At 41.0% G+C, this 144,179-nt stretch overlaps 9 protein-coding genes across 9 annotated transcripts; 2 read left to right on the plus strand and 7 right to left on the minus strand.

The window, feature by feature from the left end:
* Positions 1–17,554: 17,554 nt before the first annotated feature.
* Positions 17,555–23,210, minus strand: LOC133251780 (olfactory receptor 10H4-like; the record flags this gene model as incomplete). Its single annotated transcript, XM_061424571.1, has 2 exons — positions 17,555–18,202; positions 23,172–23,210. Coding segments are annotated over 2 exons (687 nt in total), but the record flags the coding sequence as incomplete, so codon positions are not given.
* A 7,532-nt stretch (positions 23,211–30,742) lies between these two features.
* LOC133251781 (olfactory receptor 10H3-like) lies at positions 30,743–42,245 on the minus strand. The gene is made up of 2 exons (XM_061424572.1): positions 42,224–42,245; positions 30,743–31,707 (listed from the first exon to the last, which is right to left on the minus strand). Exons 1-2 carry the CDS (start codon positions 42,243–42,245, stop codon positions 30,743–30,745), a joined length of 987 nt encoding a protein of 328 aa, XP_061280556.1.
* A 187-nt stretch (positions 42,246–42,432) lies between these two features.
* Positions 42,433–46,320, minus strand: LOC133251782 (olfactory receptor 10H4-like). The gene is made up of 2 exons (XM_061424574.1): positions 46,263–46,320; positions 42,433–43,394 (listed from the first exon to the last, which is right to left on the minus strand). The coding sequence occupies exons 1-2, from the start codon at positions 46,318–46,320 to the stop codon at positions 42,433–42,435; spliced, it is 1,020 nt and encodes a 339-aa protein (XP_061280558.1).
* Positions 46,321–48,094: 1,774 nt separating this feature from the next.
* Positions 48,095–49,482, minus strand: LOC133251783 (olfactory receptor 10H3-like). Its single transcript, XM_061424575.1, has 2 exons — positions 49,477–49,482; positions 48,095–49,108 (listed from the first exon to the last, which is right to left on the minus strand). Exons 1-2 carry the CDS (start codon positions 49,480–49,482, stop codon positions 48,095–48,097), a joined length of 1,020 nt encoding a protein of 339 aa, XP_061280559.1.
* A 13,458-nt stretch (positions 49,483–62,940) lies between these two features.
* LOC133251784 (olfactory receptor 10H3-like) lies at positions 62,941–67,679 on the minus strand. The gene is made up of 2 exons (XM_061424576.1): positions 67,643–67,679; positions 62,941–63,902 (listed from the first exon to the last, which is right to left on the minus strand). The coding sequence occupies exons 1-2, from the start codon at positions 67,677–67,679 to the stop codon at positions 62,941–62,943; spliced, it is 999 nt and encodes a 332-aa protein (XP_061280560.1).
* A 13,189-nt stretch (positions 67,680–80,868) lies between these two features.
* Positions 80,869–81,994, minus strand: LOC133251934 (olfactory receptor 10H2-like). Its single transcript, XM_061424709.1, has one exon. The coding sequence runs from the start codon at positions 81,817–81,819 to the stop codon at positions 80,869–80,871; it is 951 nt and encodes a 316-aa protein (XP_061280693.1). The 5' UTR covers positions 81,820–81,994.
* A 19,714-nt stretch (positions 81,995–101,708) lies between these two features.
* Positions 101,709–103,181, minus strand: LOC133251785 (olfactory receptor 10H3-like). Its single transcript, XM_061424577.1, has 2 exons — positions 103,178–103,181; positions 101,709–102,670 (listed from the first exon to the last, which is right to left on the minus strand). Exons 1-2 carry the CDS (start codon positions 103,179–103,181, stop codon positions 101,709–101,711), a joined length of 966 nt encoding a protein of 321 aa, XP_061280561.1.
* A 21,380-nt stretch (positions 103,182–124,561) lies between these two features.
* On the plus strand, positions 124,562–125,639 carry LOC133251786 (olfactory receptor 1361-like). Its single transcript, XM_061424578.1, has one exon. It carries the CDS (start codon positions 124,701–124,703, stop codon positions 125,637–125,639), a length of 939 nt encoding a protein of 312 aa, XP_061280562.1. The 5' UTR covers positions 124,562–124,700.
* A 16,772-nt stretch (positions 125,640–142,411) lies between these two features.
* On the plus strand, positions 142,412–143,557 carry LOC133251935 (olfactory receptor 10H1-like). The gene has a single exon (XM_061424710.1). The coding sequence runs from the start codon at positions 142,610–142,612 to the stop codon at positions 143,555–143,557; it is 948 nt and encodes a 315-aa protein (XP_061280694.1). The 5' UTR covers positions 142,412–142,609.
* Positions 143,558–144,179: the final 622 nt, after the last annotated feature.

Raw genomic sequence — 144,179 nt, forward strand, 5'->3', positions numbered from 1 at the left:
TTTTTATTTTTTTTCTTTCTCTTCTTCTCTTTAACATTGTATTTCTGAAATTCCAAACTCTACTCTAGATTTTTAATTTTTTCTTTTTGGTATTTGTTATCAATTTTGTACCTATATTTTAAAAATAATTTTTGTGATTTTTTTCCTCTCTTTATTTTTCTTCTTCTTTTCTTTAACACTGTATTTTTGAAATTCCAAACTCTACTCTAGATTTTTAATTTTTTCTTTTTGGTATTTGTTATCAATTTTGTACCTTTAAGAACCCAATCTTCAGTACCCATTTTTACTTGGAAGAGAGATTACTGGCTTGACTGCTCTCTCCCTCTTTGGACTCTCCTTTTTCTCCACCAGGTCGCCTGTGTCTCCTCCCTAACCCCTCTCTGCCCTACTCAACTCTGTGAATTTCTGTGTGTTCCAGATGGTGGAGAACACTTAGGGAAATAATTACTGGCTGTATCTGTCTCTCTCCTTTTCATTCCCCCTTTTATCCTCCTGGCCACCTCTGTCTCCTTCCTCCCTCTTCTCTTCTTTGTATAACTCCATGAACATCTCTGAGCGGTCCAGTTGTGGAGTGCACATAAGGAAGTGATTACTGGCTAGCCTGCTCTCTCCTCTATTGATTCCACCTCATCTTATTTGGGTCACCTCTAACTCCCTCCTCCCTCTTCTTTTCTCCATGTAACTCTGTGAACCTCTCTGGGTGACCCTCACTGGAGAAACTTTTCATCTTTAACCTAGATGTTTTATCAATGGTGCTGTATAGAAGGAGAAGTTTTGAGACTACTATAAAAATAAGACCGAAAACCAGAAGCAGGAGGCTTAAGTTGAAACCCTGACTCCAGGGAACTCCTGACTCCAGGGAACATTAATTGACAGGAGCTCATCAAACACCTGCATACCTACACTGAAACCAAGCACCACACAAGGGCCAACAAGTTCCAGAGCAAGACATACCACGCAAATTCTCCAGCAACACAGGAACACAGCCCTGAGCTCCAATATACAGGCTGCCCAAAGTTACTACAAAACCATAGACATCTCATAAGTCCTTACTGGACACTTCATTGCACTCCAGAGAGAAGAAATCCAGCTCCACACACCAGAACACAGACACAAGCTTCCCTAACCAAGAAACCTTGACAAGCCACCTGCACAAACCCACACACAGTGAGGAAAAGCCACAATAAAGAGAACCCCACAAACTGCCAGAATACAGAAAGGACACCCCAAACTCAGCAATATAAACAAGATGAAGAGATAGAGGAATACCCAGCAGGTTAAGGAACAGGATAAATGCCCACCAAACCAAACAAAAGAGGAAGAGATAAGGAATCTACCTGATAAAGAATTCCGAATAATGATAGTGAAAATGATCCAAAATCTTGAAATCAAAATGGAATCACAGATAAATAGCCTGGAGACAAGGATTGAGAAGATGCAAGAAAGGTTAAACAAGGACCTAGAAGAAATAAAAAAGAGTCAATATATAATGAATAATGCAATAAATGAGATCAAAAACAGTCTGGAGGCAACAAATAGTAGAATAACAGAGATAGAAGATAGAATTAGTGAATTAGAAGATAGAATGGTAGAAATAAATGTATCAGAGAGGAAAAAAGAAAAATGATTAAAAGAAATGAGGACAATCTCAGAGACCTCCAGGACAATATTAAATGCTATAACATTCAAATCATAAGAGTCCCAGAAGAAGACAAAAAGAAAGACCACGAGAAAATACTAGAGGAGATAATAGTTGAAAACTTCCCTAAAATGGGGAAGGAAATAATCACCCAAGTCCAAGAAACCCAGAGAGTCCCAAACAGGATAAACCCAAGGTGAAACACCCCAAGATACATATTAATCAAATTAACAAAGATCAAACACAAAGAACAAATATTAAAAGCAGCAAGGGAAAAACAACAAATAACACACAAGGGAATTCCCATAAGGATAACAGCTGATCTTTCAATAGAAACTCTTCAAGCCAGAAGGGAATGGCAAGACATACTTAAAGTGATGAAAGAAAATAACCTACAGCCCAGATTATTGTACCCAGCAAGGATCTCATTCAAATATGAAGGAGAAATCAAAAGCTTTACAGACAAGCAAAAGCTGAGAGAATTCAGCATCACCAAACCAGCTCTCAAACAAATACTAAAGGATATTCTCTAGACAGGAAACACAAAAAGGGTGTATAAACTCGAACCCAAAACAATAAAGTAAATGGCAACGGGATCATACTTATCAATAATTACCTTAAACGTAAATGGGTTGAATGCCCCAACCAAAAGACAAAGATTGGCTGAATGGATACAAAAACAAGACCCCTACATTTGTTGTCTACAAGAGACCCACCTCAAAACAGGGGACACGTACAGACTGAAAGTAAAGGGCTGGAAAAAGATTTTCCATGCAAAGAGAGACCAAAAGAAAGCAGGAGTAGCAATACTCATGTCAGATAAAATAGACTTTAAAACAAAGGCTGTGGAAAGAGACAAAGCAGGTCACTACGTAATAGTCAAAAGATTAATCCAAGAAGCAGATATAACAATTATAAATATATATGCACCCAACATAGGAGCACAGCAATATGTAAGACAAATGCTAACAAGTATGAAAGGAGAAATTAACAATAACACAATAATAGTGGGAGACTTTAATACCCCACTCACACCTATGGATAGATCAACTAAACAGAAAATTAACAAGGAAACACAAACTTTAAACGATACAATAGACCAGTTAGACCTAATTGATATCTGTAGGTCATTTCACCCCAACACAATGAATTTCACCTTTTTCTCAAGCGCACACGAAACCTTCTCCAAGATAGATCACATCTTGGGCCACAAATCTAGCCTTGGTAAATTAAAAAAAAATGAAATCAAACTATTAAAAATTCCAACATATGGAAGCTGAACAACACGCTGCTGAATAACCAACAAATCACAGAAGAAATCAAAAAGAAATCAAAATTTGCATAGAAATGAATGAAAATGAAAACACAACAACCCAAAACCTGTGGGACACTGTAAAAGCAGTCCTAAGGGGAAAGTACATAGCAATACAGGCATACATCAAGAAACAAGAAAAAAGTCAAATAAAACACCTAACTCTACACCTAAAGCAACTAGAAAAGGAAGAAATGAAGAACCCCAGGGTTAGTAGAAGGAAAGAAATCTTAAAAATTAGGGCAGAAATAAATGCAAAAGACAAAAAGTAGATGATAGCAAAAATCAACAAAGCCACAAGCTGGTTCTTTGAAAGGATAAATAAAATTAACAAACCATTAGCCAGACTCATCAAGAAACAAAGGGAGAAAAATCAAATCAATAAAATTAGAAATGAAAATGGAGAGATCACAACAGACAACACAGAAATACAAAGGATCATAAGAGACTACTATCAGCAATTGTATGCCAATAAAATGGACAACGTGGAAGAAATGGACAAATTCTTAGAAAAGTACAACTTTCCAAAACTCGACCAGGAATAAATAGAAAATCTTAACAGACCCATCACAAGCACGGAAATTGACCTGTAATCAGAAATCTTCCAGCAAACAAAAGCCCAGGTCCAGACGGCTTCACAGCTGAATTCTACCAAAAATTTGGAGAAGAGCTAACACCTATACTACTCAAACTCTTCCAGAAAATTGCAGAGGAAGGTAAACTTCCAAACTCATTCTATGAGGCCACCATCACCCAGGTACCAAAACCTGACAAAGATGAGACAAAAAAAAAAAAAAAAACTACAGGCCAATATCACTGATGAACATAGATGCAAAAATCCTTAACAAAATTCTAGCAATCAGAATCCAACAACACATTAAAAAGATCATACACCATGACCAAGTGGGCTTTATCTCAGGGATGCAAGGATCCTTTAATATCTGTAAATCAATCAATGTAATACACCACATTAACAAATTGAAAAATAAAAACCATATGATTATCTCTATAGATGCAGAGAAAGCCTTTGACAAAATTCAACATCCATTTATGATAAAAAAATTTTCAGAGAGCAGGAATAGAAGGAACATACCTCAACATAATAAAAGCTATATATGACAAACCCACAGCAAACATTATCCTCAATGGTGAAAAATTGAAAGCATTTCCCCTAAAATCAGGAACAAGACAAGGGTGCCCACTTTCACCATTACTATTCAACATAGTTTTAGAAGTTTTGGAAGTTTTTCAGAGCAGAAAAAGAAATCAAAGGAATCCAAACTGGAAAAGAAGAAGTAAAACTCTCACTGTTTGCAGATGACATGATCTTCTACATAGAAAACCCTAAAGACTCCACCAGAAAATTACTAGAACTAATCAATGATTATAGTAAAGTTTCAGGATATAAAATCAACACACAGAAATCCCTTGCATTCCTATACACTAATAATGAGAAAATAGAAAGAAAAATTAAGGAAACAATTCCATTCACCATTGCAACAAAAAGAATAAAATACTTAGGAATATATCTACATAAGAAACTAAAGACCTATATATAGAAAACTATAAAACACTGGTGAAAGAAATCAAAGAGGACACTAATAGATGGAGAAATATACCATGTTCATGGATTGGAAGAATCAATATAGTGAAAATGAGTATACTACCCAAAGCAATTTATAGATTCAATGTAATCCCTATCAAGCTACCAACGGTATTCTTCACAGAGCTAGAATAATTTCACGATTTGTATGGAAATACAAAACACCTTGAATAGCCAAAGCAATCTTGAGAAAGAAGAATGGAACTGGAGGAATCAACCTGCCTGACTTCAGGCTCTACTACAAAGCCACAGTCATCAAGACAGTATGGTATTGGCACAAAGACAGAAATATAAATCAATGGAACAAAATAGAAAGCCCAGAGATAAATTCACGCACGTATGGACACCTTATCTTTGAACAAAGGAGGCAAGAATATGCAATGGAGAAAAGATAATCTCTTTAACAAGTGGTGCTGGGAAAACTGGTCAACCACTTGTAAAAGAATGAAACTAGAACACTTTCTAACACCATACACAAAAATAAACTCAAAATGGATTAAAGATCTAAATGTAAGACCAGAAACTATAAAACTCCTAGAGGAGAACATAAGCAAAACACTCTCTGACATACATCACAGCAGGATCCTCTATGACCCACCTCCCAGAATATTGGAAATAAAAGCAAAAATAAACAAATGGGACATAATTCAACTTAAAAGCTTCTGCACAACAAAGGAAACTATCAGCAAGGTGAAAAGACAGCCTTCAGAATGGGAGAAAATAATAGCAAATGAAGCAACTGACAAACAACTAATCTCAAAAATATACAAGCAACTCTTGAAGCTCAATTCCAGAAAAATAAATGACCCAATCAAAAAATGGGTCAAAGAACTAAATAGACATTCCTCCAAAGAAGACATACAGATGGCTAACAAACACATGAAAAGATGCTCAACATCACTCATTATCAGAGAAATGCAAATCAAAACCACTATGAGGTACCATTTCACGCCAGTCAGAATGGCTGCAATCCAAAAGTCTACAAGCAATAAATGCTGGAGAGGGTGTGGAGAAAAGGGAACCTTCTTACACTGTTGGTGGGAATGCAAACTAGTACAGCCACTATGGAGAACAGTGTGGAGATTCCTTAAAAAACTGGAAATAGAACTGCCTTATGACCCAGCAATCCTACTGCTGGGCATATACACTGAGGAAACCAGAAGGGAAAGAGACACGTGTACCCCAATGTCCATCACAGCACTGTTTATAATAGCCAGGACATGGAAGCAACCTAGATGCCCATCAACAGATGAATGGATAAGAAAGCAATGGTACATATACACAATGGAGTATTACTCAGCCATTAAAAAGAACACATTTGAATCAGTTCTAATGAGGGGGATGAAACTGGAGCATATTATACGGAGTGAAGTAAGCCAGAAAGAAAAACACCAATACAGTATACTAACGCATATATATGGAATTTAGAAAGATGGTAACAATAACCCTGTATACGAGACAGCAAAAGAGACACTGATGTATAGAACAGTCTTTTGGACTCTGTGGGAGAGGGAGAGGGTGGGATGATTTGGGAGAATGGTATTGAAACATGTATAATATGATATAAGAACGAGTCGCCAGTCCAGGTTCAATGCACGATACTGGATGCTTGGGGCTGGTGCACTGGGACGACCCAGAGGGATGGTACGGAGAGGGAGGAGGGAAGAGGGTTCAGCATGGGGAACAGGTGTATACCTTTGGCGGATTCATGTTGATACATGGCAAAACCAATACAATATTGTAAAGTTAAAAAGTAAAATAAAATAAAAGGAATTAATTAAAGAATTCTTGGATTATCTAAAAAAATAAAAATAAGTCTTTATAATACTTAGTGAACACTAGTTATGGTAATTCTGTTATACACAGCAACAGGTGTAATTAAAACATACAAGCAATTAACTAGACAAAGTAGCCAAAGTTAAAGGAAAAGAAAATATGTGTATTTATGTTTAAGTTGATGGGCTTCCCTGGTAGTTCAGCTGGTAAAAATCCACCTGCAATGCAGGAGACCCTGGTTTGACTCCTGGGTTGGGAAGATCCCTTGGAGAAGCGATAGGCTATCCACTTCAGTATTCTTGGTCTTCCCTGGTGGCTCAGACAGTAAAGAATCTGCTTGCAATGCAGGAGATCCCTGGGTTGGGTAAGAGGAGGGCCCAACTGGAGGAGGGCATGACAACGCACTCCAGTATTCTTCCCTGGAGAATCCCTTAGAGGAGTCTGACCACCTGTAGTCCCTAGGGTTGCACAAAGTTGGATATGACTGAGTGACTAAGCACATGCACACACACGTTTAAGTTGAGTAGTAAACTATACCTCATTTGTCCTAAAGTTGAATTCAGTCCTTCTTTATAAGTTGAGCAGTAAAAACCTCTCATGTTAACATGAAGTGTGAGGATGTGGAAACAAGTCCAGTCAAACTGGGGAACCCTGAGCAGCCTCCTTTGCAGAATATACGGCAGGTTGCCTGTTATTCTTCACATATGTTATCTCATTACATATATGAATGAGCCTCACAAAGAGGGATCAGGGCAGATAAACTCACACCCACTACGTCTGATAGAGGGGAGACTGAAGCTCAGGATGGTTGTATGACTCATTCAAGGTCACTCAACTTAGGCTTCCAATGTTTGTCTTTCCATCCATCCCTTCACACATCACTTTCCTGCAATGATATATCCACCTCTTAGAATGGGCTTCCCAGGTGGCATTAATGGGAAAGAATCTGTCTGCCAACAGAGATGCAAGAGACATGGGTTTGACCCCTGGGTTGAGAAGGTGCCCTGGAGAAGGAAATGGCAACCCCCTCCAATATTCTTGCCTGGAAAGTCCATGGGCGCAGGAATATGGAGGGCTACAGGCCATGGGAGTGCAAAGAGTGGCACGTGACTGAAGCACTCATGCAACCTTCACACTTAGAGAAAAGTTGAAATAATAGAGTCACCGTGTGGTAAAGAATCTGCCTGCAATACAGGAGACCAGGGTTTGATCCCTGGGTCAGGAAGATCCTCTGGAGGAGGGCATGGCAACCCACTCCTGTATTCTTGCCTGGAGAATCCCATGGACAGAGGAGCCTGGTGGGCTAGTGTCCATAGGGTTACAGACTGAGACATGACAGAAGCTACTTAACACACACGCATGCACCTGTTGGGATGGCTCAGAGAGTTAAATAACGTCCTCTATGTAGGGCACTGACCATGATTGGCATGCAGTAAGGACGCAGCAAATGCCAGCTTTCAAAGATCTATTTAATAGTTACCTATGGCCTTCTGTGTCTCAAGTCTTGTGCTAGTTTTGAGAGTACAGAGATGGATCTGTTGCTAGTCTCTCTCTTTGAAGAGTTTCCATGGTGCTTAGTGGCAAGACACACAGAGAAATGTCAGAGCTCTCCCCAAGACATGGATCAGGTTCTACTGTTAGTGTGTTAGTCACTCAGTCGTATTTGACTCTGCGACCCCATGGGCTGTAGCCGGCCACGCTCCTATGTCCGTGGAATTCTCCAGACAAGGATACTGGAGTGGGTTGCCCTTTCCTTTTCCAAAGGATCTTCCCAACCATACTTCCTCCAGGGGGTCTTCCTGACCCAGGGATCAAAGCCTGGTCTCCTGCATTGCAGGCAGATTCTTTACTCTTTGAGTCACCAGGGAAGCCCAGACCAGGTGCTAAGGGCCATCAAAAGGAGTGTGACTCTGCAGCTTGGGAGCATCAGCCAGGTTGTCCTTCATTCCTGTACTCCAACAGCTCTCACAAGTGACCCCTTCAAAGGACACTTGGGACTTTCTGGAGACATTTTTGATTGTTACAACTGGGGGAGGGGGAGATGTGCTATAATGTCTAGTGGGTCAAGGCCAGGGATGCTGTTCAACTTCCTAGAATGCACATTGACTTAAAAATAGTCACAACCTAAAAGTTGAGACTTAGGTTTTATTTGGTGGAAGACACTTGCTCCTTGGAAGAAAAGCTATGAGAAACCTACACAACATATTAAAAAGCAGAGGTATTACTTTACTGACAAAGGTCCATCTAGTCAAAGCTATGGTTTTTCCAGGAGTTATGTATGAAAGTGAGAGTTGGACCATAAGGAAAGCTAAGTGCCGAAGAATTGATGCTTTTGAACTGTGGTGTTGGAGAAGACTCTTGAGATTCCCTTGGACTGTAAGGAGATCCAATCAGTCCATCCTAAAGGAGATGAGTCCTGGACGGATGCTGAAGCTGAAACTCCAATACTTTGGCCACCTGATGTGAAGAACTGACTCATTAGAAAATATCCTGATGCCGAGGAAAATTGAAGGCAGGAGGAGAAGGGGATGATAGAGGATGAGATGGTTGGATGGCATCACTGACTGGATGGACATGAGTTTGAGAAATCTCCGGGAGTTGGTGATGGACAGGAAAGCCTGGTGTGCTGCAGTCCATGGAGTTGCAAAGATTCGGACACAACTGAGTGACTGAATTGAATTGAAGGAAGCCCAGGGATCATCTCTAGCAGCCTTGAGCGAATGACTCAGTGGAGGTGAGGGGAGGATCCAGGTTATATAGACTATATAGAAGTTTTGTAATAAGGGCAGGTAGTGTGAACATCAAAAGGGTACTATTAAAGAAAACCAAATATCCCAAGTTAAGGAATTCAGGGCTTTTCTGTGTGTGGGAAGATACAGGAATCTGGGCTCACTGAAATCTTTGCTTTCATAGGCACCTCACATATCTTGGACCAGTTTCCTGTGTGTTTCACATGCCTGAACTCCCTTGGGGCTCACTGTTGTTGTTTTTCAGTGACTAAGTCGTGTCTGACTCTTTGTGGCCCCATGGACTGCAGCACACCAGGCTTACGTGTCTTTCACTATCTCCCAGAATCTGCTCAAAATCATGTCCATTGGGTGGTGATGCCATCCAAACATCTCATCCTTTGTCTCCCCATTCTTTTCCTGCTCTCAATCTTTCCCAGCATCAAGGTATTTTCCAATGAGTCGGCTCTTTGTGTCAGGTGGCCAAAGTACTAGAGCTTCAGCTTTAGCATCAGTCCTTCCAATGATTATTCAGGGTTGATTTCCTTTAGGATTGACTGGTTTGATCCTCTTTCTGTCCAAGGGACTCTCAAGAGTCTTCTCCATCATCACAACTAGAAAGCATTAGTTCTTTAGCACTCAACTTTCTTTTTTTTTTTTTTTTTTATTCTTCCAATTTTATTTTATTTTTAAACTTTACATAATTGTATTAGTTTTGCCAAATATCAAAATGAATCCGCCACAGGTATACATGTGTTCCCCATCCCGAACCCTCCTCCCTCCTCCCTCCCCATACCATCCCTCTGGGCCGTCCCAGTGCACCAGCCCCAAGCATCCAGCATCATGCATCGAACCTGGACTGGCAACTCGTTTCCTACATGATATTTTACATGTTTCATTGCCATTTTTCCACATCTTCCCACCCTCTCCCTCTCCCACAGAGTCCATAAGACTGTTCTATACATCAGTGTCTCTTTTGCTGTCTCGTACACAGGGTTATTGTTACCATCTTTCTAAATTCCATATATATGCGTTAGTATACTGTATTTATGTTTTTCCTTCTGGCTTACTTCACTCTGTATAATAGGCTCCAGTTTCATCCACCTCATTAGAACTGATTCAAATGTATTCTTTTTAATGGCTGAGTAATACTCCATTGTGTATATGTACCACAGCTTTCTTATCCATTCATCTGCTGATGGACATCTAGGTTGCTTCCACGTCTTGGCTATTATAAACAGTGCTGCGATGAACATTGGGGTACACGTGTCTCTTTCCCTTCTGGTTTCCTCAGTGTGTATGCCCAGCAGTGGGATTGCTGGATCATAAGGCAGTTCTATTTCCAGTTTTTTAAGGAATCTCCACACTGTTCTCCATAGTGGCTGTACTAGTTTGCATTCCCACCAACAGTGTAAGAGGGTTCCCTTTTCTCCACACCCTCTCCAGCATTTATTATTTGTAGACTTTTGGATCGCAGCCATTCTGACTGGTGTGAAATGGTACCTCATAGTGGTTTTGATTTGCATTTCTCTGATAATGAGTGATGTTGAGCATCTTTTCATGTGTTTGTTAGCCATCTGTATGTCTTTTTTGGAGAAATGTCTATTTAGTTCTTTGGCCCATTTTTTGATTGGGTCGTTTATTTTTCTGGAGTTGAGCTGTAGGAGTTGCTTGTATATTTTTGAGATTAGTTGTTTGTCGGTTGCTTCATTTGCTATTATTTTCTCCCATTCTGAAGGCTGTCTTTTCACCTTGCTAATAGTTTCCTTTGATGTGCAGAAGCTTTTAAGGTTAATTAGGTCCCATTTGTTTATTTTTGCTTTTATTTCCAATATTCTGGGAGGTGGGTCATAGAGGATCCTGCTGTGATGTATGTCGGAGAGTGTTTTGCCTATGTTCTCCTCTAGGAGTTTTATAGTTTCTGGTCTTACGTTTAGATCTTTAATCCATTTTGAGTTTATTTTTGTGTATGGTGTTAGAAAGTGGTCCAGTTTCATTCTTTTACAAGTGGTTGACCAGATTTCCCAGCACCACTTGTTAAAGAGATTGTCTTTAATCCATTGTATATTCTTGCCTCCTTTGTCGAAGATAAGGTGTCCATATGTGCGTGGATTTATCTCTGGGCTTTCTATTTTATTCCATTGATCAATATTTCTGTCTTTGTGCCAGTACCATACTGTCTTGATAACTGTGGCTTTGTAGTAGAGCCTGAAGTCAGGTAAGTTGATTCCTCCAGTTCCATTCTTCTTTCTCAAGATCGCTTTGGCTATTCGAGGTTTTTTGTATTTCCATACAAATTGTGAAATTATTTGTTCTAGCTCTGTGAAGAATACTGTTGGTAGCTTGATAGGGATTGCGTTGAATCTATAAATTGCTTTGGGTAGTATACTCATTTTCACTATATTGATTCTTCCAATCCATGAACATGGTATATTTCTCCATCTATTAGTGTCCTCTTTGATTTCTTTCACTAGTGTTTTATAGTTTTCTATATATAGGTCTTTAGTTTCTTTAGGTAGATATATTCCTAAGTATTTTATTCTTTCCGTTGCAATGGTGAATGGAATTGTTTCCTTAATTTCTCTTTCTGTTTTCTCATTATTAGTGTATAGGAATGCAAGGGATTTCTGTGTGTTGATTTTATATCCTGCAACTTTACTGTAGTCATTGATTATTTCTAGTAATTTTCTGGTGGACTCTTTAGGGTTTTCTATGTAGAGGATCATGTCATCTGCAAATAGTGAGAGTTTTACTTCTTCTTTTCCAATTTGGATTCCTTTTATTTCTTTTTCTGCTCTGATTGCTGTGGCCAAAACTTCCAAAACTATGTTGAATAGTAATGGTGAAAGTGGGCACCCTTGTCTTGTTCCTGACTTTAGAGGAAATGCTTTCAATTTTTCACCATTGAGGATAATGTTTGCAGTGGGTTTGTCATATATAGCTTTTATTATGTTGAGGTATGTTCCTTCTATTCCTGCTTTCTGGAGAGTTTTTATCATAAATGGATGTTGAATTTTGTCAAAGGCTTTCTCTGCATCTATTGAGATAATCATATGGTTTTTATTTTTCAATTTGTTAATGTGGTGTATTACATTGATTGATTTGCGGATATTGAAGAATCCTTGCATCTCTGGGATAAAGCCCACTTGATCATGGTGTATGATCTTTTTAATGTGTTGTTGGATTCTGATTGCTAGAATTTTGTTAAGGATTTTTGCATCTATGTTCATCAGTGATATTGGCCTGTAGTTTTCTTTTTTTGTGGGATCTTTGTCAGGTTTTGGTATTAGGGTGATGGTGGCCTCATAGAATGAGTTTGGAAGTTTACCTTCCTCAGCAATTTTCTGGAAGAGTTTGAGCAGGATAGGTGTTAGCTCTTCTCTAAATTTTTGGTAGAATTCAGCTGTGAAGCCGTCTGGACCGGGGCTTTTGTTTGCTGGAAGATTTTTGATTACAGTTTCAATTTCCATGCTTGTGATGGGTCTGTTAAGATTTTCTATTTCTTCCTGGTCCAGTTTTGGAAAGTTGTACTTTTCTAAGAATTTGTCCATTTCTTCCACGTTGTCCATTTTATTGGCATATAATTGTTGATAGTAGTCTCTTATGATCCTTTGTATTTCTGTGTTGTCTGTTGTGATCTCTCCATTTTTGTTTCTAATTTTGTTGATTTGATTTTTCTCCCTTTGTTTCTTGATGAGTCTGGCTAATGGTTTGTCAATTTTATTTATCCTTTCAAAGAACCAGCTTTTGGTTTTGTTGATTTTTGCTATAGCACTCAACTTTCATGACCCAGCTTGCACATCTGTACATTTGAGTTCCTACAGGGCTCACCGTAGGGAACGGGTATAGTCTGATGGCTGCTAGAAGGTATTCTTGTCCTTCCAGAGTGCCTTTTGGGCTCACCAGCTCACATTGGAGGGGGCTGCAATTGCCAACAACTGTGAACTCTTTGTTTAGTGATATGGCAGGAAATAGTTCATCTCTCGTACAGAATAGACCCCACTGCAAAAATGAGCCAGCTTCAGATGTCAGCAGTGCCAAGGAGGATAAACCCTGCAGTATTTACTTAACAAGTGCTTCCCAGGTGGCTCAGTGGTAAAGAATCCACCTGCCACTGTAGGAGACGTGGTTCAGTTCCAGGGTTGGAAAGATCTCCTGGAGGAGGAAATGGCCCACTCCCATATTCTTGCCTGGGAAATCCCATTGACAGAGGAGCCTGGCAGGCTACAGTCCACGGGGTCTCAAAGAGTCGGACATGACTGAAGTGACTTAGCACACACACAAGGGGAAGTCACTATAGTAGGGTTAGGACTAGATGCAAGCAAATCCCCTTGACAACTAAATTTAAGGGACCACCACACAATTCAGTGGCCAAGAAAAATCACATTTCATGCAATATTTTTAAAAATCAAAAGTAATGTAAAAAATTCACAGTAAACAGAGTATCAGCATTTTAAATAAAGATGGGCTACAGCTCTGCACTTTCATCAACCTGCCTCAGTCTTCTTGCTCTGATTCAGCCCTTGGGGTCTAGAGTATGACTCTTAATTCTATGTACATTCACTAAGTTCAACTTCTTTGGTTGTTTTTAATTTGTAAATTAAATTAATGCCATGTAAAAATTCATAAATTTGTAAAGCAATTAATACAAAATATGGTAAACGAGTAAAAATACAGTTTATTAAATTTCAGAATACAATGACATTAGTCAAACTAGAATGAGTTGATTTTTTTCTTTAGTGATCCCAGGGAAGCACACTGACCCTTCTTGGATGTAATTCAGAAGTCACCTATGCTGTCAATTCTCTCATATTCACATGGTCTGATTCTTACCCATTTCCCAGGATGATCAGTGTATTCTAAGATGTCTCCAGATTTGTGATCAGTCATGGCCCACTGGCTATACCCCGGGGCTTGTGTTAGCCACTTAGTCATCCATTGTACATAACACTTTCAAAAGAGGCAGTCCTTACCATCTGGGACTTCTTCACAATTTATAGTAGAGACAAAGGATGTTTCCAAATATTGCTAGTGAACTAACATGATTCTTTCAATACAACCCAGGAGGCTGACTTTATAAAAGGAGTCAAAATTATTTTTAGCTCAAGACACTTTGTATTTAAACACAACACTCTTTTTATATTAATACACCTGCTAACAAAACCAAACACAAAAAGCATATAGCCTGTTTCATTAAACTTAAGACTTGTCTCTCCAGGCCCTCATATCGGGTGTTTCTTCCTAACCGCCTGAGAGCAGCGTATTTTAAGCTTTGGCTTCATTTCATTGATGTCTGCTAAAGTTGGTCTCTTCTTTCCAATCTAGGTTTTCATCCCTTCCTGGAACAGACTGGCCTCCCCTCCTCATAAGCCTAAGAAATGAATGCCTCTGAGCCCCAGCTCCAATTTAATGAATTCTGTTTTTTCCACTTAAGGGGCAAGCAGCTGATAGAGAGCCAAGTAGGAGCCAGCTCTTGCTTATAAGGTGGCTGAATAGAGGTCACTCATTTTCTGCAGGCTCAACTCTATGCTGTTGTTGTTGTTTAGTTGCTAAAAGTGGTGTCCAACTCTTTGGGACCCCATGGACTGTAGCCCACCAGGCTCCTCTGCCCATGGGATTTCTCATGCAAGAGTACAGGAATGGGTTGCCATTTCCTTCTCCAGGGGATCTTCCCGACCCAGGGATTGAACAACCCAGGTCTCCTATATTGCAGGAGGATTTTTACTGAGCCACCTGGGAAGCCAGTGGCTTGAACAAATAGCTCAATCTATCAGATTTTCATTTTCCTCCACTCAAAAATATGGGTAACAATAGATGTGGGTGTAACATATGCATGCATGCGTCAGTCGCTGAATTGTGTTCAATTCTTTGCAACCTCACAGAGTAGCTTGCCAGGCTCCTCTGTCTGTGGGATTTATTTTTCAGATAAGAGTATTAGAATGGGTTGCCATTCCTGCTCCAGGGGATCTTCCTGACCCAGGGATCGAACCTGTATCTCCTGCATTTGCAGGCAGATTCTTTACCTCCTGAGCCATCAGGGAAGCCCATAAATACAGATATATATGGATGTATTTTGTGAGTTTGAGAAGCTAACATATATGAAATCCTACCACAGTGAATGACAAACTGCAAGCACTCATATATGATAGATATTCTTAAGATCCCTGTTTTAAAATCTCTTCTGCCTCCAACTTGAGGTCTGGTCTCACCCCAAGTTAAAACTTAACATCCCATGGAAGGCCCCCTTCCTGGATCCTCAGTCATATCATCCTCAAACATCAGCATGGGAATCAGATAGATCTAAATTTCCCCATGAGTACCCCCCGCCCCCCGCCCCCTGCCTTTATTTTGGCTGTGTTTGGTCTTCATTGCAGCATGCAGGCTCCCTAGCTGTGGTGCATGGGCTTAGTTGCCCTAAGGCATGTGGGATCTTAGTTCCCTGACCAAGGATTGAACCCACGTCCCTGCATTAGAAGGAGGACTATTTACCACTGGACTACCAGTGAGGTTCCCCCCATAAGTCTTTTATTCACCAGTTGTGTGACCTGCACCCACATTTCTCATCTGCATAATGGGAGTATCCAAAAGTAGCCTCTGACCTCTGCGCCTGTTTTTAGATAGCACTTTACCCTTGAACATACACCCCAAAGAGAAACAACTTATACACAGTCATGAGAAATTAATATTTTACTTAATGTATGTGCAAGAAAGGGGAAAAAGAATTTTCATAATATGTCAGCTAGAAACATCCTTTTAACACACTTTAGGTTCTTACTTAAGAACTGACCCTCTGTTCTTTTTTCTTTCCCCCTCCTTTCTCTCTCTCCCCCCTCTCATTCACTCTATTTCTCTCCTATTTCACTCCCTCTTCCTCTATACATCCCTTTCTAAACCCCTTACATTTCCTCTTTTTCTTCCTCCTTATATGCAATTGACACCACCCTTATGGCAGAAAGCAAAGAACTAAAGGGCCAACAGTTTCATTCTATCTCTCTTTCCCAGATTTGACCCCGTTTCCTATTTTCAAAAAAAAAAAAAAAAAAATTATGGCCTGCACTGGGTCTTCATGACTGCTTGGAGACTTTCTCTAGTTGCGGTGAGTGGGGGCTACTCTTTTCTGTGGGGCCTGGGCTTCTCACTGAGGTAGCTTCTCTAGTCACGGAGCACAGCATCTAGGTGCGTGGGCTTCGGTAGCTGTGGCCCACATCACTAGATCGCTGGCTCAGTAACTGTGCTGCAAGGGCTTAGTTGCCTCATAACATGTGCAATCTTTTCAGACTGGGGAGGAAACCCATGTCTCCTGTGTTGGCAGGTGGATTCTTAACCTTTGGACCACCAGGGAAGTCCCCCATTTCCTATTTATCCAATGTATTTTACAGATGAATTTAAAAGATTCCCATTCACTAGTTCATTCTCTTTTTCTTTCCACCTGCATTCTGACCTACTTCACTCAGCTCAGCTCAAGACAGAAAACCTCTGGTAGGTCTATCCATTCCAGAGATAATATGGAAATGTAAATTGCAGACCATTATCTTGGAAACATATAGTGTTCTTGTTTCACATGTGTTGTAACTAAGATGATGACAATTAAAAGACATTGGAGGGAACTTCTCTGGTGGCTCAGATGGGAAAGAATCTGCCTGCCATTCAGGAGACCAGGGTTCCATCCCTGGGTCAGGAAGATCTCCTGAAGAAGGAAATGGCAACCCACTCTGGTATTCTTGCCTAGAGAATCCCATGGACAGAGGAGCCTGAGGGCTCCAGTCCATGGAGTCATAAAGATTCGCACATGACTGAGTGATAACACACTGTCCCTGGTGGCCCACTGGTTAAGACTTTGCCTTTCCAGTGCAGGGGCTGTGGGTTTCAACCCTGGTCAGGGGGCTAAGATCCCACATGTCTTGCAGCCACAAAATCAAAACATAAAATAGAAGCAATATTGTAAAAACTTGAACAAAGACTTTTAAAATGGTCCACCTCAAAAAAAATTTTTTTTAAAAAAACATGTAACACAGTGCTTCATACATAAAACTGCTTAGTGTTTGGGTGGTACTTACTGGGCTGGCCAAAACACTCCTTTAGGTTTTCTATAACATCTTACAACCATTTTGGCCAACCCAATATTATCAGCTTCACAGTTATCTTTTTATTTTTATTTTATATGAAAATCTTCTCTTGCTTGCCCATTCAAGACAATCCACCTGCATCTGTGCCTCCACACCCATCTGATGCTCCCCATCTGCTTATAGATAGATTACCATTCTAAGGCATAGATAATGAGACAGATTTTATCACATGAGGTATAAAAAAGAGATCATGATGGCTCAAGTCTATGCAAGAGGGAGACAAAAAAATTGAGGCAAAACAAATATCCAGTATGTATCAAACTCTATGAAGTGTGGGTATACTCACAAACCTATATCCTTACAACAGTTCTAAGGAGATAGACATTATTATACCAGCCCTTTGTTCATATTTCTCCACCACCCAGCTGGCCATTAGAAGCCTAGAGAAGAGAATTTTCTGTGGAAGCTTCTCTGAATGGCAATCTTCAGCTCCTTATTCCTCAGACTGAATATGATGGGGCTAAGAAAGGGGGTGAAGACTGTGTAGGTGGTGGCCAGCAGAGTGTTACTGTCCATAGAATGGGGGTCCTTGGGCTTGAGGTAGATGATGGAGGCAAAACTGTAGTGCACGACCACTATGGTGAGGTGGGAGACACAGGTGGAGAAGGTCTTGTGCCGGCCCTCAGTGGACGGGATCCTCAGGATGGCAGCCACGATGAAGACATAGGAGAGGAAAATGAGGAATAAGCACCCCATCAAGGCTGTGACACAGACCAGGATCACACCCATGGTTACAGAGGCTGTCTCCTTCCCACAAGCCAACTTCAAGAGGGCAAACACATGACAGCCATAATGGTGAATCTTATTAGACCCGCAAAAGGTGAGGTGAAAAACTATCAATGTCAGTATCATCCCCATGACTGAGCCACCAGCCCAGCACCAGGACACAAGACGGGCACAGTCATGGGTGCTCATGAGCATGTTGTAGCGCAGGGGGTGGCAGATGGCCACGTAGCGGTCATAGCCCATGATCATGAGCAGGAAGGAATGGGTGAAGCCAAACATAAAGGATTCATAGTAGGATATAACCCAGTAAAATCTCCAGGTAGTAAAAATAATATATTATGATCATGTAGCTTTGATTTATCCTATTAATGACAAGGATGGTTCAACATCAGAAAATCTATCATGTGATTCACTACATGAATAAGCTATAAAAGAAAAATCATTTATTTATTACTATTCCAAATAAGGCAGGAATAATGTTCTAATATTCAACTTTTATTCACATTAAAAAAAAAAAAACTCTTTTGACCATGTGGAAAGGTGACTTTCATAGCTAGATTAAGAATATATACTATGAAGTCCAAAAAAGAGAGGATATATGTATACAGGGATCTTCTTGATAGCTTAGATGGTAAAGAATCCACCTGCAATGCAAGAGACCCAGTTTCAATACCTGAGTCAAGAAGATCCCTTGGAGAAGAGAATGGCCAGCCACTCCAGTAATGTTGCTTGGAGAATTCCATGGACAGAGGAGCCTGGTGGGCTATGGTCCATGGGGGTCATGGAGAGTTGGACATGACCAAGCAACAAACACTTTCACTTCTTCATATGTACACATACAGCTGATTCACTTTGCTGTACAGCAGAAGCTATAATAACATAGTAAAGCAACTGAATTCCAATAAAAATAAGTTTAAGAAGAGAAAATATACCATAAAGACAGCAAGTAGTATACTAACGGGGAAACTAGATGCATTATTTTAGGATCAAGAACAAGCCAAGCATACTTACTGTCTCTGCTGTTCTTTAACATGGAACTGAAAGTCATGAGGGGTGCTACAAGGAAAAAAAGAAGATACATAAGGATTGGAAGGGAAGATCTGAGCATCTATCTAGAAAAGATAAAAGAATAAAGATGTAACATGTTAGAACAATTAGAGATCAGAAGGCTACAATAAAGAAAGGTCAACTTCCAAAGATTCATGATCTTTCTCATAATATTATATCTAATAATCAAAGTATACAATTTTAGTTAAAATTAAGATAAAACTCCCAAAAGCAACAGCAGCTATACAGAAACCATTCTCAAGCATTTTGGTCTCAGGATATCTTTACACTAAAAAATTACTGAGGCCCCTAAAGGGGTTTTGTTTGAATGAATTGTAACTATCAATTGTTACTATGTTAGAAATTAAAACCAAGAATTAAAAATATTTAACTATTAGTACATTTAAAACAACACTAATAAAACTAGCACATGCTAATTTAAGTAACATTTTTTAGTCAAGTAACATTTTCAGAAAAACTTAAGAGTGCGAAGTGTGGCTTTGTTGCACTTTTTTTCGAATACACCTTATATCTGCCTTGTAGGAGACAATTTGATTGCAGTGTCTGCTTCTTCATTCAGTCTAAAACATTGTTTTATTTGAAGTAGATGATAAAAAACATTCTAACTGGTTGAATAAGGATCTCACAGACCCGCAGAGAAGTTGTCAGGGACCCCCAGAAGTCTTCACATCACACTCGAAATATAACTGTTACAAAACAGCTTGAGTTAACCAGAAATGTAAATACTCCAAAGACTTGGGTCTGAGAACCACTGACCCACAAACTGCAAAGGGCACCTATATAGGGTGAGAGCTAAAGACTCAGATGGACAAACTGAGAAGACCTCAGGCAGCCTCTTGAGATGGAGTTCTTCCCTAACGACCTTCTCCCCAGGACTGACCTCCATCCCCAGGCTGGGCAATGCTTCCCACAACTGTAGGGTTCTTCCTTCCTACCATTCCCTCGAGGTCTCCCTCAGCCTGGCCTGCCTTTTCCATGAAGTGGCCAGTAGGGAAGGGCAGAAGAATCTCTGCTGCTTGATGCTATCAATGGTACCCATAGGCCGGGGTGGGATTGGATCTCCTAGAGCAGATACTGCCTGCTTATTTCTGCTGTAGCCTTTCCTGCTGGCTGCTCCTTAGGGTCTCTTCAGGATACCAGCCTAGAAGATCTTTCCTTAGAGTCTGGAGAGGCTGGGAGGGGCCACAAGGGATCTTCAGGGACTGCTGCCTCTAAATTTCCTCCAAATATCCACACACAAAAAGACTCCCTGCTTTCTGTATTCCGAGAAATCTCAGCCCATGTTCAGGGCTGAGAAGCTCCTAGGCATTGAGGAGACTAGGTTGGACACAGATAATGTCATCAACTTGGGATCAAGGAAGGGTCAGAGGTATGGCGGGAGCTGGAGAAATCCCAAGTGGGAATCAGTGACTCTGCCCTGGGGTGAGGGCAGCTGGAGGGCTTCCCAGACAAGGGTAATTGAGAGCTGAATCTTGGATACTGGTTTCTCTTGGGCATTTTAAGTGTTCAACATCTCTGGTCAAATTGGATCATCTTACTTCTCTTCTCAATCAAATTACACCCTATTCCCATGGTCCTGGTGACCTAGTCACATAGTCTGACATTCACATATGTGTCCTTGTTATATTATAAGACACAAATATTTGGGGTTTTGGTGTTGTCCTTGGTCTCTGACCCTGTGATAAGAGTGTCTTTTGTATGCTAATGAGATGACTGGTGGCTGTGGGTTTATCCTTATAAAATGTCTTTTGTTTGCAACTCAAATATTTGACCTCATCTTTTAAGTTAACTATTTACATTCCACAGAGGAATGTGAATTCCTGGGTCCTCAATCATATATCCTCCAAAATCAGCATGGGAGTGAAACAGATATAGAGGTCCATAGGACTCTATTTATTCACATGTTATGTGACCTCCACCAACATTTCCTTTGTGCATAATGAAGATACCTGTAGGTAGCCTCTGATCTCTCTTTGTGCCATCTTCAGATAGCCCTCTGAGATTTAAACACACTACCCAAAAGATACAACTTTAACACAGTAATGAGACATGTATGTGTTACTGAAAGTTAATATTCAGAAAATGAAGATCATGGCATCTGGTCCCATGACTTTCTGGGAAATAGATGGGAAACAGTGGAAACAGTATTAGACTTTATTTTTTGGGGCTCCAAAATCACTGCAGATGATGACAGCAGCCATGAAATTAAAAAACGTTTACTCCTTGAAAGGAAAGTTATGACCAACCTACATAGCATATTTATTTATTTATTTTTAATTTTATTTTATTTTTAAACTTTACATAATTGTATTAGTTTTGCCAAATATCAAAATGAATCCACCACAGGTATACATGTGTTCCCCATCCTGAACTCTCCTCCCTCCTCCCTCCCCATACCATCCCTCTGGGTCGTCCCAGTGCACCAGCCCCAAGCATCCAGTATTGTGCATCGAACCTGGACTGGCATCTCGTTTCATACATGATATTTTACATGTTTCAATGCCATTCTCCCAAATCTTCCCACCCTCTCCCTCTCCCATAGAGTCCATAAGACTGTTCTATACATCAGTGTCTCTTTTGCTGTCTCGTACACCGGGTTACTGTTACCATCTTTCTAAATTCCATATATATGCATTATTATACTGTATTGGTGTTTTTTCTTCTGGCTTACTTCACTCTGTATAATAGGCTCCAGTTTCATCCACCTCATTAGAACTGATTCAAATGTTTTCTTTTTAATGTCTGAGTAATACTCCATTGTGTATATGTACCATTGCTTTCTTATCCATTCATCTGCTGATGGACATCTAGGTTGCTTCCATGTCCTGGCTATTATAAACAGTGCTGCGATGAATATTGGGGTACATGTGTCTCATTCCCTTCTGGTTTCCTCAGTGTGTATGCCCAGCAGTGGGATTGCTGGGTCATAAGGCAGTTCTATTTCCAGTTTTTTAAGGAATCTCCACACAGTTCTCCAGAGTGGCTGTACTAGTTTGCATTCCCACCAACAGTGTAAGAGGGTTCCCTTTTCTCCACACCCTCTCCAGCATTTATTATTTGTAGACTTTTGGATCGCAGCCATTCTGACTGGTGTGAAATGGTACCTCATAGTGGTTTTGATTTGCATTTCTCTGATAATGAGTGATGTTGAGCATCTTTTCATGTGTTTGTAAGTCATCTGTATGTCTTTTTTGGAGAAATGTCTATTTAGTTCTTTGGCCCATGTTTTGATTGGGTCATTTATTTTTCTGGAATTGAGCTGTAGGAGTTGCTTGTATATTTTTGAGAATAGTTGTTTGTCAGTTGCTTCATTTGCTATTATTTTCTCCCATTCTGAAGGCTGTCTTTTCACCTTGCTTATAGTTTCCTTTGATGTGCAGAAGCTTTTAAGGTTAATTAGGTCCCATTTGTTTATTTTTGCTTTTATTTCCAATATTCTCAGAGGTGGGTCATAGAGGATCCTGCTGTGATGTATGTCAGAGACTGTTTTGCCTATGTTCTCCTCTAGGAGTTTTATAGTTTCTGGTCTTACATTTAGATCTTTAATCCATTTTGAGTTTATTTTTGTGTATGGTGTTAAAAAGTGTTCTAGTTTCATTCTTTTACAAGTGGTTGACCAGATTTCCCAGCACCATTTGTTAAAGAGATTGTCTTTAATCCATTGTATATTCTTGCCTCCTTTGTCGAAGATAAGGTGTCCATATGTGGGTGGATTTATCTCTGGGCTTTCTATTTTGTTCCATTGATCTATATTTCTGTCTTTGTGCCAGTACCATACTGTCTTGATAACTGTGGCTTTGTAGTAGAGCCTGAAGTCAGGTAGGTTGACTCCTCCAGCTCCATTCTTCTTTCTCAAGATAGCTTTGGCTAGTCGAGGTTTTTTGTATTTCCATACAAATTGTGAAATTATTTGTTCTAGCTCTGTGAAGAATACTGTTGGTAGCTTGATAGGGATTGCATTGAATCTATAAATTGCTTTGGGTAGTATACTCATTTTCACTATATTGATTCTTCCAATCCATGAACATGGTATATTTCTCCATCTATTAGTGTCCTCTTTGATTTCTTTCACCAGTGTTTTATAGTTTTCTATATATAGGTCTTTAGTTTCTTTAGGTAGCTATATTCCTAAGTATTTTATTCTTTCCGTTGCAATGGTGAGTGGAATTGTTTCCTTAATTTCTCTTTCTGTTTTCTCATTATTAGTGTATAGGAATGCAAGGGATTTCTGTGTGTTGATTTTATATCCTGAAACTTTACTATAGTAATTGATTAGTTCTAGTAATTTTCTGGTGGAGTCTTCAGGGTTTTCTATGTAGAAGATCATGTCATCTGCAAATAGTGAGAGTTTTACTTCTTCTTTTCCAATTTGGATTCCTTTTATTTCTTTTTCTGCTCTGATTGCTGTGGCCAAAACTTCCAAGACTATGTTGAATAGTAATGGTGAAAGTGGGCACCCTTGTCTTGTTCCTGACTTTAGAGGAAATGCTTTCAATTTTTCACCATTGAGGATAATGTTTGCTGTGGGTTTGTCATATATAGCTTTTATTATGTTGAGGTATGTTCCTTCTATTCCTGCTTTCTGGAGAGTTTTTATCATAAATGGATGTTGAATTTTGTCAAAGGCTTTCTCTGCATCTATTGAGAGAATCATATGGTTTTTATTTTTCAATTTGTTAATGTTGTGTATTACATTGATTGATTTGTGGATATTGAAGAATCCTTGCATCCCTGGGATAAAGCCCACTTGGTCATGGTGTATGATCTTTTTAATGTGTTGTTAGATTCTGATTGCTAGAATTTTGTTAAGGATTTTTGCATCTATGTTCATCAGTGATATTGGCCTGTAGTTTTCTTTTTTTGTGGCATCTTTGTCAGGTTTTGGTATTAGGGTGATGGTGGCCTCATAGAATGAGTTTGGAAGTTTACCTTCCTCTGCAATTTTCTGGAAGAGTTTGAGCAGGATCGGTGTTAGCTCTTCTCTAAATTTTTGGTAGAATTCAGCTGTGAAGCCTTCTAGACCAGGGCTTTTGTTTGCTGGAAGATTTTTGATTACAGTTTCAATTTCCATGCTTGTGATGGGTCTGTTAAGATTTTCTATTTCTTCCTCATCGAGTTTTGGAAAGTTGTACTTTTCTAAGAATTTGTCCATTTCTTCCACGTTGTCCATTTTATTGGCATATAATTGTTGATAGTAGTCTCTTATGATCCTTTGTATTTCTGTGTTGTCTGTTGTGATTTCTCCATTTTCGTTTCTAATTTTATTGATTTGATTTTTCTCCCTTTGTTTCTTGATGAGTCTGGCTAATGGTTTGTCAATTTTATTTATCCTTTCAAAGAACCAGCTTTTGGTTTTGTTGATTTTTGCTATGGTCTCTTTTGTTTCTTTTGCATTTATTTCTGCTCTAATTTTTAAGATTTCTTTCCTTCTACTAACCCTGGGGTTCTTCATTTCTTCCTTTTCTAGTTGCTTTAGGTGTAGAGTTAGGTTATTTATTTGACTTTTTTCTTGTTTCTTGAGGTGTGCCTGTATTGCTATGAACTTTCCCCTTAGGACTGCTTTTACCATGTCCCACAGTTTTGGGTTGTTGTGTTTTCATTTTCATTCGTTTCTATGCAAATTTTGATTTCTTTCTTGATTTCTTCTGTGATTTGTTGGTTATTCAGCAGTGTGTTGTTCAGCCTCCATATGTTGGAATTTTTAATAGTTTTTCTCCTGTAGTTGAGATCTAATCTTACTGCATTGTGGTCAGAAAAGATGCTTGGAATGATTTCTATTTTTTTTAATTTACCAAGGCTAGCTTTATGGCCCAGGATGTGATCTATCCTGGTGAAGGTTCCATGTGCGCTTGAGAAAAAGGTGAAATTCATTGTTTTGGGATGAAATGTCCTATAGATATCAATTAGGTCTAACTAGTCTATTGTATCGTTTAAAGTTTGTCTTTCCTTGTTAATTTTTTGTTTAGTTGATCTATCCGTAGGTGTGAGTGGGGTATTAAAGTCTCCCACTATTATTGTGTTATTGTTAATGTCTCCTTTCATACTTGTTAGCATTTGTCTTACATACTGCGGTGATCCTGTGTTGGGTGCATATATATTTATAATTGTTATATCTTCTTCTTGGATTGATCCTTTGGTCATTATGTAGTGACCATCTTTGTCTCTTTTCACAGCCTTTGTTTTAAAGTCTATTTTATCTGATATGAGTATCGCTACTCCTGCTTTCTTTTGGTCCCTATTTGCATGGAAAATCTTTTTCCAGCCCTTCACTTTCAGTCTGTATGTGTCCCCTGTTTTGAGGTGGGTCTCTTGTAGACAACATATGTAGGGGTCTTGTTTTTGTATCCATTCAGCCAGTCTTTGTCTTTTGGTTGGGGCATTCAACCCATTTACGTTTAAGGTAATTACTGATAAGTGTGATCCCGTTGCCATTTACTTTATTGTTTTGGGTTCGAATTTATACACCGTTTTTGTGTTTCCTATCTAGAGAATATCCTTTAGTAATTGCTGGAGAGCTGCTTTGGTGGTGCTGAATTCTCTCAGCTTTTGCTTGTCTGAAAAGCTTTTGATTTCTCCTTCATACTGAATGAGATCCTTGCTGGGTACAATAATCTGGGCTGTAGGTTATTTTCTTTCATCATTTTAAGTATGTCTTGCCATTCCCTCCTGGCTTGAAGAGTTTCTATTGAAAGATCAGCTGTTATCCTTATGGGAATTCCCTTGTGTGTTATTTGTTGTTTTTCCCTTGCTGCTTTTAATATTTGTTCTTTGTGTTTGATCTTTGTTAATTTGATTAATATGTGTCTTGGGGTGTTTCGCCTTGGGTTTATCCTGTTTGGGACTCTCTGGGTTTCTTGGACTTGAGTGATTATTTCCTTCCCCATTTTAGGGAAGTTTTCAACTATTATCTCCTCAAGTATTTTCTCATGGTCTTTCTTTTTGTCTTCTTCTTCTGGAACCCCTATGATTCGAATGTTATAGCGTTTAATATTGTCCTGGAGGTCTCTGAGATTGTCCTCATTTCTTTTAATTCGTTTTTCTTTTATCCTCTCTGATTCATTTATTTCTACCATTCTATCTTCTAATTCACTAATCCTATCTTCTGCCTCTGTTATTCTACTATTTGTTGCCTCTAGAGTGTTTTTAATTTCATTTATTGCGTTATTCATTATATATTGACTCTTTTTTTATTTTTTCTAGGTCCTTGTTAAACCTTTCTTGCATCTTCTCAATCCTTGTCTCCAGGCTATTTATCTGTGATTCCATTTTAATTTCAAGATTTTGGATCAATTTCACTATCATTATTCGGAATTCTTTATCAGGTAGATTCCCTATCTCTTCCTCTTTGGTTTGGTTTGGTGGGCATTTATCCTGTTCCTTTATCTGCTGGGTATTCCTCTGTCTCTTCATCTTGTTTAAATTGCTGAGTTTGGGGTGTTCTTTCTGTATTCTGGCAGTTTGTGGAGTTCTCTTTATTGTGGCATTTCCTTGCTGTGTGTGGGTTTGTACAGGTGGCTTGTCAAGGTTTCCTGGTTAGGGAAGCTTGTGTCGGTGTTCTGGTGGGTGGAGCTGTATTTCTTCTCTCTGGAGTGCAATTAAATTTCCAGTAATGAGTTATGAGATGTCTATGGTTTTGGGGTGACTTTGGGCAGCCTGTATCTTGAAGCTTGGGGCTGTGTTGCTGTGTTGCTGGAGAATTTGTGTGGTATGTCTTGCTCTGGAACTTGTTGGCCCTTGTGTGGTGCTTGGTTTCAGTGTCAGTATGGAGGCGTTTGATGAGCTCCTGTCAATTAATGTTCCTTGGAGTCAGGAGTTCCCTGGAGTCAGGGTTTGGACTTAAGCCTCCTGCTTCCAGTTATCAGTCTTATTTTTACAATAGTTTCAAAACTTCTCCTTCTATACAGCACCACTGATAAAACATCTACATTAAAGATGAAAAGTTTCTCTACTGTGAGGGTCAGTCAGAGAGGTTCACAGCGTTACATGGAGAAGAGAAGAAGGAGGAGGGAGTTAGAGGTGACCCAAATGAGATGAGGTGGAATCAATAGAGGAGAGAGTGGGCTAGCCAGTAGTCACTTCCTTATGTGCACTCCACAACTGAACCACTCAGAGATGTTCACGGAGTTATACAGAGAAGAGAAGAAGGAGGAAGGAGACAGAGGTGGCCAGAAGGATAAAAGGGGGGATTGAAAAGGAGGGAGACAGATCCAGCCAGTAATCAGTTCCCTAAGTGTTCTCCACCGTCTGGAACACACAGAAATTCACAGAGTTGGGTAGAGTAGAGACGGGTTAGGGAGGAGACTCAGGCGACCTGGTGGAGCAAAAGGAGAGTCCAAAGGGAGAGAGAGCAGTCAAGCCAGTAATCTCGCTCCCTAGTGAAAAATGCGTCCTGAAGATTGGGTTCTTAAAGGTACAAAATTGGTAACAAATACATAGAAGCAAAAATTTAAAATCTAGAGTAGAGTTTGGAATTTCAAAAATGCGATGTTAAAGAAAAGAAGAAGGAAAAGAAAGAAAAAAGGAACAAAGAAAAACAAACAAGGTCGTGAAAATTATAAAGAAAATACAGGTACAAAATTGATAACTAATACCAAAAAGCAAAAATTAAAAATCTAGAGTAGAGTTTGAAATTTCAAAAATACAATGTTAAAAAAAAAGGAAGAAGAAAAATAAAGAGAGAAAACAAACAGACAAACAAAAACAATGTTGCAAAAATTATAAAGAAAATACAGGTACAAAATTGATATCAAATACCAAAAAGCATAAATTAAAAATCTAGAGTAGAGTTTAGCATTTCAGATATACAATGTTATATAAAAGAAGAAGAGAAAGAAACAGAGAAAAAAAAAGCCACAGAAATTATAAAAAAACTATAGGTACAAAATTGATAACATATACCAAAAAGCTAAAATTAAAAATCTAGAGTAGAGTTTGGAATTTCAAAAATACAATGTTAAAGAAAAGAAGAAAAGAAAAAAAAAACAAGGTCAAAAAATTATAATATATATATATATATATGAAGTTTGCTGAAGAAGAAAAAAATAGGTTTTTTTTTTTTTTTTTTTTGCAAAGTAATAGGTTATAAAAGTGAAAATTAAAGCTACAATAGAGGACTTAAATTTTTTTTTAATTAAAAAAAAAAAGAAAGAAAGAATGATCATAAAAATAGTAAAAATATATCTAGGACTTTCTCTGGTTTTGTTGTGAGTATTGTGGGTTCAGTTCATTTTTGGCTAGTTCCTTGGTCCGACTTATATTTCTCATGATCTATAGGCCCCTTCCTATGTAGTCTGTAGTAACCACAGGGTTTTAATCTCTGAGGCGTTTCCCTCTGTTATAACTTCTTCTGTTTTCTGGTCTCTTCAGTGTCTGGTTTCTGCCCTGACACAAAGGGGATGGTGGAGGACACTTTTTTTTTTTTTTTTTTAGGCTCACTTGTTCAGTCGCGCTGTGGGGAGGGAGGGAGGGATGCTGCAAACAAATAACACTGGCGTGCGCTCGCAGTGCCTCAGCCACACTGGGTCTGCCCCCGCTCACGGTGCGTGTAGCCTCCCTGCCCACATTGCTCGGGCTCTAGGTTGTTCCGCCGGGAACAATCTGAGGCCAGCCCTGGGCTGCATGTACCTCCCAGGTCCAAGCTGCTCAGGTTCAGGCACTCAGGTAGTCCTCAGAGGCGCAGACTCAATTGGGCCTGCGTTTTGTGCTCTTCCCAGGTCCGAGCAGCTCAGGTGATGAGGTGTTTTGTGAGCGCCAATGCTGCGACTTATCGCCTCCCCACCACTTGGTTATCTGGGTGTAAAACCGGCGCACTTTCTCAGGCAGATGTTGACCGTCCAGACCCCCAAGAAGTTTTAGTTAGCAAAGAAGCCTGCTTACAGTTTTATAGATAATGTCTCTCTGGGGCTGCGATTGCCCCCTTCCGGTTCTGGCTGCCTGTCACCGGAGGGGGACGGTCTGCAGCCGGCTATCTCTGTCCAGTCCTTTGTTCCGTGCCTGGGCCTGGTGGTATCTTAGCTTAGGGCTGGCTTTTCTTGTGCTATATATCCCACAGTCTGGTTTGCTAGCCCAAATTATTTCACTCAGATAGCGCTCAGGGTATTCAGGCCAGATTCTTGCTCTAAGCGATGCAGCCCGTGCTGGGCCTCCCTGCCCAGCCCCCGCTTGCCAATGGCGTGTGCAGGCATCTGCGCTGCTTCTCTGCTGGGGGAGTTACCGTAGGGGTCGCAATCTGCGAGTTTTAATTGTTTATTTATTTTTTCTCCCTGTTAAGTTGCCCTCTGTGCTTCCAAAGCTCGGCACAGATTCGGCAGTGAGAAGGTTTCCTGGTGTTTGGAAACTTCTCTCTTTTTAAGACTCCCTTCCCGGGACAGAACTCCATCCCTCCCTCTTTCGTCTCTTTTTTTGTCTTTTATATTTTTTCCTACCTCCTTTCGAAGAGTTGGGTTGCTTTTCTGGGTGCCTGATGTCCTCTGCCGGCATTCAGAAGTTGTTTTGTGGAATTTACTTGAAGTTTAAATGCTCTTTTGATGAATTTGTGGGGGAGAAAGTGTTCTCCCCGTCCTACTCCTCTGCCGTCTTGGCTCCTCCTACATAGCATATTTAAAAGCAGAGACATTACTTTGCCAACAGAGGTCCGTCTAGTGAAGGCTATGGTTTTTTTCCTGTGGTCATGTATGGATGTGAGAGTTGGACTGTGAAGAAGGCTGAGCGCCGAAGAATTGATGCTTTTGAACTGTGGTGTTGGAGAAGACTCTTGAGAGTCCCTTGGACTGCAAGGAGATCCAACCAGTCCATTCTGATGGAGATCAGCCCTGGGATTTCTTTGGAAGGAATGATGCTAAAGCTGAAACTCCAGTACTTTGGCCACCTCATATGAAGAGTTGACTCATTGGAAAAGACTCTGATGCTGGGAAGGATTGGGGGCAGGAGGAGAAGGGGACGACAGAGGATGAGATGGCTGGATGGCATCACTGATTCGATGGACGTGAGTCTGAGTGAACTCCGGGAGTTGGTGATGGACAGGGAGGCCTGGCGTGCTGTGATTCATGGGGTCGCGAAGAGTCGAACATGACTGAGTGACTGAACTGAACTGAACTGGTGTGGGAAAAAGATTTCTGTAAGACATGAGATAACAACACGCTTTTAACATGTGTACGTGTGTACCTAAGCGTCGATGCCTCTTCCTTTCTCCTTCCCTCTATCACCCTTCTTTGTCCTCTAAATCACTCTTTCTTTCTTACTTTTCTTCCCTCCTCCATTTTTGTTTCTACTTCTTCTCTCTCATAGCCCTATAAATCATAAACAATTTCCATGAAGACAAATAATTTATTCTTTTTGCTTTTACATTTTCATAGGTAAAAAAATAGTTATAAAACACTGGACATGGTGCTTGATATAGAGAAAATTTTCAATGTTTGTTGGTTTGTATAATTATTTTCTGTTGTTGTTTTTTATTTTATATTGGTGGGTAAAGAGAAAAATTAAGTCTTTTCTTGCTTGTCCATTCAGAAAGAACCATGGGCATCAGGGCCAACACTCATTCATGGGATGCTCCCTACTTGACCATAGATACATGTTCTAAGCCATAGATGATGGGATGGAGTTTATCACACAGTGTCATGAAAGAGTGGTGCCAGAAGGACTGCCAATGGAGGAAAAATAAATAGCTAGTATGGAATGTAGATATTTTAACACATCTGAATGCTTACCATAGTTCTATGGAGACAAATATTATGATCCTAGCCATTTTCTTCACCACCCAACTGGTCATCCGGAGTTTAGAGAAGAGAATTTTCTGCGGAAGCTTCTCTGTATGGCGTTCTTCAGCTCCTTATTCCTGAGACTGAAAATGATGGGGCTAAGAAAGGGGGTGAAGACTGTGTAGGTGGTGGCCAGCAGAGTGTTACTGTCCATAGAATGAGGGCCCTTGGGTTTGAGGTAGATGATGGAGGCAAAACCGTAGTGCATGACCACTATGGTGAGGTGGGAGACACAGGTGGAGAAGGTCTTGTGCCGGCCCTCAGTGGATGTGGTCCTCAGGATGGCAGCCACAGTGAAGACATAGGAGAGGATGACGAAGAATAAGCACCCCATCAGGGCTGTGACACAGACCAGGATCACACCCATGGTGACAGAGGCTGTCTCCTTTCCACAGGCCAACTTTAACAGGGCAAGGACATGACAGGAAAAATGGTAAATCTTATTAGACCTACAGAAAGTGAGGTGGAAAACTATCAGTGTCGCCATCATCCCCATGACTGAGCCTCCAGCCCAGCACCAGGACACAAGACAGGCACAGTCACAGGTGCTCATGAGCACGTTGTAGTGCAGGGGGTGGCAGATGGCCACGTAGCAGTCGTACCCCATGATCATGACCAGAAAGGAGTGAGTGAAGCCAAATGTAAGGGAGAAGAACATCTGGCTGGCACAGGCCACAAAGGTGATGGAGCGGTGGGTGGAGAGCATGTCCGCCGGCATGCAAGGGGTGGCTGCAACAGTGAACAGGATCTCGGAGATGGAGAGGGCACACAGAAAGAGGTACATGGGGGTGTGGAGGCTGTGCTCCCTCCAGATGGTGCCCATGATGAGCAGGTTCCCCAGCAGTGTGAACAGGTACATCAGCAGGAACAGCAGGAAGAAGGCGGGCAGGAGATGCTGAGGGAAGTTGGAGAAGCCAATGAGGATAAATTCAGACACTGTGCTGAAGTTCTGACCAGGTGAGGATGCTGCATCTGGGGAGATCAGAAGCAAGATGAATGCCCAGTGGTTAAAACAGAGTTTCTAAATTAGGTTAAATGATAATTGAAGACTTCTGTACTATATAACTACCTTCTTAACTTTTCTGGGTCTGAAAATTTTCATCAGTAAGTGGAATAAATCATAATGGCTGTTTCATTCCATAATGTGATAAAAATAAAATGAGATTAGTATATTCAATGCTGAAGACATAGTTTAGCTTCTGGGTTTTCCACAGTGATGACAACATGAAAAGTTTTCTCTTTTTGGAGGCATTGAAGACAAACATGGATGATCAGGATCATATTCTCTTGAATAATGTGCCTGTTGTAGGAAATACTTATCTGGTTCTCAAGGCTGTAAAATGTTTTTCCTCTCAGAATCTTTGTCTTTTAATTGAGAATTTATTACATTCGTATTTATTTTAATACTATATTAATGGAACTGTTTTTTCTGTGTTGTTTCATATTGATATTTACTATACTAAATGAGTTGAACAGAAAAGTTTGAAAATAAATAGATGGAAGACTATATGCCAGAAAAAATGTACCAAGTGACAGCTGAGGCAGTAATTTTGAAAACAGACAAAATGAAATTTAAAGAAACAGTAATTATCTTCCATTTACAATTGCAACTCAAAGCATCAAGTTTCCCTGGAGAAATCTTCTGAGAAAGAAACCAAGCTTAGGACATCTTGTGCCAGTGTGAAAGGAAACTTTCAGTGAGTAATGGCTTAATGTGAAATGCATGCCAGAACCAGATTGCAAATGTGCCCACTAAGCTGATTGCCAGAAAGAAGGATCATTGTACAAAGAATGGAGGAACAAGCTAAATGACACCACGAAGATGCAATCAGACAAATCTAAAGATGGAACATGCTACAGAACAATTGATTTTGTAATGTAGATATCACTCTCACTAAAGAATATGGAAAATTCAAGGGACATAACAAGCACTTTTAATATACAGTCCTAGCTTGGATACTAGTTTAGATGAGCCAGTGTAAACTAATTTTAAGGCAACAGAGGAAATTTTCACTATGTTATGAATGAATAGTTAGGTGTAACTACTGTGAGATCATTATTAACTTAATTATTGAGCAGGCCAAAAAATTTATTCAGGTTTTTCTGTAATATCTTATGGAAAAACCTGAATGAACTCTTTGGCAACCCAATATTAATTTTAAATGTGATCTTGTGATTTTGTGCATGATGAAAAGCATTCTTAGTTTAAATGCAGACTGAAATTAAAAATTACAGAGACACACACACATTCAGACTTCAAGAGAAAAAGAAAATTATTTTATTAAGTATAGAAGAACATCATAATGATTGACTTAAATATCACTAATCTATGTAACTATGTACTTTGGAATAGGAAGTGATAAATAATCAGCATAATTTCAGTGAATAGATATAAACAGGAAAAGATAAATCAATATGAGATAGATAGGTACAATATGTAGCTAGATTTTCTCAAAGTATAGAAAGGTAACTTATGAATTATTAATTAGAATGCAATTAATAATATTTATAAATGGTGGCTTAGTAAAGAATCTGCCTACAATGTGTGAGACTTGGGTTCTATATCTGGGTTGAGAAGATCCCCTAGAGAGGGCATGGTAACCCACTCCAGTATTCTTTCCTGGAGAATCCCCATGGACAGAGGTGCCTGGCAGGCTACAGTCCATGGGATTGCAAAGAGTTGGACATGACTGAGTGACTAAGCACATAACAGCATAAATTAGTTATTGGATATATTTAGACTCTTAAATAAAGAGAGAGTAAACAGTTTCTTTAAGAGTTCAGGGAACTTTTACAAAAACTGAACTTGTATATAGGACATAAAGACATTTTCCATGAATTTCAAGTATAAAAATGAGGTAGATTACAGTGCATTAAAAGTAGACATTGTTGTTTAGTAGCTTCTTAGATCCACTGTGTTTGGAAGCTAAAGGTTGTATTAAATAATACTTTGTAACAGTAGTAAAATGTAAAGTAAATTTTAATACTTTATAAAATTTTATATTAAATAATTGAAGCATATAATTGCAAATTTTAAACTAAATTTGTACTATGAAAAAATACAGGAGGCAAGAATATACAATGGAAAAAGACAATCTCTTTAACAAGTGGTGCTGGGAAAACTGGTCAACCACTTGTAAAAGAATGAAACTAGAACACTTTCTAATGCCATACACAAAAATATCACAAAATGAATTAAAGATCTAAACATAAGACTAGAAACTATAAAACTCCTAGAGGAGAACAGAGGCAAAACACTCTCTGACATACATCACAGCAGGATCCTCTATGACCCACTTCCCAGAGTAATGGAAATAAAAGCAAAATAAACAAATGGGACCTAATTCCACTTAAAAGCTTCTGCGCAACAAAGGAAACTATAAGCAAGGTGAAAAGACAGCCTTCAGAATGGGAGAAAATAATAGCAAATGAAGCAACTGACAAACAACTAATCTCAAAAATATACAAGCAACTCCTAAAGCTCAATTCCAGAAAAATAAATGACCCAATCAAAAAACGGACCAAAGAACTAAATAGACATTTCTCCAAAGAAGACATACAGATGGCTAACAAACACATGAAAAGATGCTCAACATCACTCATTATCAGAGAAATGCAAATCAAAACCACTATGAGGTACCATTTCACACCAGCCAGAATGGCTGCGATCCAAAAGTCTACAAATAATAAAAAGAATACTTTTGAATCAGTTCTATTGACATGGATGAAACTGGAGCCTATTATACTGAGTGAAGTAAGCCAGAAGGAAAAACACCAATACAGTATACTAACGCATATATATGGAATTTAGAAAGATGGTAACAATAACCCTGTGTACGAGACAGCAAAAGAGACACTGATGTATAGAATAGTCTTATGGACTCTGTGGGAGAGGGAGGGGGTGGGAAGATTTGGGAGAACGGCATTGAAACATGTAAAAGATCATGTATGAAACGAGATGCCAGTCCAAGTTCGATGCACGATACTGGATGCTTGGGGCTAGTGCACTGGGACGACCCAGAGGGATGGTATGGGGAGGGAGGAGGGAGGAGGGTTCAGGATGGGGAACACATGTATACCTGTGGTGGATTCATTTTGATATTTGGCAAAACTAATACAATTATGTAAAGTTTAAAAATAAAATAAAATAATAAAAAAAAAAAGAAAGCAGTGCTACAGATACACAATGAGGTATTACTCAGCCATTAAAAAGAATGTATTTGAGTCAGTTCTACTGAGATGGATGAAACTGGAGCCTATTATACAGAGTGAAGTAAGCCAGAAAGAAAAACATCAATACAGTATACTAACGCATATATATGGAATTTAGAAAGATGGTAACAATAACCCTGTATTCTGCTGCTGCTACTAAGTCACTTCAGTCGTGTCCGACTCTGTGCGACCCCATAGACAGCAGCCCATCAGGCTCCCCGTCCCTGGGATTCTGCAGGCAAGAACACTGGAGTGGGTTGCCATTTCCTTCTCCAATACATGAAAGTGAAAAGTGAAAGTGAAGTTGCTCAGTCTTGTCCGACTGTTAGCGACCCCATGGACTGCGGCCCACCAAGCTCCTCCATCCATGGGATTTTCCAGGCAAGAATGCTGAAGTGGGATGCCATTGCCTTCTCCGATATATGAGACAGCAAAAGAGACAATGATGTATAGAACAGTCTTTTGGACTCTGTGGGAGAGGGAGAGGGTGAGATGATTTGGGAGAACGGCATTGGAACATGTATAATATGATATATGAAACGAGTCACCAGTCCAGGTTCGATGCAGGTACTGGATGCTTGTGGCTGGTGCACTGGGATGACCCAGAGGGATGGTATGGGGAGGGAGGAGGGAAGAGGGTTCAGGATGGGGCACAGGTGTATACCTGTGGCAGATTCATGTTGATACATGGCAAAACCAATACAATATTGTAAAGTTAAAAAGTAAAATAAAATAAAAGGAATTAATTAAAGAATTCTTGGATTATCTAAAAAAATAAAAATAAGTCTTTATAATACTTAATGAACACTAGTTATGGTGATTCTGTTATACACAGCAACAAGTGTAATTATAAAACACAAGTATTAATTAGACAAAGTAGCCAAAGTTAAAGGAAAAGAAAATATGTGTATTTATGTTTAAGTTGAAGGGCTTCCCTGGTAGCTCAGCAGGTAAAAATCCACCTGCAATGCAGGAGACCCTGGTTTGACCTCTGGGTTGAGAAGATCCCTTGGAGAAGGGATAGGCTACCCACTTCAGTATTCTTGGTCTTCCCTGGTGGCTCAGACAGTAAAGAATCTGCCTGCAATGCAGGAGACCTGGGTTCAATCCCCACGTTGGGTAGGAGGAGGGCCCAACTGGAGGAGGGCATGACAACGCACTCCAGCATTCTTCCCTGGAGAATCCCTTAGAGGAGTCTGACCGCCTGTAGTCCTTAGGGTTGCACAAAGTTGGATATGACTGAGTGACTAAGCACATGCACACACACATTTAAGTTGAAGAGTAAACTATACCTCATTTGTCCTAAAGTTGAATTCAGTCCTTCTTTATAAGTTGAGCAGTAAAAACCTCTCATGTTAACATGAAGTGTGAGGATGTGGAAACAAGTCCAGTCAAACTGGGGAACCCTGAGCAGCCTCCTTTGCAGAATATACAGCAGGTTGCCTGTTATTCTTCACATATGTTATCTCAATACATACGTGAATGAGCCTCACAAAGAGGGATCACGGCAGTAAAATCACACCCACTGCATCTGATAGAGGGGAGACTGAAGCTCAGGATGGTTGTATGACTCATTCAAGGTCACTCAACTTAGGCTTCCAATGTTTGTCTTTCCATCCAGCCCTTCACACATCACTTTACTGCAATATGATATATCCACCTCTTAGAATGGGCTTCCCGGGTGGCATTAATGGGAAAGAATCTGTCTGCCAACAGAGATGCAAGAGACATGGGCTTGACCCCTGGGTGAGAGGATGCCCTGGAGAAGGAAATGGCAACCCCCTCTAGTATTCTTGCCTGGAAAGTCCATGGGCACAGGAGCAGGGAGGGCTACAGTCTGTGGGAGTGCAAAGAGTGGCACATGACTGAAGCACTCATGCAACCTTCACACTTAGAGAAAAGTTGAAATAAGAGAGTCGCCGTGTGGTAAAGAATCTGCCTGCAATACAGGAGACCAGGGTTTGATCCCTGAGTCAGGAAGATCCTCTGGAAGAGGGCATGGCAACCCACTCCAGTATTCTTGCCTGGAGAATCCCTTGGACAGAGGAGCCTGGTGGGCTAGTGTTCATAGGGTTGCAGAATGAGACATGACAGAAGCTCCTTAACACACACGCATGCACCTGTTGGGATGGCTCAGAGAGTTAAATAACGTCCTCTATGTAGGGCACTGACCATGATTGGCACACAGTAAGGACCCAGTAAATGCCAGCTTTCAAAGATCTATTTAATAGTTACCTATGGCCTTCTGGGTCTCAACTCTTGTACTAGTTTTGAGAGTACAGAGATCGATCTGTTGCTAGTCTCTCTCTTTGAAGAGTTTCCATGGTGCTTAGTGGCAAGACACACAGAGAAATGTCAGAGCTCTCACCAAGACATGGACCAGGTTCTAGTGTTAGTTAGTGTGTTATTCACTCAGTCGTGTTTGACTCTGTGACCCCATGGGCTGTAGCCGGCCAGGCTCCTGTGTCGGAGGAATTCTCCAGACAAGGATACTGGAGTGGGTTGCCCTTCCCTTTTCCAGGGGATCTTCCCAACTATTTCTTCCTCCAGGGGGTCTCCCTGACCCAGGGATCGAAGCCTGGTCTCCTGCATTGCAGGCAGATTCTTTACTCTCTGAGTCACCAGGGAAGCCCAGACCAGGTGCTAAGGGCCATCAAAAGAAGTGTGACTGCAGCTTGGGAGCATCAGCCAGGTTGTCCTTCATTCCTGTACTCCAACAGCTCTCACAAGTGACCCCTTCAAAGGACACTTGGGACTTTCTGGAGACATTTTTGATTGTTACAACTGGGGGAGGGGGAGATGTGCTATAATGTCTAGTGGGTCAAGGCCAGGGATGCTGTTCAACTTCCTAGAATGCACATCGACTTAAAAAATAGTCACAACCTAAAAGTTGAGACTTAGGTTTTATTTTGGAAGACACTTGCTCCTTGGAAGAAAAGCTATGAAAAACCTAGACAACATATTAAAAAGGAGAGATATTACTTTACTGACAAAGGTCCATCTAGTCAAAGCTATGGTTTTCCCAGTAGTCATATATGGATGTGAGAGTTGGACCATAAAGCAAGCTGAGCGCTGAAGACTGATGCTTTTCAAATGTGGTGTTGGAGAAGACTCTTGAGATTCCCTTGTACTGTAAGGAGATCCAGCCAGTCCATCCTAAAGGAAACCAGTCCTGAATATGCATTGGAAGGACTGATGCTGAAGCTGAAACTCCAATATTTTGGCCACCTGATGTGAAGATCCGACTCATTGGAAAAGACCCTGATGCTGGGAAAGATTGAAGGCAATAGGAGAAGGGGATGATAGAAGATGAGATGGTTGGATGGCATCACTGACTGGATGGATGGACATACATCCAGATGGACATGAAAGCTCCGGAAGTTGGTGATGGACAAGAAAGCCTGGCAAGCTGCAGTCCATGAAGTCGCAAAGATTTGGACACAACTGTGTGACTGAATTGAATAGATTGAAGCCCGGGAGGCAGCATCTCAAGTAGCCTTGAGCGAATGACTCAGTGGAGGTGAGGGGAGGATCCAGGTTATATAGTTTATATAGAAGTTTTGTAACAAGGGCAGGTAGTGGGAACATCAAAAGATTACTATTAATTAAAGAAAACCAAATATCCCAAGTTAAGGAATTCAGGGCTTTTCTGTGTGTGGGAAGATACTGGGCTCACTGAAATCTTTCGTTTCATAGGCACCTCACCTATCTCGGGCCAGTTTCCTGTGTGTTTCACATGCCTGCACTCCCATGGGGCTCACTGTTGTTGTTTTTCAGTGACTAAGTTGTGTCTGACTCTTTGTGGCCCCATGGACTGCAGCACACCAGGCTTTCCTGTCTTTCACTATCTCCCAGAGTCTGCTCAAACTCATGTCCATTGGGTTGGTGATGCCATCCAAACATCTCATCCTTTGTCTCCCCATTCTTCTCCTGCTCTCAATCTTTCCCAGCATCAGGGTATTTTCCAATGAGTCGGCTCTTTGTGTCAGGTGGCCAAAGTACTAGAACTTCAGCTTTAGCATCAGTCCTTCCAATGATTATTCAGGATTGATTTCCTTTAGGATTGACTGGTTTGATCCTCTTTCTGTCCAAGGGACTCTCAAGAGTCTTCCCCAGCATCACAACTAGAAAGCATTAATTCTTCAGCACTCAACCTTTATGACCCAGCTTGCACATCTGTACATGTGAGTTCCTACAGGGCTCACCGTAGGAAACGGGTATAGTCTGATGGCTGCTAGAAGGTATTCTTCTCCTTCCAGAGTGCCTTTAGGGCTCACCAGCTCACATTGGAGGGCTGCAATTGCCAATGATTGTGACCTCCTTGTTTACTGATATGGCAGGAAATAGTCCATCTCTTGTACAGAATAGACCCCACTGCAAAGATGAGCCAGCTTCAGATGTCAGCAGTGCCAAGGAGGATAAACCCTGCAGTATTTACTTAACAAGTGCTTCCCAGGCGGCTCATTGGTAAAGAATCCACCTGCCACTGCAGGAGACGTGGTTCAGTTCCAGGGTTGGAAAGATCCCCTGGAGAAGGAAATGGCCCACTCCCATATTCTTACCTTTGAAATCCCATTGACAGAGGAGCCTGGCAGGCTACAGTCCACGGGGTCTCAAAGAGTCGGACATGACTGAAGTGACTTAGCACACACTCAAGGCAAAGTCACTATAGTAAGGTTAGGACTAGGTGCAAGCAAATCTCCTTGACAACTAAATTTAAGGGACCACCACACAATTCAGTGGCCAAGAAAAATCACATTTCATGCAATATTTTTAAAAATCAAAAGTAATGTAAAAAGTTCACAATGAACAGAGTATGAGCATTTTAAATAAAGATGGGCTACAACTCTGCACTTTCATCAACCTGCCTCAGTCTTCTTACTCTGATCCAGCCCTTGGGGTCTAGAGCATGACTCTTAATTCTATGTACATCCACTAAGTTCAACTTCTTTGGTTGTTTTTAATTTGTAAATTAAATTAATACCGTGTAAAAATTCATAAATTTGTAAAGCAATTAATACAAAATATGGTAAATGAGTAAAAATACAGTTGATTAAATTTCAGAATGCAATGACATTAGTCAAACTAGAATGAGTTGATTTTTTTCTTTAGTGATCCCAGGGAAGCACACTGACCCTTCTTGGATATAATTCAGAAGTCACCTATGCTGTCAATTCTCTCATATTCACATAGTCTGATTCTTGCCCATTTCCCAGGATGATCAGTGTATTCTAAGATGTCTCCAGATTTGTGATCAGTCATGGAGCACTGACTATACCCCGGGGCTTGTGCTAGCCACTTAGTCATCCATTGTACATAACATTTTCAAAAGAGGCAGTCCTTACCATCTGGGACTTCTTCACAATTTATAGTAGAGACAAAGGATGTTTCCAAATATTGCTAGTGAACTAACATGATTCTTTCAATACAACCCAGGAGGCTGACTTTATAAAAGGAGTCAAGATTATTTTTAGATCAAGCAACTTTGTATTTTAACACAAAACTCTTTTTGTACTAATACACCTGCTAACAAAACCAAACACAAAAAGCATATAGCCTGTTTCATTAAACTTAAGACTTGTCTCTCCGGGCCCCTCATATCGGGTGTTTCTTCCTAACCGCCTGGGAGCAGCGTATTTTAAGCTTTGGCTACATTTCATTGATGTCTGCTAAAGTTGGTCTCTTCTTTCCAATCTAGGTTTTCATCCCTTCCTGGAACAGACTGGCCTCCCCTCCTCATAAGCCTAAGAAATGAATGCCTCTGAGCCCCAGCTCCAATTTAATGAATTCTGTTTTTTCCACTTAAGGGGCAAGCAGCTGATAGAGAGCCAAGTAGGTGCCACCTCTTGCTTATAAGGTGGCTGAATAGAGGTCACTCATTTTCTGCAGGCTCAACTCTATGCTGTTGTTGTTGTTTAGTTGCTAAAAGTGGTGTCCAACTCTTTGGGACCCCATGGACTGTAGCCCACCAGGCTCCTCTGCCCATGGGATTTCCCATGCAAGAGTACAGGAATGGGTTGCCATTTCCTTCTCCAGGGGATCTTCCCGACCCAGAGATCGAACAACCCAGGTCTCCTATATTGCAGGAGGATTCTTTACTGAGCCACCTGGGAAGCCCGTGGCTTAAACAAATAGCTCAATGTATCAGATTCTCATTTTCCTCCACTCAAAAATATGGGTAACAATAGATGTGGGTGTAACATATGCATGCGTGCGTCAGTCGCTCAATCGTGTTCAGTTCTTTGCAACCTCACAGAGTAGCTTGCCAAGCTCCTCTGTCTGTGGGATTTATTTTTCAGATAAGAGTATTAGAATGGGTTGCCATTTCCTCCTCCAGGAATCTTCTTGATCCAGGGATCGAATCTGTATCTCCTGCATTTGCAGGCAGATTCTTTACCTCCTGAGCCATCAGGGAAGCCCATAAATACAGATATATATGGATTTATTTTATGAGTTTGAGAAGCTAACATATATGAAATCCTACCACAATGTATGACAAACTGCAAGCACTCGTATATGATAGATATTCTTAAGATCCCTGTTTTAAAATCTCTTATGCCTCCAACTTGAGGTCTGGTCTCACTCCAAGTTAAAACTTTACATCCCATGGAAGGCCCCCTTCCTGGATCCTCAGTCATATCATCCTCAAACATCAGCATGGGAATCAGATAGATCTAAACTTCCCCTGAGTCCACCCCACATCCCCTGCCCCCTGCCTTTATTTTGGCTGTGTTTGGTCTTCATTGCAGCATGCAGGCTCCCTAGCTGTGGTGCATGGGCTTAGTTGCCCCAAGGCATGTGGGATCTTAGTTCCCTGACAAAGGACTGAAGCCAAGTCCCTGCATTAGAAGGAGGACTATTTACCACTGGACTACCAGTGAGGTTCCCCCCATAAGTCTTTTATTCACCAGTTGTGTGACCTGCACCCACATTTCTCATCTGCATAATGGGAGTGTCCAAAAGTAGCCTCTGACCTCTGCGCCTGTTTTTAGATAGCACTTTACCCTTGAACATACACCCCAAAGAGAAACAACTTATACACAGTCATGAGAAATTAATATTTTACTTAATGTATGTGCAAGAAAGGGGAAAAAGAATTTTCATAATATGTCAGCTAGAAACATCCTTTTAACATACTTTAGGTTCTTACTTAAGAACTGACCCTCCTGTTCTTTTTTCTTTCCCCCTCCTTTCTCTCTCTCCCTCCTCTCATTCACTCTATTTCTCTCCTATTTCACTCCCTCTTCCTCTCTAGTTCCCTTTCTAAATCCCTTACACATTCTCTCTTTCTTCTTCATCATATGCAATTAGACCTCTTACCAACATTTCATTCTATCTCTCTTTCCCAGATTTGACTCCATTTCCTATTTTACTCTATGAAGTGTGGGTATACTCACAAACCTAAATCCTTACAACAGTTCTAAGGAGATAGACATTATTATACCAGCCCTTTGTTCATATTTCTCTATACCACCCAGCTGGTCATTAGAAGCCTAGAGAAGAGAATTTTCTGTGGAAGCTTCTCTGAATGGCAATCTTCAGCTCCTTATTCCTCAGACTGAATATGATGGGGCTAAGAAAGGGGGTGAAGACTGTGTAGGTGGTGGCCAGCAGAGTGTTACTGTCCATAGAATGAGGGCCCTTGGGTTTGAGGTAGATGATGGAGGCAAAACCGTAGTGCACGACCACTATGGTGAGGTGGGAGACACAGGTGGAGAAGGTCTTGTGCCGGCCCTCAGTGGACGGGATCCTCAGGATGGCAGCCACGATGAAGACATAGGAGAGGAAAATGAGGAATAAGCACCCCATCAGGGCTGTGACACAGACCAGGATCACACCTGTGGTGACAGCGGCTGTCCCCTTCCCACAAGCCAACTTCAAGAGGGCAAACACGTGACAGCCATAATGGTGAATCTCATTAGACCCGCAAAAGGTGAGGTGAAAAACTATCAATGTCAGTATCATCCCCATGACTGAGCCACCAGCCCAGCACCAGGACACAAGACGGGCACAGTCACGGGTGCTCATGAGCATGTTGTAGCGCAGGGGGTGGCATATGGCCACGTAGCGGTCGTAGCCCATGATCATGAGCAGGAAGGAGTGGGTGAAGCCAAACGTAAAGGAGAAGAACATCTGGCTGGCACAGGCCACAAAGCTGATGGAGCGGTGGGTGGAGAGCATGTCCGCCAGCATGCGAGGGGTGACTGCAACAGTGAACAGGATCTCGGAGATGGAGAGGGCACACAGGAAGAGGTACATGGGGGTGTGTAGCCTGTGCTCCCTCCAGATGGTGCCCATGATGAGCAGGTTCCCCAGCAGTGTGAACAGGTACATCAGCAGGAACAGCAGGAAGAAGGTGGGCAGGAAATGCTGAGGGAAGTTGGAGAAGCCAATGAGGATGAATTCAGACACTGTGCTGTAGTTCTGACTAGACGAGGATGCTGCACCTGGGGAGATCAGAAAGAGAATCAACAATGGTTAAAGCATAGGCTCTGATGTAGATCAAATGGAAATTTAAGAGCTGTGTACTATTTTAAATGTCCTTAATTTATCTGGGTCTCACCATCTTTATGGAGAAGGCAATGGCACCCCACTCCAGTACTCTTGTCTGGAAAATCCCATGGACGGACAAGCCTGGAAGGCTGTGGTCCATGGGGTCGCTAGGAGTTGGACATGACTGAGCGACTTCACGTTCACTTTTCACTTTCCTGCATTGGAGAAGGAAATGGCAACCCACTCCAGTGTTCTTGCCTGAAGAATCCCAGGGACGGGGGAGCCTGGTGGGTTGCCGTCTCTGGGGTCGCACAGAGTCGGACACGAATGAAGCGACTAAGCAGCAGCAGCACCATCTTCATCAGTAAAATGGGCAAAATCATAATACTTCTTACTATTCAGTCTTGTGATAAAGATAAACTGAGATTAAATGCTTACGTGTATCAAGTGCTTAAGACATAGTTTGGCCACTGGGTTGTCATTATAATCTTTTCTTTCAAAAGTAAATCATAAAATAAATTCAGAAATATTTCTAATTGAATAGTTCAAACATCAAATATCAAAGTTTTAGGGTAAAATAATATTGGAGTTAAATATACAAATTTAGATATTTTATTAAGAAATTTTATCCAGGAAAAAAATGTGCTCAAATAAAGTCAAATTAGATATCTGGGAAAGATTAATAAGATAGAGAGACAGAAAGAAAAGATACTAACAACAAAACATGAAATTAAAATTAGGAAGTAAATATAAATATAATGAATATTGGAAATTAACAAAAATAGTAAAACAGTATGTCAACAAATACGAAACTCTAGATGAAATGAATGAACTCTTAAAAGAATGTAAAATTCCAAAAATGGCACAAGAAAAATTAGGAGTCCCAGATACATAAATATTTTGTAAAAGTTTTAGTTAGGTAAAAAGCTTTCCTCCCTAAAATCATTTCCCCAATTGGGTTTGCAAGTAAGCTCTCTAAACTTTTAAGGAACAGTGGGTGAGTATCATATGCATGTTCTTCAACAAACAGAAAAATACATGAAATTGCCCAGCTCATTGCATCAGGTTCATGCAATCTGGATTCTAAAACCAGGTAAGAATATTTGTAAGAGAAGATAAACATGAGCTCATTTTATCTACTCATGCAGATTTAAAAATTCATAGTAGGATATAACCCAGTAAAATCTCCAGGTAGTAAAAATAATATATTATGATCATGTAGCTTTGATTTATCCTATTAATGACAAGGATGGTTCAACATCAGAAAATCTATCATGTGATTCACTACATGAATAAGCTATAAAAGAAAAATCATTTATTTATTACTATTCCAAATAAGGCAGGAATAATGTTCTAATATTCAACTTTTATTCACATTAAAAAAAAAAAAAACTCTTTTGACCGTGTGGGAAGGTGACTTTCATAGCTAGATTAAGAATATATACTAAATGTCTGAAAAAGAGAGGATATATGTATACAGGTTTCTTCCTGATAGCTTAGATGGTAAAGAATCCACCTGCAATGCAAGAGACCCAGTTTCAATACCTGAGTCAAGAAGATCCCTTGGAGAAGAGAATGGCCAGCCACTCAGTATTATTGCTTGGAAAATCCATGGACAGAGGAGCCTGGTGGGCTATGGTCCATGGGGGTCATGGAGAGTTGAAAATGACCAAGCAACTAAGACTTTCACTTTTTCATATGTACACATACAGCTGATTCACTTTGCTGTACAGCAGAAGCTATTATAACATAGTAAAGCAACTGAATTCCAATAAAAATAAGTTTAAGAAGAGAAAATACACCATAAAGCCAGCAAGTAGTATACTAATGGGGAAACTAGATGCATTATTTTAGGATCAAGAACAAGCCAAGCATACTTACTGTCTCTGCTGTTCTTTAACATGGAACTGAAAGTCATGAGGGGTGCTACAAGGGAAAAAAGAAGATACATAAGGATTGGAAGGGAAGACCTGAGCATCTATCTAGAAAAGATAAAAGAATAAAGATGTAACATGTTAGAACAATAAGAGATCACAAGGCTACATAAAGAAAGATGAACTTCCAAAGATTCATGATCTTTCTCATAATATTATATCTAATAATCATTCAAAGTATACAATTTTAGTTAAAATTAAGATGAAACTCCCAATAGCAACAGCAGCTATACAAAAAACACTCTCAAGCATTTTTGTCTCAGGATATCTTTACACTAAAAAATTACTGAGGCCCCTAAAAGGTTTTTGTTTGAGTGGATTGTAACTATCAATTGTTACTATGTTAGAAATTAAAACCAAGAATTAAAAATATTTAACTATTAGTACATTTAAAAGAACACTAATAAAACTAGCACATGCTAATTTAAGTAACATATTTTAGTCAAGTAACATTTTCAGAAAAACTTAAAGTGAGAAGAATGGCTTTGCTGCACCTTTTTTTGAATACACCTAATATGTGCCTTGTAGGAGACAATTTGATGGCAGTGTCTGCTTCTTCATTCAGTCTAAAACATGTTGTTTTAGTTGAAGTAGATGATGAAAAACATTTTCAATGGTCGAATAAGGATCTCACAGACCTGCAGAAAAGTTGTCAGGAACCCCAAGAAGTCTTCACATCACATTCGGAATATCTCTGTTACAAAACAGCTGGAGTTAACCAGAAATGTAAATATTCCAAAGACTTGGGTCTGAGAACCACTGACTCACAAACTGAAAAGGGCACCTATGTAGGGTGAGAGCTAAAGACTCAGATGGACAAACTGAGAAGACCTCAGGCAGCCTCCCGAGATGGAGCTCTTCCCTAACAACCTTCTCCCCAGAACTGACCTCCATTGCCAGGTTGGGCGATGCTTCCCACAACTGTAGGGTTCTTCCTTCCAACCATTCCCTCCAGGTCTCCCTCAGCCTGGCCTGCCTTTTCCATGAAGTGGCCAGTAGGGAAGGGCAGAAGAATCTCAGCTGCTTGATGCTATCAGTGGTACCCATAAGCTGGGGTGGGCTTGGACCTCCTAGAGCAGATACTGCCTGCTTATTTCTGCTGTAGCCTTTCCTGCTGGCTGCTCCCTAGGGTCTCTTCAGGATGCCAGCCTAGAAGATCTGTCCTTAGAGTCTGGAGAGGCTGGGAGGGGCCACAAGGGATCTTCAGGGACTGCTGCCTCTAAATTTCCTCCAAATATCCACACACAAAAAGACTCCCTGCTTTCTGTATTCCGAGAAATCTCAGCCCGTGTTCAGGGCTGAGAAGCTCCCAGGCATTGAGGAGACTAGGTTGGACACAGATAATGTCATCAACTTGGGATCAAGGAAGGGTCAGAGGTATGGCGGGAGCTGGAGAAATCCCAAGTGGGAATCAGTGACTCTGCCCTGGGGTGAGGGCAGCTGGAGGGCTTCCCAGACAAGGATAATTGAGAGCTGAATCTTGGATACAGGTTTCTCTTGGGCATTTTAGTGTTCAACATCTCTGGTCAAATTGGATCATCTTTTCTTCTCAATCAAATTACACCCTATTCCCATGGTCCTGGTGACCTAGTCACATAGTCTGACATTCACATATGCGTCCTTGTTATGTTATAAGACACAAATATTTGGGGTTTTGGTGTTGTCCTTGGTCTCTGACCCTGTGATAAGAGTGTCTTTTGTATGCTAATGAGATGACTAGTGGCTGTGGGTTTATCCTTATAAAATGTCTTTTGTTTGCAACTCAAATATTTGACCGCATCTTTTAAGTTAACAATTTACATTCCACAGAGGAATGTGAATTCCTGGATCCTCAATCATATATTCTGAAATTTCAGCATGGGAGTCAAACAGATATATGTGTTATGTGACCTCCACCAACATTTCCTTTCTGCATAATGAAGATACCTGTAGGTAGCCTCTGATCTCTCTTTGTGCCATCTTGAGATAGCCCTCTGCCCTTTAAACACACTACCCCAAAATATACAACTTTAACAGAGTAATGAGACATGTATGTGTTACTGAAAGTTAAGTGTGGGAAAAAGATTACTGTAAGACATGAGATAACAACACACTTTTAACATGTGTACGTGCTTACCTAAGCATTGATGCCTCTTCCCTTTCTCCTTCCCTCTGTCACCCTTCTTTCTCCTCTAAATCACTCTTTACTTCTTACTTTGTCTCCCTCCTTCATTTTTGCTTCTACTTCTTCTCTCTCATAGCCCTGTAATTAATAAACAATTGTCATGGAGACAAATAATTTATTTATTTATTTTTTACATTTGTCATAGCTAAAAAGATAGTTATAAAACACTGGACACAGTGCTTGATATAGAGAAAATTTTCAATGTTTGTTGGTTTTTATAATTATTTTCTGTTGTTGTTTTTTATTTTATATTGGTGGGTAAAGAGAAAAATTAAGTCTTTTCTTGCTTGTCCATTCAGAAAGAACCATGGGCATCAGGACCAACACTCATTCATGGGATGCTCCCTACTTGACCATAATACATGTTCTAAGCCATAGATGATGGGATGGAGTTTATCACACAGTGTCATGAAAGAGTGGTGCCAGAAGGACTGCCAATGGAGGAAAAATAAATAGCTAGTATGGAATGTAGATATTTTAACACATCTGAATCCTTACCATAGTTCTACGGAGACAAATATTATGATCCTAGCCATTTTCTTCACCACCCAACTGGTCATCCGGAGTTTAGAGAAGAGAATTTTCTGCGGAAGCTTCTCTGTATGGCGTTCTTCAGCTCCTTATTCCTGAGACTGAAAATGATGGGGCTAAGAAAGGGGGTGAAGACTGTGTAGGTGGTGGCCAGCAGAGTGTTACTGTCCATAGAATGAGGGCCCTTGGGTTTGAGGTAGATGATAGAGGCAAAACCGTAGTGCACGACCACTATGGTGAGGTGGGAGACACAGGTGGAGAAGGTCTTGTGCTGGCCCTCAGTGGAGGGGATCCTCAGGATGGCAGCCACGATGAAGACATAGGAGAGGACGATGAAGAATAAGCACCCCATCAGGGCTGTGACACAGACCAGGATCACACCCATGGTGACAGAGGCTGTTTCCTTTCCACAGGCCAACTTCAACAGGGCAAGGACATGACAGGCAAAATGGTAAATCTTATTAGACCTACAGAAAGTGAGGTGGAAAACTATCAGTGTCACCATCATCCCCATGACCGAGCCTCCAGCCCAGCACCAGGACACAAGACGGGCACAGTCATGGGTGCTCATGAGCACGTTGTAGCGCAGGGGGTGGCAGATGGCCACATAGCGGTCATAGCCCATGATCATGAGCAGGAAGGAGTGGGTGAAGCCAAACGTAAAGGAGAAGAACATCTGGCTGGCACAGGCCACAAAGGTGATGGAGTGGTGGGTGGAGAGCATGTCCGCCAGCATGCGAGGGGTGACTGCAACAGTAAACAGGATCTCGGAGATGGAGAGGGCACACAGGAAGAGGTACATGGGGGTGTGGAGGCTGTGCTCCCTCCAGATGGTGCCCATGATGAGCAGGTTCCCCAGCAGTGTGAACAGGTACATCAGCAGGTACAGCAGGAAGAAGGTGGGCAGGAGCTGCTGAGGGAAGTTGGAGAAGCCAATGAGGATGAATTCAGACACTGTGCTGTAGTTCTGTCCAGATGAGGATGCTGCATCTGGGGAGATCAGAAACAAGATGAAGGCCCAGTGGTTAAAACAGAGGTTCTAAAATAGGTTAAATGATAATTGAAGGCTTCTATATTATATAGCTACCTTCTTAACTTTTCTGGGTCTCAAAAATTTCATCAGTAAGATGGAATAAATCATAATGGCTGTTATCATTCCATAATGTGATAAAAATAAAATGATACCAGTATATTTAATGCTGAAGACATAGTTTGGCTCCTGGGTTTTCCACAGTGATGACAACATGAAAAGTTTTCACTTTTTGGAGGTATTGGAGACAAACATAGGTGATCAGGATCATATTCTCTTGAATAATGTGCCTGTTGTAGGAAATACTTATCTGGTTCTCAAGGCTGTAAAATGTTTTTCCTCTCAGACTCTTTGTCTTTTAATTGATAATTTATTACATCCATATTTACTTTAATACTATATTAATGAAACTGTTTTTTCTGTGTTGTTTCATATTGATATTTACTATTCTAAATGAGTTGAACAGAAAAGTTTGAAAACAAATGGGTGGAAGAATATACGCCAGAAAAAATGTACCAAGTGACAGCTGAGGCAGTAATTTTGAAAACAGACAAAATGAAATTTAAAGAAACAGTAATTATCTTCCATTTACAATTGCAACTCAAAGCATCAAGTTTCCCTGGAGAAATCTTCTGAGAAAGAAACCAAGCTTAGGACATCTTGTGCCAGTGTGAAAGGAAACTTTCAGTGAGTAATGGCTTAATGTGAAATGCATGCCAGAACCAGATTGCAAATGTGCCCACTAAGCTGATTGCCAGAAAGAAGGATCGTTGTACAAAGAATGGAGGAACAAGCTAAATGACACCACGAAGATGCAATCAGACAAATCTAAAGATGGAACATGCTACAGAACAATTGATTTTGTAATGTAGATATCACTCTCACTAAAGAATATGGAAAATTCAAGGGACATAACAAGCACTTTTAATATACAGTCCTAGCTTGGATACTAGTTTAGATGAGCCAGTGTAAACTAATTTTAAGGCAACAGAGGAAATTTTCAATATATTATGAATGAATAATTAGGTGTAAATACTGTGAGATCATTATTAACTTAATTACTGAGCAGGCCAAAAAGTTTATTCAGGTTTTTCTGTAATATCTTATGGAAAAACCTGAATGAACTCTTTGGCAACCCAATATTAATTTTAAATGTGATCTTGTCATTTTGTGCATGATGAAAGCATTCTTAGTTTAAATGTAGACTGAAATTAAAAATTACAGAGACACACACACATTCAGACTTCAAGAGAAAAAGAAAATTATTTTATTAAGTATAGAAGAACATCATAATGATTGACTTAAATATCACTAATCTATGTAACTGTATACTTTGGAATAGGAAGTAATAAATAATCAGCATAATTTCAGTGAATAGATATAAACAGGAAAAGATAAATCAATATGAGTTACATAGATGTAATATGTAGCTAGATTTGCTCAAAGTATAGAAAGGTAACATGAATTATTAATTATAATGCAATTAATAATATTTGTAAATGGTGGCTTAGTAAAGAATCTGCCCACAATGTGTGAGACTTGGGTTCTATCCCTGGGTTGAGAAGATCTCCTAGACAGTGCATTGTAACCCACTCCAGTATTCTTTTCTGGAGAATCCCCATGGACAGAGGTGCTTGTCAGGCTACAGTCCATGGGATTGCAAAGAGTTGGACATGACTGAGTGACTAAGAACAGAACAGCATAAATTAGTTATTGGATATATTTAGACTCTTAAATAAAGAGATAGTAAACATTTTCTTTAAAGAGTTCATGGAACTTTTACAAAAACTGAACTTGTATATAGGACATAAAGACATTTTCCATGAATTTCAAGTATAAAAATGAGGTAGATTACAGTGCATTAAAAGTAGACATTGTTGTTTAGTAGCTTCTTAGATCCACTGTGTTTGGGAGCTAAAGGTTGTATTAAATAATACTTTGTAACAGTAGTAAAATATAAAGTAAATTCTAATACTTTATAAAATTTTATAATTAAATAATTGAAACACATAATCACAAATTTTAAACTAAATTTGTACTATGAAAAAACACAGGAGGCAAGAATATACAATGGAGAAAAGACAATCTCTTTAACAAGTGGTGCTGGGAAATCTGGTCAACCACTTGTAAAAGAATGAAAGTAGAACACTTTCTAACACCATACACAAAAATAAACTCAAAATGGATTAAAGATCTAAACGTAAGATGAGAAACTATAAAACTCCTAGAGGAGAACAGAGGCAAAACATTCTCTGACATACATCACAGCAGGATCCTCTATGACCTACCTCCCAGAGTAATGGAAATAAAAGCAAAATAAACAAATGGGACCTAATTAAATTTAAAAGCTTCTGCACAACAAAGGAAACTATAAGCATGGTGAAAAGACAGCCTTCAGAATGGGAGAAAATAATAGCAAATGAAGCAACTGACAAACAACTAATCTCAAAAATATACAAGCAACTCCTGCACCTCATTCCAGAAAAATAAACGACCCAATCAAAAAATGGGCCAAAGAACTAAATAGACATTTCTCCAAAGAAGACATACAGATGGCTAACAAATACATGAAAAGATGCTCAACATCACTCATTATCAGAGAAATGGAAATCAAAACCACAATGAGGTACCATTTCATGCCAGTCAGAATGGCTGAGATCCAAAAGTCTACAAGCAATAAATGCTGGAGAGGGTGTGGAGAAAAAGGAACCCTCTTACACTATTGGTGGGAATGCAAACTAGTATAGCCACTCTGGAGAACAGTGTGGAGATTCCTTAAAAAACTGGAAATAGAACTGCCATATGACCCAGCAATCCCACTGCTGGGCATACACACCAAGGAAACCAGAATTGAAAGAGACACGTGTACCCCAATGTTCATCGCAGCACTGTTTACAATAGCCAGGACATGGAAGCAACCTAGATGTCCATCAGCAGATGAATGGATAAGAAAGCTGTGGTACATATATACAATGGAATATTACTCAGCACGATACTGGATGCTTGGGGCTTGTGCACTGGGATGACCTAGAGGGATTGGATGGGGTGGGAGGTGGGAGAGGGGTTTAGGATGGAGAACACATGTACACCTGTGGCGGATTCAAGCCAATGTATGGCAAAACCAACACAATATTGTAAAGTAAAAAAAAAACAAAAAACACACAGCTTTCAATATATTTATGGAGAAATTTTTACAAGAAGAAAGTCATGCTTAATAAAATCAAAATCAGGTTGTTGCAGAAGATTAAAACAAGGAGAAGATGCCAATAAGAAAACACAAAAAATAAAATTGAAAAATAACTAGAGAAATAATGGATATTTTTAAATTAATAAAGATAGAAAAATACAAGTTAGTAAATTTGAAATAATACACTAAGGAAATAAGTTTAGAATATATACGGAAATGTAGCTTAGAAAACTATAAAATTCCAAATCTGGTGCTAGAAAAAAATAGAGACCTTGGGGACTCAAGTCAATTTTGAGGAAACTGAAAAATTTGATGAAATGCAGTTATTCCTCAATAACCTTGGCCCCAGTGGGTTTTCAGGTAACCTCTCTTAAATTTTTAAGGAACATTTGAGGAGTATCTTATACTCATTTCTAAAAGCCAGAAAAATCATATGAAGTATGCTCTCCCCTTTTCATTAAGTTAATGCAATCTTGGTTCTAAATCAAGTTGAATGCTAATAAGAAATGAAAATTATGGGTCCATTTCACCTACCCATGCAAAGTTTTAAAAACTAAGTGTTCTTGCCTGGAGAATCCCAGGGATGGGGGAGCTTGGTGGGCTGCTGTCTATGGGGTCGCACAGAGTCGGACACGACTTAAGCAACTTAGCAGCAGCAGCAGCAGCAGCAAGAAGACATAGCCTAGTCAAATCCATTCTTTTTTCAAAAGTAGTGTATGATGATAAAGTGTTTTGACTTCTCCCGTACATGACAAGAATGGTGCAACATCAGAAAACCTACCATCTGACTCATCAGGTGAAAAAACTAAAGCAAAAAATCATATAATTATTTCTATCAAGGCAGGAATCTATTTCCTAAAATTCAAGTCCTATATTTATGATTTTAAAAATTGGCATGTATTTAATATAAGTATTAGTATATATACATAAAATATTGTTTTATATATACAACATAATGAATGATATATATATGTGTGTGTGTATATATACACACACATATATATTTATATATACACACACAATCAGTTATGATTTTAAAAAGCCTCCGCAACATGTTACGGAAAGGGATTTTCTTAGCTAGGTAAAGAATATACACTTTAAGTACTGGCACAAAACAGACACATACAATCAATGGAAATGAATGGAGAGATCATAAATAAACCCACACACCTATGTTCATTTAATCTATGACAAAATAGACCAGAATATAAATTGGAGAAAAGATAGTCTCTTCAATAAGTGTTGCTGGAAAAACTGAACTAGGTGTAAAACAATGAAATTAGAACATTTTCTCAAACATATTAAAAAATAAACTGAAATGGATTAAAGACGTAAATGTCTTTACCTCTCCCACGAAATTCCTGGGAGAAAACATGGGCAGAACATGTTTGACATAAATTATAGCAATATTTTTGTCTCCTAAACCAAAAGAAAAAGCAGAAATAAGTGAATGGAACCTAATTAACTTTAAAAGCTTTTGCACAGCAAGGGAAACATGGACAAAACAAGAAAACAGCCTACAGAATGGAAGAAAATATGACTGAAAAGGGTTAATATCCAAAACATAATCATACATCTCAATATCAAAAAACAACCTAATCAAAAAATAGGTAGAAGATCTGAGTCCTCAGGTTTCCAAAGAAGACATACAGTTGGCTAACAGGGACAGGAAAAGATGTTCAGCCTTGCTAATTATTAGAGAAATGCAAACAATAAAAAGAGCTATCATTGTACATCTGTCAGAAGGGCTATCAACAAAGTCTAGAAATAACAACTGTTTGAGATGATGTGAAGAAAAAGGAACCCTTGTACATTGCTCGTGGCAATGCAAATTGGTGCAGCCACTATGAAAAATAGTATAGAGGTTTCTAAAAAAAAAAAAAACTAAAAAGAGAACTACCACATCATTCAGAAATTCCACTCCTGGTTATACATTTGGAAGAAATGAAAACACTTATGTGAAAATATACATCACCTTAGTGTTCATAGCAGGACAATTTACAAGAGCCATGATTTGGAGTATCCCAAGTGCCCAAACAGCAGATAGATGAATGGCTTAAGAAGATTAATAATATTATTAATATAAATAATAATGTAATGGAATATTATTCAGCCATAAAAAGAATGGAATTCTGCCACTTGCAACAGCTGGGTGGATCCAGACAATATTATGCTTGTGAAATAAGAAAGAGAAATGCAAATATTGTGTGATATCACTTATAATTGTAATCTAAAGACTAATACACACAAATGTATATGTAAAACAGAGACAGACTCACAGGTACAGAAAACAAACTAGTAAGTACCAAAGTGGTGAGGGAAGAGGTGAGGGAAAAACTAAGGGTAGGGGATTGAGAGTTTCCAACTTCTGTGTATAAATAGATAAGCAACAAAGAAATATTGTATAGCATAGGAAATTATAGCCATTGTCTTATAATAACGTTTAACAGAATGTAATCTGTAAAATTACTGGGTCACTATGCTGGACACCAGAAACTCGTGCAACATTGTGAAATTCAACTGCATTTCAATACAAAAACACCTTAAAACAGAATATGTGCTACAAAACTAGCAAATAGGTTACTAATGGGGAACTTTAGATGCATTATTTTAGGAGCAAGAATCCAAGGTTACTTACTGTCTCTGCTGTCCTTGAACATGGAACTGAAAGTCTTGAGCAGTGCACTAAGGAAAGGAAAAGAGAGAAGGCATGCAAGGTTGGAAGGGAATAAACATGATTATGCACACAGAGAAGTTGAAAGAATGAAAATGAAGTTTATTAGAACAAAAGGAGCACAAAGTTTCAGAAGGCAAGATCGACAACAAAGAAAGATAGTATTTCTCATAGTATTACACCAGTGATTATCATTTAATACATATAATTTAAGTTAAGTAGGATAAGACAGGGCAAAGGCTAATAGAGCTTTGCCAAGAGAACAGACTGGTCATAGCAAACACCCTCTTTCAACAACACAAGAGATGACTCTACAAATGGACATTACCCGATGGTCAATACTGAAATCAGATTGATTATATTCTTTTCAGCCAGAGATGGAGAAAAAACAAGACTGGGAGCTAACTGTGGTTCAGATCATGAACTCCTTATTGCAAAATTCAGACTTGAAGAAAGTAGTGAAAACCAGTAGACCATTTGGATCTAACCTAAATCAAATCTGTTACAATTATACAGTGGAAGTGACAAATAGATTCAAGGGATTAGATCTGATAGACAGAGTGCCTGAAGAACTATGGATGGAGTTTCATGACATGGTACAGGAGGCAGTGATCAAGACCATCCCCAAGAAAAAGAAATGCAAAAAGTCAAAATTTTTGTCTGAGGAGGCCTTACAAATAGCTGAGAAAAGAAGAGAAGCTAAAGGCAAATGAGAAAAGGAAAGATACCCATTCGAACGCAGAGTTCCAAAGAATAGCAAGGAGAGATAAGAAAGTCTACCTCACGTGTACACCCGTGGCAGATTCATGTTGATGTATGGCAAAACCAATACAATATTGTAAAGTAAAAAATAAAATAAAATGCAGTTGAATAATTTATTAAAAAAAAAAGTCTACCGCAGTGATCAATGCAAAGAAATAGAGGAAAACAATACAATGGGAAAGACTAGAGATCTCTTGAAGAAAATTAAAGAAACCAAGGGAACATTTCATGCAAAGACGGGCTCAATAAAGGACAGAAATGGTATGGAACTAACAGGGGCAGAAGATATTAAGAAGAGGTGGCAAGAATACACAGAACTCTACAAAAAAGATCTTCATGACCCAGATAATCACAATGTGATCACTCACCCAGAGCCAGACATCCTGGAATGCAAAGTCAAGTGGACCTTAGGGAGCATCACTACGAACAAAGCTAGTGGAGATGATGGAATTCCAATTGAGTTATTTTGAATCCTAAAAGATGATGCTGTGAAAGTGCTGCACTCAATTTGCCAGTAAATTTGGAAAACTCAGCAGTGGCCACAGGACTGAAAAGGTCAGTTTTCATTCCAATCTTAAAGAAAGGCAATGCCAAAGAATGTTCAAACCACCACACAATTGCACTCATCTCACACACTAGAAAAATAATGCTCAAAATTCTCCAAGTCAGGCTTCAACAGTACGTGAACCGTGAACTTCCAGATGTTCAAGTTGGATTTAGAAAAGGCAGAGGAATCAGAAATCAAATTGTCAACATCCGTTGGATCATTAAAAAAGCAAGAGAATACCAGAAAAAATATCTACTTCTGCTTTATTTACTATACCAAAGCCTTTGACCATGTAGATGACAACAAACTGTGGAAAATTCTTAAAGAGATGGGAATAACAGAACACCTTACCTGCCTTCTGAGAAACCTGTATGCAAGTCAAGAAGCAACAATTAGAACTGGATATGGAACAACAGACTGGTTCCAAATTGGGAAAGGATTATGTCAAGGCTGTGTATTGTCACCCTGCTTATTTAACTTATATGCAGAGTACATCATATGAAATGCCAGGCTGGATGAGGCACAAGCTGGAATCAAGATTGCTGGGAGAAATATCAATAACCTCAGGTATGCAGATGACCCCACCTTTATGGCAGAAAGTGAAGAGGAACTAAAGAGCCTCCTGATGAAAGTGAAAGAGGAGAGTGAAATAGTTGGCTTAAAGCTCAACATTCAGAAAACGAAGATCATGGCATCTGGTCCCATCACTTCATGACAAATAGATGGGGAAACAATGGAAACAGTGAGAGACTTTATTTTCTTGGGCTCAAAAATCACTGCAGATGGTGATTGCAGCCATGAAGTTAAAAGATGCTTGCTCCTTAGAGGAAAAGCTGTAAGAAACCTAGACAGCATATTAAAAAGTAGAGACATTATTTTGTCAAAGGTTCATTTAGTCAAAACTATGGTTTTTCCAGTAGTCATGTATGGATGTGAGAATTGGACTATAAAGAAAGCTGAGTGCCAAAGAATTGATATTTTTGAACTGTGGTGTTGGAGAAGACTCTTGAACGTCCCTTGGACTGCAAGGAGATCAAACCAGTCAATCCAGAGGAAATCAGTCCTGAATATTCATTGTAAAGACTGATGTTGAAGCTCAAACTCCAATACTTTGGCCACCTGATGCGAAGAACTGACTCTTTGGAAAGACCCGGATGCTGGGCAAGATTGAAGGCAGGAAGAGAAGGAGATGACAGAGGATGAGATGGCTGAATGATATCACTGACTTGATGGGCATGAGTTTGAGCAAGCTTCAGGATTTGGTGATGGACAGGGAAGCCTGGCTGCAGTCCATGGGGTTGCAAAGAGTTGGAAAGACTGAATGACTGAACTGAACTGAGCATAAGACTGGCAGCAGTGACACAGACTATAAAGAAAAGCCCTAAACATCTTGTTCTCAGGATCCTTGAAACAAAAATTATTGTGCTTGCAAAAGGTCTTTTCTTTGGGTGAGTTATCACTACTGATCTTCACCATTTTAGGAATTGAATCTGAGAATGATTTAAAATATTTAGTATTTGCACATTTAAAAGAACAATAATAAACCCATTACATTTTAATATAGCAACACTTTTAGGAAAGCAGCTGCATTTTCAAAAACTAGTGAGAATAGTGGTCTGGTTTCAGATTTTCTCAAATATGTTTGATTTCTGGCCGACTGCAAGAGAACTAGATTCTGGTGTTTGATGCTTAACTTCATCTGTGGCAATGAAGCATATGACAAAAATACATCCTGACCTGAGCTGGGAAAATAAGGATCTGATGACCCTCTAGAAATGGTCCCTGGAACCCCATGGGTCCTTATATGACATTTTGAAAAGCTCTTATACAAAATATCTAGGATTTAACCAAAGACATGCAATACCTCCTGAGACAAATATTTTACTCTATAACAAACATGTAGAGGATGACTGGAATACATGTAAAATCATACATACTCTTGAATGGGATGACCTAATATGGTAATAATATCTCTTCTTCCCTAAATTATCCTGTCAGCACAATTGCATTAACTACTCAATGAATGGATAATAAATTTAATAATTATACTAACTTCTTCTAAAAATAAAGTCAGAGTGAAACTATACATCTTATAAATTGAAGCAAACAGGAGAAATATTGTATGTCTTCCCAGATATTGTGACACATTATAGAGTCACAGTCATTTTTAACAGTGTGAACCAAGAATAGAAAAAGACACTGGTACATTGAATGGATAACTCAGAAAATACCCCATCATTATAAAAAAATCTAATATTTGATAAATATGGCATTGTTTACTAGTTTCTGGTGGGAAGACTGATTCTTTTATGAAGCAAAATTCATCTGAATTTCTACCCAAGACCACATACAAGGTAGAATCCAGATGGATTCAAGACATATATATGCAATATAAACCATAGGGTTAATGGGAGGGAGTGTATGAGAACTACTTTGTTGATCAAGCTGTGAGTGGAGAAGGACTTCCTAAACAAAACTTCTAAAGCACAAACCTAAAGGTGACATGAAAGCAGCAGCATTTTGAATTTTGGTTCCACAAAAGATATCCTGAATAAAGTTAAGAAGCAGATGGAAAATTGGTACAAGATCATCTGCACTGTCTAAAACAGGTAACTCTCAAGAAGAATAAAGAAGAAGTAGGTACTTTGATATAGGTATGAGCAAAAGATATGAAAAGAGAAATCACAGGAGTTACTCAGGCAAATGAAAAGATGCTCGAAGAAGGGACTGGGGGGAATGAATGAAAGCAATGGAATTTCACTGTGTACATATTCACATGTACATATTCAATTTCCCAAATTGGAAAATGCCATGGTGATTGGGCAATGGGAAGAGGGAAATCCTCCTGCACTGCTGGTTGGAATGTAGAATGGTGAAAATTAAAATATAACATGCTCTGTACACCAGCAAATTCATACCATATCATAACAAATTTGTTAAAATGCATAGAAGTTACAACACAAAGAGAGACTTCTAAGGTAAACTATGAACTTCAGTTAATTATAATTGATCGAAAATGGTTCATCAGTTGGGACAGGAGTGCCAGACTATTACATTTGCTCAGTATGTAACAGCATCCCAGGCATCAAGACACCAGGTATCTGTAGTATCCCTCCATTCCAAGATCATGACAACCAAGCTATCTCTGAACATGTCCAATGTCAACTGTAGGACAGAACCACCCCAGATTAAGAACTGCTGACCTAGGAGCAGCAAAGCGAACCTAGGCTGGGTGAGAACCAACGATTCAGAATGGGTAAACAGAGAAGAGCCCCAGCAGCCTCTTGGGAATGAAAGCCTCTCTTTTGGACCTTCTCCCCAGCCCTGACTCTATCCCTAGGCTGGCCAGAGCTACCCATAACTGTCTGATTCTACTTTCCTACCCTCTCCCTTCTGATTGCCCTCAGCCTGGCCTGCCTCTTCCATGAAGCAGCCAGCAGGGAAGGGTTGACGATGCTCTCCTGCCTGATGCTCTCAGTGGTGCCCACAAGCAGGGGTGGAGTCACACCTCGGGCTCCTGGAAGTGATCCTGTGTGCTTTATCCCTGCTGTAGGTTTCCAGCAGGCTGCTCTCCAGGAAGCCAACCTAGAAGCTTTGTCCTCAGGGTCTGGGGAGTCGGAGAGGGACTTCAAGGGGCCTTTGGGAGCTTGTAGCATCTACTTCTTCCTCTCATTATCCACATAGACAAAGGTCATGAGTCTCTCCTCTCCCAGAGAGGCATGAGCCCCTGCTGAGGGCTGAGGAGCTCCAAATCTTGGGGGAAGACAGGGCTGGAGACAGATGTCCTCAGTCCACTGGGGTCAAGGTAGGGTCAGAGGGAAGACAGAAGCTGGAGGAGCCAAGAGTGAGATTGTAGGACTGTGTCTTCAGGAGAGGACAGCTGGTTGGCTTTTCAGAATAAAAAGCTCATTTGGAGCTGGGTCTTGGAGAGTCATTTGCCTTATGTAACATACGTCTTCTGGCCAAATTGGCCAAAAGTTACCTCTTATCCCAATCAAATTCTACCCTATTCCCATAGTCCTGGTAGTTCAAAACAGAGAGTGTGATATCCACATAGATCTCCCAATGATGTCATAAAACATAACTATATGGCAGAAAGCAAAGAAGAACTAAAGAATCTCTTGATGAAAGTGAAAGAGGAGAGTGAAAAAGTTGACTTAAAACTCAACATTCAGAAAACTAAGATCATGGCATCCAGTCCCATCACTTCATGGCAAATAGATGGGGAAACAATGGAAACAGTGAGAGACTTTACTTTCTTGGGCTCCAAAGTCACTGCAAATGGTGACTGCAGCCATGAAACTAAAAGACACTTGCTTCTTGGAAGGAAAGCTATGATCAACCTAGACAGCAAATTAAAAAGCAGAGACATTACTTTACCAGCAAAGGTCCGTTTAGTCAAAGCTATGGTTTTTCCAGTAGTCATGTATGGATGTGAGAGTTGGACTATAAAGAAAGCTGAGTGCTGAGGAATTGATGCTTTTGAACTATAGTGTTGGAGAAGACTCCTGAGTGTCTCTTGGGCAGCAAGGAGATCCAACCAGTCTATCCTAAAGGAAATCAGTCCTGAATATCCATTGGAAGGACTGATGCTGAAGTTGAAACTCCAATACTTTGGCTACCTGATGCAAAGAACTGACTCACTAGAAAAGACCCTGATGATGCGCAAGATTGAAGGCAGAAGGAGAAGGGGACGACAGAGGATGAGATGGTTGGATGGCATCATTGACTCAATGAGTTTGAGTAAACTCTGAGAGTTTGTGATGGACAGGGAAGCCTGGCGTGCTGCAGCCCATGGGGTCACAAAGAATCAGACACGACTGAGGGACTAAAGTAACTGACTGACTGATTTGGTCTTTTGGTGTTGTCTTTGGTTCCTGACCCTCTGATTAGAGTGTCTTTTGTACACCAATGACATGACTGGTGGCTCTGGGTTTATCCTTTTATAAAAGGTTTATCTTTTATAAAAGATCTTCCACCTCAACCCAAATATTTCGCCTTATCTTTGAGTTAACAATTGACATCCCACATCAGGTTCCCTTTCTTGGTCCTCAGTGATATATATTCCCAAACACCAGTGAGGGACTCAGATAGACATAAAGTGCCTCATGATTCCCTCCATTCACATTTGTGTGACTTCCACCAATATTTCCCATCTGCATACTGAAGGTACCCATCTTTGGCCTCTGACCTCTCAATATAATCTTGAGACAGCATTCTATCTTTTAACACACTTCTCAAAGAGGTGCAAGTATAATACAGTAGTAAAAATTGATGTTTTACTGAAAATTATGTGTGGGAAAGGAAGATCCCCTGGAGAAGAAAATGGTAACCTGCTCCAGTATTCTTGCCTGGAGAATCCCATGGGCAGAGGATAGAGGAGCCCGGCAGGCTACAATCCATGGGGTCACAAGAGTTGGACATAATTTAGCAACTGAACCAACACACGTGTGGGAAAAATAGAGATTTCTATAAGATGTTGGATAAAAACACCTTTAATATGTCCATGTTCTTAGCTAAGCACCCATCCCTCTTCCTTTTCTCTCCCCTCTGTCTCTCCCTTGCTCCCTCCAGCCTCTTTCCTTTCTTCCCTTTCTTCATATGCAGATTGCTCTATTAGCAACCTTCTTCTGTTCCTCTCATCTTGCCCAGATTTTGCCCCATATGCTTTAATCACGGAGAAGGCAATGGCAACCCACTCCAGTACTCTTGCCTGGAAAATTCCATGGACAGAGGGGCCTGGTGGGCTGCAGTCCATGGGGTCGTGAAGAGTTGGACACGACTGAGTGACTTCACTTTCACTTTTCACTGTCATGCTTTGGAGAAGGAAACCGCAATCCACTCCAGTGTTCTTGCCTGGAGAATCCCAGGGACGGGGGAGCCTGGTGGGCTGCCGTCTCTGGGGTCGCACAGAGTCAGACATGACTGAAGCGACTTAGCAGCAGCAGCAGCAGCATGCTTTAATCAATTGAATGATCAGATCTAATGAGCTAAATACTACTTGCCTGCTTTGTCTCTCCCTCTCTCTTTGTCTCTCCCTCACTCTCACTCTCACAGTTGCTCTCTACTTGGAATTTCTTCCATAGTTCACTCAGTTCAGCTCAACAGAAAGACTTCTTTTTCTGTCTATAACTCCAAAACCAAGTGAGAAACTGTAAACAGTAAGCCATGTTCTCTGACAATTACTTTATTTTCCATTGTACATGTGTAATAATTAACATATGTCAATAATAATAAAGCACTAGGCACAGTACTTTATGCATAATTATAAGGACTCAATTCTGATGGCATTTATGACTGTCTTTAGGTTATTTTGTTTATTACTATCTTTGAAGACGGGGGAATAAAATCTCCTCCTTGCTGTCTATTCAAGAATCACACATGTCAGGGTCCTCACTCATTCTTCTGGGGGTCCCCACCTGCCTATAGAAAGATAAGATATTCTTAGGCATAGATAATGGGATGAAGTTCCTCTCACTGCAAATAAGCTAAAGATTATGATGATAGAACTTATGGAAGAGAGGGAAATATCAGAGAAGAACAAACAGTATGCATGAAACTGAATTGGAGTATGGATACTCTACAGACCTGAATCATTGCAAGAGTTCTATGGAGACAGACATTATTAAGCCCAAGCCTTCTGTCACACTTCCATAACACTTAACTAGCCATCAGGAACTTAAGGGACAGAAGGTTCTGCGGAAGCTTCTCTGTATGGCATTCTTCAGCTCCTTATTCCTGAGACTGAAAATGATGGGGCTAAGAAAGGGGGTGAAGACCGTATATGTGGTGGCCATGAGAGTGTTACTGTCCATGGAATGGGCGCCTTTGGGCTTGAGGTAGATGATGGAGGCAAAACCGTAGTGCACGACCACTATGGTGAGGTGGGAGACACAGGTGGAGAAGGTCTTGTGCCGGCCCTCAGTGGAGTGGATCCTCAGGATGGCAGCCACAATGAAGACATAGGAGAGGAAAATGAGGAATAAGCACCCCATCAGGGCTGTGACACAAAGCAGAATCACAGCCATGGAGACAGTGGCTGTCTCCTTTCCACAAGCCAACTTCAAGAGGGCAAACACGTGACAGAGAAAATGGTGAATCACATTAGACCCACAGAAGGTGAGGTGAAAAATTATCAATGTCAACATCATCCCCATGACTGAGCCACCAGCCCAGCACCAGGACACAAGACGGGCACAGTCACGGGTGCTCATGAGCACATTGTAGCGCAGCGGGTGGCAGATGGCCACGTAGCGGTCGTAGCCCATGATCATGAGCAGGAAGGAGTGGGTGAAGCCAAACGTGAAGGAGAAGAACATCTGGCTGGCACAGGCCACAAAGGTGATGGAGCGATGGGTGGAGAGCATGTCCACCAACATTCGAGGGGTGACTGCAACAGTGAACAGGATCTCGGAGATGGAGAGGGCACACAGGAAGAGGTACATGGGGGTGTGGAGGCTGTGCTCCCTCCAGATGGTGCCCATGATGAGCAGGTTCCCCAGCAGCGTGAACAGGTACATCAGCAGGTATAGCAGGAAGAAAGTGGGCAGGAGCTGCTGAGGGAAGTTGGAGAAGCCGATGAGGATGAATTCAGACACCGTGCTGTAGTTCTGTCCAGACGAGGATGCTGCATCTGGGGAGATTAGAAGCAAGATGAAGGCCCAGTGGTTACAACAGAGGCTCCTCCATAGATTAATGGAGAATTGAAGAGCTCTATACTACATAACTTCCTGAGCTTCCCTGGTGGCTCAGATGGTAAAGAATCTAGCTGCAATGTGGAAGACCCAGTTTCCATCCCTGGTTGGGGAGATCCCCTGTAGAAGGGAATGGCAACCCACTCTAGTATTCTTGAATGCAGAATTCCATGGACAGGGGAGCCTGGCTACAGTCCATGGGGTCACAAAGGGTCGAACAGGACTGAGCCACTAACACTTTCACTTCATATTATGTAACTGTTTTTTAAACTTGTCTGGGTCTCAAAATCTTCATCAGTAAGATGGAGTAAATCATAGTAATTCCTGCCATTCATCTTTATGATAACTATAAAGCAAGACACAGATAAAGCAGACACAGACAATCAAGGTCATATTCTCTTCAATATTGTGCCCATTCTAGAACACATATATTTGGATATTGAGGCTATAAAATTTTTTTGAGAGACTTTGGCCTTTATTGAGTAGCCCTTTTATATTTATTTTAATTCTGTTTGGTACTCACTTCAGCATCTTATTTTGAATTATGTATTACTTTCCTAAAGAAGCATAAGCAAAGGTTTGAAAATAAAGGAATAGGCTGCAACTAAAGAAAGATCCCACATGGCACAACTAAGACCTGGTGCAGTCAATACAATAAATAAATACTTTAAAAAAGAAAATAAAATGATGGACAAACGTATCCCAGCCAAATAAGCACCAAAGGAAAGCTGAAGCAGTAATCCTGGGAGCAGAAAAAATGATTTTTCCTTAAAAAAAATTTAAGGAAAGACTAATTATAACATCTGTTACCCTATTCCATTGAAAGGAGCCAAGTTACCTAGAGAAATGATCTGTGCATGGATGGCAAGCCTAGGACACTGCTGCCACCGTGAAATGGAACTTCCACTGAGCAACGTGCTTATGTTCAATGATGCCAGAACAGTATGGATGGTCCTCAAAAAACTAAAAATAGAACTACCATATGATCTGGAAATTCCAATCCTGGGTGTGTAACTGGAGAAAATGAAAACACTAATTCAAAAAGTACATTCACCCCAATGATCACAGCAGCAGTATTTACAATAGCCAAGATATGGGAGCAACCTAACTGCCCATCAGCAGAAGAACAGATAAAGAAGATGTGGTATATAAATACAATGGATTATAATTCAGCCAATAAAATAATGAAAACTGTCATTTGCAGAAACCATGAACAGACCTAAAGAATATTTTTCTTAGTGAAATATATCAGATGGAGAAAGACAAACACTGTAAGATATCACTTATATGTGGGATCTAAAAAACAATACAAACAGACTCACAGATAAAGAAAAGAAGCTAGTGGTTACCAAAAGGGAAAGGGAAGGGGAGAGGAAGAAAACCAGGGGACTGGGATTAACATATACAAACTACTATACAATATAGATACAAGTTACTATATACAAAGATATATTGTATAATACAGGGAATTATAGTCATTATGTTGTAATAACTTAGAAACTTTGAATGGAATATAATCTGTAAAAATAGTGAATTACTAAACTGTAAACCTGAAACTAATATAATGTTGTAAATTAACAAAACCTCAATAAGAAATAAAATAAGTTATAAAACATGCACACATCAAGGAAAAAAGAAGAATATTTTATGAAGTGTAGAAGAAAATTTTAGAGACCTGAATATCATTTAACATATGACAATGTACACTAGAGTATTAGTAATAAATAGATGATGTCAGGGAAATAGATATAAAATACAAAGAGGTAAATCAATTTTGGATAGTTGGATAAAATAAGTTGGAAATTTTAAGAGTTCAGAAGTGCAATTTGGGAATTATAATGCAATTAATACATACAGACATAGGCTCCTGAATATACTTATGCCTCTCACCAGAAATTAAACATTTTCTTTCAAGAACATAGAGAACTTTAATGAAATTTGTTTGAAGGCCAAGAGAAACCTCCATCAACTTCAAAGTATAAATATTATATAGATTACAATGCATTATATTTGGAAATCGATGGAGAAGAAATAGCTTTTGAAATTCCATAAGCCAGGAAGCCCAATACAGTATTAAATATGCTTTTGTTTCAGTAGTAAATCATGAAATAAAGAAATATTTATAATTAAATAATTTAAACATCAAATATAAATATTTTAAGCTAAAATAGTATGAGGGAATGAGGGAAATTTACAGATCTACATATAATTATCAAGAAACTATCCAGAAAAAATTATGCTTCTGACAGCCAATATCAGGTGAATGAAAAAAGACTAATAAGATAGAAACAAAGAAAAGATGCCAATAAGAAAACTAAAATTAAAATTGGGAAATAACTTTAAAAATTATGGATATTTAAAAATTAATAAAAATAGAAATTATAAGTTAAGAAATTTAAAACAATACATGAAATTAACATATTCTCAGAAATATAAAATTCCAAACTGGTGCAAGAAAAAACAGACTCTGGATATTCAAAAAAGATATAAGGAAAAGGAAGTGGTTAAAGAACTTCTCTTTCTATAATCATCAGTCCCGCTTGGCTTACAAGTGAGAGCTTATAAATTTTTAAAGAGCAGTTGATGAAAACCTTATACATGTTCTTCAAGTTAACACAATGGAGTATTACTCAGCCATTAAAAAGAAAACATTTGAATCGGTTCTAATGAGAGGATGAAACTGGAGCCTATTATACAGAGTGAAGTAAGCTAGAAGGAAAAACACCAATACAGTATAATAACACATATATATGGAATTTAGAAAGATGGTAACAATAACCCTGTGTACAAGACAGCAAAAGAGACACTGATGTATAGAACAGTCTCATGGACTCTATGGGAGAGGGAGAGGGTGGGAAGATTTGGGAGAATGGCATTGAAACATGTAAAATATCATGTATGAAACGGGATGCCAGTCCAGGTTTGATGCACGATACTGGATGCTTGGGGCTAGTGCACTGGGACGACCCAGAGGGATGGTATGGGGAGGGAGGAGGGAGGAGGGTTCAGGATGGGGAACACATGTATACCTGTGGCAGATTCATTTTGATATTTGGCAAAACTAATACAATTATGTAAAGTTTAAAAAATAAAAAATAAATAAAATTTAAAAAAATGGGAAAAATAAAGTATTCAATTCATTTCATCATTCAGGTTAATGCAAGCTTTATACTATTAATAAAACCAGGTGAGAATGTTTATAAGACAAGGCAAATTATGGACCCACTTCATCTATCCATGCAAGTGTAAAAATCCATTATAAGTCAAATAGAATGTGGTAGTAAATATAGTGAATTATGATCAAGTGGTGTTGGTTTATCCCATGAATGACAAGATGGTACAGTGTCAGATAACCTATCATGTGATTCATTACATACATAAGCTGAAAATATTCATATAATTATTTAGATTAAGGAAGGAATATGTTTCTAAAATTCAACTCATTTAAAATTGTAGAAATTTTGATACAATTGTCATATAACATTGTATTCGTTTGAGGTGTACAACGTAGCAGTTTGATATAACTGTACCTGCTTATGACTTTTAAAAAACATTTTTTGCAACATGAAGTCAAAGGGGACTTTCTTAACTAGATAAGTATAAAACTAGCAAACAGTATACCAGCTGGGGACATTGACATGCATTATTTTAGGACCAGGAACAAGCCAAGGTTACTCACTGTCTCTGCTGGTCTTTAACATGGAACTTAAAGTCATGAGCGGTGCTACAAGGAAAGAAAAAGAAAAAAGATATATAAGGATAGCAAGTGAAGAGACATGACCATCTATCCAGAAATGATAAAAGAATCAAGACGAAATATTTAAGAACAATATGAGAGGGCAATGATGCAGAGAAAAAGATCGATTTCCAAAAATCACACTTTTTCTCCCACTGTTACTCCAGTAATAATCATTCAAAGCATAGAATTTAGGTGAAAGTAAGAAAACGCTTCCGATAAGGCACTGAACTATAAAGAAATAGCTCTCAAGCATTCCTGTCTTCAATCCCTTTGTGTTCAAAAATTATTGAGGCCCCTTAAAGGATTTTTGTTTGGGTGGGTATAATAACTATCACTTTTACCATATTAGAAATTAACATCTGAGAATATTTTAAAAATTGAGCTAGTGTGGGAAGGGAGGTGGGAGGGGGTTCAGAATGGTGGAACACATGGCAGATTCACATTGATGCATGGCAAAAACCACCACAATACTATACTGTAAAGTAATTATCCTCCAATTAAGATAAATTAATTTTTCAAAGTATGTTTATAATAATAATAATAATAAAACTGTTTCACGTTCATATTAGTAACAACATATTTATTATATGAGAGTGATTATATTTTCTTTTTTTTTTTTTTTGACATTAGAAACCTTTTATTGAGACAAGGCCAACAGAGGGCTGGACATATTACAGGGTCAAGGAAGACTGAGGAAACTAATCTGATTTCTTTTTCTTCTGTGGAAGAGTGGGCAGCCCAAATAATGAACAGAAGCCACTCTGAGATTACTATTTATACTTAAGGCAATTTAAAAAATGAGATCTCAGCCAAAAAGCCTATACCCAGCATAAAAAAAAAATTACATCTTTTGGATGGATGGACTAAAAAGGCTAAATTGTCTACTCAAAATCTGTACAGCAGGAACCTGTTTTCAGCAGGTAAGCCTATTTACAAGTAAGATCCTCTTACTCTTGTAACATTGTCCTGTTTTAAGAAAATATATAATACCCATCCTCTGCAGAGTTAGTCCGTAAGGCCTCTGTGACTCCACAGAAGTATAAAACTGTCTGTATTACAGAACTATTTATACAGCAGTGTAAATACATATAAACACACTTGCCCCTCGCCCCATCCTACAAACAGGTTATAAATATCTTGAATGAGAAGTTATGGCTCATTCATTTTTATATCTTCAGTGACAATTAATAGGCACTCTCTCTCACTCTTTCTTTATACATGTGTATATAATTATTTTCTTGCATGAATACTAAATGAAAATGATTTTATACCATGACTGTTTACATTTCAAACATTCCCACCATTACGCATCTCTAAAATAAGAACACCCAAAGCTACCAAGTTTACTGTGGTTTCCACAAAACATTTAGTGAGAACAATGGCCTTGTTTTACATTTTTACAGATATGCCTGATATCTGCCTTGATAGGAGACAACTTGATGCTCATGTCTGCTTCTTCATTCAGATTGTGGCAATATACTGTTTTAATTGAAATATCTAATGAAAACGCATTCTCACATGTAACTGGAAAATAAGGACCTGATGGACTACAAAAAAGATCTTTGGAACCCCCAGGAATCCTTATGTCATTTTGAGAACCTGTCTAATAAAGTATCTAGAAATTAATGAAAAACATACAATACACCCAAAACAAAAAGTTTTAACCACTAATAAAAATGTAGGAGATGATAAGAATATTTGAAAACAGTCAATACTCTCACATGAGTTGAACTAATTTTGTGATGATGTCAATTCTACCCAAATTATATTATCAGTGCCATTGCACTTAAAATTCCAGTGAACTGACTGTGAATTTGATAAAAACTAACCTAAAATTCCCTTTGTAAAAAAAGTGGACTTCCCTGGTGGTCCAGTGGTTAAGTATCTGCCTGTCAATACAGAGGACGCTGATTCAATCCCTGGTCCAGGAAGATCCCACATGCTGCAGGGCAACTGAGCCTGTGCGCCTCAACTGCTGAAGCCTGAGTGCTCTAGAGCCCGTGCTCGGGGACAAGAGGAGCCACAGGAACGGGAGGCCCACGTGCCGCAACTGCAGAGTAGCCCCAGCTCACCGCAGCGGGAGAAAGCCTGTGCACACAGAGGAAGACCCAGTGTAGGCAAAAAAAAGTAAAAAACCATACTAATCTTATAAAAATGGAGTAAAGAGAAGACATATGCCCTCTTATGTCATGAGACGCCCTGTAGATTCAAAATCATTTTTTAAAGTGTAAACCTTGAACAGACATAGATACTGATTAGATTGATTGAATATCTCAGAAGATATCCCTTTATTATTCACATCCTGATAGATGATAAAGGTGGCAGCACAAATCAAAGGGAAAAGATAGATTGTTTTCTAGTTTGTGGCACAAAAACTCTTCATGTTATGAAGCAAAGTAAATTTGAATTTCTGCCCAAGACTACATGTGAAGGTAAATCCATAAGATATAAATATAAAACATAAACTATAAGGTTATTAGAAGTGAAAGAAAAGAATATAGTTGAGTTTCTAAAACATAAACATTAAGGTGATTTTTAAAAGTGATATGAAAATACCAACATTAAGAAGTATTAAAGGATACCCTAGATAAAGTTATTAGACTTTATTTATTAGAATTCCACCAGAAATTCCCTGGTGGCTCAGCAGGAAAGAATCTGCCTGCCAAAGCAGAAGACCCTGGTTCAATCCCTGGGTTGGGAAAATCCCCTGCAGAAGGAAATGGCAACCTGCTCCAGTATTCCTGTCTGGGAAATCCCATGGACAGAGGAACTTGGTGGGCTACCGTCCATGGGGTTACAAAGAGTCAGAGATGACTTAGCAACTAAACAACAAAACAACAAAACTGACAAGAAAAGACTATTTAGAAGAATGAAAATGTAGGAATACAGAGATGGGGGAAAGATACGGGCAGAGAAACCACAGAGGAAGTTACCCACACAAATGAAAAAGCTCAGTAAAAAGGGAAAGGGAAGGAGGAAGAGAGAGAGAGAAGAAAGAAGATAGCAATGGAATTTTCCAATATGCCTATTCAATTTTCAAAAGTAGAAAATGCCATGTTGATTGGACTTTGATTGGACTATAGGGAGAAAGAATTTTTTCAACCATGCTGGTGAGAATGTAGAATGATGACAATTCAGAATGTACATATTCTGTATGCTAGCAAATTTAGTCCTAAGCATACCTTCTCATACCTTCTTATAGGCAAGCATATAAAGATGTTCCTCGTAGCATTGCTTTAGTGTGGGCACTGGACAAGTCTGCTTATCCATAACTGGGGTAAGAACATGTAAGATGGGGTGGATGAAAGCATTGAAACCCCAGCAGACGTTAGAGGTACATATAGCAATGTCAATGAATTTTTAAAATAATATTGAGTGAATAAGCAAAAAAAAAAAAACAAAACAAAACCCCATGATGAACCCTCTACCATAATTCCATTTGGGCATATTAAAAATATAGTACATAAAACAATTCATGAAGCTGGAACAGTGGATACATGTCATTACACATTTGTCAAAACCCATAGAACATACCACACAAAGAATGAAACTTAATGTAAACTTGAACTTTGGTTAATTATAATGTATTATACTGGTTCATAAATTGTAAAAAAATGTACCACACAATTGCAAGATGTAGAAATGGAGAAAAATCTGTGCTTGGAGAGGAGGCAAATGGGAACCTGCTATATGATCTGATCATCTTTTCTATAAACTTAAAATTCCTCTAATAAAATAAAGCCCATTAATTTAAAAATTGATTTAAAGAGATATGCATATAGAAAGCAATACAAAAGTGCAAAAATACACACATATACACAAATCGAAGAGTATGTATGAAATATTTTTAAATGATTGGCAAAACAAAAAGGAAATGGGGTGAAAGGGAATATATAATACAGGAAAGATCTTATGCAAACAAATGCTATTCAAATGCTGAAAACTAAAGTATCATTGACTTAAAGCTCTGCACCTAAATTCCATCCAAACATTTTAAATATATATTTTTATGAATAATTTGAGCTATGTTGCTACCCAGAGATCCTGAACTCCTTGGTTCTGGGACAGGGACCCCCAGCTTCCCCCTCATTATTGCAGCTGCTAGTCGTCGTATTAGAATATTGTCTGTAAGTATTCCCTACAGTAGGGATCAGCCTAGAATTTGGAGGACACAGAATCTCTAGGATATTAAGGAACTTAGCTGGAGTGAGGATACTCTATGGAGTGAGGAAGATGTATTTATGACAAAAAAAAAAAAAACAAACAGTCTTCTGACCACCTAAGCACCCCACCCAGAAACTAAGACATGGGTGTCACCTGCCTTCTGTGCTTTATCCCTTAATTCACTCAGCATTCTCCTTTCTAACTGAACAGTTCTGGGTTTCTCCCACTCCTCTCCATCCTTATGGTTCCATCTTCTCTCTCCTGGACCACAGCAGGCTCCTCCTACATCCCCTCCTCTGCTCTCACTCCACTCTGGCTTCCAGAAAGAATTTTCTGAAACATACACAAGGTATGCAGTCATCAGACCCAGGGTTCGAATCTCAGCTCCCACTGTGTGTCTTTGAGAAGGAACTTGACATCTCTGAGCCTCCTTGCCCCAAATGAAAGTGATGGGTACCCAGAGAACAGCCTCAGTGGGTATGCGATAATTCACATAAAGGGCTCAGGTTACCTAATAGATGTAGTTATCCCTAACTTTGAGACTGTGTGCCTTCTTCTGAGTTGGCTTATTGTCATTCTGCACCAGATAGCACCCATTGGCCCCATTCTAAACTCACAGTCTCTTTACCCAGTGGAAAACTTGTGTGTGTTAGTTGCTCAGTCGTGTCTGACTCTTTGCAACTCCATGGACTGAAGTCCACCAGGCTCCTCTGTCCATGGACTTCTCCAGGCAAGAATATTGGAGTGGGTTGCCATTTCTTTCCCCAGGGGATCTTCCCAACCCAGGGACTGAACCCTGGTCTCCTGCACTGCAGGCAGATTCTTTACCATCTAAGTCACCAGGGAAGTCCACCAGTAGAGTACTCAGTATCTGCATTAACCATACAATGCAATTCCACCCAAGAGACTGATTCAACCTCCATTTTCTCCTCCAGCCCCCGCAACATGGTTATAGTCGACCTTCCTACCTCCTGCTTGGTGAAACAGCTATGATTCTTGAGGCTGGGCTCTCCCAATTCCTCTGACAGGTGAACAGAATTCTGTCTCCTCTCTGGTCTTACAGAGAATGGCTCACATATCACACACATCACAGGAATGCACCTAGCTCACACCTGTCTCCCTCAGAGCCTCTCCCTCAGGTTCACAGGGGCCAGCCCAGGACACAACAACAGAGACAAGATATGTCTACTGTGAGATTTCTCAACCTCAGCACTGGTGATATTTGGGAGCAGATCATGCTTTGGCTGTCCTTTTCACTGCACAATACTTAGCAGCATCCCTGGCCTCACCCACCAGATACCAGCAGCATTCCCTCACCACTGTAAGTCATGACAATCAAAACTGCTCCAGATATATCCAAATATCCACAATGAGAGAGAATGGCCCTGGGCTAAGAACTACTGACCTAAAAGCTACAAAGGGCACCCAGGCTAAATGAAAATCAGGGACCCAGAGTGGGCAAACTGAGAAGACCACCAGAAACATTCCAAAACTAAGATCCTCTTGTATTATCCATCTCTCCAGCACTGACCTCATCTTCAGGCTGAACAGCGCTACCCACAATTGAATTATCCTTCCCTCCTACCCTTTCCCTGCTGGTCCTCCTCTGCTGGAGCTGCCTCTTCCAAGAAACACCCAGCAAGGAAGGGTAGAAGAAGTTCTGCTTGTTGCTGTCAGCGGCATCCACAGGCAGGCGTGGGGTCAGACCTAAGGGTTCCTGCACCCGATACAGTGTGCTTTATCCCTGCTGAAGGCTGCCAAGCAGGCTGTCCCCAAGAGCCTCGCATGAAACCAGTCTGAATGGGCAGTCCTCGGGGTCTGAGGGGCTGGGAGGGACCTCAGGAGGCCTTCTGGGATCTGCCATCTATCTCCTCCTTCAACTATCCACACACAACAGACTCCTTGCTGTCTCTCTCTGCCCAGGGAGGTTGCATCCCCTCCTGAGGGCTGAGGAGCTCCCAGTATTGAGGGATGCAGGGCTGGGTACATATGCTCTCAATCTCTTGGCATCAAGGTAGGGTCAGAGCAAAGTCAGGAGCTGGAGGAGCCAAGAGTGAGAGTCCAGGGCTGTGCCCTTGGATAAGGGCAGTTGGAACATATCCCAAAATAAGGATGGTTTGGACCTGAATTGTGGAGAGTGATTTCTCTGAGGTAGTGCATGTGCTCAATTTCTTCTAGCCAAACTAGAAAGCCTCCCCTCTCTTCTGCATCAAGGTGTCCCCTACCCCTGTTCTTTGGTGATCCAGGCCAGAAAATCTAACAATCACACATGCCTCCAGGAGGTGCAGTGGTAAACAATCCACCTGCTCATGCAGGAGGTGCAGAAGACATGAGTTCAATCACTGGGTCAGGCAGATCCCTTGAAGAAGGAAATGGCAACCCACTCCAGTATTTTTGTCTGGGAAATCTCATGGATAGAGGAGCCTGGAGGGCTACAGTCCATGGGGTTGCAAAGAGTCAGACACGACTGGAGCAACTGAGTGCATGCACACACACACACACACACACACAAATACACACACACACACTGTAATAAAATATAAATATGTGATCTTTGCTCCTTGTCCGTGATTCTTAACACTTAGTCCTGACACAATTTGTGTCTCAGGAGTGATAAGAGTATCTTTATTATGCTGATGAGATGACCAGTAGCAGGGGGCCCCTAAGTAGCTTCAGGAAGGGGGATGCTTTCAGAAAAGACCAAGGTATGATTAAAGTATTGGAACTTGCCACCCTACTCCCTAGACCTTCAGGGCTGGAGATTGAGTTAATCACCAATGGCCAATGATCTAACTAATCATAACTCTGGGATGAAAACTCCATTAAAAATTCCTTAAACAACAGAATGGGAGAGCTTCCAGTCTGGTGAACACCTGGAGGTGCTAGTAGAGTGGTGCATCCAGAGAGGGCTTGAAAGTTCCTCACTTCTCCCATAAAGAAAGAAAGTGAAGTTGCTCAGTCATTTCGGACTCTTGAAACCCTGCCAGGCTCCTCCATCCATGGGATTTTCCAGGCAAGAATACTGGAATGGGTTGTCCACTTCCTTCTCCAGGGGATCTTCCCAACCTGGGGATCGAACCCTGGTATCCTGAATTGGAGGCAGACTCTTTACTGTCTGAGCCACCAGGGAATCTCTCCCACTTGGCTGTTCCTGGGTTTATTGTGTGTATGTATATGTGTGCACGCACACTCAGTCACATCCGATTATTTGACCTCTCTGTGTTGTCTTTGATCACATAAAAGCTTCCACATTGAACCATAAGAAACTGGGTGCAGAGACCACTCTGTTCTTGGTCATTACTGGTCATTTTCATATAAAACAAGCACTGGATAAACTTTTGTTGATTTTGTGTGTGTGTGCTCAGTCATGTCTGACTCTTTGCAACCCCATTGACTGTAGCCCACCAGGTTCCTCTGTCCATGGAATTTCCTAGGCAAGAATACTAGAGTGGGTTGCCATTTCCTGCCCCCGGGGAGGTTCTCAACCCAGGGATTGAACGTGCTTCTCTTGCATCTCTTGTATTGGGAGGTGGACTCTTTACCACTGTGCCACCTGGGAATTCCTTGTTGACTATAGGGATGACTAAATAAGGGTAAATGCTGTGAGGACATAGAGAGATAAGATAATCAAAGTGAGTTCATAGAAGAGGCATGATTTAACCTGGAGCACTTTGAAGGACAAAGAAGAGTTTCATAAGCAAAGTTGTGATGGCATTCAAGGCAAAGGGAGCAGTCGGAGGAAAGGTGTGCTGAGCACAGATGGGGAGGGAGGAACTTGGCTTGAAGGATCTCTTAGAATAATTTCTGTGAGGCCCAAAATGAGGCCAGTAAGAGGCTTGACAGGTAGTAGATTAAGGCGGAGTTCAATACGGACTGAGGCAGTCCTGCCATCACTCTCACGTGAGTTCCATGGATGCCCAGAACACCCTGGATCTAGATATTTGGGGAAACACCACATGGTTCACCTGTGTACGTTGGTGGCAAGTTTCCTCAGCTCAGCAGAAGTCCAGAGAGAAGCTGAGGGAGAGCCAGTCATTCTGTCAGCAAAAAATTGCTGGGTTCCATGAACTCACTCTTTACTGATGCCTCTGGGACACAAAGGCCAGAGAAGAAAGAGACCTAGATTTCAGGCTCAGAGATGGAGTGGACAGGGACCAGGGGAGGGCCTCTGTTTCTTCTCACAGATCCACCTGTCCAAATGGCCATTCTGCAGGAAGCATGGTAGGGACCATGATGGAGCATCTTGATGCAGTCTTTAGATTCTTGGATGCTGTTTGTCCCCAATGTTCACACTTCTGTGGAAAGACAAAGGTATCCTGATGCAGAAACATTCATTTCTTGGCTCCAGGATTGTGTGTGTTTGTGTGAAGTTGCTCAGTCGTGTCCGACTCTTTGCGACCCCGTGGACTGTAGCCCGCCAGGCTCCTCTGTCCATGGGATTCTCCAGGCAAGAATACTGGGGTGGGTTGCCATTTCCTTCTCCAGGGGATCTTCCCAACCCAGGGATCGAACCTGGCTCTCCTGCATTGCAGGCAGACGCTCTATTCTCTGAGCCAAGTTGGGGGGGAGGGGAGGCAAAACTGGAATCCAATCTCTTCAACACCTAGGGTTCCAAAGGGAATTCTCCAATCACATCTCAGGAAAGTTAACCTCACTAGATTCACAGAATGAAAGAGGAAGCATTCAGGTTTAGTTCCCATAGTAAGTCTGTGCCACCCTGACCACTGCCAGGGCACCACCTCTGTATCCCCAGTCCATGGTTAGCTCTCTCTCTATGAGGGAGAGTCTCCTTAATTGTCTGCAACAGCCTGTGATTAGATTCTGGAACCAGCGTCGTGAAGTTGAACAAGTAACTTGTTTTTCTCTGAGCTTCAGTTTTCCGTTTGATGGGAGACTGGTTTCGGAGGACAGAAGGTCAAGCCCCTGTAGAATATATACATAGTAGTGATGGGTCTGTCAAGTCCAACACACACTTTGGAGAGGAGTGGTAACCTAAGACAGCCTCCTGCAGGAGCTGAGTGGTCTGGCTGTAGACGCACACACCTGCATTTCAACCCAGATTCGGCTGTGTGATCTTGGCACCTTATCAAATTTACCTAGCCTCAGTTTCCTCGGGTGGAGCATAGAGGTGAAAACACAACTACACCTCATAATTGTTGTGAGTATTCAATGAACTAATGTGCAAACAGGGCCTGACACAGGAAGCAGTCGTGGAAGGGGTTCTAAGAGTGATCATAGAACACTGAATGCAAGGCTAAGAATTTTGGTATATTTCATAGAGACATGTTTCTGGCCTTCAACATATATATTAAGGACCGGGCTCTGTAATCAATACAAGGACCACAGAGATGGATTGGGTCTCATTCCTTTTCTGAAGGTACTCCAGTTTATCAGAGAAGCACAGGCATGAGAATATAACTACAAGAAGAGGTATATATATGTGATGCTGGAAATTTTGTAACTGTGTCAAGCATACCAAGATTCCTTTTATAGGCTACAGACATTCCCAGAAGGAAAGAAGAGAGAAAAAAGGGTCAAAAAAGTATCTGATGAAATTATGGTGGAAAACTTCCCAAAGCCGAAGAAAGAAGCGGAATCCCACACATAGAAAGCACAGAGAATCCCAAACAAGATGAATGCAAAGAGAAACACATTAAGACATGCCATAATGAAAATGGCAAATGTTAATGATACAGAGAGAATTCTAAAGGCAGCAAGAGAAAAACAAAGAGTCGCATAAAATAGCTATAATCAACAAGACTGATAACAAGTGTTGACAAGGATGTGGAGAAATTGAACCCTGCTACATTGCTGGTGGAAACTTAAGATGGTTCAGCCACTTTGGAAGTTTCTAAAAAATTTAGAAGTTTCTAAAAAAACCAATACAATATTGTAAAGTTAAAAATAAATAAATAAATAAAGTTTCTAAATACAGTGTTATAATTTGACCCAGAAACTCAATTCCTTCATACATACAACACAAAAATGAAACCATATATTCAAGAAAAAACTTGTATGCAAATGTTTATAGCAACACTGCTAAAATACTAAAGGGTAGAAACACTGAAATGTTGATCAAATGATGAATAGATGGATAGGTGAAATGTAGTCTATTTGTAGAGTGGAATACTATTTAGCAATATAAAGGAATCAAGTTCTGATACATTCTACAGTATTGAAGAACCTTATGCAGGTCAGGAAGCAACAGCTAGAACTGGATGGGACAACAGACTGGTTTCAAATAGGAAAAGGCGTATGTCAAGGCTGTATATTGTCACCTCACTTATTTAACTTATAGGCAGAGTCCATCATGAGAAATTCTGGGCTGGATGAAGCACAAGCTGGAATGAAGATTGCCGGGAGAAATATCAATAACCTCAGATATGCAGATGACACTACCCTTATGGAAGAAAGTAAAGAAGAACTAAAGAGCCTCTTGATGGGTGAAAGAGGAGAGTGAAAAAGTTGGCTTAAAGCTCAACTTTCAGAAAATTAAGATCATAGCATACAGTTCCATCACTGCATGGCAAATAGATGGGGAAACAGTGGCTGACTTTATTTTTGGGGGGCTCCAAAATCACTGCAGATGGTGACTGTAGCCATGAAATTAAAACATGCTTACTCCTTGGAAGGAAAGTTATGACCAACCTAGACAGCATGTTAAAAAACAGAGACATTACTTGTCAACAAAGGTCCGTCTAGTCAAGGCTATGGTTTTTCCAGTAGTCATGTATGAATGTGAGAGTTAGACTATAAAGAAAGCTGAGCACTGAAGAATTGACGTTTTTGAACTGTGGTATTGGAAAAGACTCTTGAGAGTCCCTTGGAATGCAAGAAGATCCAAGCAGTCCATCCTAAAGGAGTTGAGTCCTGAGTGTTCATTGGTAGGACTGATGTTGAAGCTGAAACTCTAATACTTTGGCCACCTGATGTGAAGAGCTGACTCATTTGAAAAGACCCTGATGCTGGGAAAGACTGAAGGCAGGAGGAGAAGAAGATGACAGAGGATGAGATGGTTGGATGGCATCACCGACATGAGTTTGGGTAAACTCCGGGAGTTGGTGATGGACAGGGAGACCTGGCATACTGCAGTCCATGGGGTCACAAAGAGTTGGACACAACTGAGTGACGGAACTGAACTGAATGAACTGAACATGTGTGCTAAGTGAAAGAATCCACTCAAAAAGATCACATAATATATCAATAACCTCAGATATGCAGATAACACCACCCTTATGGCAGAAAGTGAAGAGGAACTAAAAACCTTGTTGATGACAGTGAAAGAGGAGAGTGGAAAAGTTGGCTTAAAGCTCAACTTTCAGAAAACTAAGATCATGGCATCCGGTCCCATCACTTCATGGGAAATAGATGGGGAAACAGTGGAAACAGTGTCAGACTTTATTTTTTTGGGCTCCAAAATCACTGCAGATGGTCACTGCAGCCATGACATTAAAGGACGTTTACTCCTTGGAAGGAAAGTTATGACCAACCTAGATAGCATATTCAAAAGCAGAGACATTACTTTGCCAACAAAGGTCCGTCTAGTCAAAGCTATGGTTTTTCCAGTAGTCATGTATGGATGTGAGAGTTGGTCTGTGAAGAAAGCTGAGCACTGAAGAATTGATACTTTTGAACTGTGGTGTTGGAGAAGACTCTTGAGAGTCCCTTGGACTGCAAGGAGATCCAACCAGTCCATTCTAAAGGAGATCTGTCCTGGGTGTTCATTGGAAGGAATGATGCTAAAGCTGAAACTCCAATACTTTGGCCACCTCATGTGAAGAGTTGACTCATTGGAAAAGAACCTGATGCTGGGAGGGATTAGGGGCAGGAGAAGAAGGTGATGACAGAGGATGAGATGGCATCACCGACTCGATGGACCTGAGTTTGAGTGAACTCCGGGAGTTGGTGATGGACAGGGAGGCCTGGTGTGCTGCAGTTCATGGGGTCACGAAGAGCTGGACATGACTGAGCGACTGAACTGAACTGAACTGAATGTATGATTCCATTTATGCAAAATACCCAGAATAGGCAAAGTGGGAGAGAAAAAAATAAGTGATTTCCTGTTCAGTCACTAAGTCATGTCCAACTCTTTGCTATCCCATGGACTGCAACATGCCAAACTGCCCTGTCCTTTACTATCTCTCAGAGTTTCCTCAAACTCTTGTCCATGGGATTCCCTGGTGGCTCAGTCAGTAAAAATCCACCTTCAATGTGAGAGACTTGGGTTCAATCCCTTGGTTGGGAAGACCCCCTGGAGGAGGGTATGGCAACACACTCTAGTATTACTGCCTGGAGAATCCGCATGGACAGAGGAGCCTCGTGGGATACAGTCCATGGAATCACAAAGAGTTGGACATGACTGAGTGACTAAGCACCTGTCCACTGAGTCAGTGATGCCATCAACCATCTCATCCTCTGTCACCCCCTTCTCCTCCTGCCTCAACCTTTCCCAGCATCAAGGTCTTTTCAAGTGAGTCAGTTCTTCACATCAGGTGACCAAAGTATTGGAGCTTCAGCTTCAGCATCTGTCCTTCCAATGAATATTTAGAGTTGATTTCCTTTAGAATTGACTGGTTTTATCTCCCAGAGTTAGGGGCAAGTGCATTGGGAGGAAAAAGGAAGTTACTGATGAAAACTCACAGTGTATGGGTTTCTTTCTTGAGTGACAAAAATATTTTTAATTGATTGTGGTGACTACTGTTTATGCATATAATGAAGAGCAACTGAACTGTGTACATGGTTGAATTATATAGTACATAAATTATATCTCAATAAAACTATTTGATTAAAAATAAAACTAATATCAGACACACAGACCAAGGGAGGAAAAATAAGTTAATATTTTTTGAGCACTTACTATGTGATGAGTGCTGTCATTCACACACACACACACACACACACACACACACACACACACACACCAATCATACAAGGCAGTCATTATTAACCTCAACCTACTGCTGGTCATCCTGCCATATCCTGACCACCTCCACCCTGGCCACTCAGATGCTGGAGGGGTAGAGTTTGCTGAGGAAGGTCTTCTTTATGGCGATCTTCAGCTCCTTGTTCCTGAGACTAAAGATGATCGGGCTGAGGAAGGGAGTGAGGACCGTGTAGGTGATGGCCATCAGAGTATTGCCTTCCTCAGAGTAGAGACCCTTGGGCTTGAGGTAGATGACAGAGGCGAAGCTATAGTGCACAACGACCACAGTCAGATGAGACGCACATGTGGAGAAAGCTTTGTGCCGGCCCTCGGCTGAAGGGATCCTCAAGATGGTGGACACGATGAAGGCGTAAGAGAGCAGGATGAGGAGAAAGCAACCCAGCAGAGCCGTGATACACACAACGCCAACCCCCAGGGCTACTCCCGGTACATTATTTCCACAGGCTAACTTCAGTAGTGGAGGCACGTGACATAAGAAATGGTGAACCTCACTGAGACCACAGAAGGGGAGGTGGAAAATGGCAGATGTCACCAGCAGTCCAATGAATAAGCCTCCAACCCAGGACCAGGCCACCAGGCAGGCGCAGCCTCGGGGGCTCATGAGCACGTTGTAGCGCAGGGGATGGCAGATGGCCACGTAGCGGTCGTAGCCCATGACTGTGAGCAGGAAGGAGTGGGTGAAGCCGGGCGTGAAGGAGAAGAACATCTGGCTGGCACAGGCCGTGAAGGAGATGGAGCGGTCGGTGGAGAGCAGGTCAGCCAGCATGCGCGGGATGATGGCGAAGGTGTAGAGGACCTCAGAGATGGAGAGGGCGCACAGCAAGAGGTACATGGGGGTGTGGAGGCTGCGCTCGCTCCAGATGGTGGCCATGATGAGCAGGTTCCCCAGCAGCGTGAACAGGTACATCAGCAGGAACAGAAGGAAGAAGACGGGCAGGAGATGCTGAGGGAAGGTGGAGAAGCCGATGAGGATGAATTCAGACACGGAGGTGTAGTTTAGCCCCAACATGGCAGCATACCTGCTTGGGGAGAGAGTGAAGACCCAGTGCGAAGGAATTTAGAGGCTCTAATGAGCCCTACCTGGGAGGACTTCCTGGAGAGGTTCCTTCACCTCTCCAAGCCATGGTTAATCTGCAAAATGGTGTTCATAATAATGGGTTGAGGTTTAAATAAGATCATGCATCTTAAGTGCTGTAGCACATATACTGACACATAGGAAGAAGTCAATAAAACATAATATGGATAATAACAATTATTGTGACTACTATTATTACTATTGTCAACTCCATGCAGGACCCCTCACCCCCCCCCCACCCCACCCCTGCTCCCCCAACCAGTCTTTTCTTAAGCTTTTCTGTCTCTGAGCTTGCTGGTCACTATGTACTTCTCCCCATCTCCATGAGACCAACTCCCTCCTAAACTTTAAGATCAATCTATTCCTTAATTGCTACCTTCAGTTAGAAGTCAACTCTGCTACCACATGGAAGGACTTAGGTTCTATTTTTATTTCTCAGCACCACTCTTTGCAGCTCACCTGGAAATGAAGTAATATTCCTTATTCCACAGGGCTACTTTTTTGCTTCAATGAGGTGATGCACCTTAAACTCTTAGCTACTACTTTTGTTGCATTAGTTCCTCACAAGGATGTGATACTGACTGGAATCACCATAAAGTCCTGTTCTCTGACCCCAACTGGGCCCTCTATCTCTGGTCACTTCCCAGTGCTAGTCTCTGAAGCTCCTCACCTCTCTTCAACCCTTATGCCACTCTCCTATCAACAACCTGCTTGTTGTTGAAGTAAAAATAATGCTTCATGGAGAAGCCAAGATGCTCAGTGGTAGGTTCTCTCATCTCCCTCCCTGAGTGGCAGCAGATTCATATCTGTTCCAGCTCCTTGTGAGGTCAGCTCTCCTTCCAGGGACCTGCTCCACCAGCAATCCTTTTCTCTCTCCCTCTGGTTCTCTCTCGCTCTCATTTGTCACAAAAGAACCTGATGCAAAATATAACAATTTTTAGCTGGGCATACACACTGAGGAAACCAGAATTGAAAGAGACACGTGTACCCCAATGTTCATTGCAGCACTTTTTATAATAGCCAGGACATGGAAGCAACCTAGATGTCCATCAGCAGACAAATGGATAAGAAAGCTGTGGTACATATACACAATGGAGTATTACTCAGCCATTAAAAAGAATACATTTGAATCCATTCTAATGAGATGGATGAAACTGGAGCCTATTATACAGGGTGAAGTAAACCAGAAAGAAAAACACCAATACAGTATACTAATGCATATATATGGAATTTAGAAAGATGGTAATGATAACGCTGTATGTGAGACAGCAAAAGAGACACAGATGTATAGAAGAGGCTTTTGGACTCTGTGGGAGAGGGCGAGGGTGGGATGATATGGGAGAATGGCATTGAAACATGTGAATTATCACATGTGAAATGAATCGCCAGTCCAGGTTCAATGCATGATACAGGGTGCTCCGGGCTGGTGCACTGGGATGACCCAGAGGGATGGGATGGGGAAGGAGGTGGGAGGGGGGTTCAGGATGGGGAACACATGTACACCTATGGTGGGTTCATGTCAGTGTATGGCAAAACCAATACAATATTGTAAAGTAAAAAAAAAACAAAACAGATTCAGAATGAGTAATGAAAATATGGTATACCATTTTACATACAAAAAAACAAACTACTGATACATGCTACAACATGGATGAACCTCAAACCTATACTAAGTGGAGGTAGCCTGCCACAAAGGACCATCTATTGTATGACTCCATTTATTTGCAATACCTTGGATAGGTAACCCTATCAAATTAGGAAGCAGATTAGTAATGGGAATAGGCTGGAATGGAGAATGACTGTTAATGGGTTCAAGATTTCCTTTAAGGATGGTGAAATGTCTTGGACCTAAATGGAAGTGATAATTCCACAATATTGTGAATGTCCTAAATGCCACTGAACTGTGCTGTTTAAAATGGTGAGGCTGTGAATAAGTTGGAACACTTGTGAACTGTTGGTGGGATTGTAAACAGCTCTGGAAAACCATCTGGATATTCCTCAAAATATTAAAAATAGAACTACCATATCATATAGTAATCCTACTTCTGGATATGTCTGTAAAAGCATGGAGAGTAGGATCTCAGGAAGATATTTGCACATCCCTGTTCATGGAAGCATTTGTCAAAATAACCATGAGCTGGAAGCAACCCAAATACCTATCACTGGATGAATAGTAAACAAAATGTAGTCCACCCATATAACATCATGTCATTCAACTTTGAAAGGAAGTTAATCCCGTGTCATGCTGCAACATAAATGAACCTCAGGAACATTATGCTAAGTAGGATCAGTCAGTCCTCCCCAAAGGAAAGATCTTTCATAATTCCATTTCTTGAAGTATCTAAAATAGTCAAATTCACAGAAATGGAAAGTACAATGAATTTGGCCAAGGGCTGGGGGGAAGGGGAGATGGACAGTTACTGGTTAATGGGTATAGAGTTTCCCTTTTGCACAATGAATAGAGTTTTGGAGGTCTATATACAGCATTATAAATAGGCTTAACATTACCAAAAAAAGTTGTGTTTGACTCTTTGTGACCCATAGACTGTAGCCCTCCAGGCTCCTCTATCCATAGATTTCTCCAGGCAAGAATACGGGAGCAGGTTGCCAGGCTCTCCTCCGGGGGATCCTCCCAGGACTGAGCCCTGGTCTCCTGTATTGCAGGCAGGTTCTTTACCATCTGAACCACCAGGGAAGCCCAACACTACCAAACTGCTTATCTAAAAATGGTTCAGATAATAAATTTTATATTATATGCTTTACACACACAAAAGAGTAGTGCTGACCCATGCTACAACATGGAGGAAACTTGAAAACGGTATGCTATATGAAAAAAGGCAGATACAAAAGAATGCCTGATCCTATTAACATGAAATGCCTAAAATAAGCAAATCTATAGAGACAAAGAGCAGATTACTGGTTTCCAGGGGCTAAGGGCAATGAAGGAGTCTGGCTGCTAATGAGAGCAAGGTTTCCTTTTGGGATGATGAGAATATTTTGCAACTAGATACAGGTAATAGCTGCACATTGTGAATGTACTAAATGCCACTGAAATGTACACTTTAAGATGATTAATTCTATAGTATGTGAATTTTGCTTCAATTTTTTTAAAAGCAAAATGATCCCCTCATTCAGCCCTCTTAAACCTCTGCACTATCTTTCCCCTGGTTCACAGCCCAGCCGGTCCCCAGAAATGGAGAAGGAGGCTCTCAGAGTGCCCAGGGCCCACCCTGAGCCAAGGGAGGAAGAATGCACCTTCTCTGGTTCAGCCTCCCTGCTCCTGCTGTGCACAGCCTCTGACCTTGACCCAAGCAGAAGGGGAGGCACTTCAGGACAGTTCTTCTGAGGGGTGGGCACCTTCCTGTCCCTACAGACTGGGACCCAGGTACCTCTTGTTTCTCTCACACACACCTACATATGGGTGTCCCCACATCTCCACATCCCGGCATCCCACCACCGTCTCCCCCACTACATACAGTATTTTATGTTCTTACTTCTACCAGATATGCATGTGGCAGTCCACTGCACTCAGACCTGTGCACTCACACAGATGCAGAGACCCCACCCTCGAGGCTGGATGCACGCCTGCCGAGTCCTGGCCTCCAGCACACCTGGACGTGCACCCAGACCTATACACTGTCACAGCACGATACTGCAGAAACTCGAGGAAGATGACCGATGCCTGTGCTGCTGTCTGGCAACTTTCACTCTGTGGTCTGCCTGACAACTACATTGTGCACACAAATGTGCATGAGTGTGTGTGCCCACTGGAGCCTGGGTGCAGGATTCAGGAGTAAGGAGCTTTTGCTCAGGCACTACTTGCCCTGAACTTTGTTCCATTGGGTTCCTGATCTGCATTCCACACCCAACACTCCTATTATCCATGGCCAGTCCCCCTATCTCATGCTTGCATCACCTTCTCCAGGAAAACATCCAGGACTCACACTCCCCGCTCCTGGCAGCCACCAGGAGCACTCTACAGAGGTAGCAGAGAAGGCCCTGGCCCCCTCACTCACACAGGGAGCTCAGAAGGGAGTGGGTGAGGTGGGAGGCTTCTCCCTCACTTTATCCCTTTCTTCTCCAGAGGCACATTTCAAAAGCATCCCAGGGGAGCCTGGTGTAGGATGCAGGGGAGGCTCCCTCTGGGCCCAGAGTCAGGTGGGATGGGGCCTTTGGGGGACTTCTGGGCACACCAGGCACCCCTGGGATCAACCCACAGAGGTATATGCAGCCTGCAAACCTTCCCTGACAGCCCTCTGTGCTCTGCTGGGAGCTGGGCTATTTTGTAGCACCAAAGGGAATATTAGGTTGGGAGATAGAGGTGACAAGACAGCCCCTAACTAGACCAAGGAACGAATAGAGAAGAAGTAGATGCCCCTCCCCTAATCTCTCAACCGCAGGGGCTCCTTCCCTTCCTGGAAGGGTCCACTGTGGGCCTTGGAGCTCAAAGGCTACGACCATCCACACCCCATAAAGATACCCCTGGGCCATCCCAGAAGACATCACAAGGTTCCCAGACCAGACCTGTCCCCACTTTGGTCAGGAAGCCCTGGCTCCCAGCTACAGGAAGTGTCCTAGTAGACGCTGATGCTCTGACCTCTGTGGGAAGGAGAGGGGCTAGGTCAGACATGGAATCTCTAAAGCATGAACCTGCTCTGGACCCAAGCCCTTGAAACTGAAGGACTGGAGAGGGAAGGAGTGTCAGGCCCTGACATCCACAAACAACTGGGCTTCCAGGTTGTTGGGCTAAAATGCAGCTCAGTGTCTGCTCTCTTTCCATTTTCCACACTTTCATCTCCAAGACCCCAGCCTGGTTGGTACGAGCACATAGAACCTGGAGGATAGGTATTGGTGTAACCCTGTAACTAATAACCCTGTATTAGTGTCCTAGGGCTGATAAAGCAATTTACCACACAATAGGTGGACTTAAAGCAGCAGAAATTTATTCTCTCGTGGTACTGGAAGGCCAAAGTCAAAATCAAGATTTGGTACAGAGCCCATATTTGATCTCCCTGAGTCATACAGCAAATTCCCATTGATTATCTGTTTTATATACGGGAGGGGGTGGAAGGTGGGAGGGAGGTAAAGGAGGGAGGGGACACATGTATACCTATGGCTGACTCATGTTGATGTATGGCAGAGGCCAACACAATATTGTGAAGCAATTTCCCTTCAATTAAAGATAAATAACTTTTGGGGGAAAAAAGCATAAAGAATGACAAAAAGAAGAATTGGTTCTTCTGAAATCTCTGAAGGAGAATCTGTTCTATGCCTCGCTCCTGGTGGGCTGCTGGTAACCCTTGACTGCATTGATGCAATCTCTGGCTACTTCTTCAGATGGATTTCTCCTTGTATGGCTGTATATCTTTTCATGTTGTTTTTTTTTTTTTCTAATTTTATTTTATTTTTAAACTTTACATAATTGTATTAGTTTTGCCAAATATCAAAATGAATCTGCCACAGGTATACATGTGTTCCCCATCCCGAACCCTCCTCCCTCCTCCCTCCCCATACCATCCCTCTGGGCCGTCCCAGTGCACCAGCCCCAAGCATCCAGCATCGTGCATCGAACCTGGACTGGCAACTCGTTTCCTACATGATATTTTACATGTTTCAATGCCACTCTCCCAAATCTTCCCACCCTCTCCCTCTCCCACAGAGTCCATAAGACTGTTCTATTCATCAGTGTCTCTTTTGCTGTCTCGTACACTGGGTTATTGTAGGAGAGAAGTCATTAGTGTCCACCCAAATGCAAGGATGATTTCATTTTGAGATCCTTAACTAATTACAACTGAAAAGACCCTATTTCTGAAAGAAGTCTAATTCTGAGGCTCCAAGTGGACATGGACTTCTGAAGGACACTATTTTAACTCACTATAGCATCCTTCTTGTTATAATTTTCTGCTTCAGCTGTTACCTCTACATCCACTTCTTACACAACAGAAGAGAGATCCTGCTAAACAGGCTGATTACTTCCTTCTCCTGCTTAAAGCCAGCCATGGCTCCCTAGTGCCCAGATGCTTCACTGTGTCCTACAGGGCCCTGTGCAATCTGGTTCTTGTTAGCATCTCCAGTTTCCAATCTCAGCTCCCATCCCCTCCTCCAATGCAACACTGTGAAATGGAATATCTCCTGTCATATCAATAAATGAGGATATAACAGCCATCAGCAATTTTGGGCCTCCAAATGTGAAGAGGGATCCCAAAAGGGAACACAACACGTGTTATCCAGCAGATGCTGGAGGATGGGGTAGGGGGATTCAAGAAATCAAAAAGACAGGATGCTGGTCCCAAATAGCTGAGATGCACAATAATCCCAGACTCTTGCATCTTCACATGCGTAGAAGAGTGCTAAATTCTTTAATTTGATATCTGGTTTTCCTTACTTAACAACAATCTTTGACTTTCCAACTGCCTGCCCTCTTTGCTGCAAACTTGCATGTAGCCTGACTCCCTCTCCTGCCTCTTCAGAGCAGTTTCTCAGGGCTACTGAGATGCTTTCTTCTGGGCTTGGATTCCTAACTATTGTCACTGAATAAAACACTCTGTTTTTGGGTTGTGACTGATTTTTAAGTCGACCACTCCCATTTTTATATCTCCAGCCTAAAATAAGACAGGAACATTTTCTGACTCCCATCTTCCCCTGGAGTACTGTAGCAAAGTTGTCATCATCGCCTGGTTATGAGTCAGGGTCTCCCACTAGACTGAATTCCCAAGGGCAAGAGTGGTGCCTTACTGATTTCCATGCTATGTTCCCAGCACATAGTGAACAGTCAATAAATATTGAAGAAAATAGTGAATAGAGGAACTTTCATGGTGCCCTTGAGACTTTATCATGCAGGCAGAGGAGTGAGGAGGTGGCATCTGAACTGAACTTTGAAGGATGGACAAGAGTCATTGGGTACATGGTGTCAGAGAGGGAATCCAAGGCAGAGGAACCAGCTTGAGCAAAGGCATGGAGAAGAGTCCAGAGTAGGGTTAGGATAGGTTGGGAATTCAAACTGGGGTTGAATTATGAAGGGTCTTGATAGCACCTCAGAACCACCCCTCTATCCCTCAGAGTGTGAGTGGGCTGGAAGAAGAGGCCAGGAAGAGGGGCTGGGGCAGCCAGATGGCACAGGCAGATGACAGCCTGGACTGAGGGTCTAGCCAAGACTGTCTACTGAGTTCCATCCTCTTGGGACAGCAGAAGACCCAGAATTTAAGGAATTTCTTGGCACAGTCCACTTCTAGAAAGTGAGAGGGACAGAATGAAGGGACAATATAGGTGATTAAATAGTTAACCCCACTAGGATAGTAAGGGCTTCCTTGGTGGCTCAGATGGTAAAGCATCTGCCTGCAATGTGGGAGACCCGGGTTCAATCTGTGGGTTGGGAAGGTCCCCTGGAGAAGGAAATGGCAACCCACTCCAGTATTCTTGCCTGGAAAACCCCATGGATAGAGGAGCCTGGAGGGCTACAGTCCATGGAGTCACAAAGAATACACAACTGAGTGACTAACACAGCAAAGGGGATTATAAGTAGAAAAATATGGGAAACTTCTGTAAGTTAGTGATTATTCAAGAAAGCAGGCATGTTTAGCAACAGAAGCATGGTACATGCCCCCAAACAATAAAACAATGGTGGCATGAAACCCACAGTGAGCTCAATAAGTTAATGACCCCCAAAACAGGCTCTGTGCACTCAAAAAAACATCATTTATGGGAAGGTGACCTTTTCAAAATGAAAATCCCTCATTGTACTGAGGCCAGAAAATATTTTTCCAAAGTGAGATGACATTCCTGGTCTGACCATGTAGGGAGGGATAAGTAAACTTCCCTGCCCTATGTAGGGTGGGAACTGATGATGGAAACATGACGTCAACTCAAGAAAGACAAAGAAAGTCTTCTCCACACCCCCCCGCCCCAACTTTTCCTTTGATTATAAAGCTGTAGCCCACTAAGTTCTCAGGGCACACAGCATGTCTTGCCTGCCCATTTGTAAGTCTCACAAGCGTCCTATTCTAATATATCATGTCTTATATCACTTTGCTCTTGCTGAATTCTTCTCTGCACTGACATGTAAAGAACTGTGGTACCAGAGTTCTTTGGAGCCCCCCTGAAATGATACCAATCAAGTTCAAAAGAACATCAGAGGGACAAGTGTTCAGCCAAGAAATGGAGTCAAGACATAGGCAAAAGATCTAAATGGCAGTTTCCGCATGGCCAGAGGTCAGGAAATGTGACTGGAGTCATAGAATGCAGTCAGTAATAAGCCTAGAAACAGAATACAGGAAACCAAGGTCACAATTAAGCTGTATCTTAGTGTCTTCACTGGAGGCAATGCTGTGACCAGGACACAGGTCTTAGACTCTCTGGGTCTCATGCTCTCTATTGTAAAATGGGGCTGAATTATACAATGCAAGTAACGAGACTGGCACAAGGTAGGTGAGTGGTGGGGGCAAAATCCCCTCCATCTACCTCCATTTCAAGTTTGTGTGTGTGTGTGCATGTGAACTGTGGATGCTGTTCTTTCATTTGCGTCACAAATATTTGTCGAGCAATGACGATGTTCCTTAACAGTGTGTGGCCACTAGAGAAACAATGACAAGAAGCCAAATTCCCTTTGAACCACGGCCTTGTAGCTTTGCTCAGATTTTCTCCCAGGCAGGACCCATGCATCTCTTGATCTCTCCACTGGGTTTGTCCCAGGGTATGACCAGTAAACATCGATAGTGACCCAAGTTGTTTCATTCCCCAAACGTTTCTCATCCCCTGCTTTGTGCTAGTCCTATGCTCAGGGCAACCCATGAGAATGTGGATCAGATTCAAGAAGAATGTTCTCCGTCCACTTTCCTCCACTGTACCAAGCCCTTGAGTTAATGGGTGTGCTGGTAGTTTCCCATATGTATTCAACCTGATCCCTAATATATAAATCTGACAGATACCCTTTCATGTTTATGCTACCGTGTCCAAGCTCTGTTTGCTCATGACTCAGTGAATCTGAGCGACAAGGGGTGGAGGCAAGGAATACGACTGTATTCAGAAACCCACCAAACCTGGTTCTTTAAAAGGATAAATAAAATTGACAAACCATTAGCCAGACTCATCAAGAAACAAAGGGAGAAAAATCAAATCAATAAAATTAGAAACAAAAATGGAGAGATCACAACAGACAACACAGAAATACAAAGGATCATAAGAGACTACTATCAACAATTATATACCAATAAAATGGACAACATGGAAGAAATGGACAAATTCTTAGAAAAGTACAACTTTCCCAAACTCGACCAGGAAGAAATAGAAAATTTTAACAGACCCATCACAAGCACGGAAATTGAAACTGTAATCAAAAATCTTCCAGCAAACGAAAACCCAGGTCCAGACGGCTTCACAGCTGAATTCTACCAAAAATTTAGAGAAGAGCTAACACCAATCCTGCTCAAACTCTTCCAGAAAATTGCAGAGGAAGGTAAACTTCCAAACTCATTCTATGAGGCCACCATCACCCAGGTACCAAAACCTGACAAAGATGCCACAAAAAAAGAAAACTACAGGCCAATATCACTGATGAACATAGATGCAAAAATCCTTAACAAAATTCTAGCAATCAGAATCCAACAACACAGTAAAAAGATCGTACACCATGACCAAGTGGGCTTTATCCCAGGGATGCAAGGATTCTTCAATATCCACAAATCTATCAATGTAATACACCACATTAACAAATTGAAAAATAAAAACCATATGATTATCTCTATAGATGCAGAGAAAGCCTTTGACAAAGTTCAACATCCATTTATGATAAAAACTCTCCAGAAAGCAGGAATAGAAGGAACATACCTCAACATAATAAAAGCTATATATGACAAACCCACAGCAAACATTATCCTCAATGGTGAAAAATTGAAAGCATTTCCTCTAAAGACAGGAACAAGACAAGGGTGCCCACTTTCACCATTACTATTCAACATAGTTTTGGAAGTTTTGGCCACAGCAATCAGAGCAGAAAAAGAAATAAAAGGAATACAAATTGGAAAAGAAGAAGTAAAACTCTCACTGTTTGCAGATGACATGATCCTCTACATAGAAAACCCTAAAGACTCCACCAGAAAATTACTAGAACTAATCAATGACTATAGTAAAATTGCAGGATATAAAATCAACACATAGAAATCCCTTGCATTCCTATACACTAATAATGAGAAAACTGAAAGAGAAATTAAGGAAACAATTCCATTCACCATTGCAATGGAAAGAATAAAATACTTAGGAATATATCTACCTAAAGAAACTAAAGACCTATACATAGAAAACTATAAAACACTAGTGAAAGAAATCAAAGAGGACACTAATAGATGGAGAAATATACCATGTTCATGGATTGGAAGAATCAATATAGTGAAAATGAGTATACTACCCAAAGCAATTTATAGATTCAATGCAATCCCTATCAAGCTACCAACAGTATTCTTCACAGAGCTAGAACAAATAATTTCACAATTTGTATGGAAATACAAAAAACCTCGAATAGCCAAAGCGATCTTGAGAAAGAAGAATGGAGCTGGAGGAATCAACCCACCTGACTTCAGGCTCTACTACAAAGCCACAGTTATCAAGACAGTATGGTACTGGCACAAAGCCAGAAATATAGATCAATGGAACAAAATAGAAAGCCCAGAGATAAATCCACGCACATATGGACACCTTATCTTTGACAAAGGAGGCAAGAATATACAATGGATTAAAGACAATCTCTTTAACAAGTGTTGCTGGGAAATCTGGTCAACCACTTGTAAAAGAATGAAACTAGAACACTTTCTAACACCATACACAAAAATAAACTCAAAATGGATTAAAGATCTAAATGTAAGACTAGAAACTATAAAACTCCTAGAGGAGAACATAGGCAAAACACTCTCCGACATACATCACAGAAGGATGTTCTATGACCCACTTCTGAGAATATTGGAAATAAAAGCAAAAATAAACAAATGGGACCTAATTAACCTTAAAAGCTTCTGCACATCAAAGGAAACTATTAGCAAGGTGAAAAGGCAGCCTTCAGAATGGGAGAAAATAATAGCAAATGAAGCAACGGACAAACAACTAATCTCAAAAATATACAAGCAACTCCTACAGCTCAACTCCAGAAAAATAAATGACCCAATCAAAAAATGGGCCAAAGAACTAAATAGACATTTCTCCAAAGAAGACATACAGATGGCTAACAAACACATGAAAAGATGCTCAACATCACTCATTATCAGAGAAATGCAAATCAAAACCACTATGAGGTACCATCTCACACCAGTCAGAATGGCTGCAATCCAAAAGTCTTTATTACAAATAATAAATGCTGGAGAGGGTGTGGAGAAAAGGGAACCCTCTTACACTGTTGGTGGGAATGCAAACTAGTACAGCCACTATGGAGAACAGTGTGGAGATTCCTTAAAAAACTGGAAATAGAACTGCCTTATGATCCAGCAATCCCACTGCTGGGCATACACACTGAGGAAACCAGAAGGAAAAGAGACACGTGTACCCCAATGTTCATCGCAGCACTGTTTATAATAGCCAGGACATGGAAGCAACCTAGATGTCCATCAGCAGATGAATGGATAAGAAAGCTGTGGTACATATACACAATGGAGTATTACTCAGCCATTAAAAAGGATACATTTGAGTCAGTTCTAATGAGGTGGATGAAACTGGAACCTATTATACAGAGTGAAGTAAGCCAGAAAGAAAAACACCAATACAGTATACTAATGCATATATATGGAATTTAGAAAGATGGTAACAATAACCCGGTGTACGAGACAGCAAAAGAGACACTGATGTATAGAACAGTCTTATGGACTCTGTGGGAGAGGGAGAGGGTGGGAAGATTTGAGAGAATGGCATTGAGACATGTAAAATATCATGTATGAAACGAGTTGCCAGTCCAGGTTCGATGTACGATACTGGATGCTTGGGGCTGGTGCACTGGGACGACCCAGAGGGAGGGTATGGGGAGGGAGGAGGGAGGAGGGTTCAGGATGGGGAACACATGTATACCTGTGGCGGATTCATTTTGATATTTGGCAAAACTAATACAATTTGTAAAGTTTAAAAATAAAATTAAATTAAAAAAAAAACAGAACAGAAGCAATATTTTAACAAATTCAAAAAAAAAAAAAAAAAAGGAATCCCAGCAGAGGAAGAAGATAGCAAACCAGTGTCTCAGAATATCCATCTTATGGGGTCTGGATGTCAAATTCTTTTACAGAAAAAAGATGGGGGAAAGTGAGGAAATTAAGTAAAAATGCTACTAGTCTTATAAATATCTCCTAGAATGGCAAGCTTCAGGGAGGGGATTTGTTAATTTATTTCTTCCTGCCATCCACCAGAGGACAGGGTTCTGAAAAAAGGCACTGTAACTTAACAGTCAGGCAGAGAGGCAGGATTCTCTGAAGCAGGTCATTTTGTGTGATTATAATAATACAAGCAACCAAAAGCAAGTCAAAGAAACATTTCCAACTGGGAGTCAGTATTGGCCCTTCCCTGCAACATTTATAACAACTTGGTTCTCAGGGGATTTTTTTGGGGGGGATCTTTTTATCTTGAGATTCACATCTCCATTGTATTCATGTTGCAGTATCTAAATGACTTAGGCACTTGCCTGTCTCCATCCCTCATCCAGAGTCTCTTAGAAATGGAATCTGAGTCCCACTGACTTTTTATGTCTAGCACATGCTAGGTATACCATAAATATTTACAGGATAAAGTTCCCACCAAGGATCGGGCCATTAAATGGAGTTGAACTCTTCTTCAATTTCTAGGTGATTGGCTTGCTCAGGAGGTGTCCTCTTTTCTGAGGCTGTGCAGTGGTAAATAGAAGAAGAATACTTGATTCTTCTTCTTGAATACCTGAATCAAATACTTGATCTGCTCTTTTACAACTAGGAGAAGTCAGAGCCAACCACCCTTGCAGAATAGTTTGATAAGCATGACCAGCCTCAGTACCTAAAGACTGTGCATGAAATAACTCTCATCTCCAGCTCAGAGGAAGCCCGGCTCCAGCACCCATGTATTCAACAGATGTGTATGGAGCATCTGAGCCCATCTCTGGGGAGACCACAGTGACCAGGACAGGGATACCTGCTCTCATGGACCTTACAAGGGAGAGAAGAAGTAGATGGTGAGTAACTTACAAAAGAAGTTACAAGTAGGAGGAAGAGAAAGCAGAGTGCCATGAAAGCTCAATAACTGAATTCATAGAGAATGTTGCAGACTAGGGGGAGACCTCATGGAGAAGGTAGCATTTCAATAAGACTTTCTGGTCGAAAGGGAGAGGAAAAGGGGCACTAGACAAAAGGAACAGCATGTGCAAAGGACCTAAGGTGGGAAGACAATTGCCTGTTTGAGGAACCGAGGAAGGCCAATATGACAGGGCACTTGGGCAGCAAGGAGAGGCTGTGGCTCATGGTGACTACTGGCAGGGGTCTGAATAATAGTGTTGCAGGGAAAAGCCAGTTCTGACTCCATGTTGGAAATATTTCTTTGACTTGATTTTTGGTGCTTTTGTTATTATAATTATACACAATGGCCTGCCTCAAAAAGCCTTGTCCCTCTGCCTTAAACTGAAAGTTCTTTTGTTCAGAGCCCTGTCCACCTGTGGATGGAAGAAATTAACACATCCCCTTGCCTGAAACTTTCTGTTCTAGGAGATATTTGCAAGATTAATGGTCTTTTTACTTTGTTTCCTCACCTCCCCACATCTCTGATCCATAAAACAATCTGACATCCAGACTCCATAAGATGGTTATTTTGAGACATTGGTCTGCCACCTTCTGAGTCTGCTATTTTCCAAACAAAGCTGTATTCCTTGTCTCAACACCTCGGCTCTGATTCACTGGCCTGTCGTGCGACAAGCAGGGTGAGCTTGGATTCAGTAACAATAGGACCTTACTCCATAGCCCCACAGCCACAAGATGACACTCACTGGCACAGGGACACTAGCTATGACACATACACAAGAGGAGGCAGGTTTCTGTGATGCCAGCCACGCCTGAAAATGAGTTTCAGAGAAGCTAGAGGATAGCCATTTACACTTCAGAAGGATTTTGTAGCTCACAGGTTCCATAGAGTTGTAATGAGAGAGCTGTTTGCTTGTTTAGAAACAAGCACCTACTATTTGTCAGGTTTTAGAAACACAATGGCAAGCAAGTCCAGAGTGGTCCTACCCCTTTGGGGTTGCCAACAGGACAAGGAAAGAGGGGAGGTATTGAACATATAATTTATATCACATAGGAATGTGAGCATTATGATTGAAGAAGTAGAAGCTTCAGCTCCCAGGAGTATGCAACACTTTGCTGCTTTGTGTGCCTTGGATTTGCAGCCTGGGGCACCAAGGTGCATGACGTAGCATTTGGCTGCTTGGAGGTCTGGCAATCCTGTGCCTTGGGGAAAAAGAAGGCCACCTCCAATTCCCACTTATATCTCTTGCTGCCAATTAAATTTGGGGCTTGAAAGTAAGTGGGAAAAAGTAGGCCTGGGACCATTCCTCCAGAGTGGGGTGGACCTGTGGCTTTGTCTGTACCTTATCCTTGAGCTATGCATCTAACCTCATCTGCCTTAGCTTTGTGCCTGAAACTTTAAAAAAAATTCAGAAATGAAGTGGGGATGGGAATTATGTGTCAACTTTTAATGAGTCCCCAGGGATCACAGACTATCCCTTGGCTCATTTGCTAATGAAACTTGGAATTGGCTCACAGGGAATGTTATGTCAGTGGAGTTTCACAGGCAGTTCAGGGCAAGTGTTGTTCATCTCTCTATGTCCTCCAAGAAGGATGAGCAGGGACCTTCACTGATGAGAACACTGGGGTACAGCTGGAAGTGGCAGGTTCAGATGAGATATACTAACTGTCTGTGAGAAATGGAGTATTTCCTACCATATCAGTAACAAGAATGTCATAGTCATCAGCAATTCTGGCCCTCAAAATGTGAATTCCTGAGCCCTAAGGACAACCAGAAAGGAGAACAATACCTGTGCAACCTGGCAGCCACAAGGCTGCAGCCACTCCCTATGGTGAACACTGAGGAACTCAGGATGTAAAAAAACACAGAACACTGGCCCCAGATAGCTGAGATGCATAGGAAAAAATGATTTCAATGAGCCTGGACTCTTGCATCTTCCCATAAATAGAAAAGTGCTAGATTCCTTGATTTGAGATACTTAGTTTTCCTTTATTAGCAATAATCTTTTGATGTTCAGACTACCTGTCCCTTGTTGCAAACCTCTGTATAACCTGACTCCTCTGCTTGCCTCCTTGGAGCAGCTCTCTCAGGGTTCTTGAGATGCTGTCTCCCAGGTTTGAAGTTCTAAAAATTCCCATCAAATAAAACATAACTCTCAACTTTTAGGTTGTGACTATTTTTTTAGTTGACATCTGCTATGAAGACCATACTACATCATTTCAGCTCAGTTTTTAGGAATTTTTCAATTTGTGTTCTTAAACAGAGAGAAGCTGACTGTAGATGTTGTTTAGTTGCTCAGTTGTGTCCAACTCTTTGTGACCTCATGGACTGCAGCACACCAGGCTTCCCTGCCCTTCACCATCTCCCAGAGCTTGCTCAAACTCACGTCCATTGAGTCGGTGATATCATCCAACCATCTCATTCTCTGTCATCCCCTTCTCCTCCTGTCTTCAGTCTTTCCCAGCATCAGGGTCTTTTCCAATGAGTTGGCTTTTCACATCAAGTGGCCAAAGTATTGGAGTTTCAGCTTCAACATCAGTTCTTCCAATGAATATTCAGGTTGACTTCCTTTAGGATAGACTAGTTTGGTCTCCTTGCAGTCCAAGGGACTCTCAAAAGTCTTCTCCAACACCACAGCTCAAAAGCACTAATTCTTTGGTGCTCAGCCTTTTTTATGGTCCAACTCTCATATTTGTACATGACTGCTGGAAAAACCATAGCTTTGACTATATGGACCTTTGTCAACAAAGTGATGTCTCTTCTTTTTAATGTGCTGTCTAGGTTGGTCATATCTTTTCTTCCAAGGAGCAAACATCTTTTAACTTCATGCCTGCAGTCACCATCTGCAGGGAATTTTGGAGCTCAAGAAAATAAAGTCTGTCACTGTTTCCATTGATTCCCCATCTATTTGCCATTAAGTGATGGGACCAAATGCCATGATCTTAGTTTTTTGAATGTTGAGTTTTAAGCCAACTTTTTCACTCTTCTCTTTCACCTTCATCAAGAGGCTCTTCAGTTCCTCTTCACTTTCTGCCATTAGGGTGGTGTCATCTGCATACCTGAGGTTGTTGATATTTCTCCCAGCAATTTTGATTATAGCTTGTGCTTCATCCAGCCCAGGATTTCGCATAACATACTCTGCATATACAGAGAAGGCAATGGCACCCCACTCCAGTACTCTTGCCTGGAAACTCCCATGGATGGAGGAACCTGGTAGGCTGCAGTCCACGGGGTCGCGAAGAGTCGGACGTGACTGAGCGACTTCACTTTCACTTTTCACTTTCTTGCATTGGAGAAGGAAATGGCAACCCACTCCAGTGTTCTTGCCTGGAGAATCCCAGGGATGGGGGAGCCTGATGGGCTGCCGTCTATGGGGTCACACAGAGTCGGACACAACTGAAGCGACTTAGCAGCAGCAGCAGCAGCACTCTGCATATAAGTTAAATAAGCAGGGTGAAAATATACAGCCTTTCCCAATTTGGAACCAGTCCATTGTTTCATGTCTGGTTCTAACTGTTGCTTCTTGACTTGCATACACATTTCTCAGGAGGCAGGTCAGGTGGTCTGGTATTCCCATCTCTTTATGAATTTTCCATAGTTTGTTGTGATCCACACAATCAAAGGCTTTAGCATAGTCAATGAAGCTGGTGAGAACTGTTCTCTCCACATTCTTAAAGGTATATTGAAAACCAAGGCATGGATAACTTAGTGCTTCTTCGAATGACTCATATCAGAAGACTCACATTCAAACCCTGGTCCATCCAATTTCTTTCTGTGAGACTTTAGTGAAGTGAATTGACTTCTCTGAGTCACCTTCTGCCAGTGGGGAGGCTAATATTAATAGCACTTCATCTTAAACACCATCTTCAGCTAAAGAAAAAGGGGCTCTTGGGGGTAGTAATTTGAGACTTCAATGGGGAGAAAAGCAATTCATATAAAAATGGAAAAGCTTTCTATCTTGGAGGTGGCACAGCTGCTTGGATTACATGGGAATGCAAATTGATACAACCACTATGGAGAACAGTATGGAGATTACTTAAAAACTAGAAATAAAACTACCACACGACCCAGAAATCCCACTCCTAGACATATATCCTGAGGAAACCATAATTGAAAAAGACACATGTACCCCAATGTTCATCACAACACTATTTACAATAGCTAGGGGATGGAAGCAACCTAGATGGCCATCAGTGATGCATGGGTAAAGAAGTTGTGGTACATATACACATTGGAATATTACTCAGCCACAAAAAGGAACTCATTCAACTCAGTTGTAATAAGGTGGATGAAACTAGAGCCTATTATACAGACTGAAGTAAGACAGAAAAAGAAAGACAAATACCATATGTTAATGTGTGTATATGGAATCTAGAAAAATGGTACTGCCTTATTGGCAGGGCAGCAATGGAAACACAGACATAAAGAACAGACTTGTGGACATGGTGAAGTGGATGTAAGGAGATGGTGGGATGAATTGAGTGAGTAATGTTGAAACATACACAGTACTGTATGCAGAATTAGATAGCCAGTGGAAATTGTGCTGTATAATGTGCTGTATGATACAGGGAGCTCAAATATGGTACTCTGATAACCTAGAGGGGTGGGATGGGGTGGGAGGTGGGAAGGAGGTTCAAGAAGGAGGGGACACACATATACTGATGGCTGACTCATGTTGATATATAGAAGAAACCAACACAATACTGTAAAGCAATTATCCTCCAACTAAAAGTAAATAATTTTTTTAAAAGATGGAAAAGAAAACATTGGGTAAGCAAAACAAAAAAAATAAAAACAAACAAACAAAAAAAAACAGCCCTGCAATGAACACTGTAGTACATATGTCTTTTTCAGTTATGGTTTTCTCAGCATTTATGACTAGTAGTGGGATTGTTGGGTCACATGATAGTGTTACCCCTAGTTTTTTTAAGGAATCCCCATACTCTCTTCCATACTGGTTGTATCAAGTTACATTCCCACCAACGGTGCAAGAGAGTTCCATTTTCTCCACACCCTCTCCAGTATTTATTTTTTGTGGATTTTTTTTTTATTATGGCCATTCTGACAGGTGTGAGGTGATATCTCATTGTAGTTTTGACTTGCATTTCTCTTCTTGAGCATTTTTTCATGTGTTTATTCACCATCTGTACGTCTTCTTTGGGGAAATGTCTGTTTAGGTCTTTTTCCCACTTTTTGCTTGGGCTGTTTGTTTTTCTGGTATTGTTGTATGAGCAGCTCGTATATTTTAGAGATAAATTCTTTGTTTAGTTCACTATTATTTTCACCTTGCTTATAGTTTCCTTCTTTGTGCAAAAACTTTTAAGTATAATTAGCTCCCATTTTTTAATTTTTGTTTTTATCTCCATTGCTCTAGGAGGTCGGTCATAGAGGATTTTGCTGTGATTTATGTCACAGTGTTCTGCCTATGTTTTCATCTAAGAGTTTTATGGTTTCTGGCTTACATTTAGGTCTTTAATCCATTTTGAGTTTATCTTTGTGTATGGTATTAGGAAATATTCTAATTTCATTCTTTTACATGTAGCTGTCCAGTTTTCCCAGCACCACTTATTGAAGAGACTGCCTTTTCCCCATTGTATATTCTTGCCTCCTTTGTCAAAGATAAGATGCCCAGAGGTATGTGGGTTTATCTCTGGGCTTTCTATCTTATTCCATTGGTCTATATTTCACACTATCATTTCTTGACTGCTTCTCCATTGTCTTGCATCCCCCAAATTCCCTGATTTAACAACTACTTAAATGTGCCCTTTGGAACTCAGGGTAGGTCATAGAGGTTGGAGCCTATTTCCTACAAACAAGAAATGGCAGGGTGGGTGGATACATAAAGGCCTCTGTGCCCAGGAGCCCCACAGGGTCCTGCTTAGTTTCATTGCCAACCTCTTCCTTCTTCCTCTCTTTTCCAGATTTTTCCCATATATTTTATAGTTTTTAATCCAATTGAGTAATCAGATCTATTCCTAGTGCTCTACTCTCTCTCTGTCCTTTCCATTTTAGAATCTTTCACTTCATTCAGCTCAAAATAAAAACTTCCCTTAGACTCCATTACTCCAAAATGGAGTGAGAAACTACAAATAGCAAATCATTTTCTGAGAGACACTCTGTTTTCTTTTGTACATTTGTTATAATTAAAGGATAATAGTAATAGTACTCTAGACATAGCACTTTATACATAGAAAAGACTCAGTTCTGGTGGGTTATTAATTTTATGTTATTTATTATTATTCTTTAGGTTGTTGATTCTTATTTTGGGGAGGGGGTGAAGGGACAAAATCTTCTCTTGGTAGTCCATTCAAGAAGAATCATGTGCATTAGGGACCTGACACATCCTTGTGATTTTGCTCACCTGCCTGTAAGTAGGTAGCATATTCCTAGGCATAGATAATGGGATACAGTTTATCACATTGGATATAAACAAGATATTATGATGGCTTGAGGCTATAAGAGGGGGAAAATTGGAGAAAGTCAAATAGCTACCATGCATCATACTCCTAAGGAGTGTGGGTATTTTCATTTATCTGTATCATCACAAGGGTTCTATGAGGAAAGGCATCATTGTCTCCAACACTTCTACCCTATATTGGTGGCTAGGAGTTTAGGGGACAGAAAGTTCTGCGGAAGCTTCTTTTTATGGCGTTCTTTAGCTCTTTATTCCTAAGACTGAAAATAATTGGACTAAGAAAGGGGGTGAAGACTGTATAAGTGGTGGTCATCAGAATGTTACTGTCCATAGAACGAGGACCCTTGGGCTTGAGGTAGATGATGGAGGCAAAACCGTAGTGCACGACCACTATGGTGAGGTGGGAGACACAGGTGGAGAAGGTCTTGTGCCGGCCCTCAGTGGAGGGGATCCTCAGGATGGCAGCCACGATGAAGACATAGAAGAGGACGATAAGGAATAAGCACCCAATCAGGGCTGTGACACAGACCAGGATCACAGCCAGGGTGAGAGAGGCTGTGTCCCTCCCACAGGCCAACTTCAAGAGGGAAAAAATATGGCAGAAAAAATGGTGAATCTCATTGGACCCACAGAAGGTGAGAAGAAAAACTATCAGTGTCACCATCATCCCCATAACTGAGCCTCCAGCCCAGCACCAGGACACAAGACGGGCACAGTCACGGGTGCTCATGAGCATGTTGTAGTGCAGGGGGTGGCAGATGGCCACGTAGCGGTCATAGCCCATGATCATGAGCAGGAAGGAGTGGGTGTAGCCAAACGTAAAGGAGAAGAACATCTGGCTGGCACAGGCCACAAAGGTGATGGAGCGGTGGGTGGAGAGCATGTCCACCAGCATTTCAGGGGTAATGGTAACAGTGAACAGAATCTCAGAGATGGAGAGGGCACACAGGAAGAGGTACATGGGGGTGTGGAGGCTGTGCTCCCTCCAGATGGTGCCCATGATGAGCAGGTTCCCCAGCAGTGTGAACAGGTACATCAGCAGGTACAGCAGGAAGAAGGTGGGCAGGAGCTGCTGAGGGAAGTTGGAGAAGCCAATGAGGATGAATTCAGACACTGTGCTGTAGTTCTGACCAGATAAGGATGCTGCATCTGGGGAGATCAGAAAGAGAATGAAGGCACAGTGGTTAAAACAGAGGCACTGCTGCTGCTGCTGCTGCTGCTAAGTCGCTTCAGTCGTGTCCGACTCTGTGCGACCCCATAGATGGCAGCCCACCAGGCTCCCTGTCTCTGGGATTCTCCAGGCAAGAACACTGGAGTGGGTTGCCATTTCCTTCTCCAATGCATGAAAGTGAAAAGTGAAAGTTAAGTCGCTCAGTCGTGTCCGACCCTCAGCAACCTCATGGACTGCAGCCCACCAGGCTCCTTTGTCCATGGGATTTGCCAGGCAAGACTACTGGAGTGGGCTGCCACTGCCTTCTCCAAAACAGAGGCGCTAGTATACATTAAAGACCAATTGAAGAGCTCTACACTATACAGATGGAGAAGGAAATGGCAACCCACTCCAGAATTCTTGCCTGGAGAATCCCATGGACAGAGGAGCTTGCCAGGCTACAGTCTATGCGGTCACAAGAGTAGGACACAACTGAGTGACTAAGCACATACTATACAGAGAAGTTGGACTTAACTAGTGGCTCAGACAGTAAAGTATCTGCCTGCAATGCAGGAGACCAGAATTTGATCCCTGGGTTGGAAAGGTCCCCTGGAGTAAAGCAATCCACCCCAGTATTTTTCCCTGGAGAATTCCATGGACAGAGGAGTCTGGCAAGCTACAGTCCGTGAAGTCACCAAGAGTTGGACAAGACTGAGCAGCTAACATTTTCACTTCACTTCTTTTTTCATGCTGTACAGGAAGTCCTTAACATATGAATCTTCAAGTTGTAAACTTTCAAAGATATGAACTTGTGTTCAAATGTCCACTCATATAAGTTAGTTCACATATTTGGTGAGACCTGCTATACTTTTCAAGGTACTGTGCTCTAAGATTAAAAATGTTTTCTTTATTTTTTGTGTTTACTTGTTTTCTGTGTATTTTTTTGTTTGAAAAGTATTATAAGCTGGTAATGGTATAGTATTATATAGACAATTGTGTTAATTGGGTACCTAAGCTAACCTTGTTGGACTTGAAAGAAAATTACACTTATGAACGCACTCTGGTAATGGAACTCATTTGTATGTAGGGGGCTTACCGTATATCCATTTGCTTAACTTCTCTGGGTCACACAGTCTCCATCGGTAAGTTGGAATAAATCATTATAGCTTTTGCCTTTCAGCATTGTGATAAACACCAGTGAATTAAGTGCTTAAGACATAGTTTTGGTTCCTGGGTGTTTATTAACAGCGATGAAAAGAAATAGAATATCCAGGTTTGTAATCAAGACAGACATAGATGATCAGGGTCATAGTTTCCTGAATACTGTGCCTGTTCTAGATTGGATTTTGGATTTATCAAAATAATTTTTCCTCTGAGATATTTTTCTTTTAATTGAGTAACCCATTTGTCTTTATTTCAGTACTGTCTTCTTTTAGTACTGAATTCATTCCTGCCATCGTATCCTGTGTGTGTGTATATGCATGCATGTTAAGGTGCTTCCAACCCTTTGTGACCCTACAGACCATAGCCCACCAGGCTCCTCTGTCCATGGGATTCTCCAGGCAAGAATACTGGAGTGGATTGCCATTTCCTACTTCACTGGGAAGCCTATATGTGCAATCTGAAGAGAAACCAGATTATTGTATATAAATAAATATATATACACCTAAAGAAATTGAAGGGAACATTTGAAAATAAAAGGATGGGTGAATATATGCCAGGCAAATGTTCACCAAAGGAAAATGAAGAAGCAATGCTGAAAGCAGAAAAAATAGAATTTAATGAAATAATAATCATAAAATCTCTGATACCATATGCCAGTAAAAGGAACCAGGTTCCCTGGAGAAGTGGTCTGTGCATGGATGCAAACCTAGATCTCTTCAACAGTGTAATGGAACTTTCACTGAATAGTGTGTTAGTGCTAAAGGATACTGGAACCAGACTGAAAATGTGCCCATTGGCATAGCTGAGCATCAGAAAGAGTGATCATGTGCAGACGATGGAGGAACAGCTAAAGGATGCCAAGAAGAAGCAATTAGGAAATCCAGAAGGTGAAAAGTTTCAAAGAACAATTAGTTGAATCTCATCAGCAAGCCAGGGTCATGAAAAGAGTGAAGAGAAATTCAAGGGACATAACAATCACATCCAACATAGAGTACTAGATTTGATGTGGATTTAGATAAGCTAGTTGTAAGGTGTTATTAAGGATATAGAGAAGATTTTGATTTGTTATGGGTGAATGATGAGGTATTAATAATATGAAGAGATCATTCTTAATTTAGTTATTAACTTTAAGTATGAACTTGTTATTTTGGCTATGAAGGAAAATATTAGTAGCTTAAATACGTACTGAAATTTAAAAATTACACACATGTGCACACCAAGGAAGAAAGAAGAATATTTTGTGAAGATTATTAGAACACTGTAGCAACCTAATAGATATAAATAACCTATATAACTGACTCAATGGACATGAATTTGAGCAAACTCTGGGAGACAGTGAAGGACAGGACAGCTTGGCATGCTGCAGTCCATGGAGTCACAAAGAGTCAGACACGACTTAGCAACTGAACAACAGCAATGTACCCTAGATAATTAATAAAGAAATAATGAACACAACTTTCAGTGAAATAGATATGAGGCAGAAATATATAAATTGAAACTAGATAAGTAGATTTTAAAACTGAGGTTGCAAGTTTTGATAGGGTTCAGAAATGTAATTTGGGAATTATTAATTATTATGCAATAATAATATTCAGACATTAGCTCCTGAATATACTTAGGCTCTTCACCAAGCAGAGACTAAACATAATTTTCAACCATATAGAGAATTTTAACAAAACTTAGCCTTCTATTTGGATATAGAGCAAACCTCCATACACTTCAAAGTATAAATATTATATAGATTGTAGTGCATTAAAATTGGAAATCAGTAGAGAAGAAATGCCTTTCCAAATTCTATAAGTTAGGAACTCAATATAATATTAAATAATATTTTTTCTGTAGCAAGTCATAAGATGAATGGAGAAATATTTGTAATTAACCATCAAATGTAAAATTTATAAGCTAAAACAGTACTGTCATGGGAAACATATTGCTTTAAGCATACATATACATATATGCCATAAGACTTTATTCAGAAAACAAATCATCCTTAACCCAGCCCAAATCAAGCAATTGGAAAAGATTAATAAGATAGAAACAAGGAGAAAATTGCCAATGAGAAAACACAAAACTAAAATTGGAAAATAACTACAGAAATAAATGACATTTCTAAATCAATGAAAATAATAAGAAAACTATGTTAAGAAATTCAAAACAATAAATGAATAAATTCTCAGAAACATGTACAATTTCAGACCTGGTTCAAGAAATAGACACTCTGGATATTCAAATAAGTTTTAAAGAAATTGAAATGGTTAAAGACCTTCTCTTTCTATAATCATTAACCCCAGTGGGTTTATAAGTGAATGCTCATAAATTTTTAAAGAACAGTTGATGAATACTTTATATATAATCTTCAAAATATAAATAAATAACAGAAAAATAGTTGAAATCTACCATGCTCATTTCCTCATGTTAATGTAATCTTGATTCTAAAACCAGGTCAAGAATGTTTATAATTATAGACTCAGTTTACCTATTTACGTAGATTTGAAAATCCATTATATGATATTACAAGTCAAATGAAATAGTGTAGTAAAAATCATATATAGTATGATCAAGTGGTATTGGTTTATCCCATGAATGACAGGATGCACAGCATCAGATAACCTATCATGTGGTTCATCACATAAACTAAAAAATTATATAAGTATTTTGATCAAGTAAAGAACATATTTTCTAAAATTCAACAATCATGATTTTTTATTTGACATATAAGATATCAGTTTCAGGTGCACAACATAATGATTCATTATATATCTATTTATGACTTTTAAAAAATCCTTTGCAACATGAAATCAAAAGGAACTTTCTTAGCTAGATAAAGAGAATATACTACAAAACTAAAAAGTAATATACTAAGTGGGGAAGTTTATGTGTATTATTTTAGGGTCAGAAGCAAGTCAAAGTTACTTACTGTCTCTGCTGTTCTTTAACATGGAACTGAAAGTCATGAATGATGCTACAAGGAAAGAAAAGAAAAAAATATATATATAAGGATTGGAAGAGAAGAGACTTAAGCATCTAGAAAGATAAAAGAGTTGAGACATAATATGTTAGTGCAGTAAGAAAGTGCAGTGCTGCAGAAGGCGAGATCAGCTTCCAAAAATCATAGTCTTTTTCAAGGTATTACACCAGTAACAATCATTCAAAATATGCAACTTAAGTTAAAATCAAGATAATACTCCCAGAGTAACACGCATTATAAACAAACAGCTCTCAAGCATTTTGGTCTTAGGATCCCTTTACTAAAACTCCAAAATTATTGAGGCTCCTAAAGGGTTTTTGTTTAGGTGGACTGTAGCTATCAATTTTTACCATATTAAAAATTAAAGCAGAGAATCTTTAAAGTATTTAGTTAGCACATTTTAAAGAATAATAGTAAACCTACTTCAAGTTAATAATGGTAACATTTATATGAGAGTAATTCCATTTTCAAAAACATTTAGTGAGAAGAATAGCCTTGTTTTAGATTTTTGAAAATATGCCTAATGACTGCCTTATAAGAGCTTGATGTTCATGTCTGCTTCTTCATTTAGTCTGTGGTAAATACATTATTTTAACTGAAGCATATGATGAAAACACATTCACACACCTGTAATTGGAAAGGGGCTTCCCAGGTGGCTCAGGTGGTAAAGAATTCACCTGCCAATGCAGGAGATGTAGGTTCGATCTCTGGGTCAGGAAGATCCCTTGGAGTAGGCAGTGGTAGCTCACTCTGGTATTGTTGCCTGGGAAATCCCATGGACAAAGGAACCTGGTGGGCTATGGTCCATGGGACCATAAAGAGTCAGACACAACAGCACTCATACAATGCAATTGGAAAAGTAGGGGGGTCCACTTTCTGGACCCCCAGAAAATGTCTTTGGGACCCTCATCAGTCCTCGTATCACACTTTGAAAACCTCTGTTATAAAATACCTAGGAGTTAACAAAAAATATTCAGTAACTCCAAAGACAAAAAATCTAACCACTAATAAAAATCTGAATATATGAAAATAGACTATATTCTCAAATGAGCTAATATTGTAGTGAAGCCAGCTCTCCTCCAAATTATGAGTGCAACTGTAGTTACAATTCCGGTGTATCGACTGTGAATTTGATAAAAACCAAGCAAAAATCCATTATGAAAATAAAGTCAGTACAAAACTCCGCTAATGCTATAAAAATGAACTAAGCAGGAGAGATATGCCTTCCTAGATTGCGAGACATGCTTTAGTCATTGTCATTTTATAAAGTGTGAAATCTGGAACAGACATAGACACTCATGAAATGGTTTGGCTATCTCAGAAAATATCCTTTCATTATTCAACATCTAATATATTATTAGGGTGGCAGCATGAATCTAAGGGAAAAGATGGATTGTTTACTCCTTTGTGGTGGGAAAACTATATTTTATGAAGCAAAGTAAATTTGAATTTATGCCTAAGACCACATGCAAAGATGAAAACCATTTGGATTCAGGACCTAAATATTAAATATAAGCCATAACATTAAAAGGAAAAAGTAGAAGAGAATTAACTTTGTTGATTTTTAAAACCAGAAATGTTCAGGTGATTTATAAAACATCTGAAACATTGACATTAAGTATTTTTGTTCCATGTGGGATATTTTAGATAAAATGATCTGGCAGATAAAAAGTTAGGGAAAAAATAAATTCCATTCTGTACTAAGGAATACTATCTAGAAGAAGAAACAAGTAGGAACTTTGATACAGATATGAGCAAAGGATATGAGCAGATAAATCACAGAAGTTACCAATGAAAATGAAAAGATGCTCAAAAAAAGGGAGGGGTGTCAAAGTGGTTAATGGAAACCAGCAATGGAATTTTATTGCATACAGCAGCATTTAATTCCCCAAATTAGAAAATTCCATGTCAACTGGACTATGGGGCAAAAGAAGCCTCCTATGCCACTGGTGAGAATGTAGAATGGTGAAAATTCAGAATATACAAGCTCTGTACACCAGCAAATTTGATCCTAAGTCTATCTCTACTTCTTAAACTTATTTACAGGGAAGGATGCAAGAGGCTGGGCTTCTCTGGTAGTTCAACTGGTAAAGAATCCACCTGCAACACAGGAGATCCCAGTTAGATTCCTTGTTTGGGAAGATCCTCTGGAGAAGGGATAGGCTACCCACTCCAGTATTTTGGGGTTTCCCTGGTGGCTCAGACAGTAAAGAATCTGCCTGCAATGTGGGAGACCTGGATTCGATTCCTGGGTTGGGAAGATCCCCTGGAGAAGAGAATGTCTATCCACTCCAGTCTTCTTGCCTGGAGAATTCCATGGACAGAAGAGCCTGGTGGGCTACAATTCACCAGGTCGCAAAGAGTCGGACGCCTCTGAGCAACTAACACACACAAATGTGAGAGGATGTTCCTGGTGGCATTGCTGTAGTAGGGGAATTGGAAACGTTTGTTGGTCATAACCGGGGAGACTCCAGGTAAAACGGATTGGATGCCCAAACAGATGTTAGATGTGTGCCTAACAGTGTAAATGAAATTTTACAATAAGATGGAGTGAATCAGGCAAAAAACAGGATGACCTCTCCAGCATAATTCCTTTTGGGCACATTGAAAATGTAGAACGTGAAACTATTCTGTGAAACTGGCACAGTGGATACACGTTATCACACACTGGCAAAACCCATAGAGTGTACCACGCAGAGAGTGAAGCTTAGGGTAAACTTGGACATTGGTTAATTATATTGTATCTATATTGGTTCAACAGTTGTGACAAATGGACAACATTAATGCAACACATAAATAATAGAGGAAGCTGTGTTCAGGAAAAGGAGGTAAGTGGGAACTTGCTATACTATCTGATCAGCTTTTCTGTAAACCTTAAACTTCTCTAATAAGCCTCATTCATTTAAAAAATAGATAAAAATCCATTTAAAATTGCATATAGAGAACAATACATAACTTGAAAGAACACATACAAATCTAAGAGTACACATGTAGTATTTTGAAATGATTGTCAAAACAAGAAGGAAATGGGGTGGAAAAAAATGGAATGTATTCATGAAATATGAGAAGGATCTTGGGCAAACCCATGATGATCAAAGCTGCAAACTGGAAATACCATTGACTCAAACCTCAACAGCTGAAGTCCATAATGAAGTTTTTAACATATATTTTAATGAATAATTTGAGTTATGTTGCTGCCCAGAGCTCCTAAACTCCTTGACTCTGAGACAAGTCTCTGCCTCATTGCATACCCTAGTTGTTTCATTAAGGCATTGTCTCAAGAACCCCCCCACAGTAAGGGTTAGCCTGGAAATGGGAGGACACAGAATCGCCAGGACAGTGAGGACCTTAGCTGGAGTGAAGATGCTCTATGGAGTGAGGAAGATGCATTTATGGCCCCAAAATTTTTCTGGCCATCTATGCACTCCACCAAAAAACCAAGACATTGATGTCAACCCCCAGGAAGTTGATCCAACCTCTACTCTTTTCTCCAGTTCCTGCCTCACTCCTGCAGTCTGCAGTGTCAACTGCCTTCCATGCTTCATCCCTCCATTCACTCAACATTCTCCTTCCCCAAGAAGTGCTCAGTTTCTTCCACTCCTCTACATACATGTGGCTCCATCCCCTCTCTCCTGAGTCACCCTCCACACTCCTCCTCTGTCCCCTCCTCTGCCCCCACTCCATTCTGATTTCCAGAGAGAATTTTCTGAAACATGTACAAGGTAAGCAGTCCTCAGACCCAGGGTTCAAATCCCCGCTCCCACCTTGTATCTTTGAGAAAGAACTTTAGAGCTCTGAGCCTCCTCTCTGAAAAATCAAAGTTCCTAGAGAACTGCCTTCAGTGGGTCCGTGAGGATTCACATGAAGGGCTCAGAGTTTACCTCTGAGTAAAAATAAATGATATTTGGCAAAACTAATACAATTATGTAAAGTTTAAAAATAAAATTATAAAAAAATACTTAAATGTAGTTATCACAGACTTTGAGATGGTGCTTCTTCTTCTGATTGGTTTTCTGCCATCCTGTATCACATGTCACCAGTTGGCCCCGTTCTAAACTCATGGTCTCTGACCTCAGTGGAGTACTTAGCCCCCTAGTAGCCACACAACACTGTTCCCCCTACCCCCAGGAGGCTGATCCAACCTCCACTGTCTTCTCCAGCCCCTGCCTCACCCCTACAGTCTGCCTTCCTACCTCCGGCTCGGTGGAATGGCCGTGATCCTTGAGATTGGTCTCTCCCAACTCCTCTGACAGGTGAACAGAATTCTGTTTCCTCTGGTCTCACAGAGAATGGTTCACACACAGGTGTTGAACAAACATCACACCATCACTGAGTGCATCCAGTTCATACTTATGCCTCCCCCAGAGCCTCCCCTTAAGATTAGCACCAGCCCAAGACACAGCAGCTGAGACAAACATACCTAAAGCACAATTTCTCAAGCTCCCACTACACATGATATTTGGGGCCAGATCATTTCTTGGCTGTCCTTCTCCTTGTACAATGCTTAACAGCATCCCTAGTCAGAACCTAACAGATGCCGGGAGCATCCCTCCCCCACAATGAGTCATAACAATCAAAAATTATCAAGACATATCAATTTCTCATCTACATGCTTTCTTCTCTGCAATCACCCTCTGTGTTTTTTCAGCTTTTTGACTCTATTGAGGTTTTCAATGGATAAGTCGAAGATCTCTCTTGGTAAATGTCACATTGCACTTGAAAATATGTGGCTTATTTTCTAATATCTTTTGATATTGATTTCTAACATAATTCCACAGTGATAAGAGAACAGACTCTATGATTTCAGTACCTTTAGACCATGAAATTTTTGCACCTTGTTTTATGTTTCTGGATATGTTCCAGTGTCTCCTAGATTATAGTCTATGAGAACTTGAATAGAATTTGTATCCTACTGTTGTGTGAAAATTGTATGCATCTTAATTATGTTGAGTTGGTTCATGGTGCATTTCAGGTCTACTAAATCCTTCTACTTTTCTATACATCCACTCTATTAATTTTTGAGAGTTTGATATTGAAACTCCAACTAAAAATCTTAATTTATCTACTTAAAAAAGTAATTGTAATAGATAGCATAACTAAAGAATCCACCTGCAATTCAGGAGACCCAGGTTGGATCCCTAGGTCAGGAAGATCCCCTGGAGAAAGGAATGGCAACCCACTCCAGTAATCTTGTCTGGAGAATCCCATGGACAGAGGAGCCTAGCAGGCTAGAGTCCATGGGGTCACAGAGAGTCAGACATGACTGAGTGACTAACACTGCTTCCTGCAACTTTGTTCTGTGTTCCAAGTCTCCTGTAATTGTGTTATCATACTTTCATAATTAAAAATAAATAAATGAAATTTTAAAAATTATCAAGATATATCCCAATATCCAGTGTCAGGCAGAATTGCCCTGGGGTGAGAACTGCTGACCTAGAAGCTGCAAAGGGTACCTAGGCTAAGCAAAAGCTAGGGACCCAGATGGGCAAACAGGAATGATTCCCAGGAGCCTCCCAAAGCTACAGTCCTCTATTACTACTCTTCTCTCTGGCCCTGACCTCATTCCCAGGCTGAGCAGTGCTACCAACAGCTGTAGGATTCTGCTTTCCTACTCTCTCCCTCTTCTGCTTGAGGGAGGTCCTTCTTTGCTTGAGTTGCCTCTTCCAAGAAACGGCCAGCAGGGAAGGGGAGAAGAAGCTCTCCTGCTTGTTGCTGTCAGCAGCATCCACAGGCAGGTGTGGGGACAGATATAAGTTCTCCTGGAACTCATACATTGTGCTTTATCTCTGCTGCAGGCTCCAGGAGACTCTTCCCAAGAGCCGCTTCATGAAACCAACCTGGATGTGCAGTCTTCAAGGTCAGGAGATGCTGGAGGAATCTCAGGGGGCCTTCTGGGATCTGCAGTCTCTGCTTCCTCCTCCACCTACCCATTCAAAGTGAAGTCTCCTGGTTGCCTCTCTCTGACCCCTGAGACCTCAGCCCTTACTGAGGGTAGAGAAGCTCCCAGTCTTGGGGGAGACCGAGCTGGATATAGATGCCTTTAACCTCTTGGGGTCAAGGTACTGTCAGAGGTAGAGCAGGAACACAGAATGGGAATCCTGGGCTGTTGCCTTGGGTAAGAGCAGTTGGAAGGCTTCCCAGAATAAGAGTAATTTGGAGCTGAGTCTTGGAGAGTGGTTTTCTCTTGGGGTCAGAGTGTAAAGAATATGCCTGCAATGAGGGAGACCCAAGTTCAATCTCTGGGCTGGGAAGATCCCCTAGAGGAGGAAATGACAACCTACTCCAGTATTCTTCCTTTGGAAATTCCATGGACAGAGGAACCTGACTGACTACAGTCCACAGGGTTGCAAAGAGTTGATATGACTGAGCAACTAATACCTTACTCTTGGGCAATATAGGTGTGCTGTCTTCTAGCCAAACTGGAAAACCTCACCTTCTTCCTGATCAAGTTCTACACTATCCCCATTGCCCTGCTGATCCAAGCCAGGAAGCCTGATGTTAGCATAAACCACCCTGGGATAAAATATAATAATTTGATCCTTCAGTTTTTGCCCATGGTTACTGACAGTCAGCTTAGGAGTGATAGTATCTTTTTTATGCTGATAGCTGATGAAATGATAAGGGCTTACAGGCTGTTGGTAGCTACAGGATGCATCTGGTCTCCAGGATACCGAGGCAAGATATAAAAGATTGGAACATTCAGTGCCACTCCCTAGATCTCTAGGGAGAGAAGAGGGGATGTAGATTGATTTAAGCATTAATGCCAGTGATTTAATCAATCAGGGCTCCATGCTGATCCCTTTACAGAAAATTCCCAAATGGGGCTTTCAGGCTGATGAGCATATGGAGCCGCTGGTAAGTGGGGTGCATCCAGGGAGGGCAAGGAAGCTCCTTATTCCTTCCCTCATAATTTTCCCTTCATTTCTCTTCCATTTGTCTGTTCCTGAGTTGTATCTTTTATAATAAACTGGTAATAGGAATTTAAAGCACTTTTCTGAATTCTATGAGTTATTTTAGCAACATGTAGGATGTGAAAGGGGAGGGATGGATCGTGGAAACATCCATCTTTCTAGTCAGTGAAGACTGGCAGCCAAAGTGGGAGCAGTCTTGTGGGACTGAGCCCTTTACCTGTGAGTTCTGACACCAGCTGCAGGTTGTGAGTGTCCTAACTGAATTGTAGGACACTACTAGTGTACAGAGAGTGGGAGAATTGACCTCCCTTCTTGTAGAAAAAAGCCACACATGTAATGTCATAAACGCTCAGCAGCATAGTCTTCCCAGCCTTGTAATCAGCCTCAGTTCTGGCCACTCAGCTCATCCTGGATACCCTCACCTATCTCCCCGCTGCTCCTCCTCTCCCATCACTCCCTGCATCTCCTCATACCAATCTCTGCCCTCAGCAGCCTACTCCCCTCACAGCAGCCAGAAAGGGCTCTCTGCATACAAGAATCTGACCACGCTGCTTGTGTCTGAAACCAACTCCTTGGTACAACCATCTTGGAAAACTGATTGGCAGTATCTATTCAAGCTGAACATAGATCTCTGCTATGACTCATATGACCCCACTATGGTTTTCCCTGGTGGCAGAGTGGTAAAGAACATGCCTGCCAATGCAAGAGATGTGGGTTCAATCTATGAGTCAGGAAGATCCCCTGGAGAAGGAAATGGCAACCCACTCCAGTAATCTTGCCTGGGAGATCCTGTGGACAGAGGGGCCTGGTGGGCTACAGTCTATGGGGTCGCAAAAGAGTCTGACACAACTTAGTGACTAAACAACAACAACAACATGATTCATTAATTACACATTTAGGTACAGACCCAATGGAACACGAATGTATTATCCATTAAAGGACATGTACGAGATGTTCACAGGAATACCATTCATAGGAATCCCAAAGTGGAAACAACCCAAATGTTTATGAGTATGTTTACCTCATACAGTATCTTTTAGTTATTTAATCTATGTATTATAGAAATATTTAAAGTACCCTATTGCCAATGGAACAAACCCTTCAGGTGGCCTTCATGATCTTGCATGCCCTTGACCTTTCCATCTGTATGCCTACACATCCCAGAAAGCCCCTAGCCACCTTCAGCTCTCCAGGGTTCACCAGACATAACATTGTCCCCAAATATGCATCTGTCACCCTGAACTTTTACACTTGTTGTGCTTTCTTAGAAGCCCCTCTTTCACCTGCCTATCTTTTCTGGATCGCACCTCCTTGCCCTTCAGGTCTTGCTTTAAGCATGGACCCCTCTGTTGTCATTGTTCAGTTACTAAGTTATGTCCGACTGTTTGTGACCCATGGACCATAGCACTCCAGGCCTCCCTGTCCCTCACCATCTCCTGGAGTTTGCCCAAATTCATGTCCATTGAATCAGTGATGCTAGCCAACCATCTCATCTTCTGCCACCCTCTTTCCCTTTTGCCCTCAATCCTTCCCAGCATCAGGGTCTTTTCCAGTGAGTCAGCTGTTTATAGCAGGTGGCCAAAGTATTGGAGCTTAAGCTCTTCAGCATCAGTCCTTCCAATGAGTAACCCCCTCTAGAAGGCTTCAAAGCCACAAGCCAGTCTTTGACCTGCACTTAGCTCTCACAGTCCCCTAGGATTCCCTCATCATACCGCTGACCATATATATATATTTTTTATCACCACACACCTGTAAAGCAGTGACTCCCCATTCTGTCCCACTTTTAGGCTCTTTGAAACCACCAATTTGTTTTCTGTCCTTCTGATTTCACCTGTCCCATACACTTCACATAAATGGATTTGCACAATATGTGCCCTTTTCTGTCTGGCTTCTTTTACTATTCATCCATGTTGCATCATGTATCAGGACATTATGGCTTTTTTGCTTTTTTTTTGGGGGGGTGGCTGAATTATGCTACATTATATGAACATACCATATATTGTTTATCCACCAATCCATTAATGGACATTTGTTGTTAACCCTTTGAGATTTCCTTTTTTTTTTTTTTTTGGTGTAAATTCATGTATGCATTTAGGAGAATGCTTGTAATATTTTATCCATTACTTCTAGTGTTCTGTAGGAGTCCTGTCAGATTTTCTAGACTTTAATATTCAATGCTTTAAACATCTTTATGAATCTGCCTTTTTCTGTTCAGAAAAAATCTTTGACAATTCACAATGTCTCCAGTTATGTCTGTGCTGTTGTTTAGTCACTAAGTTGTGTCTGACTCTTTTGCAACCCCATGAACTGTAGCCCACCAGGCTCCTCTGTCCATGGGATTTCCCAGGCAAGGATACTGGAGTGGGTTGCCATTTCCTTCTCCAGGGGAATCTCCCTGACCTGGGGATCAAACTTGTGTCTCCTGCACTGGCATGCAGATTTTTTACCACTGAGCTATCTGGGAAGCCAAGTTATGTGTATAGCATATCAATTGTGCTGCCAGTATGCTGGTATTGAATAATATCTTAATTTATATTTACTTTCATAAAGTAAGCTGAGTACCTCAATGTTGTTTGAATTAATGCCTAAGCTCATTAGCAACAAAAAGTACTATCATTTTCAAGTGTTTTTCTTTCCAAAATAATTCTTCTAAATGAAGCAGTTGAACTCAGACTAAATCAACTGTGCAGGTTCACACAGCCCAAACAACTGGAGTAACATTTATTATTATTATTTTTATCTTACAATATTGTATTGGTTTTGGCATACCCAGGCTGTCTGAGTAGTAAAGCAATTTAAATGTCTCCTGATGGATAGGTGGATAAATAAAATGTGGTCCATACATACAGTGGAATATTATTCAGCCTTAAAGAAGAAATAAACTCTTCCATATGAGACAATGTGAATGAACCTTGAGGACATTATGCTAAGTGAAAGAAGTAAGTCACAGAAAAACAAATACTCTATAATTCCCCTTACATGGGGCTTCCCAGGTGGCACAGTGGTAAAGAATATATATATATATATATATATATATATTCATAGCAGCATTATTCATTTTTTCATTTTTGTTTTATATTGACGTATAGTTGATTTACATTGTTGTCTTAGTTTCAGGTATATAGCAAAGTGATTCAGTTATACATGTATTTATTCTTTTCCCATATAGGTTATTACATAATATTAAGTAGAGTTCCCTCTACCATACTGTAGGTTCTTATTGGTTATCTCTTTTATATATAGTAGTATGTATGTCAAACCCAAGCTCTTAATTCCCCCTCCCAACATTTCCTCTCTGATAACCATAAATTTGCTTTTGACATCTGTGAGTCTGTTTCTACTTTTAATCAACAATTTAAAAATGAGCAATTCAGTGGGATTTATTGCATGTGCAATGTTGTACAACTATCACATCTCATTCCAAAATATCTCCTTCACCCCAAAGTGACCTCATACTCATTAAGGTGTCACTCCCCGTTCTCCACTCCCCTATCCCCCAGAAACTACTATCTACTTCCTGTCTCTATGGATTTGCCTATTCTGGACTTTTCATATACATGGAATTATATGATACGTTTCCTTTTGTGTTTGGCTTCTCTCAGTTACAGTGATGCTCTTGAAGTTCATACACTTTGTAGCATGTGTCAACACACAAAAAAAGCTGCTAAGAAAAGAAGTATTCATGAGATTTTCACTTCCGATACCAATAAACCTGCAGTTTCTCTTTTAAAAACAAAGATGGCCAGAGAGTATTGGACTCTCTGGCCACCTAATGCAAAGAGCCGACTCATTGGAAAAGAGCCTGATGCTGGGAAAGACTGAGGAGAGGAGAAGAGGATGACAGAAGATGAGAGGTTTGGAAGGCATCACTGACTCAATGGATATGAGTTTGAGCAGACTCAGGTAGACAGTGAAGGACATGGAAGCCTGGCATGCTGCAGTCCATAGGGACACAGAGAGTTGGACACGACTAAGCAGCTGAACAACAACAACATGGCAAGTGGACATTTGGAACAAGGTAATAATCAGATTTAGGGGATGCTGTAATGTGCCACAAAGGTCCCCTTTAGGATCCAGGAAATCATTTGCCCAGCTGTGAGAAAAGCTGGCTGCAGAAGGCTCACAGTTGAGTCACTTCTGGAAAACAGAATTTCCCCCAGCTGAAGGAACTGCTTTAAACAGGTAATGTCCTCTCCAGCACTGTGGTGGTGATGGTTTAGTTGCTAAGTCATGTCTGACTCTTGCAACCCCATGGACTGAAGCCCACCAGGCTCCTCTGTCCATGGGATTCTCCAGGCAAGATATTGGAGTGAGCACCCATTTCCTTCTCCAGGGGATCTTCCTGACTCAGGGATCAAATTCAGGTCTCCTACAGTGCAGGCAGATTCTTTACTAACAGCCAGCCAATACCCAATGTCTGGATGTGAGGGAGTGGGGCCGGTGGTACAGGGGCTCAGCCCCCTTGCCTCAAAGGGAAAACTTTGAAGGGATTAGCTTGCAGATCATACCAGCCTCTGACTAATCTTGGTTGCCTCATCTCTTACAGATATTCTGAGAGCCTCCTCCATAAACTGCCTGAACATCTCCCTCTCAGAGACTTTTTCTGAGGAACCCAGGCTAAGACAGCATACAAAGGGGTTTCCTGTTTGTTTTTAAATCATCATATCAGTTAATTCACACTATTTCATAGTAATAAATATTATCTAATAAACTGCTTTGAAAAGTAAAAAAATAAAAACAAAGATGAACAACATCATTAGTCATCAGGGAAATACAAATCAAAACCACAGTGAGGTATCACTTCACTCTCACTGGAATGACTAAATATTTTTTTTAAGTTTTAGAATCTGATTTTAAGTTTTTTTAAAAATTAAATTTATTTATTTTAATTGGAGGTTAATTACTTTACAATATTGTACTGGTTTTGCCATACATCAACATGAATCTGCCACGGGTGTACACGTGTTCCCCATCTTGAACCCCGCTCCCAACTCCCTCCCCGTACCATCCCTCTGGGTCATCCCAGTGCACCAGCCCCAAGCATCCTGTATCCTGCATTGAACCTGGACTCACGATTCGTTTCTTATATGATATTATACATGTTTCAATGCCATTCTCCCAAATCATCCCACACTCTCCCTCTCCCACAGAGTCCAAAAGACTGTTCTATACATCTGTGTCTCTTTTGCTGTCTCGTACACAGGGTTATCATTACCATCTTTCTAAATCCCGTATATATGCATTAGTATACTGTATTGGTGTTTTTCCTTCTGGCTTACTTCACTCTATATAATAGGCTCCAGTTTCATCCACCTCATTAGAACTGATTCAAATGTATTCTTTTTAATGGCGGAGTAATACTCCATTGTGTATATGTACTACTGCTTTCTTATCCATTCATCTGATGATGGGCATCTAGGTTGCTTCCATGTCCTGGCTATTATAAACAGCGCTGCGATGAACATCGGGGTACATGTGTCTCTTTCCCTTCTGGTTTCCTCAGTGTGTATGCCCAGCAGTGGGATTTCTGGGTCATAAGGCAGTTCTATTTCCAGTTTTTTAAGGAATCTCCACACTGTTCTCCAGAGTGGCTGTACTAGTTTACATTCCCACAAACAGTGTAAGAGAGTTCCCTATTCTCCACACCTTCTCCAGCATCTATTGCTTGTAGACTTTTGGATCGCAGCCATTCTGACTGGTGTGAAATGGTACCTCATAGTGGTTTTGATTTGCATTTCTCTGATAATGAGTGATGTTGAGCATCTTTTCATGTGTTTGTTAGCCACCTGTATGTCTTCTTTGGAGAAATGTCTATTTAATTCTTTGGCCCACTTTTTGATTGGGTCATTTATTTTTCTGGAATTGAGCTTCAGGAGTTGCTTGTATATTTTTGAGATTAGTTGTTTGTCAGTTGCTTCATTTGCTATTATTTTCTCCCATTCTGAAGGCTGTCTTTTCACCTTGCTTATAGTTTCCTTTGTTGTGCAGAAGCTTTTGAGTTTAATTAGGTCCCATTTGTTTATTTTTGCTTTTATTTCCATTACTCTGGGAGGTGGGTCATAGAGGATCCTGCTGTGAAATCACAGTCGGAGAGTGTTTTGCCTATGTTCTCCTCTAAGAGTTTTATAGTTTCTAGTCTTATGTTTAGATCTTTAATCCATTTTGAGTTTATTTTTGTGTATGGTGTTAGAAAGTATTCTAGTTTCATTCTTTTGCAAGTGGTTGGCCAGTTTTTCCAGCATCACTTGTTAAAGAGATTGTCTTTTCTCCATTGTATATTCTTGCCTCCTTTGTCAAAGATACGGTGTCCATAGGTGCGTGGATTTATCTCTGGGCTTTCTATCTTATTCCATTGATCTATATTTCTGTCTTTGTGCCAGTACCATACTGTCTTGAGGACTGTGGCTTTGTAGTAGAGACTGAAGTCAGGCAGGTTGATTCCTCCAGTTCCATTCTTCTTTCTCAAGATTGCTTTGGCTATTCAAGGTTTTTTGTATTTCTATACAAATTGTAAAATTATTTTTCTAGCTCTGTGAAAAATACCATTGGTAGCTTGATAGGGATTGCATTGAATCTATAGATTGCTTTGGGTAGTATATTCATGTTCACTATATTGATTCTTCTGATCCATGAACATGGTATATTTCCTAACTCTACACCTAAAGCAGCTAGAAAAGGAAGAAATGAAGAACCCCAGAAGGAAAGAAATCTTAAAAATTAGGGCAGAAATAAATGCAAAAGAAACAGAAGAGACCATAGCAAAAATCAACAAAGCCAAAAGCTGGTTCTTTGAAAGGATAAATAAAATTGACAAACCATTAGCCAGACTCATCAAGAAACAAAGGGAGAAAAATCAAATCAACAAAATTGAAATGAAAATGGAGAGATCACAACAGACAACACAGAAATACAAAGGATCATAAGAGACTACTATCAGCAATTATATGCCAATAAAATGGACAACGTGGAAGAAATGAAATGACTAAATTTTTTTAAACAACAGAAAATAGCAAGTGTTGAAAGCTATGTGGAGAAACTGGAACTGCTAAATTCAGGCCCTTGGGCTCTTTAATCAGTGGAAGTTGCTAGAAGGCCAGATGAGAATTTCAAGTAAGACTTTACTGGGGCTCATGCTGCAGCAGAAGGGAGCAAAAACAATAAACAGGTGCCCTTGCTAGGTCCTCAGTTTCGTTGGGTGGAAGCGGGGGCAGGGTGCAAGCGGGTTTCTTAAAGCGCATGCTGGGATCAGTGGGTTAGACCGGAGGCATAGCTTAGGTGGCTGCCCATCCCCTTGGTAGTGCTGTCATGTACAGTACCCTTCTTGTGCTCTTGGCATCTCAGAAATGGCTTGCTGGTTTGTTGTCTTTTTGTATCTTATTGTTCATGTTGCTCAGACTACACTTGTTTATTCACGGTTATTTTTAGTCCCTTATGGTTTCTTTGTATTCTGTTGCTCAAGGAGACATTTGACCAGATGCAAGGACTCCTGTAGGGCTGCCCAGGTGGGTCAGTAGTAAAGAATCCTGCAACTCATGAGACCTGGGTTAGATCCCTGGGTCAGGAAGATCCCCCTGGAGAAGGAAAGGGCAACCTGCTCCAGTATTTTTGCCTGGGAAATCCCATGGATAGAGGAGCCTGGTGAGCTAGAGTCTATGGGGTCGTAAAGAGTCAGACATGACTTGGTGACTAAACAACAACAAAAACAACAAAGCACTACTGTAAAGGGTCCCAGGTCCCACTCTATCTCAGAACCACTATACATTGCTGGTGGGAATGTAAAACGGTGCCACCACTATGGAAAGCAGTTCAGAAGTTCCTCAAAGGATACATACAATTACTATATGACCCAGAAATTCCACTTATGGATAGGGGGACGACAGAGGATGAGATGGCTGGATGGCATCACCGACTCAATGGACATGAGTTTGGGTAAACTCCGGGAGTTGGTGATGGACAGGGAGGCCTGGCGTGCTGCGATTCACAGGGTCGCAAAGAGTCAGACATGACTGAGAGACTGCACTGAACTGAACTGAACCCCAAAGAATTAAAAATAGGGACTCAAACATTTATCCATGAATGTTCACAGCAGTGCTATTTGTAATGGCCAAAAGATGGAAAACAACTCAACTGTCTATCAGCAGATGAATGGATAAACAAACTAGGTGTATAAATACAATGTAATATTGTTCAGCCATTCAAAGGAATGAATATCTCTTTATGTGTGCTGAGAGACATTTGCATTCATTAGTTTGTCCCTGGAGTCAGACTACCTAGATTCGAATGCTAAATCTGCCACTTCAGGCTGGGTGAACAATGGACAAGTGAGAGTTTCTGCTTCCTTCCTCATTGGGCTTTTGTAAGAAGCATAGGATGTTGCATGCTCTGCACAGCTCCAGCCACATTACAAATCCTTAACACATCATAACTGTTTTCAAGGGGCTTCCCAGATGGCACTAGTGGTAAAGAATCTGCTTGCTGATGCAGAAAATGCAATAGACAGTGGGTTTGATCCCTGGGTTGGGAAGATCCCTTGAGGAAGAAATGGCAACTCACTCCAGTATTCTTGCCTAAAAAATTCCATGCACAAGAGGAGCCTGGTGGGCTACAGTCCATGGGGTCACAAAGAGACATGACTGAATGCCTGAGAACACACACAACTGTTTTCAGGAATAACATATCTAAAATCTTCTTCACTGGAAAAACTGACTTCCATGCTAACCATCTGGCAGCCAAAAGAGACAGATTTGAAGAATGGCAATGCTCCTGGGACAAAAGCTCTTTCCCTCAGGGGTCCTAGACTCAAAGGCTTCACTGGGGAAGATGAACTAATTGTAGTCACTCTAACAAGGTTCTCCGGGGATCATACCTGAAGGCCAGAGATTCTGATATTAATCTGTTAGTGTGATTCTGCTGTGTGTTCTCTGAGAAAGCCTACTCTTCATCCACAGTTGCAAGACAAAGTAGAGGCTGCAGGAATCCCAAATCCCTGGAAACAGGACTCTTGATGGGTTGAGAGGTCCTGGAATCTGATAGAGGTATAGTAGATATTGGTTAATAAGGCATCAGGAAGACAAGCCACAATCGAGCTGATCTCAGGGAAGATCCTCCCCCACCAAACTTGCCTTCAGAGGTTAGGGGTACTCTCTGATCAGTTTCATCCACAAGGACTTAGGTTACCTGGTATCAGTGACTCATAGATAGGTAGGGATATTGTGAGTTGGTCAAGAGAGTGGATATTTGGATCAGAGCATGAGCTGGATCCCAGATCCATGCAGGAGTCAGGTTTGGAGCCTCAGCTGTTGGCTCATGATGTGGCTGAAGGTTAAATGTGATGATAATTGTTAAGAGGTTAGCTCATTGTGGATTGCATAGAATAAAGGTCACTGTGCCACTCTAAGGACTTCCCCAGTGGCTCAGCGGTGCAAAAGACACAAGCAGATTCAATCCCTGGGTCAAGAAGATCCCCTGGAGGAGGGCATGGCAGCCCACTCCAGTATTCCTGCTGGGAAAATCTCATGAACAGAGGATCCTGGAGGGTTATGGTCCATGGGGTCAGAAAGAGCTGGACATGACTAAAGTGACTGAGCACACATGCACGCTCACACAGACCACTCTAACTTAGTCAACTTGTATAGATGCTGAGGGGAGGAGAGAGTCTGTCATGCTTTAACCATGGGTATCAGTGATCCCTAACTGGGGGAAATTTCTACTCTGCTCAAGAGGTGTTATTCAAGATATTTTTGCTCCTTACAACTGGAGATAGGAAGAATGCTATTGGCATTCAGTGGGTCAAAGCCAGGTGTTCAACGTCATACAATAATATATAAGACAGTCTGCACCACAAACAAAAATATGATTCAGCATCAAATGTCAGTAGTGCCAGGATGAGAACCACTAGGCTCCACCCCAAAGAGGAGAGGAACAGGGAAGGGATCCCTGAAGAGGTGGAGGCAACTTAAGTGAGGTGAAGCTGGAGGCTAGAAGCTTCCAAGCAGGAGACAGCAGGTGCAAAGGACCAAAGTGTTAAGTGCTCAGTTGTGTCTGACTCTTTTGTGACCCTATGGACTGTATAGCCCCCCAGGTCCCTCTGTCCATGGAATTCTCCAGGCAAAAATATTGAAGCAGGTAGCCATTCCCTTCTCCAGGGGATCTTCCTGACCTAGGGATTGAACCCAGGTCTCCCTCATTGCAGGCAGATTCTTTACCATCTGGGCCAAGGCACAGAAAGTTATGTACCTTGGCTAAATCACACAGCCAGTAAGTGGCAGAACTGGAACTGAAACCCAGGTGTGTTTTCAGAGTTTGTCTTTAATCACTTTTACTATTTATTTTAAATACCAAACCCTAAAAAGTGCCTAGGCTGTTTATTTTAATTTTATGTCTTTTATCCCTATCTTAATTAAGGAATAATTGACAAAAATTGTGTATAACTAAGATGTAAGACTTGAAGCTTTGATACATGTATACACTCTGAAATAATTGCCACAATCAAGCTAATTAATGTAAGACTCTTTATTTTGATAATATCACTAAGAGTTCCCACAAATAAAAATGTTTGTCCATATAACACATCAGCTATGGATTTAATCCCCTTATCCTATTTTTCTCACTTAATCCTTATAACAATCCTAAGGAATTAGAAAAATTAGTCCCATATAACAGATGGGGAGTCGGACACGACTGAGCAAATTCACTTTCGCTTTTCACTTTCATGCATTGGAGAAGGAAATGGCAACCCACTCCAGTGTTCTTGCCTGGAGAATCCCAGGGACAGGGGAGCCTGGTGGGCTGCCGTTTATGGGGTCGCACAGAGTTGGACACCACTGAAGCGACTTAGCAGCAGTAGCAGCAGCAACAGATGGGGAAACTAGGCTCAGCGTGGTTAAGTGAGATGCATCTTCAGGGATGGGTTTGAAAGAGCAGTGAGGTAATCTGTTTTCTTCCCACTGTTGATGCCCCTATTTCTGGCTTTAGCACTGCCTGGACATGGACAATCAGACCCAAGTCTCTGAATTCATCCTCCTCGGCCTCTCCCAGCAGCCCCTGCAGAGGCAGGTGCTTTTCAGCCTGTCCTGCATTCTGTATTTGAGTGGGTGCCTGGGGAATCTTCTCACCATCCTGGCCATCATCTTGGACCCTCACCTCCACAGCCCCATGTATTTCTTCCTCAGCAACTTGTCTCTTCTTGACATCTGCTTTACCTCCACCACCATCCCCAAGATGCTGGTGAACCATCTGTGTGGGCTCACCACCATCTCCTTCTCAGCTTGCCTGGCCCAGATGTATTTCTTCATCACCTTTGGGGCAGCTGACAGCATGCTTCTCTCAGCCATGGCTTATGACCGCTACCTGGCCATCTGCAGCCCACTGCACTACATGACAATCATGAGTGTCTTTCGGTGTACTTTGCTGGTGGTGATACCCTGGATCTCAGCCAACCTCATCTCCATGGTCCACGCTATCCTGATGTCCCACTTGTCCTTTTGCACCAATAGGATCCCACACTTCTTCTGTGATATCAATGCCTTGATCAAGCTCTCCTGCTCTGACACCCAAGTCAATGAGATGCTGGTGTTGGTCCTTGGGGGCCCAGTGGTTCTCATCTCTTTTGTGTGCATCATGGCCTCCTATACACCCATTGCTGTGACTGTGTGGAAGGTGCCTTCTGTCCAGGGCAGATGGAAAGCATTCTCCACATGTGGCTCTCACCTTTGTGTTGTCTGTCTCTTCTATGGGACTATCATTGGGGTCTACTTCAACCCTGCATCCACACACACCACCCAGAGGGACATGGCAGCCACAGTGATGTACACCATGGTCACCCCCATGCTGAACCCCTTCATCTATGGCCTGAGGAACCGAGATCTGAAGGGTGCCCTCCAGAAACTTCTTCTCAACAAGAACCCCTTTGCCCAGCCTCTTTAAAGACTCTTTTTAGACCTAATTGCTTTTGAAATAAACTAAATATGGAAGCAGTGACAGATTTTATTTTCTTGGCCTCCAAAATCACTGCAGACAGTGAGTGCAGCTATGAAATTAAAAGATGCTTCCTCCTTGGAAGGAAAGCTATGACAAACCCAGACAGTGAAAAAGCAGACATCACTTCCCGTAGTCATGTACAGATGTGAAAGTTGGACCATAAATAAGGCTGGGAACCAAGGAATTGATGCTTTTGAATTGTGGTGCTGGAAGAGACTCTTGAGAGTCCTTTGGACAGCAACAAGATCAAACCAGTCACTCCTAAAGGGAATCGACCCTGAATATTCATTGGAAAGATTGATGCTGAAGCTGAAACTGAAGCTCCAATATTTTGACCACCTGATGCAAAGAGCTAACTCATTGGAAAAGACCCTGATGTTGGGAAAGGTTGAAGGCAAAAGGAGAAAGGGACAGCAGAGGATGAGATGTTTGGATAGCATCACTAACTCAATGGTCATGAATTTGAGCAAACTCCAGGAGATAGTGGAGGACAGATGAGCCTGGAGTGCGGCAGTGTTGCAAAGAGTTGGACACAACTTAGTGACTGAACAGCAATGCTTCCCAATATTAGAATGTTTCTCTTTTAAGGATAGAAACAATATATTTTTATTCATATAAATACTTTATTGACATATAAAGTACTTACATTGACATATATTGACATATAACATTGTATAAATTTAAGGTGTATAAAGCTTTACTTTGACACATTTATATATAGCGATATGACTTCCATTGCAGTGAAATTCCCCACCTCTATCACGTTAAACAATTTTCCTTTCTCTTAACTGGTTGGGATAAATCAGTTTTAGTTTTTCAGCAAGTTTTATGATTGTAGTACAATATTGCTGTCTATACTATTCACTATATTCTCTATGACTTATTTACTATTCATTGCAATTTTGTACCCCTAAAAACACCAGTCTTACTACTCCACTCCTCTATTTCCTGATAACTACCATTCAGGTCTTTACATGTTTGATTATTTTTTTAGCTTCCAGATGTAAGTGATATATGTTTTGCACGTGGTACTTGTCTTTCTCTTTTTACTTATCTCACTTCAGTTCAGTCTTTCAGTCATGTCCAACTCTTTGAGAACCCATGGACTGCAGCAACCCAGGCTTCCCTGTCCATCACCAACTCCCAGAGCTTTCTAAAACATGTGTCCATCAAATCAGTGATGCCATCCAACCATCTCATCCTCTGATGCTCCTTTCTCCTTTTGCCTTCAATCTTTCCCAGCATCAGGGTCTTTTCCTATGAGCCAGCTCTTAGCATCAGGTGGCCAAGGTATTGGAGCTTCAGCTTCAGCATCAGTCCTTCCAATGAACACTCAGGACTGATCTCCTTTAAGATGGACTGGTTGGATCTCCTTGCAGTCCAAGGGACTCTCAAGAGTCTTCTCTAACACCACAGATCAAAAGCATCAATTCTTTGGCACTCAGCTTTCTTTAAGGTCCAACTCACATCTGTACATGACTACTGGAAAAACCATAGCTTTTACTATATGGACCTTTGTTGGCAAAGTAATGACTCTGCTTTTTAATATATTGTCTAGGTTTGTCATAGCTTTTCTTCCAAGGAGCAATCTGCATTCACCATCTGCAATGACTTTTGAGCTCAAGAAAATGAAGTCTGTCACTATTTCCATTGTTTCCCCACCGATTTGCCATGAAGTGATGGGACCAGATCTTAGTTCTTTGAATGCTGAGTTTTAAGCCAACTTTTTCACTCTTCTCTTTCACCTTAATTAAGAGGCTCTTCAGTTCCTCTTCACTTTCTGCCATTAAGGTGGTGTCATTTGCATATCTGAGGTTATTGATATTACTCCCAGCAGTCTTGATTCCAGCTTGTGCTTCATCCAGCCCAGAATTTTGCAAGATGTACTCTGCATATAAGTTAAACAAGCAGGATGACAATATACAGCCTTGACATACTCCTTTCCCAATTTGGAGCCAGTCCACTGCTCCATGTCTGCTTCTAACTGTTGCTTCTTGACCTGCATACAGATTTCTGCGGAGGCAGGTCAGGTGGTCTGGTATTCCCATCTCTTTAAGAATTTCCCACAGTTTGTTGTGATCCACACAGCCAAAAGCTTTAGCAGAGTCAATAAAGCAGAAGTAGATGTTTTTCTAGAATTCTCTTGTTTTTTTCTATGGTCCAACAGATATTGGCAATTTGATCTGTGGTTTCCTCTGCCTTTTCTAAATCCAGCTTGAACATCTGGAAGTTCTCAGTTCATGTACTATTGAAGCCTAGCTTGGGTAATTTTGAGCATTACTTCACTAGCACGTGAGATGAGGGCAATTGTGCAGTAGTTTGAACATTCTTTGGCATTGCCTTTCTCTGGGATTAGAATGATAATTGACATTTTCAGTCCTGTAGCCACTGTTGAGTTTTCCAAATTTGCTGGCATGTTGAGTGCAGCACTTTCACAGCATCATCTTTTAGGATTTGAAAGAGCTCAGCTGGAATTCCATTACCTCCACTGGCTATGTTCATAGTGATGCTTCCTAAGGCCCACTTGACTTCACACTCCAGGATGCCTGGCGATAGGTGAGTGATCACACCATTGTGATTATCTGGGTCATTAAGATCTTTTTTTTGTATATGTGTGTGTGTGCTCAGTCATTTCAGTCATGTCTAACTCTTTGCAACCCTGTGGACTATAGCTTGCCAGGATCCTCTGTCCATGGGATTCTCTAGGTAAGAATACTGGAATGAGTTGCCATGCTCTCCTCCAAGGGATAATGATGTACATTAACTATAATTCAATTTAAAAATTAGTTATTATCCATAGCCCCAGATAGTCGTTCCCTTACCCAGTTTGCCCTTCCCCTTATTTCCCCTTTGGTAACATCTACTTTTTTCCATATGTACATTTTTGTTTTTGTTAGATTTTGTTTGTTCACTTATTTGGGGTTTTTTTTGGGGGGGGGGTTATTTGTTTATTAGTTTTCTAAATTCCATGTATGAATGAAATTGTATGTTATTTGTCTTTCTCCAGCTGACTTATTTCACTTAGCATAATACCCTCAGTATCCATCCATGATGTCATAGTTGGCAAGATTTCATCTTTTACCAGCTTCCCCAGTGGCTCAGTGGTAAAGAATCTGCCTGCCAACGTAGGCAATACAGGAGATAAGAGTTCAGTCCCTGAGTTTGGAAGACCCTCTGGAGAAGGAAATGGCAACCACTCCAATATTCTTGCCTGATTATCTTGCATAATACCCTCAACATCCATCCATGAAGTCATAAATGGCAGGATTTCACCTTTTAAGGATTATATATATGTATACATACACATATATATACATGTTGGAGGTATTATGCTAAGTGAAATAAGTCAGAAGGAGAAAAACAAATACCATACATTTCACTCATACATGAAATATAAAAAATAATAAACAAAAATGCCAAATAAATGGACAAACAAAAACAAACACATAGATATGGAAAACAGAGTAGATGTTGTCAGATGGGAAATAGTGAGAAGGGAAAATTGGATAAAGGGGTCAACTGTATGTTGATGGATAACAACTACTTTTTAAATTGAATTATAGTTGATGTGAAACATTATATTAATGTAAGTTACAGGTGTACCATATAGTAATTTACAATTTTTAAATGTTATACCCATTTATTCTCATTATAAAATGTTGACTATATTCCCTATGCTGTACAGCATACCCTTATGTTTATTTTATATGTAACAGTTTGTACCTCTTCTTTCCCTGCTCCTGAATTGTTCCTCCCCAAGGAGGCACATGAGTTAAGTATTCACGTAACCAGTAGTTTGTTCTCTACATCTAAGCTGGAGAAACTAAATTTTTGGTGATGAGCACACTGTCAAGGGTCTACTCTACAGAACAGACACGCAATTTTGTACAAATGAAACTTAAAAAGGTGACATAAACATTGTAACAAAACAACACACACACACAAACCAAGCAATGAATTCTTCATGGCTGAATAGCTTGGCCAAGTTATTTAACCTTTCTATGCCTTTGTTTCTTAAACTTGGAAAACTGGGAGGCCATGAATACCTAACTCATGCAATTATTGTGAGAATTAATGATTCACATATACACCTGTTTATATATTAATAATTATAATCTAAGAAGGTTATCAGGATCAGAGTGAGTAGCTTCTTTTTGTTTGTTTGTTTGTTTTTTAATTTAAATTTATTTATTTTAATTAGAGGCTAATTGCTTTACAATATTGTATTGGTTTTGCCATACATCAACATGAATCTGCCACAGGTGTACACGTGTTCCCAATCCTGAACCCCTCTCCCACCTCCTTCCCCATATCATCCCTCTGGGTCATCCCAGTTCCCCAGCCTCAAGCTTCCTGTATCCTGCATTGAACCTGGCCTGGTGATTCATTTCTTATATGATATTATACATGTTTCAATGCCATTCTCCCAAATCATCCCACCCTCCCTCTTCTACAGAGTCCAAAAGACTGTTCTATACAGCTGTGTCTCTTTTGCTGTCTCGCATACAGGGTTATCGTTACCATCTTTCTAAATTCCATATATATGCATTAGTGTACTGTATTGGTGTTTTTCTTTTTGGCTTACTTCAAGGATCAGAGTGAGTAGTGTCTAAATCAGACAGTATGAACTACTATGCTACCATACAATTATAGTACACAAATAACATACTATAAACATTTTACTACCACTAAAGTTAAGTTAGGGAGGCCTGGCGTGCTGCGATTCATGGGGTCGCAAAGAGTCGGACACAACTGAGCGACTGAACTGAACTAAACTGAAAGTTAAGTTAGAAAACTAAAATAATTTTTTAAAATAACATTATCTTGTACAGAAATAGACATGTAAAACAGTAGAACACCATAAGTGTCATGGAAAGCCCCATGTGTAAATAAATTTGCTATATTAAAAAGGGTGGCATTGCAAATCAGTGGGTTATTTATTAAACTGTGCTGAGATAATGCTAGCCATTAAAAATAAACTTTATCACAATGGCTAAAATCTGGAATCCCGATAACATTAAACGCTAGCAAGGATGTGGAACAATAGGATCTCTCACTCACTGCGGGGAATGTGAAAAGGCACAGTCATTTAGAACAGTTTGGCTGTGTCTTACAAAACTAAACATACTCTTGCTATGCAATCCATCAATCACACTCCTTAGTATTTACCCAAATACTCATTTCAGTTCACACTAAAACCTACACATGGATGTTTACGCAGGTTTCTTCATAACTGTCAAAACTTGAAGAAACCAAGATATCCTTGAGTGGGTGAATAGATAAATACTGTGAAACATCCAGACAAGAAACTATTATTAAGTGCAAGAAATCCAAACAAACAAACAAAAGTGATCTATCAAGCCATAAAACAATTGAAGAGCCTTTAATGCACACAACGAAATGAAAGAAGCCCATCTCAAAGGGCTACCTACTGTATAATTCCAACTGAATGACACGGGAGGAAAAGCAAACCCATGGAGAGAGTAAAAAGGTTGGTGGTTGCCAGAGGTTAGCAGTGACAGATGGATAAATAGGCAGAACACAGAGGATGGTTAGGGCAGTGAAAATACTCCACATGGTATAATACTGATGAATACATCTCATTAAACATTTGTTGAAATCCAGAAAATGTATGAGAGTGAAGGACAATGTAAACAATGAACTTTGGTCATGATGATGTACCAATGTATGTTCAACGATTGTAATAAATGTACCACTCAGGTTGAGGATGTTGATAATGGGAGCCCCTGTACATGTTGGGGGTGGGGGGACAGACAGTATATGGGAAATCTCTGTGCTTTCCTCTTCAATTTTGCTGTGAATCTAAAACCATTCTAAAGAAAATAAAGTCTCAAACTGGAGCCGATTATACAGAGTGAAGTAAGCCAGAAAGAAAAACACCAATACAGTATACTAACGCATATATATGGAATTTAGAAAGATGGTCATGATAACCCTGTATACGAGACAGCAAAAGAGACACAGATGTATAGAACAGTCTTTTGGACTCTGTGGGAGAGGGAGAGGGGCTATGATTTGGGAGAATGGCATTGAAACATGTATAATATCATATAAGAAACGAATCACCAGTCCAGGTTCAATGCAGGATACAGGAAGCTTGGGGCTGGTGCACTGGGATGACCCAGAGGGATGGTATGGGGAGGGAGGTGGGAGGGGGTTCAGGATTGGGAACACGTGTACACCCGTGGCAGATTCATGTTGATGTATGGCAAAATCAATACAATATTGTAAAGTAATTAGCCTCTAATTAAAATAAATAAATTTAAATTAAAAAAATAAGTTGAAACCAAATCTGAAATGTTTGCAACATATTTTTTGTAGATTAAAGTTTGAGAGCTTGGCAAACTTCTATGTAAAGATCAGATGGTAAATATTTTCAACTTTGCAGGTCACATATCTGTCACAACTATTTAACTCTGCTATTGTGGCACACACCAGTCACAGCCAATATGTCAACAAATTGTCATGACCACGTTCCAATAAAACTTTATTCATAAAAACAGGCAGTGGACCCACAAACTGCAGTTTTTAACCCTTGAACCTTCAGTATAAAACTATTAGAAGAGACCAAGTAGAAAGTTTCTGACAGGAACCGTATTAAGGCACAAGAAATAGAAGGCAAAGGAAAAAGTTTAGTTGGCAAAATGAGTATTTAGAATCTCTAAGGTGGGAGGGGGGTTCAGGATGGGGAACACATGTACACCCGTGGCTGATTCATGGCAATGTATGGCAAAACCACTACAATACTGTAAAGTAATTAGCCTCCAATTAAAATGAATAAATTTATTTTAAAAAATCTCTAATAATATGCCTGCAAACCAATAAGAACAAAACAATCTTTAAAAAAATAGAGAAAAAGTTTTAAATAGGCAATCAAAAAAGGAAACCCATATGGTTAATAAACAATGGAGATTTTGCAAAAGAATGAAATTAGAACATTCTCTAACACCACAACAAAAATAAACTGAAAATAGATTAAAGACCTTAGGTAAGACCAGGTACTATAAAACTCTTATAGACAAACATAGGCAGAATATTCTTTGACATAAATTGCAGCAGTATCTTCCTGGATACACCTTCTAGAGTAATGAAAATAAAAACAAACATAAACAAATATAACCTAATTAAACTTAAAAGCATTACACAGCAAAGGAAGCCATAAACAAGATGAAAAGACAAACCACAGGATGGGAGATAATATTTGCAAAAGATGCAGCCAACAAAGGATTAATCTCCAAAGTATACAAACAGCTCATGTAGCTCAACAGCAAAAAAAGAAAAAGAAAAAAAAATTAAAAAGTGGGTAGAAGATCTAAATAGACATTTCTCCAAAGAAGACATAGAGAAGGCCAAAATAAATAAAACATGAAAAGATGCTCAATTCTGCTAATTATTAGAGAAATTAAAATCAAATCTACAATGAGGTATCACCTCACACTGATCAGAATGTCCATCATTAAAGTCTACAAGCAATGAGTACTACAGAGAGTGTAGAGAGAAGGGAACCTTCCTACACCATTGGTGAGAATGTAAATTGTGACAGTCAATACAGAGAACAGTATGTATGTTCCTTTAAAAAAAAAAATAGAGCTACCATCTGATCCAGCAATCCCACTTCTAGGTATATATTCAGAGAAAACCATAATTCAAAAAATACAGGCACCCCAATGTTCATTGCTGCATTTATAGCCAAGACATGGAAGCAAGCTAAATGTACAATGCCAGATGAATTAAGAAAGTGTGGTACATATATATGATGGAGTTTCAGCCATAAAACTGAATGAAATACTGCCACTTGCCGCAACATGGATGCAACTAGAAATTATCATACTAAGTGAAGTAAGTCAGAGAAAGACAAATATTGTATGATATTACATATTTGTGGAATCTAAAATATGATACATAGCTCCCCAGATGGTACAGTGGTAAAGAATCTGCCTGCCAGTACAGGAGATGCAGGAGATGAGATGACAGAGAATGAGATGGTTGGATGGCATCACTGACTTGATGGACGTAGGTTTGAGCAAGCTCTGGGAGTTGGTGATGGACAGGGAAGCCTGGCATGCTGCAGTCCATGGGGTCACAAAGAGTCCGACATGACTGAGCTGAACTGAGCTGAAAAAGTGATACAAATGAACTTATTTACAAAACAGAAACAGACTCATAGACTTAGAAAACAAATGTATGGTTACCAAAGGGGAAAGGTGTGGTGGAGGAAAAAATTAGGAGGTTGGGATTAACATATATATGCCACTATTTATCCTAGAGAAGGAAATGGCACCCCACTCCAGTATTCTTGCCTGGAGAGTCCCATGGACAGAGAAACCAAGAGAATCCCGTAGACAGAGGACAGTCCAAGGGTCACACAGAATAGGACATGACTGAAGTGACTTAGCATACCACACCACTATCTATATAATAATCAATAAGGACCTACTATATAGCACAGGGGACTCTACCCAATACTCTGCAATAACCTTATGGGAAACGAATCTAAAAAGAATAGATATATGTATTTAGTTAGTCACTCAGTCGTGTCTGACTGTGCGACTCCATGGACTGTAGCTGCAGTGGATTGCCATTCTCTTCTCCAGGGGATCTTCCCAACCCAGGGGTCGAACTCGGGTCTCCTGCATTGCAGGCAGATTCTTTACTGTCTGAGCCACCAGAGAAACCTTGATATATGTATATGTATAACTAAATCACTCTGCTGTACACCTGGATAACACAACATTGTAAATCAGTACAATCCAACATGAAAAAAGCAGAGATTTTTCAACCCAGTAGTAATTAGGGACAAGCAGTTTTAAGTGACAGTTGGAAGTCACTTGACTGCTTGACAACCATATTAGCAAAATTAAGTTTCACACCATCAAGCATTGGTGAGGGTGGGGGAAATAGATCTTCTGACACATGGATGAGAGTGTAAATTAGCACAGTCACTTGGAAGTTTAGCTTGACTATTCTTCTTAAATTTAAGATTCATGTTTCTTATGACATGATTATCTGACTACTTGGTTTGTATTTGAATTAGATAGTGCCTCTTTGTAGTAGAAGATGTACAAAGATATGTACTGTATTATTCCTAATAATGGAGAAACATTAGAAGCAAGCTTAGATCTCTAACACTTGAGTGTATACCACCCATATTTGTGAAACAGCTTTATTAAATTGATTTTATAAAAATGAGGTATTTCTATAGCAGTGGTTCTCACCTACAGGTGATTTTGTCCCCTAGGTGACATTTGGCAATATCTAGAGGCAATTTTCAGAGAAGGCAATGGCACCCCACTCCAGTACTCTTGCCTGGAAAATCCCATGGACGGAGGAGCCTGGTAGGCTGCAGTCCATGGGGTCGCACAGAGTCGGACACGACTGAGCGACTTCACTTTCACTTTTCACTTTCATGCATTGGAGAAGGAAATGGCAATCCACTCCAGTGTTCTTGCCTGGAGAATCCCAGGGATGGGGAAGCCTGGTGGGCTGCTGTCTATGGGGTCGCACAGAGTCAGACACGACTGAAGTGACTTAGCAGCAGCATCAGAGGCAATTTTGTCGAGACCAGAGTGGCATCTAGAAATCAAGGATGCTAATCTTCCTAGGTGGCACTAGTGGTAAAGAACCCAGCTGCCAAAGCAGGAGATGAAAGAGATGTGGGCTTGATCCCTGGGTCAGGAAGATCCTCTGGAGGAGGAAATGGCATCACACTCCAGTATTCTTGTCTGGAAAGTTCCTTGGATGGAGGAACCTGGCAGACTATGGTCCATGGGGCTACAGAGAGTCGGATATGGCTGAGCACACAGAATACAGTATAGCCCCACCACAAAAGATGATCCATCAGCCCCCAATCTCAACACGGCCAAGGTCAAGAAACCTTGAGCTACATAACTAACATGAATATCACTCCAAAATACTGAGTAAGAAAGCAAATTACAGAAAGATATCTACAAAACAATCAGACCTGTGTTAAACACACAGTATGAAAAGCAGTCTGGTGGTTCATCAAAAAATTAAATCCAGAATCACTGTATGACCCAGCAATTTCACTACTAGGAATATACCCCCAAAGAAGTAAAAATAATTCAATCAAATATTTGTACACAAATATCCATAGAAACACTATTCACACAGACAAAAGGCAGAAACAACCTAAATATCATCAGTGTGTGAATGAATACACAAAATGTGGTCAAACCACACAACGGAATATTACTCAGCTATGAAAAGAAACGAGGCACTGATGCTTGCTACACGATGGGTGAATCTCAAAAATATGCTGAGTATTTATAATCTCAAAAAAAAGCCAGACACTATAGGCTATGTATTGTATGATTCCATTTATTTGAGATGTCCAGCAGAGACAAATTCATACGGTAAAAAAGCAGATTTGTGTCTTCCACTAATCTGGGGCTAATGACCTGGGGGAGGAGGACTGCTAATGGGATGGGATCTCCCACTTTCAGTTCAGTTCGGCTCAGTCCAGTCACTCAGTCGTGTCCGACTCCTTGCGACCCCATGAATCGCAGCACGCCAGGCCTCCCTGTCTATCACCAACTCCCGGAGTTCACTCAAACTCACATCCATCGAGTCGGTGATGCCATCCAGCCATCTCATCCTCTGTCATCCCCTTTTCCTCCTGCCCCCAACCCCTCCCAGCATCAGAGTCTTTTCCAATGAGTCAATTCTTTGCATGATAAAAATGTTCTAGAACTAGATAAAGATGATGGTTATGCAACATTGTTAATGTGCTAAGTGCTACTGAATTGTTCATTTTAAAATGGTTAACTTTATGTTGTGTGAATTTCACTACAAGAATAAAACAAAATAAAAAAGCACAACAAAACCCCACGACACTACTATTTTATGGGCTTGTGTTTGTTCAAGTACCCCATGCATACTGAGGTCTGTAAATATGTCCATCACATTCATCATAGTCATCTTGTGACTGGCCATTGCATGACTTTGAGCCTGATTTATAGCATTTCAATTATTTGATAAGAAGAAAAAATATTTGCATGATAATTTAAAATTAAAAAAAAACAACAACAGGCGTTTACTTGGGAAAATAACCTGGAAGGGAAAGAATGAAGCTGGAAAGGTACATTGGGTAGTTTTCTCAGCCCCAGTGGGCAGTGAAAAGGCTGCTTTTCTCCCAAAGTCAGAAGCCAGGGCCCCAAACCCCCCAACTGCAGAGCATTAGACTCTGCTGGAGCCTCTGAGAAGCACAGGGAATCAACTCACCCCTGGAAGGCAGGGAGGGAGGAACAGTGAGGACAGAGTCTCCCTGGGGTTATCCTGTGCCTCACAGGGTTCCTCAGAGTCCTGGCATACCTGTATCAGAGGCGCAGGCAGGGACAATGGTACTGCAGTGAGAGGAGGCAACAGGCAGAGAGTAAAGGCAGCATAAATGATGGAAGACAGGCCCAGGTTAAACCCCCCTGAGCGGCTGGCATGCTCAGGCTGGCCGGCTCCTTGCCTTGCAGCCCTCCCTGGCAGGGAAACACCACGCCGGGGCCTCTTGCTGGAGTGAGGCAGATGCTGGAGTGAGGCAGATGCTGGAGTGAGGCAGATGCTGGAGTGAGGCAGATGCTGGAGTGAGGCAGATGCTGGAGTGAGGCAGAGGAAAATGCAGAACCTAGAGCTCCAGGTGGGTCACTATCACTCGCTCTCACTTGAGCAGGACAGACCTAAGGAGCCAACACCTGCCACAGACTCAGAGAAGCCACCCTGTTTAGACAACTCCCTGTGCAATCTGAGTCAATGGGGTGGGGACAGCAGTCAAGGCTCCACTTCCCAGTTTCAAGATAATGTGATGATTGCTTTGCAGGACAGGTGAGAACACACAAGCAGAGAGAAAAGAGCTACCACCCCAAGTTGGCTTCCCTGGTGGTGCAGACAGTAAAGAATCCTCCAGCAAAGCAGGAGACCAGAGTTTGATCCCTGGGTCAAGAAGATCTGCTGGAGAAGGAAATGGCTACCCACTCCAGTATTCTTGCCTGGAGAATCCTGTGGATGGAGGAGCCTTGCAGGCTACAGTCCATGGGATTGCAACGAGTCAGACATGACTGAGCGACTAACACACACACCCCACATTACCGAGAACACCTGCCTGAATTTTACCCTCTCTCCTCTTTCTGTCCTGGCCAAAAACCAGAGGTAAAAGGATTGTGGGGAAGTAGAGAAAATAAATAGACAAGAGAATTTAGGATTGAGGGGCTCTAGTCACCTCCTGGGGGGTGTAAAGTATTAGGGAGCCACCAGGGTAGACAGGTGCTCTGATGGTAAGGAGTCAAGGATGAAAATAGGGAGAGAAAAGGGAAGCAGGAGGTGGCTGAGATGGGAGGGAGGTTGCAGAGAGGGGAACCTAAACAGCTTTATGAGAAGAGAGAGCCAGGATGGGGGCAGACAGGTAAGACAAGATGGAGACAATACACCTACCTGCGTTTCTCAAACAGGGGCAGTTCTTCTCCCCAGGGGACACTTGACAGTGTGTGAGGATACTTCTGATCGTCACAACTGGGAGATGCTACTGCATCTAGAGAGTGGCAGGGATGCTGCTCAACATCCTCTAAAGCCCAGGAAGTCCCACAACCCCACAGCCCCAGCCAGAAAAAAATTATCAGCCCCTAAAGTCCCTACTGCTGAAGTTGGAAAACCTGCAGTGGTACATGAGCACAGGATTTGTCCATGTGTGGATTTTGTTCCCTGAGTTTCTGGGTGGGGATCTGGCCCCACTATGAGTTCATCTAAGTGTCATATAGCTGGATTGCACACACTCTCTCCCTCTTTCTGCAGGGTTGCTCAGTTTACTTATAGGAAACCCACTAGGTGTTCTCTTGGTAGATCAATGCCAGGAGACTTCAGTCTACCTCTCTGCTCTCCTGGTCCCATGCCATGGTTCTGTGCCTATTTATTTTAATTTTTTTAAAAAATCAATATAATTTAGTTTTTAGAGTAATTTTAGGTTTACAGAGTATTTAGCAAATAGTGCAAAAGATTACCATGTACCCTCTATCTCCCTGCACAGAGATTTCCTTATTATTAACATCCTGTATTGATAAGGTAACTGTATTACAATTGTTAACCCAATACTGACACATTATTATTAACTAAAGCTCACAGCTTACATTAGGGTTCACTCTTGGTGCTGTACATCCTACGAGTTTTAACAAATGCACAATGTCCTGTACCCACCATTATAGTATCATGCAGAAGAATTTAACCACCTTAAAAATCCCAAGTTTTACCTATTCATCCCTTCTACTCTCTCCTTGAGCCCCTGACAACCACCAATCTTTTTATTGTCTCCACAGTTTTCCAGATTGAACAGATACCAGTCTTAGCAGGGTTCTACATCCCCGTAATCCCAGAAGGTAAATATGCAGACCTGGGCTGCCTCCCCAGGACACGGTGAACTCTTATCTTCTTACAGTTTCTCTCTTTCTTTCTTCGTGGCTGTGGCTTTTGTAATCTTTATTAATATAGAGAGGGAGTGTGTGAATGGTCTGATATGGTGAAGCTAGCCCTGGTCCTGGAAGTAGCCTGGACATTCACTAACAGCCACCAGTAAGTGGTGAGTATAAAAGAGAGGTTGGAAAAGATAGGCATTGGGGTCATTCAGATGCAGATCAGATCCTGGCTCCACCACTCAGGAGCCATAGTCCCTTGGACAAATAGTGTGTCCTCTATGGGACACAGCTGCCACTTCTGTAAAACAGAGATTGTAACAGGTGCCTCACAATACTGGATTAAAGATTTCATAAGAAACATGTAAGCATAAGTGCCACCGTCCAACAACTTGTAGCTACTCTCACCAAGAACTGAAAATCCAGTGCCATAGACAATTGTATCTCCAACATGACACATTGTAAGGAAGGTCATGAAAGAGCTAAACTCATGGAGGTTTAAACTTACAGAGGAGTTGTTTTGGAAGCAGACAGGAACAAGTGACTAAATCTGTTTTGGGATGAGATGTTCAGGAAAGCTTTGCAGAGGAGGTGACATTTAAGCTGAGTCTTAAAGATGAACAGGTGTTTGCCAGTTGGAGAAGAAGAACCAAGATCTGGGTAGAAAGACCAGCTAAGTAATTACAATTGTGCTCTCTAGATCACTGGTACTCAACTGGGGGCAACTTTGCTCCCCACAGGGACATTGGCAATGTCTGGAGTTAATTTTGTTTGTCACTACTGAGGAGGAGCTATGGGCATCCAGCTGGTAGAGGCCAGGGAGGCTGCTCTACACCATACAGCGCACAGGATGACCACCCCCTGCCATAGCAAAGGATGATCCAGCACCAAATACTGAGAAAACTTGCACTAGATGTTGGAGAGCTCGGAGAAGTTGAGAGCACAGCCCACTTGATTTTGGTCTCACCCATTCGGCCTCTTCTTGGAGGGTCTTGTTTCCAAGTCACTAACTTTGACTCACCCCCTCTAGGATCTCACAGTGCCAGGACTGAGTGATCCTGGGGACCTATGGCAGATGCTGACCCAGCATGAGGGAAAGAAACAAGCGACTTCAAGGGAGGGAGGCCAGGAAACTCTGGAAACCAGTCATGCTGGGGAATGCAGCCTCCATTCACCCAAGTGTCTGGTTCCCTTGTGTTTTTGTTTTGTTCTCAACCTATCAGAGCTTGATCAAGTATATGAGCCCACTTAAGAGGGTGCTTACTACTTTTTTTCCCCTATTTTGTATTGTGATAAAATACATATACACAACTTAGTGACTAAACAACAGCAACAATAAGTACATATAACAAAATTTACCATCTTAGCCATTTTATAGCATACAATTTAGTGACATTCAGTGCATTCGTGATGTATAAGCACCATCTGTCTAGTTCCAGAACCTTCTCAACACCCCCAAAGGAAACCCTAAATCCATTAGCAGTCACTCCAATTTATCCCCTTCCTCCAGCCCCTGGCAACCACTGACATGCCTTAAACCCCTATCTGAATGTTCACAGAAGCATTATTTATAGTGAAAATGTGTAAACAGCCAAATATCCATCAGTGGGTGAATAAATCAATGAAATGTGATCTGTTGATAAAATGGAACATTGCTCAGCCATAAAAAGAAATGAAGTTATGACAATGCTACAACACGGATGAACCTGGTGTGTGTGGGGGAAGATGCTGAGGGAAAGAAGCCAGGCCCCAACCGCCACAGAGTGTCTGATTACATTTAGGTGATTTGTCCAGAGCAGGCAAATCCAGAGAGACAGAAAAGGGATTAGTGGTTCACTGCCATTTAAACTTGACATAGCCTAATAAAAAAAGCACTTAAAATAGATATCCATAAAGATACAATGAATACCCATAAAATTAAGGTTATTTACTGATCACAGACCATATACATTTGTTCACTGAGGGTATTGAGTTAGTTATCATATGAAGTGGCTACTGTCTTCCAGGTCACAGAAAGATCCCTTGGAGAAGGGCATGGCTTCATGGCCTTCTAGTATTCTCGCCTGGAGAATTCCATGGACAGAGGAGCCTGGTGGGCCATATAGCTCACGGGGTTGCAAAAAAGTAGGACATGACTGAGGGACTAATACTTTTCACTGTTTTCCAGGTCACAGTCCAAGAATAACTCTTTGAGTTTGGTAGGGGGAAATGGAGGTACAGAGAGGTGAAGATCCTTGCTCAAGTTTACAGCAGGCCGAGCAGGGGTTCAAACTCAGGTTGGCTGACTCCCTCATTCTTTTTTTAGATGGCTATGTTGCGTTGCTCAGAACATACACATGCACATCACAGGATCTGGAAAACAACTAGAATGTTATTTCTACAGTCTCTTGCCTCAGATTTCTAGCATGGGTAACTCTAGAGGAAGAATCTGATTGATTTATACTAAATTAGAGATGCACTTGGTTCAAAGTGTTGTAGACATGGGGTGGGTAGGTCTTGTGGTATCTGAAGCTCTGGGAAGAACAAGATTTATCAGAAGGGAGTAAGTAGCAAAGGCTGTAACCTCTGGTAAAGGAATATTTTCATTTTCAGAGATAACCTAGACGTATCAGTTCAGTTCAGTCGCTCAGTCGTGTCCAACTCTTTGCAACCCCATGAATCTCAGCGTGCCAGGCCTCCCTGTCCATCACCAACTCCTGGAGTTCACTCAGACTCACGTCCATCGAGTCAGTGATGCCATCCAGCCATCTCATCCTCTGTCGTCCCCTTCTCCTCCTGCCCCCAATCCCTCCCAGCATCAGAGTCTTTTCCAATGAGTCAACTCTTTGCATGAGGTGGCCAAGGTATTGGAGTTTCAGCTTCAGCATCAGCCCTTCCAATGAACACCCAGGACTGATCTCCTTTAGGATGGGAAAGGTATAAACTTTGGAGGCAGCTAGCCATGGGTCATGTCTTAACTCTACCATGTTTGACAGCTCACCTCAAACAAGTTGCTTAGCATTTATGCACCCCAACATTCTCAATGAATATTCTCAAGATATTCAAAATGGGGTAATCAAATCAACACCTCTCCCATCACATTGGTAAGAGGATTAAATCTAGGTGGCACAGAGTAGGAGGGTCTCCCTGATGGCTTAGTTGGTAAAAAATCTGTCTGCAATGAAGGAGATCTGATCTCCTGCAATGGGTTTGATTCCGGGGTTGGAAAGATCCCTTGGCAAAGGGAATGGCTACCCATTCCAGTATTCTGGCCTGGAGAATTCAATGGACAAAGGACAGAGGAACTTAGCAAGTTACAGTCCATGGGGTTGCAAAGAGTTGGACATTACTGAACAACTTTCACTTCACAGAGTAGGAACTCAGCCAATGTCATCTGTCATTTATCAGGAGCAGCCCCTGGGGTAGAGCCAGGAGTGATGGAAGCTGACAACCTCCCTCCATCCAGTAGCTGACCTCTCCACATCACACCTCACTTCAGGAACAGCCTTCATGCAGGGAGCCAACATCTCGGCAGTGACTGAATTCATCCTCATTGGCTTCTCCTCCTTCCCCCACCTTCAGCTGATGTTCTTCCTGCTCTTCCTGCTGATGTACCTGTTCACGCTGCTGGGGAACCTGCTCATCATGGCCACCGTCTGGAGCGAGCGCAGCCTCCACACCCCCATGTACCTCTTCCTGTGCGCCCTCTCCATCTCTGAGATCCTCTACACCTTCGCCATCATCCCGCGCATGCTGGCCGACCTGCTCTCCACCAACCGCTCCATCTCCTACACGGCCTGTGCAAGCCAGATGTTCTTCTCCTTCACGTTCGGCTTCACCCACTCCTTCCTGCTCACTGTTATGGGCTATGACCGCTACGTGGCCATCTGCCACCCCCTGCGCTACAACGTGCTCATGAGCCCCCGAGGCTGCGCCTGCCTGGTGGCCTGGTCCTGGGCTGGAGGCTCAGTCATGGGGTTGCTGGTGACATCTGCCGTTTTCCACCTCCCCTTCTGTAGCTCTAATGTGATTCACCATTTCTTCTGCCATGTGCCTCCTCTAATGAAGCTGGCCTGTGGGGACAATGTCTCTACTGTGGCCATGGGTGTAGGCCTGGTGTGTATCGCTGCCCTGCTGGGCTGTGGTCTCCTCATCCTCTTTTCTTACGCCTTCATCGTGGCTGCCATCTTGAGGATCCCTTCACCAGAGGGCCGGCACAAAGCCTTCTCCACGTGTGCGTCCCACCTCACCGTGGTGGTCGTGCACTACGGCTTTGCCTCTGTCATCTACCTCAAGCCCAAGGGTCCCCAGTCTCTGGAAAGAGACACGCTGATGGGCATCACCTACACGGTCCTCACTCCCTTCCTGAGCCCCATCATCTTCAGTCTCAGGAACAAGGAGCTGAAGGAAGCCGTGAAGAAGACCTTCCTCAGCAAGCTCTTTCTCCATAGATCCTGAAATGGCAGGTTTTGTAACAGGAGTTGTGGCAGGTAGAGGGACTTCAGTCCATTGTCTTGTCTGAAAAATGGAAGTAAACCTGATGCATTCGTGATGAGACCTTCTGAGTCAGTTTCCTCCCGTTGACTGTGCCTGAGAGCAGAATGCATGAGGGGATGCCCATGGGCTGTGTTGGGGAACCCGTGTACCTAGTGTATCTTCAATGTGTGAGGGAGGGATGCTTGCTCTGCCACAAACAATGACAGAAACAGCAACAGTGATTTCTTGCCTGCTCTGAATCAAGCAGGCTTCCCTGGTGGTTCAGATGGTAAAGAATCTGCCTGCAATGCATGGCTTTCTATGCTTTCAAGACCTCACCTCTTTCATTTATTGTATTTAAGGAAAGGAAAGCATTGTTGATGGGGAAATGGTTTTTCATTTCAAATCTTCACATTTTTGGAGGTACAGTGTCTTCTCCTATGTGTTGCTTTTGTTGGTTGAGCAAATGATATGTCTAAGGATACAAATTATAGAAAGAAGAGAGAAAGGGTCTTAATCTCTCCTTCTAAGATAAGAAATATGAAGGAGATGGAGGGTAATATGGGAGAGGAAAGATGAAGTGGTGGCTGGTTTGAGAAATATG

This window comes from Bos javanicus, chromosome 7 (genome assembly GCF_032452875.1).
Source record: "Bos javanicus breed banteng chromosome 7, ARS-OSU_banteng_1.0, whole genome shotgun sequence".
Lineage (NCBI taxonomy): Eukaryota > Metazoa > Chordata > Mammalia > Artiodactyla > Bovidae > Bos > Bos javanicus.

Coding starts and splice junctions, on each gene's coding strand:
- LOC133251781 (XM_061424572.1), bottom strand. CDS start 42,245: ATGAAGAAGAAAGAGAGAATGT. Junction 31,708..42,223: donor GAAGAAGAAAGAGAGAATGT/GTAAGGGATTTA, acceptor TGATCTCCCCAG/ATGCAGCATCCTCACCTGGT.
- LOC133251782 (XM_061424574.1), bottom strand. CDS start 46,320: ATGGTTGGAAGGAAGAACCCTACAGTTGTGGGAAGCATCGCCCAACCT. Junction 43,395..46,262: donor CGCCCAACCTGGCAATGGAG/GTCAGTTCTGGG, acceptor TGATCTCCCCAG/GTGCAGCATCCTCGTCTAGT.
- LOC133251784 (XM_061424576.1), bottom strand. CDS start 67,679: ATGACTTTAAGTTCCATGTTAAAGACCAGCAGAGACA. Junction 63,903..67,642: donor GTTAAAGACCAGCAGAGACA/GTGAGTAACCTT, acceptor TAATCTCCCCAG/ATGCAGCATCCTCGTCTGGA.
- LOC133251934 (XM_061424709.1), bottom strand. CDS start 81,819: ATGTTGGGGCTAAACTACACCTCCGTGTCTGAATTCATCCTCATCGGC.
- LOC133251786 (XM_061424578.1), top strand. CDS start 124,701: ATGGACAATCAGACCCAAGTCTCTGAATTCATCCTCCTCGGCCTCTCC.
- LOC133251935 (XM_061424710.1), top strand. CDS start 142,610: ATGCAGGGAGCCAACATCTCGGCAGTGACTGAATTCATCCTCATTGGC.